The sequence below is a fragment of the Lontra canadensis genome, unplaced genomic scaffold, assembly GCF_010015895.1.
Source record: "Lontra canadensis isolate GAN:19392208 unplaced genomic scaffold, GSC_riverotter_1.0 scaffold348, whole genome shotgun sequence".
In the NCBI taxonomy this organism is placed as follows: domain Eukaryota; kingdom Metazoa; phylum Chordata; class Mammalia; order Carnivora; family Mustelidae; genus Lontra; species Lontra canadensis.
The window spans coordinates 1-134716 of NW_022631342.1; the positions used below are offsets into that span (position 1 = coordinate 1).

The window sequence follows — 134716 nt, forward strand, 5'->3', positions numbered from 1 at the left end:
CTCAGGCCGGCGTGAGCTCTGGGGCCTGCGAGCCCTTCCCCCCCCCCCAACCCCCCACCACTATCTTTTGGGCAGTTCTTACCTCGGCCCCAGATGGTATCTGCCCTCTGTCGGGGGTGGGGGCTGGGCCCTGTGTGGGTTTCTCTTCCGCACATGAGCTGGGACGGGGGACAGGCTCTTTCCAGATCCCCGTCCTGGACTGCCCGTTGTCCAGGGTGTGAGTTCGTGCAGCACAGGAGAGCGAGGCCCGTGCGTGTCAGTCCGGCTGGAGTATCGCAAAAGGGCTTCTGCATGCGCTGGGGTGCTCGCCTGGTGGCGTCGCTGAGTTGCTCCCCCGCTTGGGGCTCTCCTCTGTTGCTAAATGGCATTTCAGAATTCTGAGTGAAATCAGCCTGTTGTTCTCTGCTTTTTGTGTTAAGGACACCTGCCCTGACATCCAACTGTTCTCTTATCTGTTACTATTTTATCTTTTCTCTTTATCCGTAGTCCACCCAGAATGGTTTTCTGCCCGTGGTAGGATGTCAGGCCTGCCCCTCCGCATGCGGGTCTCTGGTGAACCTGTCACATGCTCCCCATGCTCTGCACCTCCTCAGCAGTTGGACGTTCTGTCCGTGTGGATTTGCGTTTAGATGCTGTCTTTTGTCCACTGGTTGTCCCTGGCGAATTCTCCATCTTCCCCACACCCCCTAGCTTTGTTGTGGTTTAATTGACAGAATTGTAAGCTGTTCGGAGGGAGCCTTGTGATTCTTCTGGACACCCTGTGAGAGGAGCGCTCCATCCCGGTGAACACACCTGTCCCTGCACAGGGTCCTCTGTGTGCGAGGCAGGGCATTTGAGTTCTGCTGTCCTAGCAACGGGAGGTTCTCGGCTCAGTCCCTGTGATTGATGCTCGGTCCTTGCCCTGATTCATCTTACTCATGTCCCAGCCTGTCCCTCCCGTCCCCATGGTCCCGCTCTCGTCCTGCCCCACTTCAGCTGTAGCTTTATGATAAGTGTTTGGGTCAGAACCATGTCTGTGTTCTTAGAGGTTCGGGACTTCTGCGGAGCGGTGGTGGGGATGGTCGCGGCAGGTGTGGCGGGTCTCGGGAGGGGTGGGGAGCCGCCGCCCAGGGCTGTCATTCCGTCGGCTCTCCTCCCCTGCCTGCGGCAGGGTTCTGGGACGGCTGCGTTACCATCAAGGCTCCAGTGAAATCGTCGGCTGACTTTTCTTTCTTCTCTTTCTGTCTTTCAAGTATTTGAATCATTTGTGGATTACGTGGCTGTGGAACAACTAGACGGTGACAATAAATACGACGCGGGGGAGCACGGCTTGCAGGTAACGTGGGAACCGTGGGCCGCCTTCCCCGTCACTGTGTTTTCGCGTCCTTTGCTTCAGTTGTGGATGAAACAGGCATTTGTACCTTTTCATCCACTGCTTGTGGTTAGAGCTCGGGTTAGAGCTTGGGGTTTTACTCCTTCGTGCAGACGCTGTATTCTGGGGCCTCCGATCGTGCTGCTGGTGGGGCTGAGCTGCGGGCGGGAGGCTGACATGTAGCTTCTGGGGTAGAGCCGTCCCCCAGCACCCGGGAGACCCCGTGCCGCCGTTGGGTGGCGTCTGTGACTCTGCTCCTCTCCTCACTGGTTTCCGCCGGGAGCTTTTCCTCCTCTCCTGGTTACAGCGGACGTTCTGACTCTCTTGCACGTCTGGTTCGTGGTGGTTCGCGCTTAGGCGTGTGTGTGTGTGTGGTGGAGTTCGTTTTCTCAGGGATCGGGACCTGGAGAACGAGGAGTGCATTTTCTTTGGCTTGTTCTGTGAATACGCTGTGTCCCTGCGTGGTTCCCACAAAGCCCCACAGGCGCTGTCAGCTGCTGGCGGAGCAGCGGACTTTGTGCACAAGGGACTGGTCCGTCCGTGCTCCGGTGGAGAGACGTGGACTGTGGCCTGTCCCGGCTGCCGTCCGGCGGTGTGAGCGGGTCAGCTGCGTCCTCACGGATGCAGCCGACGCGTGGGCTCAGCAGTTGGCGATTCCCCACACTGTCCCGTGTGTCCCGAGCTGGCCGACTTGGAACAGTGTCCCCGCTTTGCGGGGCGTCGCGGGTCAGCGTGCTGCGTTGTGTGCGGCTCAGAAAGTCACTTGGCAAACGCGTGGCCGAGATGTGTTCCGGATACACTTGAGCAGCTCGCGAGCGTTGTCCTGCCACACCGGGTAGTTTGGGGTCCGGGTAAGCGGTACCTGAGAATCCTGACCTTGGTGGACTGTGGCAGAGAAACGGTTCTTCTGTTGTTGTTCTCAGCTGCATGGAAACCATGCCGTGCCTTCGTGTGGCAGGTTCCTCGGGTTTTCGTTTTTCTTTGCAGAGGTACTTTGTCCTCTTGAGCAGCTTCAGGAGACCTCAGGGCGCCTTGCCTGTGGCTTGTCACAGGCCCAGCTCCGGCTGGACGTACCCGGGCCTGGAAGGAAGGTGTGACTGGGAAGCTGGGCTGGGATGAGAGCCCGGGGCTCTGGTAGTGGTAGGGTTGGGCAGAGGCTTATTCTCGTGAGGAAACGCGTGTCGGCTGAGGTGGGGCCCGCGGTGTGGGAGCTGTGGAGTCGGGCCCCCGAGGCCTTGTTGAGAAGCGGGCCGCGTTGCTGCTGTGAGGGTCTGTCTGCCGCTGAGTGAGGACCGTCTCCAGAAGTGGGTTGGACTGTAAGCGCCGAGCCTGTGCGCTGCGTCATGTGCTCGGAAGTGACCGTGCCCAGAGTCGAGGGGCAGGAAGCCGCTGACCAGCGTCGTCCGCCCGGGACCGTGAGCGGCCGCACCCGCTCCAGCCGGGGGTCCGTGAGCGCGCCTGCTCTCGCGTCGCCGCAGCCCCAGCTTCTGCTTTCCCAGCGCACGATTTTGTGTGTGTTCCTGCTTCCCGCGGGATTTAACGACCGTGTAACACGGCAGCTAGTGATGAAGCCCTAATTCGCTTAGCTGCTACCCCGTGTTGGGCGTCAGAATATAATCCGGAGTAAATCGCTCACACGCAAGCTACTTCAGCAAACCGGAGAGAGATGTAAGCGCAACAGTGGACTTTCGTTTCTGGTCGAAGCATCGTTGACGTGCAGCATCGGTTGCTCCGGGAGGGCCGCGCCGGGGTGCGGCGTTCACGTGCCCTGACCCTGGCGCGCCCGGGTCTGGGACCTGTGCTGTAACCAGAAGTTCGGATCTCTTGACCCCCCTCACCTCTAGTGGCCCTTCCCACTTCCTATCCCCTGTCCTCTGACAACCACCAGTTCTATGTTTGAGCTTGGTTCTTGTCTGTGTGTGTGTGTGTGTGTGTAAGATTTTATTTATCTGAGGGAGAGAGGGGTGTGGAGAACATGCGAGCTGGGGGAGAGGGAGAAAGTATCAAGCAGATTCCCAAGTGCGGAGCCCAACACGGGTGCTCGATCTCACGACCCTGGGATCATGACCCGAGTGAAACCAAGAGTCGACGCTTAACCAGCTGAGCCACCCACGATCCTGTTTCTTAAACGGCATTTTAAACACACCGTAGCTGGACACCTGAAGCCCTTCCTCTCCCACCGAATCTCGCTGACCGCTGTTGCTGTCCTTGCTTCAAGGACTAAGTAGGGCTGAACTAAACTTGCATTTCTTTTTCAATGTTCAGGAAGCAGAGAAAGGTGTGAAATTCCTAACTTTGCCACCAGTGTTACATCTACAGCTGATGAGATTTATGTATGACCCTCAGACGGACCAAAATATCAAGATCAATGATAGGTAATCTATAGTGGGGTGTGAAAGTTAAGATTGAGTCATCGCCTGACTTCGGGGGTCAGTCTCAGTGTTTTGTTTGGTCTTTCTATATTTTCAGTCCATCTCTGATGTATTTGGGTCTGTCTCCTGCCTCAGTGTCCCAAGAACAATGGTTTTAAAGGGAATATTTCCCTTAAGGGATTTCAGGGGCTGCTGCTCCCGTTACTCGCTCTTAGGGATCCCCAGCTCCCTCCGTACTGTGGCAGATGAGGTCCCTGAGGGAAGGGGACTTTCCTCTCCGCCTGTTCTGCATTCACCAGAACGTCACTTTTACCTCAGGAGTGGAATTTGATGTTGTATTCGTTTAAATAGGATTCTCCCAACATTTTGTAACTGCTCAGTTGGTATTCTAGAATGTGCTGGAATTTTCAGGAAGATGAAGTAGATGTATGTGTGTGCCTTATTGCAGGTGTTTTCCCCATTCTTACAATGCCAGTTAAAAAGAATGATAGTAAATACTTTATCTGGTTTACAATACAGAAGTTTTGTCCTGGTTCATTTGGGCACAGGGTAGAGGATGGTTAGTCACTCATCAAACTGGAGAGAGAACAGGCCCAGTCAGGTTACTTGCTACCAGCCTGCTCTTTGCTCTTTCATTTTTGCCCATCACTGTGGAGTCTCTAAGAAGCCGTCTCCACCAGACATCACAGACTGGCAGCCTGCAGACTACAGCCAGCCTGCTGGTGTATTTCTTTGGGCCCTCACCTTGTTTTTGTTTGTTTTTATTGGCATTTGTTGCCAGCATGAAAAAAAAATCATGAGATTTTGCATAAAAACCCAGATTTTTGGCGTCCTTTAGGAATTCTGAACATTTGGCAGAGCAGCCACGATTGGGTGGTACTGGGCTGGGGTGGCTGCCCCTTCAGGCTCCGTGTGCTCGATCTCCTCCGAGTCCTTGCCAACCCGCCTCTCAGGGCACTTCTCCTCATTAACTTTGACCATGTTGTTAAAATGTTTACGGACCCCAGTCATTTAAAGACCGGTCAAGTTCAGTATGTGAACTAGAAATCACGGGGCACAGGGGATCCTTTCTTCCATGTCTTACCTGTTCAGATCTGATGTCCCATGTTTCTCAGACTCAAGTATATGCTCTCTGGTCTACGAGCTGGGCAGTCAGAATTACTCGTTAGTAACATTGGAATTATCCGCATCCTAGAGAAGTCATGGTGTATGCTTATCGCAAGACTGGCTGTTGTGTAATATCTTCAATGTAAGATTCTGTCCGGTATCTCAGTGCGCTTAGAGGCATTTTCCTGCTGCCTGGCTTCAAGTTTGTTCTGACGTCTGAGTAATTAACGTGTTCTGATGAATGGGAGCTGCCTCAGAAGTAGTTCATGGGACCTCCCGGGTCCCAATGATGCTTCCCTTTCTAGATAAAGATTAGCCAGTAAATCAGACCGTCTAGCAATAAATTAAAGCCTAAAGGTAAACTATTTCACGTGTGAATGAAACCTGGATTTCTTTAAAAATGTTTTTTGATAGGTTTGAATTCCCAGAACAGTTACCACTCGATGAATTTTTGCAAAAAACAGATCCTAAGGACCCTGCAAATTATATCCTTCATGCAGTCCTGGTTCACAGTGGAGATAATCATGGTGGACATTATGTGGTTTATCTGAACCCCAAAGGGGACGGCAAAGTAAGTGCTGGGCAGGGGTGGAGTCGGATGTGATGGTGTGTAGGTCATTCACCCTGACCCTGAGCTGTGCCTCTGTCCATGCCTGTCGGGTGGCCTGGACAGCGAAGGAGTCCACTCTGGGCTCTGGGGTATCTGCGTGCCCTCGTGCATTAATCGCTGCTACTTCAGAGGTGAATAGAAAATCAGTGATTATACATGGCGTGCCTCTCATTATTAGTGTCGAGCTTGGCCCTTTATCCCTTCGTATGTCCAGTGAGGCATGTATTTGGCACTTAAGGATGCCAGCAGAGTCCTCCCCACGGCCCGGGCCTGGGCGGGGGCCCCTGTCGATTGCAATCCCTCTGGGTGCCTGGTGATCCCCACTTGGTGACGCACCGTCTTCCCCTGGTTTGCCTGGATCTGCTCTCGTAGTCTTCCCCAGGGGACCAGGGCGTCCTCGGGGTCTGTGTCCAGGACCCTAGGGCCAGTGAGGAACCGAGCAGAGGCCAAGCCCGCCTCGCTTGACCTGAGAGTTGGTGGAGGGACCCACACGGCACCAGACCACGGTGAGCCTTTCACTGTGAGATTTAGTAGTGTTGAAAGTGACTCGGTCCACAATGAGATGGGAAGATCAGTATAACGTACAACTCTGCTGACTTTTATTTAAGTCAGGCCCTCACTTGCTGAGATAATATGTCATGATAGGATCAAATGTCCCCTTTTAGTTTCATAACTGGACCATAAAATTCAGCTTTACTAGCAGAGGGAGGTGTGCCCTGTCTGATTATCTCAGATCTGTGAAGAGTTGTATGGTCGATTGATTCCCAGTTGAAGTGGGCTGTTGGCATGTAAGACAGAACAGCCAACAGATGCGCTTTCCCGGTCCCCCCGAGTGCGGGCCGGGGTCGGCCAGGGTGCCAGGCAGCTCGGTGGAGGCCCCCTGGTTTGGCACATCCTTGGGTGCCTTGTTTTAGGAAAACCCCGCCTCTTTGCCTGTGTGCTTTATCTCTGCATGTCTCCTTGCTCTCCCTGCCAGTGGTGCAAATTCGACGACGACGTGGTGTCCAGGTGTACGAAGGAGGAGGCCATCGAGCATAACTACGGGGGCCACGACGACGACCTGTCCGTGCGGCACTGCACCAACGCCTACATGCTGGTGTACATCAGGGAGTCCAAGCTCAGTGAGTAGCGCCCCTCGCTTGGCTCGGCGGGCCCGAGTCCCTGCTCCCGGGGTGCTGTCCTCCGCCGGGCTCGCGTGTCCTCCTGGCCAGCTGGGTGGGGCGTGTGGGTTTTCATGTGGATTCTCGGTCCCGAGGACTTGGATTTGAAGATGACTGTGTTGACGAGGACATGGCATTGGGGCCTTCTGAGGAGGTGAGCAACCGTACTTTGTCGTGCAGGTGAGGTTTTACAAGCGGTCACCGACCACGACATCCCTCAGCAGCTGGTAGAGCGACTCCAGGAGGAGAAAAGGATCGAGGCGCAGAAGCGGAAGGAGCGGCAGGAAGCCCACCTCTACATGCAAGTGCAGGTCGGCCCCCGGACTGGGCTGCGCACTGTCCGTGCTAGGGTGTCTTGTGTGGGGGCGGCGGGGGCAGGGTGTCGGGGGGAGGGCCCCCTGGGGGGGGGGCATGGGAGGGCCGGCCAACGGTGGGAGGTGGTGCTCCAGGCCACAGAGAAATGTAACCGGTGACAGGGAAGGAAGGAGACCTGGACAAGAGGGTGAACTTCGAGAAGGTTTGGGTTCACGGTTCAGTCGCTGCCCTCCGCAGGTTGGTTGCCTGGGAAGAGAAACGCGCTGAGCCTCCTGGCTGGGCCTGGGCAGTCAAAACCCGCAGTGCCAGGCATGGGCTTCCAGCTCGCCCCTCAGGGAGGGGGTGTGAGTGTGTGGGGGCACAGGTGTTCATACTTTCTGACTCAGCACCCCATTTCGTCCTTCGTCATCTTGATTCTTGTCTGCTTGGGTCTCCTGAAGAAGGGTGCTAGAAACCACAAGATTAGCTCATGTTACTATTGAAACTTTGCTTTGCTCGGGGTGGTCTCACGGTTGGAAATTCTGTTGCATGTTTTCTGTGTATTTTCAGATAGTTGCAGAGGACCAGTTTTGTGGCCACCAAGGAAATGATATGTACGATGAAGAAAAAGTGAAATACACTGTGTTCAAAGTATTGAAAAACTCCTCCCTGACTGAATTTGTCCAGAACCTTTCTCAGACCATGGTGAGTGCCGGCCATTCTGGGGGTGGTTGTTTTGACCTCCAGGTTCTGCCTCCTTTCCTTACTCCCTGGACCAGCAGGGACCAGGCATTCAAGCCCTGGCATACTGGGGACCCTGATGGGGACGGCGGGGTGGTGGGTGGTCTCTGTTGTCCACGTCAGCAGGGAGAGCTCTGTTGTTTTATTTCTTCTAATCCTGGAATCCTGGCGTGCATAAGGAATTAAAGTACGAGCCGATTTTGTTTTAATTAATTTAGCTTTAATTTTTTTCAGGGATTTCCACAAGATCAAATTCGATTATGGCCCATGCAGGCGAGGAGCAATGGAACCAAACGGCCCGCCATGTTGGATAACGAGGCAGACGGCAACAAGACGGTGAGGGCCATGTGCGGGAGGCGCCGGGTGCTGCCGTGACTTATCTGCCTCTGGCCCACTGACTCGTGGGTGGCCGTGGTCTTCACTCTCATTGGCCCCTGAAGTAGTCTAACACCAGCATCTCTTTTGGAAATAGATGATTGAACTGAGCGATAATGAAAATCCATGGACAATATTCCTGGAGACCGTTGATCCGGAGCTTGCTGCCAGCGGGGCCACGTTACCCAAGTTTGACAAAGATCGTAAGTGTCCCTGGAGCAGCAGCACTGGATCCCAGCGTCTAGACACACGTGGGGTTCGGTGTTCTTCTTTTGCCGTGGAGTCCAGTTCCAGATACGTCCCGGACCCCTTTCCGTGCTCAGGCTTCTTGGCGAAGCTGAGTGGGCCCGACTGGCTGCTGGTGGCAAGCAGCCTGTGGCCGTGCTGAGTCCTTGTGTCCTGTTGTGGCCTTGGCCCCGTGGTTTCCTGCGTGCCTCATGGGCTGCCGCAGAGCAGGGCTGCAGGCGCACCCTGCCGAGGGCTGGGTAGTCAGCCTTTCACACTCGTGGGCCATTGTGGCCTCTGCCCTCCGTCGGGGGCCGCAGAGAAGGCATTGGTGAACAGGTTGGCTGTCTTCTGGCACGGCTTTTTTTGACATAACACGTGGGTCAGAGCCTGCTGATGCTTGCTCTGAAACGGTCCCTTGTTCCTGCTGCAAGGACACACAATATCAGCGTTTTCTCATGGCAGCACTCAGCTAGCTGGTTAGTACCTGGCCTTGAAAATAAGATGCCTGATAAGGTTAAGGCCCTCAGTCCCATCCTCACTGCCTTGGATTAGTGTTTCCCGGGGGCCCGATGTGTGGAATGACACTGGACTCAAGGGTCATTCAGTCTTTGATGAACCTCGGCGGACACGATGGCTTTTGGGTGCCAAAGGCTGTCATTTTGGTCATCTCTTGTTCATGTTTTTGGAACATTGTCCCACGTGGTAAGATCCTAACAAAACCTGTTTATTAATCTCGTAGATGATGTCATGCTGTTTTTGAAAATGTATGACCCCAAAACACGGAGCTTGAACTACTGTGGGCACATCTACACACCAATATCCTGTAAAATACGTAAGTCCTCCTGCCCTCACCCTCGAGGTTGGTTTTGCTCAAGTCTTGGCTCATCACAGCTTTGGATTCTTGTTTTCCTCGAATGCAGGTGACTTGCTCCCGGTTATGTGTGACAGAGCGGGATTTATCCAAGATACTAGCCTTATCCTCTATGAGGTTTGGACGGCTTGTTGCTCCGTAAACACTGTATCGCTTGTGGTTTGGGGAGGGCTCTTCTCGTTTGTTCTGCTGCCCTGGCTTCATCGCTTTGTGAGGTCGGCAGCTAAGTTGGTGGGGCCGGCTGGTGTGGAGGTGAGGGTCACAGTTGTAGACGTCTAGATATTTTTTTTTCCTCACTCGGGCTCAGGGGCATTACGTCTCTGTGGATGGTAACGTTCCCGTTAGCATTTTCACTTACTAGAAATGTAGGGCAGAGAGAACGATACTCTCCGGGAGAGCACCTGCGGCGTCGGGCCGTGTGGAACACGGACAGATGCTCACCGGGAACCTTTCTTCTCTTTCACTGTAGGAAGTTAAACCGAATTTAACAGAGAGAATTCAGGACTACGACGTGTCTCTTGATAAAGCCCTTGATGAACTAATGGACGGTGACATTATAGTCTTCCAGAAGTAAGTACTTTTTGAAGGACTGAATCACTTTGTACTCATAGTTTTCCCATAAGCCCCAGAAGTAGGAAACAAAACTGTGTCAAGACCCTGAGTTAGTCAGATTCTGTTCGAAGTAGCTGAGAATGTGGATGGAAGTTGGCCCCTCTCTCGGTTTGGGGATCGTGGACAGCGAACCTTTTCCTCATAGAACGAACGGTTTCCTAAGAATCAGTGACGAGCACTGCAGCTCCGAGCGGGGCAGCAGCCCGGCCAGCAGCAGGGTGGTTTTCCTGCCCCTCAGCGCGAGCGTCCCCGGCACGCACCTGCATAGGGGACTCGTTGAAGTCCCTGTGCCTGTCACACCAGCAGGTCTGTGGTCTTAGATGCTTTGTCTGCAGGCGGCCTCGCCGGGGCTCCTGGAGAAGCCATCTGGCCGTGGCAGTGTTGAACACGGGTCACGGGGATCCCACGAGCACCGGGCTTGGCGGACGTAGGTTTGGAGGGCCAGGTAGTAAATATTTTAGGCTTCGCGACTACTGGGCCCTGCTGCCTTACCAGGAAAGTGGTTGCCTGCCAGCTCGGGGTCAGAGTAGCCTCTGCTGTGAGGCACGTCCTGCCGAGTCCCTCCCTGTGTATAAAACAGGAGGACACGGTTCTGTGTTCGTATCGAGATCAAGAGCAGCAGGTGCGTTTGCATGGGCACGTGGGAGGCTCAAAGCACACCCTCTAGTGTGGTGGCCGTCCCTTACTGTCCTGGCTGACAGAGCAGCTGGGACAGACTCCAGACTCCTAGCAGCCACAGGGTTAGTCAGAACTTCTGTCCATACCTGTCTGTGTCACTGTGGTTCGAGAGGTGGTGCCTTTTTATTTCTTTTTAAAAAACCATTGTGCCTGGCCTGGATTTTGATTCAGTCTGCATTCTGTTCCTTTCTTCCCCCAGGGATGATCCTGAAAATGATAACAGTGAACTACCCACTGCAAAAGAATATTTCCGAGACCTCTACCACCGTGTCGATGTCATTTTCTGTGATAAAACAATCCCTAATGATCCTGGATTCGTGGTTACATTATCAAACCGAATGAATTATTTTCAGGTATTTGATAAAGGCTCTTTCCCCTTCAGATTCCACATCAGACCGAGTCCTTTTTAAAAAGGGAGGGTTGCTGAGGGAGCCGACGGGCTCGGTTCCGGAGGAAGGGCGACGGCCCCGGGGTCTGAGTGGCTCTGGACGGGATTGGTGCTAGCGCTGACCCTCGACTCCCATCCCATCCACCCCGGCATGATACGGTTTCGGAGATGGCAGTTTCTAGAACAGCTTTGTCTCTGTTCCAGCTTGCCATCGGCAAGTAAACCTGTAGACCTCACCATTAGACGTGAGAGACCGTTGGGGCGCCCGGGTGGCTCAGTCGGTTTGGTGTCTGTTTCTTGATCTCAGCTCAGGCCTTAATCTCAGGCATGTGGTTTCGGGCTAAAGGGATTTTTTTTTCCTTTAAAAAATACTTTTTTCATAGCTAATTTCACCGATGGGCTGCTGGGGATACACCAGGGAGTGGTTTATTCTCAGCAGGTGGTGGATTTTTAGGCCATGAAAATTCAGGCTGTTTATATCACAATTTTTTATTAAGAACATTCGGTAAATAGTTAATGGTAAAGCTTATAAGCAAATTTTAGTTCACTCCCCAACACGAGCCTTCTTCTCTGACTTTGGGTACCTTCCTTCCTCCCAGGTTGCAAAGACAGTGGCCCAGAGGCTCAACACGGACCCCATGTTGCTCCAGTTTTTCAAGTCTCAAGGGTAAGGCGGGCCCCATCACCTCATATCAGGGTCTGTACTGCCTGCTCTCCAGAGTTGATCCGGACATTGTGGAACCAATCCCATGAGTGGGGGGCCGCGGCACCTGACATGCCCCTACTTAGTTTCCGATAGAGAGTGGTCACCTCACACATCCTGACTGCACTGCTTCCTGACGTCCGAGGAACGGGCGGCCTCACCCAGAGCCTGACTGACTTTTTAGATACATGACCCCCCGCGTCTCCTGCGCATCCAGCCAGGTCCTCCCCAGCCAGGCTCGCGCACACTGTGTCCCCATTGCCGAGAGCGCAGGTGGGGCCCCTGGGGGCCCAGGGGCTCTGGAAACAGGAGTGTGGTGGGAAGCCTTGTGCCAGGCCCACATTTTGGCTCTGGGCGTAAGGGCAGTGGTTTGTTTTATGCTCACGGATATTTTAGGTAAACAAACAAGTCATTTGTTTTTATGCTTTTTTCTTGTGCAGTTATAGGGACGGCCCGGGTAACCCTCTTAGACATAATTATGAAGGGACTTTAAGAGATCTCCTACAGTTCTTCAAGCCTAGACAACCTAAGAAGCTTTACTATCAGCAGGTATGAGTCCGAATTCACATAACCGTGGGTCGTCAGGACAAGGCTTGGGTTTTGTGGAGACGGATCTAACAGTCTCTCTTTTCTCAACAGCTTAAGATGAAAATCACAGACTTTGAAAACAGACGAAGTTTTAAGTGTATTTGGTTAAACAGCCAGTTTAGGGAAGAGGTATGTGCTTTTTAATGATATGAATTTTTATTTATTTTTATTTTCATTGGTGTGTGTTTAATGTTTGTCTATCTAGCCCTTGAAAACTAAAACAACGAAAGAAGGGTATTAGTGGCCCTCTGTCCCCCTCCTGCCACCACCACTGCTTTTCGAACTGTTTCTTCCTCTGCCCAGCCCCCTGGGCAACAGCAGGGGGCCTGAGAGCCGGGGCGGCGGGGGGGTGCGGGTGGAGGATGTGGACACCCGCTGTTAACTGAGAGCGCGCCGTACCCCCATGAGTTGGTGGCTCTAGGAGGTCCGTCCCTGCTTGGACCCAAGCGTTTCACCTTTGTAGCTGGGCCAGTTTTGAATGGCAGTGCACGCCATGAGCCATAAACATGCTCATCTGGGTGGATCCGTAGGCTGACATCCTCCAGTCCAACTCCGGTCGTTGTCAAGGCTTACACTCTCTCCCGGTGTCACTTTGCTCAGAGCGCAGACTAGGAGGTGGCCTTCTGTGTGGGGGTTTGCTGAGAAGCTGTCCTGTGAATGGCAACCTTTTGGCATCAAAGCGGCATTTCTTAAACTCCCCTGGGGTGGGGCCGGGGGTCAGAGTGTGCGTATCGGGGCGTTCAGGGTGGGGGTGTCCTGATTGGGGGGGGCTTGGGACAACTGAACATCTCGTGCAGTGTTTTCCCCTCTTCCAGCAGCGTGGGTGTGTGTGAGCAGAGACCCCCTTATGTTTCCTTTCCTCTTGCCCTTTGCTAGGAAATAACACTCTATCCCGATAAGCACGGGTGCGTCCGGGACCTGCTGGAAGAATGTAAAAAGGCTGTTGAGCTCGGGGAGAAGGCGTCAGGGAAACTTAGGCAAGTATTTCCTGAAGTCGGAGGCGTCCCGGGGGAGGTGCTGGCCCCGGACCCCGCGGCCGTATTACTGGACCCGCACACAGGGGCTGACCGGCGCTCGGCCTGGCTTCTGTGACAGTGTATAAATACGTCATAGTCGAGCGATATTTCCTTCCTTCCTTCCCTGTCTCCTGATCGTTACTAAGACGTAGTAAAGATGAGATTCGGGTAGAAAAGTCAACGCCTGGGGTGTTGGGGTGGCCCAGTCAGTAAAGCGTCTGCCTTCAGCTCGGGTCCTGGGAGCGAGCCCCGTGTCGGGCGTCCTGCTCCTCCCTCTCCCTCTGCCTGCCACCTTGCCTTCTTGTGCTTTCTATCTCTCTGTCAGATAAATAAATAAAATCTTTAAAAAAAAAAAAAAAAAGTCAACACAGTGGAGAGAGGATTGAAGTGCGTATCAGCCGAAACTGGGCAGAGCTGCTCTCGGTTGCGTTTGAGAAAACCAAGCGCTTCTGACCCGTGAACCTGATTCTCCGCCTGGAGACAGAAGCCCGGACTCGGCGGGCAGCGTGCGTGTCAGAGTCGGGCCCGCTCGCCCTGGTGCCCTGCCGTGTGTTCCCAGGACAAAACAGGCCTTGGGGCTGTTGGGTTCCCGGAACGTTTGCTCCGTGATATTCATAAAAGAATGAGATCTTTATTCTCTAATGAGTGCAGGAGCAAAATACCACAAGTCCTGCCCGATGGGAACCATCGTGGGCACAGGGCACACAGCTCCTGGACGCTCGGTTTCCGCTCCATCCCTCCACCCGCATGGGGCCGCGTTGCCTCGACGCGGGGGCCGCCGACCGGGGTTGTCCGCGGTTGTGCGTGTGCTCCCCGATGATGCCCACTTTGCACCTTTCAGCTCTCTGAAGAGGAAGAAAATACGCAGCTGTCGATAGCTACTTGATAAAGAATTTCTTCTTAGGAAGCTACTCATCCGTCTCTCCCCCACACAAATTGATGTAGTTCACTCCCCCCTGTTCTGTGCAGGCTGCTGGAGATTGTAAGCTACAAGATTATCGGGGTGCACCAGGAAGACGAGCTGTTAGAATGCTTATCCCCAGCGACGAGTAGAACGTTTCGAATCGAGGTAACCGGCCCTCCCTGTGGGCGCCCTGGCCAGAGCGATGGCCACCCGCCCCCCTCCGACGGCACGGACTTGCGGGCGCGGCCCCGGGGCCATGCGTGGTACCAGTAGAGGCCGTTCCTTGCAGCTGCTTTGCTCTTACACATTTTGAGAAGTTACTGTTTCATTGTGACAGAATTTACATAATGTAGAATTCTCCTCTCTAAGCGCTTCAGGCGTGTGCAGCTGAGCGGCCCTCCCCGCCATATGTGTCCGCGCACGTCGGTCCCCTTCCCAGCAGCTCCCCGCCTGCTCTCCCCTGCCCCAGGCACCATGTCTTTGACTGCCAGCGGTCCCTATATATGTAGGGTCGTAGACGGCTTGTGCTCGGGAGTGAATTCTGAATACGGGCCACAGGCACATCTGGCCAGAAGCTGGGGCTCCATGTTGACGGAGGAGTGGCTGGGATTTCCAGTGACGTCATTCGGTCTCCCCAAACTCCGTTTCTTTAAGAAAATGCAGATGCCGGGTGTCTGGGTGGCTCAGTGGGTTAAAGCCTCTGCCTTCGGCTCAGGTCATGATCTCAGGGTCCTGGGATTGAGCCCCGGATTGGGCTCTCTGCTCGGCAGGGAGCCTGCTTCCCCCTCTACCGCCTCTGGCTGCCTCCCTGCCTACTTGTGATCTCTCTCTGTCAAATACATAAAATCTTAAAAAAAAAAAACAAAAACGCAGATGCCTTCTACCTCCGAGGTCTCATCCTAACAAGACCCGGATGTGGTGTTGGGACAAGATAAGCCTCAGCTGCGTTGTCGGAGCAGCGAGTCAGAAGCGAACGCGGCCTTGGTGTGCATGGACCGTGTCGCTCAGCTGCGTGTCTCCTCTGGGTCTGCAGGAAATCCCTCTGGACCAGGTGGACATAGACACGGAGAACGAGATGCTGGTCACTGTGGCGCACTTCCACAAGGAGGTGTTTGGGACGTTTGGCGTTCCGTTTCTGCTGAGGATACACCAGGTGAGGGCCGGGCTGCGAGGTCGAGGACCCACCGCCCCCGGTGCTGGGGGCTTCGCGCTGCCGAGCTGGGGCCCCTGCCCGCTGGGTGGATGCGGAGCTCCGCCGGCGTCCACGCGGGCCGCACGCAGGTGAGTGTGCGCACACGTGTCCTTCACCGTCCGCAGGGCGAGCACTTCAGAGAAGTCATGAAGCGGATTCAGAGTCTGCTGGACATCCAGGAAAAGGAGTTCGAGAAGGTGCGCGCCTTGGGCACTTGGGAGGGGTGTACGGGCCGCGCCCCGAAATCTCGGCTCAGGAAGCAGCTGAGACTTGGGCCAGAGGGGAGCGTTTGCTTGCGCCTGGAGTTCACGGAGGAGGGCCCTTCTGTCTTTCAGTTTAAATTTGCCATTGTGATGATGGGCCGACACCAGTACATCAACGAGGATGAGTATGAAGTGAACTTGAAAGACTTTGAGCCCCAGCCTGGTAAGCGCCCTTCCACGGGCCGAGCAGCGGGCGGCCCACCCCGGGTCCCGGTGGCGTCTGTGCATGTGAAGCAGGGAGGAGCGGCGCGTGGCCACGGTCACGTCGGTGGCTCACTGGCAGGGCGCACCGGGAAGCCACTGGCGCGGTCTGTGAGGGTGGGTGGGGCTTGGCTCGGAGCCCCAGCTTCCCCGGGAGCCGCCCCGAGGGCCGCTGGCCCTGCCGCTCCTGGGCTTGCTGTCCGTCCGGTCTCAGCCGTGTCTCTCTCTCCACCAGGTAACATGTCTCACCCTCGGCCTTGGCTAGGGCTCGACCACTTCAACAAAGCCCCAAAGAGGAGTCGCTACACTTACCTGGAAAAGGCCATTAAAATCCATAACTGACTTCCTTACCCAGTGTGTGCAAGGCGAGGGGCCGTGCGTGGGTGTGTGCCCCTTTTTAACAGCCTAGAACTTTGGTCCACGTGCACTCTGTCCGAAGTCTTCAGCAAGAGGGTTTGCTGCTGATGTTAATTTTATTTTGTTGAGGCTGTTCAGTTTGGCTTCTCTGTATCTATTGACTGCCCTTTTTGAGCAAAATGAAGGTGTTTTTATAAAGCTTGGATGCCAATGAGAGTTATTTTACGGTAACCACAGTGCAAGGCGACCGCCAGCATAATGGGGGTGGGGGAAGGGGCGAGGGCCGCGAGGCTCTGGCGAGAGGCCTCTGGTGTGTTCCCAGCGGGCGGAGGTCGCCCGGCTGCCTTCCTGGGGTCGCGGTCTCCGGCCCTGCCGCTGGGCTCGCGTGGAGGCTCGTCTGCCGTATTTCCCTCCGTTCTACTTGCCATGACCTTCTGTGCATCTGTAAAGGCAAAACAGAGAAACTCACAACCTAATAAATAGTGCTCTTTCCTTCACTGCGTGTACTGTCCCCCTTCCTCGGTCCTCCTCCCGCTGCCTGGGTCTCAGTAAACGTGTCTCAGCCGCCAGCCACCACCATTCCGCAGCCGCGCACGCTGTGGAGGCGCCGGATACGGATGCGGGCCTGGCGGGCGGTCCTGGGTCTTTCTGTTCACTTGGAAACACCGGGCAGATCTAGGTGTGCTCTGCTGCCCCTCGGCAGGCCTAGCGAGCTCACCGTCCCTGCAAGCAGTGAAGCGGGTGTCAGTAGAAGTTCTCGAAGCGGAGCAGACAGCATGAGACAAGGAGGGCCTTTTAGCAAAGAGGGCATGCTCACTAGTGGTCAGTAAGCTGTCGACTTTGTAAAAAAGTTAAAAAAAAAGAGAGAAATGAAATTGTATATTTAATGAATGAACATGTACAATTCGCCACTGGGAGGAGGTGACTTTGTTGGGTGCATTTAAGTGACTTTCACTGATGTTGATACTCATTGTGTGTAGTTTTATTTCAGTCCCAGGCTTGTTTCCTTTTATTTTGGAGCTAATGCCGGCTGCGTGTCTAGTTTTGAGTGCAGTAAAATAGAATCAGCAGATCACACTTATTTTTCATCCTTTTCCAGGATTTTTGTTTGTTTCTGTAGCAGCAATGTACACCAACTCTTCCTGTATATTGCCTTTTTGCTGGAAAATGTTGTATGTTGAATAAAATTTTCTATAAAACCTACAATCCGCTGAGTGGCGTGGAGGTTGAGGGAGGTCTCTGTTCCCCCTGCTGGTCGTGTTGCTCACGGATGGTCCTGGCTTCCTGGGGGTTTTGGATTTTGCCTTCCATTTAAGGCGAAAATGGACCGTTGAAGCTCAAGTAAGAGGAGGTTTTCCGGGAGGAACCCGGGCACACAGGAGGCGGCTGGAAATATTACTGGAACGGTGGGAAGTGATGTCCAGACCCGTCCGCGCAGGTTCCTGGGCTCTGCGCTGGTCTCGGATTCAAAATGACTTTTTGTTTCCAGGTTTCCTCGGCCTCATGTGTGCCTTCGCTCCCCAGGAGCTGTCTCCGGAGGCGCGTGGGTGGCACGTTGCAGGGGCGTCCTGTGCGTGCCCCGAGCCCTCCTGCCGTAGGAGGAGGTGTGGCCAGGCCAGCAAGGCCTTTGTGTATGACTTTGGGCATCATTATGTGGTCGATCCTCTGTTTTCGCTTTGGCCGTGGCTCGGTTCTGGTCGGGGAGCTGGCGAGTGTTGTCCCCAAAGCTGTTGAGTGACTGTTCTTACGAAGGGTTGGCCGTGTGGACGTGTTCTGCGTTTGCTTGTCCGTTCCCTCCCAGCTGGGGGCTTGAGTGTCCGAGTTGATAAAATGTTCTTTGGGGCACGGGGTGGAACTGCCTTTAGCTCATTCTAAACCCCGAGGACGTTCCCGTCTGTTGACGGCCATCTGACTCCCCAGACAGATGCGTCCCTTGGGAACGTGATGGCACGTGAGTGTGACCTGCACGTGGGCGCTGTGGGCAGAGAGAAGTGGCCTCGCTTTACCAGTGAGGAGAGGTCAGTCTTGCCTTTGTCTTCCCTCAGGGTTCCCTGCAGGGAGGAAGCACCGTCCCACGGGGGCTGCAGGGGCGTCTTTGGACCGCGTTGCTGGCTCGGAGCGCCAAGGCCGCAGTCTCAGGGACCCCCGCTTCCAGTGGGGTGGGGGCGGGTGTAGCCGCAGTGGTGGCCGGCGGGGTCTGCGTGCGGACCGATGGCAGGTGCGGCTCTGGTGCTGAATCGGGCCGCAGGGTGAGGCACCCCGACCGTGTTCTGTGTTGGACACCGGACAGCGGACTGTCAGGACCGTGTCTCCCCAGGCGGGCCTCGGCCAAGGCTTTCCTGCCGCGTGTCCCTGTTGGCTTTGAGGCGCGGCAGAGATGCGTGCGTGGTGTTGGGGACGGACACCCGTGCGGGGCAGACGCTGGCGCTGGGGGCCCGAGTTTGGGAGCGGCCACCCCGTCCTATGAAGCCCGGGTTCCAGCAGAACTTGATAAAACTGGGCGAGGGTGCTCAGAGCCCCCCGACCCCACCGTGGAGGGGCCGGGAGCCGGGGCGGTGTTTGGTGGCTAGAACGGTCGGTCGGTGGTTGGCCTGTGTGGGAGCGGCTGTCCAAGATCGCCCTTGACGCCAGGCCTTGCCCCTGACGGACACCACGGACGGCTGTGTCTGACGTCGTGTGAGAGCCTTGTGCCCCCGCGGAGTCCAGGCAGGGGGCCGCAGTCTCTCCCTGCATCTGGCTGTGTCTGCGTGGCCCGGGGCCCCAGCCGCAGCCAGTGTGCCTGCCGAGCCCCGGACGTGCCGCCCGAGGGGCTGAAGGTGGGTTTTTAATTTAACTTAAATTGCTGCAAGTCGTTAATGAGCTCCACTGTGTTAGAAAAGCCGTTCACTTTTTTTTTCTTTAAGATTTTATTTATTTGACAGAGCACAAGCGGGGGAGCAGAAGGAGAAGCAGGGATCCCCAATGGGCTCCATCCCAGGAGCCTGGGATCATAACCTGAGCCGAAAGCAGATGCTTAACTGAGCCACCCAGGCGCCCCTGGAAAAGGCTGTTCTAACCCAATTTTCCCTATGTTACGGGTTGTTCCAGCAGTTAGTTCACTTGGAGCCTCTACTTAAAACCTAAAACAGGGGCGCCTGGGTGGCTCAGTGGGTTAAAGCCTCTGCCTTCAGCTCAGGTCATGATCCCAGTGTCCTGAGATCAGGCCCCGCATTGGGCTCCCTGCTCAGTGGGGAGCCTGCTTCCTCCTCTCTCTGCCTGCCTCTCTGCCTACTTGTGATCTCTGTCTGTCAAATAAATAAAACCTTAAAAACAAAAACAAAAACAAAAAAAAAACCAGAACCTAAGAACTAGTAGGTTTGCCTGACCTTTTCATGAGCGCAGAGCCTTCTGGGGCTCTCATCGGATGGGAGCAGAGTTAAGACGGCGCCTCCCGAGCTCCTTTGCCTTGCCAGCGGGGGACGGGAGCCTGTGCGGACTTGCTTTCCCACCTTTCCCTTTGCGGCCCTTGGCGGAAGGCTTTGAAGCCAGGCCCACAGGGGGTTCTCAGAGGGGTCAGAGCAGAACTGTAGGGCGGGTCCCTGCCGGTCTGCCCACCGATGGAGGGAGCCAGGAGTGGGCATGCGTGTTCATACCACCATCTGCCCGGAGCTGGTAAGGCTCGAGGGTGTGATGAAATGGGGCGCCTGGGTGGCTCAGTCGGTGCAGCTTCTTATGCCTTTGGTTCAGGTCATGATCGCAGGGTCCTGGGATCGAGTCCCGGGTTGGGCTCCCTGCTCAGCAGCGTCTGCTTCTCCCTCTGCCTCCTGCTCCCCGTGCTTGTGCGATCGCTCGCGCGTTCTCTCTCATAAATCAGTCTCTGAGGAAAGTGTGCTACGATGCTGGGAGGGAAAGTACACTTGGAGCCCCCATGGCACTTAACCTGTCCCTTCCTCACCGGTGAAGAGCCCCTTCAGGCTCCTTTTCGCAAAGTCAGCCTCGCAGTGGGCGGGCGGCAAAGATGGGTGCCGGGCTGTGTGTCGCTGCTGCCCGGGGTGCTTGCTTTCAACCCCGGCCTGGGCCCTCAGCCCCTCACCTCTGCCCACGGAGCCGGCTCGGCCTGAGTGCCCACAGCTACCTGCGGTGGCCCAGCTTCCGCGAGCGCTCCTGGAAGCGGGGGGGCCCCCATCCTGACGGAGGCTCGCTAGCTCCTTAGCCTGCCTGTCCCCGGCCAGCACACACCCTCCAGCCTGCCCCTGCCATATGGGGGTGGGGCCCTGTCCCATCTCTGGGTGTTGGCCACACTCGGGGGAGAGAGTGCCCAAGAGAACGGTCAGCTGTCCTTGCAGCAGTCATCACTGTGAAGCAGGCCATGCTGCCTCCATGCAGCCCAGTGACCAGGTTGTGCTGCCTGGCCGGGCGCTCGGCCTGCCAAGTGCAGGGCTGACCACCTCAGCCGCCCGCTTCCCGGGTGCTCCCAGCCGGCCGTCTGGAGCGGAAGGAGCAGGGCCGTTCCCATTTAGCAGTGAGGAGGGCTTGCAGGATCCCAAGGCCGGGTGGGTCTCTCAGCCCCGGGCCCTTGTGGCCACACTGCCCCGGTGGCCCTCAGGGAAAGTTGCGCCCTGGGTGGAGGTCGCAATCCCCCCAGCTCGATCCTGTAGGGCGATTTCGGGACAGGACCACTGAGGGCCCTTGGGGTGGGATCGCTCGTCAAGGCGGTGCGCAGGCCCTGGGATCATGGGACAGTAGGGAGTGCTGGGGCTGAGTCCCACAGCAGTTTTGCCGCACTGCGGCGGGGGCGGGGGGGGGGGGGGGGGTCTGTGCAGCTGGACCTACGCTGGGATTTAAAAGAAGTCAACGTCTGGATTTTCTTTGCGAATCTCCTGATTTTTAAGTCTATGAATGACATTTTCTTACACTGCGTAGTCGAGTCAGAAAGGCCCAGGGAACAATTGATGGGCTCACAGCTGGGTGCCGGCCAGAGCTGCGCGGGACCTCAGGGGCCCACGCCTCGGAAGAAGGGTTCGCTGACGGCTGAGCCAGGCCAGTGATGGAGGACCCCGAACCCCAGCGCCTGAGGCATCGTGAGCGGCGCCGCACGCACGGTGAACCTGTCCTAGGATGGATCACTCCCGGCTGTAGACCCACCTGGGAGTCCCAGTCCAAGCCAGCAAGCGGCTCATTGAGCCCGGGACCCGAACACCGCCCTCGGGGTGAGGTCTGCAGGTGCATCCGGCCTTGGCCGCGATCGCAGAGCCGAGCACGGCCTCTGACTCCCCACAGGGCCCCGGCATCTCCACACAGGTGTGGAGCTCCTGCAGACCCCAGGCAGGCCCAGTCCGGTGAAGACGGCTCCTGCGTGCTGCTGGCTGCTGCTCACCGTCCTTGCGTCCCGCCGTCCCCTTCAGATGCGGAGCCCAGGTGGGTGGTCCCCGTGTTGTTTTCCTGGATTCTCCCGGTGCCCCCACCCTGTCCTGATGAGAGACGGGTCCCTAGGTACTGTGTGCCCAATGTGTCACATGCTCTAGGGCTCTGCAGCTCCCGGTTACTGGAGTGGAGGCCCCCCTGCCTGGGTCTCCGCAGCTAAAGGCTGGGGGAGGGAGCATCACAGCAAATAGCTTTTTTGTTTTTGTTTTTTTAAATTTAACTCCTACTAAGAGGGACACTCAGTTCATTTTCCCTCCTGCCCTCTAATTCACTCACTTCCCTCCCCCTTCTATAGGAAATCTATTTTCCTTGAAAAGGTGGGTGAGTAACATCTTATTTTGCAAACTAAAATTCCCTCGAGGGGGCGCCTGGCTGGCTCAGGCCGAGGAGCGGGCTCTCGGCCTTGTGAGCTCGAGCTCCACATCAGCTATAGAGATCAACTAAACTAAAATCATGAAAAGCAAAAGCCCTCCCTTTGTCGTGCCCCTCTAGGCTCTCCCCAGCCCCCCCCCAGCCCCTGCAGCCCCCGTGTCACCAGAGGGAATCCCGCACCTGTCCTAAGCATACACACACACCCCCACCCCCAGCTGGAGGTGCAGAGACGTTCTCAGAGATGCCGAAGCTTGACCTGACGGGAAGGGGCTGGGAAAGGAGTCACGTGCACGGCAGTTTCTAAGGGGTCAGATCGGTACTGGGGAGCCTGGGGGGGGGTGACCTCACTCCCCGTGGCTACCTGAGCACCAGCTGAGCTCTCTGTGCGAGCCCCCCCGGGGCAGGACGGACCCCAGCAGCACACACACACGAAGGGCACGCAGTGGACGTTTATTTTGTGCGTGTTCACAGGCGATGGTAGCGGAAGAGCTCCTGTCGGCACACGGGACACGTGTGCTTCACGTCCATCAAGCTGTCCACGCAGAAGGGGAGGAAGCAGCAGCCCAGGAAGCACCTGCGACAGCAGCGGGGGTAGGCATGGGTCCCCCTCAGGGAGGGCGCAGCCCTGCGGTTCTCCCCAGGGGTCCCCGCTGGCCTTGCTCCTGCCCCGTCACCCCCAGGGTTGCTGGGGACCCTGCCCGTCCATGCCCCGTGGCTGCCCCCCAAACCCTACACGCCCGATGCCCTGCGGAGGAGAGGGGGGAGCACTCACCCAAAGATGAAGAGGCCGGTACACAGCATCCAGGTGAGGACCCCTGGGACCGGGGTGGTCACTGTGATGATGTAGTTCCCGCAGTACTGACATATGGACCGTATGGGAGTGGCAGTCCCCATCCTAGGCAAGCTGGTGAACACTGCTGGGTGGGGGGGGGAGGGCAGCTCAGACCCTGGCTACCGCCTCACCCTCTCTAGTGTCCACTGCTGGCCGGGCCCTCCTGCGGGTTTTCCGTGCTCCCCTGAGCGCCCAAGGCCCCCTGTATGGGCTCTGGCTTTGTCTCACAGCCCCATGTCCCACCACCCACTGGCACCAGCCTTTGGGACCCAGGGGCCTGCCTCCATCGGGGCACCCAGGGAATCTGGGAGCATTTCTGGCTTAAATCCAGCCCCTACAAGTCAGCAAACCCCCCCCAGACAGCACGCTGCACTGTCCCCTTTCCAGGGTGTCCGTGACAGCTAGAGTGGCTCTGGACTCCCTGTCCTAGGTAGAAAGCTCCCAACCCCTTGGTGAAGTGCGGCGGGAAGACAAAACCAAGAACCTGTTGGCATTCTCGTGTCCTCTTGCATTTGCACAGTGGGGCAAAAAAATGTGTCTGGCTATTTAAACACCACGACCATTTCTACAACCTTGGGTGTGTGGAGAAAGGGCTCTGGTGGTGGCTGAGTTTGTTAAGGGAATAGTCCCAGTGAGCTTTAGTGTTCTGGCCGTGGACTCAGGGTCTGGGCTGGACAGCCGTCTGCAGCTTGTGGCCTCTGGGGCCGGAGGGGAGGGGGAGCGGGGCCTTGGAGCTCCAGAATCTCGGCAGACGGGGCTGCAGCCTCCCTGGCGGGGCAGGGAGCTACGAGAACCGTGTGGCTGGTACGCGCGTCCCTAGTGGTCTCTGGCTCTGAGGGGGTCTTCTCCATCCTGTCCATGGGGAACGCACAGCCCAGCCCCGCAGCGCTCTACCCTTGGAGACCTCTGAAGTTCACACTCGTGAACATGGGGGGGGGTGGGGGCTGCCTGCTCCGGTTGGTGGGGGGCTCTCACCAAGATTTCACTCCGAGCCCTTCCTGAGTGCCCACCGTGGACCAGCCCCCGCCACCCCGCCGATTTCCCATCGGAGAGGAGGTGCTGGTGGGGCAGAGTCTCGGCACGTGGTCAGGGTGGTCTGAGTCTGAGCCCAGGAACGTGAGGGGGGACGGGGTAAAGGCACTCACCTGGCTGGATCCCCTGGGCGCCCTGCACGTACATTGGGGGAAGAACGTGAGTTCCTGGAGGCGGAGGTGGAGGCGGAGGAGGGGGCGGCCGTGGCGGCGGCGGCGGCAGCGGCTCTTTGGGAGAGAGGAAGGAAACCCACCCTCAGATCCCAGGGCTTGCTGCATGCCAGGCGCCAAGCGGACAATGTGGCCGACCCGAGGACGCCACCCACTTTACAGGAGGGCAAGCTGAGGCCTGGAGGAATGAACACCCGTGGCCGTATGGCACAGATGGAGCAGCCGCGGTTTGAACCCAGACGTTCCTGGCTCCACGCGTGTCCTCAGGTCCTAGGATGTAAGAGCTTCCTGGAGGCACGGCCAAGAAGCCGAGGATACGGGGAGCACCGGGCCCATAATCTCTTAAAAAAAAAAAAAAGGCTCAGTTGGTTGGTCAGGTCATGATCCCAGGGTCCATCGAACCCCAAGTCGGGCTCCCTGCTGCTCTGTCAAATAAATAAAATAGAATCTTTTAAAAAAAAAATCTTGAGCATTTGTTCTGTGCCCAACTCCGCTGACCCTCTCACGTACCTCACTCCATTGACTTGCCGTGTGGTATCACTGCAGTTTTGCAGGTGGGGAGACCAGGCTCAGAGAGGTTAAGTAACTTGCCTGAGGTCCCCCCGCGGGTGCGAAAGTTGAGCACGCCCATCTCCAGAGCACATGCCTCTGGACGGGACAGCTCCAAGGAGGGCAGTGTTTCACCTCCTGCATCTAGGACCCTACACCTGCCCACACTGCTCCCAGCCTCGTTCCCTCCTGCCCCACAAGGGGCCTTGCATCTCATGTGGCTGCCAACCTGGTCCCCAGCTCCCAGCCTGTGGCCGGTCCCTGAGGCAGGGGCAAGGCTGTCTGGACACGGAATTCTGAGATCCCGAAACCCAGAGTGTGGTCGGGGAGGGGGAAGACGGGAACCCCATCATCATGACCGTGTGGTCGACGGGTGGGGGGGGGGTCCACGTGTGTCTATGGGGAAGCACACGGAGACCTGCCTCTCCCAGGTGAGGAGCCTCGCAGCTTGAAGGGGGCAGCCGGGATCCCCCCACAGTGGCCACAGCTGGAGCACAGGAAGTCCCTCCTCACTTCCGCCACACAGACTAGACTCCCGGGGACAGGTACCCCCAGCAGCCCCACCTGCTGGGTTTTGTACCCATTTTATAGATGAGGAAAGCAAAGGCCAGGGAGGAAGTAACCAAGTACCTGGCCTCACAGGGAGTGAGCAGCTGCCAGCCCTGCACCAACTAATCCTGTCTCCCATTTTCCAGATAGAAAATGGATCCAAAGAGATTGAGCAACTTGGCCAAGATCTCATCAGCAGGGCCAGGACCCCTGAACCAGCCACCCCTGCCAATCTGGGCTGTCTGGCAAAGGGGGTGGGCGGGGGACAGCAGGGGCAGGTTGTACCTGATATGTGGGAACTATTTTTCTTCTTCCTTGACTTTTTAACACTTTTAAGAGAGGACATGGGATGATGGAGACCCCACTTTGTCCCACGTTGGGTCACACGGTCCCCAGGTTGCTGAGGGACAGCAGGAGGCCAGGATTTAGCCCCCAGCTGAGCGAGAGGACCCAGAGCTTCCTCTCCTGCTTCCTGTGGGCCCCAAAGCCAGCCCGTCACCCGGAGCCGGGGTGGGGGGGGGACTCTCACCTTGGGGAGCGTTCCATCTTGGTGCTCCAGGCGCCCTGTGTTCTAGCAAAGGTATCCGGGCAGCATCGGGTTCCGGGTTCTGAGCGGCCGAGCGCTTGTCTCGAGTCCCCATGATGCCTGGTTGTCCTCGGACCAAGAGTGTGGGCCCCCCTGGCACCCCCTGCCAGGCCTGGCTTGGGCGGAACAGCCATTGTGATGTGCGCCCTCACAGTGGCCGAGGGCTGGGCTCTGGCTCCTCTCTGCGGGAGGGCAGGGCGGCTCCCAGGGCAGGGGTGAGCGGCCTTCCGAGGCGGCTCTTCTCCCCTGGCCCACGGCCCTTCCTGGAGGCCCAGCGAGTCCAGCCCCGAGTTCCCAGAGTGCAGGGGGCAGGGTCAGGGGCCACCAATCCAGAGACTTAAACATAGGAATCCAACAAGCGCTAGTGATTCTGCTTTGAGGAGGTCATCCCACTGGGTGCCAACAGCCAGCAGTGTGGACGTTTGCGTCCTGTTACCGAGAAACATAGGGAGGCCTACGGACACAACTACGTGCACACGTGCGCACACACAGATGTGGTGTCTCCACGCAAGCCCCACCACCTCCCTCGCCTGTGGAGCTGTGTGAGTTTGGGCCAGATGCTAACTCTTCCCCAACCCCCCATCCCCTGGCTTCCTCAGCTGTAAAAGGGGGTGCTAGATGCCGCCGTACAGGACGGTGAGGAGATCAGATGAAACACGCCGGGCACTGAGAATGAAGCCAGGCTGGTGTTATTACTGCAAAATGATCATTGGCCGGAAGAGCCCAGAAGACACACTCCCAAATGCAGGAGGCAGCCTGTGTGTCCAGAGCTGGTTCGGAGCTTTAACTAGGGGGTCACGGCCAGTGAGAACAAGACCAGGATTTGTGCCAACAAAGGCACGAAGGGAGGGCTGTGTGCTCGGGCACTAAACTCTGTCACAAAATGACGGGGACCAAATGTTATGGTGCTTTCCGGGGGAGATGGGTCTTCCCATAGGACCCAGTAACACTCTTCCTAGAAGTCCATCCCAAAGACCAGCAAAAGTATCAAGTGACATTGGCACAGGGCTAGTGGGGACAGCAGAAAAGACTCAAAATAACCCAAATGTCCATGCACAGCTACTCTGAAACTACCCAAAATAAAGGAAGGAGGGGAGGAAGGGAGGGAAGGAGGGAAGGAAAGAGGAGAGAAGGAGAGAGAAAAGAGAATACATTTCATAAATGACTATGGGGTAGTCTCTCCAGGACACATTGCTAAAAAACCAAGACGTTATATATCACTCTAACTACATAAGAATAATTACATATATACTGTGCGTGTGCACGTAAAGAAATGGGGAGGGATATACATATTTCCAGGATGATCCTCACCGCCTGTTACACAGGAACTCAATATCTACTGATTAAGTAAATACAAACAAACAAAATGCCCAAGACAAAACAAAAGAATGAGTTCTAAAAACTAAAGGCTGATGCTGAGGGAGCCGGGGGGTTGGGGAAGCAGGTTCTCTCCACGCCTTGCTTTGCAGGTTTGACTTTGGAACCCCATCATTCCTTTTACTAATTTACAAGGAAGCACGGACAAAAGAAAAAAGCAACAACGAACAACGGACGGCAACGGAAAACAAACAAACGCGGCTGTATATCAAGATTTTTTCCACGGGACACAAAGCACAAGCCATAAAAAGAAAAAAGAAAAACTTGAAAGACAACTTCATCAAAGCACCTGCTCTTCAAAAGACCCCGTGGGGGAAGGAAAAAAGCGTAGCCGCAGGCAGGAAGTAGCAGCAGGACAGGTATCCAGTATATAAAAGAACTCCAACTGAGCAATTTTAAAAATTCAATGTAAAAGTGGATAGAAGACCCAAACGGGCACCCAGGTGGCTCAGTCAACTGGTTAAGCGTCTGCCTTCAGCTCAGGTTGTGATCCCAGAGTCCTGGGATCAAGCCCAGCCTCGGGCTCCCTGGTTGGCGGGGAATCTGCTTTTCCCCCTGACCCTCTTCCTGCTCCTGCTCTCTGACTCTCTAATAAAGAAAATGTAAAAAAAAAAAGAAAATTTTAAAAAGACTGAAGCAGACACTTCACAAAAGAGCATACAGGCGTGGCATAGTAGACACGAGGAGGCATCTGGTATCACTAGCCACCCGGGAAATGTGAAAACTGTAGGGACCCCCGGTAAAATTTTAAAAAACGGACAATCCTAATTGTCGACAATGGGTAACCTCATATGCTGCTGGCGCGAGTGTGAAATGACGCGTCACTTTGGAAGGCTGCAGTTTCTTACAAAGGTAAACACAGCCCGCCTGTGACCAGCAATTCCGCTCCCAAGATTTCTGCCCAGGAGAGAAAAAGACACATGTCCAGAGAAAGACGCACACAAGAAGATTCACAGTAACTGTCTGTCTTCCTCATCGCCAGAATTCAGAAGCCCAGATATGTGGGAGCAGATGAGTGGATACGATACCAGGGAATGCTGCTCAACAGAAGAAGGAATTACAGGGGTGCCTGGGTGGCTCAGTGGGTTAAGCCTCTGCCTTCGGCTTGGATCATGATCCCGGGGTCCTGGGATCAAGTCCCGCATCGGCCTCTCTGCTCGGCGAGGAGCCTGCCTCCCCCACTCTCTCTGCCTGCCTCTCTGCCTACTTGTGATCTCTGTCTGTCAAATATATAAATAAAATCTTTAAAAGAAAAAAAAAAGAAAGGAATTACAATCTACTTGGCAAGATGCGTATGCATCAAAAATGACTCTGAGGGGCGCCTGGGTGGCTCAGTGGGTTAAGCCGCTGCCTTCGGCTCAGGTCATGATCTCAGGGTCCTGGGATCGAGCCCCGCATCGGGCTCTCTGCTCAGCGGGGAGCCTGCTTCCTCCTCTCTGCCTGCCTCTCTGCCTGCTTGTGATCTCTCTCTGTCAAATAAATAAATAAAATCTTTAAAAAAAAAAAAAAAAAAAAATGACTCTGAGCGGGAGCCTGGATGGCTCAGTGGGTTAGGCCACTGCTTTCAGCTCAGCTCGCGATCCCAAGTCGTAGGATTGAGTCCCGGGATAGAGTCCCGCATGAGGATCCCAGCTCTGTGGGGAGTCTGCTTCTCCTTCTGACCTTCTCCCCTCTCATGTTCTCTCTCTCTTTCTCAAATGAGTAAATAAAATCTTTAAAAAAAAAAAAAGATTTTTAGCAAAACAAAACAAAGAAACCAAAACAAAAATAAAACCTGACCTCACATAGTACATTAGCTGGTGATTCTATTTGTTTGGGGTTCTAACGCAGACCAAGCTAAGCTCCAGGGAGGGAACTCAAAACAGAGGTTGCTTCTGGGCTGGTGAGTGGAAGGTTGACTGCAAAGGGCACAAGAGAACTTGATAAAATGATGCAAAGATGACTGTCGTGACTATATAACTGTACTCATTTATCCAAACTGCTGGAGCTTGCACCCCTGGATTATTAAAAAGGTAAAAAGGCACCCCAAATTCTCATCATTTGCCACCAGTGGGAGCACACACAGTCTGGAAGTCTCTTGCAAACCTAACCCTAAACCTATCCTATGACCCGGATATATCATGCCTAGGCATTTCCTCAGGAGAAGGGAGACATGTCCCTAAGAAGAGAGTCCTAGCAGTTTTATTTAAGATAACCTCAACCCAGGCGCCGGGGTGGCTCGGTCAGTACTGTGTCCAACTCAGCTCAAGTCATGATCCCACGGTTATGAGATCAAGCCCCGTGTCGGGCCTTAAGATTCTCTCTCTCCTTCTCCGTTTGCCTCTTCCACCTCCCCACCTCTAAAAAAAAAACTGGAAACCACTCTGGTGCTCATAAACGAGAGAACGGATAAACTGTGCGATACTCACAGGCTGGACGACTACTCACCAAGGAGAAGGCATCCTTCACGGAACCATCCTTCACGGAACCACATGAACGAACGCACGCAAACGCGTCGTGTGAAAGCAGCCTTCCGCAGGCGTGCGTACTGTATGGTCCCATTTCGATGGACGTCCTGGTAGACACGCGTCACAGAAGCAATCAGAACAGTGCCTGCCAACAAGGGTGTGGACTCAGAAAGGGCTTGTGGGAACTCTGGGCTGGTAGAGACATCCCACGTCTTGGCAGGGGTTGGCACCACACAGGTGCACGCACTCGTCAAAGCTCATGGAGTGGTACGCTGAGATCTGTATCCTTCCTGACAAACGTTTTCAAAAGCTGCAGACGGACACTGAATTCTAGTTAATGACCTGTGGGAGCTGACGTGTTGAGGAGCAAAGTGTACGGCCATCTGCAGCTCACTTTTAAAGTCATGGGAAGGTAAGAGGGGTTGATGGATTCTTGGATACCTCCATGAAAACACGAACCCTGCAAAACGGTGACAGCTGCAGAATGGAGGTGGTGGGTCCAGAGGTGTTCACCATCATTTCCACTTTTCTGCATACTTGCACTTTTTTTTTAACAGTAAAATTGGGAGAGGGCAAAAAGTAAAGGGGAAAAACTCTCTAAAAGAGGAAAACAAAAACAAATACAACTTGTATGTCAATTTGATGGCAAAACTACAGAGCAGACGGACTTAAACGAGGCAGCACAGCGCTGTAGAATTTATGGGCAAAATTACACTTGATCCACAGGATCACTCTCCGAGATCTCTGCCCACCCCACAAAGGGGCAGTAGTGATCTGCTCCTCTACGGCCAAGGCTGACGGAATCTGGTGGAAGCTTGACCCAGGTTAGGTCAACCCAATCTCCCTGTGCAGGACTCTTGAACTGGGGCGAAAGTAGACCACTGGGTTTCTGCTGTTCGCATGAACTATGGGCATTCAAACCTAGTGGCTGTGGGGAGCTTTCATTCCTAGAAAGAACGGTGCACGTCTCCCTTTTGTGACGGGAATGCAGCTACACGACAACTGGCATTGGGAGGGAGAATGAGGACCGTCGCTACAATCTACCATATGGAGAAATAAAGTAGTAAGTGCTCAGTGAGCATCTGCTTTGCATGTGTATCACACGTGCAGGCAGCAATGCAAGTGTTCCCGGGAGGCCACAGCGCCACCTGCTGGCCACAGTTATTCCAGAGGCTGGGTCCTACAGCGCCACCCGCTGGCCACGGCTATTTCCGCGGCTAGGTCCCACAGCGCCACCTGCTGGCCACGGTTATTCTAGAGGTTGGCTCCCACAGCGCCATCTGCTGGCCATGGTTATTTCAGAGGTTGGGTTGCTCCAGCAGAGAACCGGGAGGGAGACTGGGTGCTGTGCTCTCTGCTGCACATCTTCCCCTTCAACAAGATCAGCTTCTTCCGAAGTATCAGCTGCTCGCAGGGTGCCAGCTGTGACGAGTGGTAAGCGCAAAGGTGCCATCTTCAAAGGGGCTGGGGGAGTCCGGGTACACAGGCGGGGGTGCATGGACTAAAGGTGCCCCACACACCATGAGCACAAGAGATCTGTGTGCTACTACAGCCCTTTCTCAGCTGATGGGCAAAAAGCATCTTGAGGAAGCACTTCCGTAACTCTCACAAAGATGTCATCACGAGCATCACCTCTCTGGTGGGGACCTGACTCCTGCCCACGTCCTCAGCTGTCCCTCTGATCGCTCTCTCTTGCTCTCTTACCAGTAACTGTGACGCCCACATCCCCGAGTCTTGCAACCTCTGGTCCGGCATTTCTGCCCACGGGCCCAGTCCCCTTCGCTCCCATGATGACAGCTCATCGTCGTCTCTTCTGATCTGTGGCAGGGTCGGGGGCATGTCCTCTGGAGCCTGTGCACACCCCTGTACGTACTGGTGTGTTGCTGCATCCCCCAGCACCAGCATGCAGAAGGTGCTCGATTAATGTAGTTTGACTGTACGAATGACCGAATGAAGGAAGCAACAAACGAGCTGTTGCCGCTCTCATCCAGCCCACCTTATTTGGCTTAAAATCCGTTGGATATCCTACCCCAGGAAACAGGGTCTTTGTATAGGGTTGAGGCCATGCAAGATGGGGGACAGGGCTGGGGACAGTCTCCTTCCTGAGGGATTTTGGGGACGGCGGAACCCCTCACACAGGGCTGAGATCCAGGCTGTGCCTCTGCACTGGGACCCTCTGAGAGTGAGTGAATGAGGGAGCTGATGGGCTGGGCTCTCAGCATCCTCCCCGTGACGACTGCCACCAGGGGGCAGCATCAGGCTGCACAAGTCAGCCTGGCCTCCTCCCTCTGGGCTCTGTGGGGACGGTTGTCCCCATCCTGTCCCTTCCCCCTGTTCCCGTCACCCTCCCTTCAGGGCTTGTCCAGTGCCGTCCAAGGCTGCCCTGGGGCTGAGGACTCCTGTCTTATCCTGAATCCCTCAGGCCAGGTTTGGAAGGAGAGAGGGCGTGAGGCCAGCTGAAGGCCACAGCCAGGCTGCGGTAGAGCTGGTTTAGACCCCAGTCCCTGGCACCCAGACACAGTGCCTCGTCACAAGGGAGCCAGGATGCCTGGCTGGGCTCCCTGGGGCCTCTCTGTAGGCATCAACTCTCTATCAGACTCAGGGCTCCTGGAGGACTGGTTTTTGCTGGTTCATTTTCTACCTCGGCACCCCCAAAATAAGGCCTAGCACAGAGGAAGCATGTAAAATGTGGGCTCTGTCACTCGCGGTTGTGTGTGGCTCCGGGGACGGCATCATCACCTCTCCGCACAATGGGTCTGATAATAATCCTCGCTGCCAACAGTGTTAGGAAGATTTCACGAGACAGTTTTACCTTGTTGTCTGATCCCTTCTGCATGCTTCTGTCCTGTCCTATTCCATCCTGCCCCTGGGCATTTGCACTTGCTGTTCCTGCTCCAAACGCTCTTCCGGTGAGCTCTGTAGGCAACAGGTTCATGGATTTGGTTACTTGATCGGTACCTGCTGCTCCCACAACGTCAGCTCTGTGAGAGCAGGGACCTCCTTGATTTTGTTCACATCTGTCTCTTCAGTACCTATCACAGTGCCCTGGACACAGCAGATGCTGTCAAGCTTTGCTGCATGGATAATGGATGAAAGATATCTACGTGAAGAATCTAGCTCTGTGCCTGGCATGTAGAAAGCTTGCAACGCGTTAGCAGTTAGTAACATTAATAAGCAAGACGATAACAAGCAGAGTCACGGAAGCCAGGGCAGGAGGCAGGCCATCCCAGGAATGGCAATGAGCCTAGAGTGCTGGCAGCTGAGGGTCCTGGGAAGCCCCGTGGTCCTCTCCTGCTGTGTGACCCTGGGCACCTCACTCACCCTCTCTGGGCTGTGCTACCTTCTTGAGCAATAAGGCTCTGCAGCTGGGGGCCTGCTTAAAAAAAAAAAAAGGCAGTGCAACTCCCCCGCCCTGCTTCCTGCCCTTCCTCTGCTCCCAGAAGGGCCCAGCATGGGCGAGGAAGTGATGGGAGGAGAAAGGAATCCAGAGGAATGAGCTGTAACTATCATTCTTGGGCAGGTGTGGGGTGGGGCTTTCCCCGGAGCCCTCCCTTCCGTCTGCTCTGTCTGCGGGGGTGCCGGGAGCCCTGGGCGGGAACTTGCTGGCTCAAACTAGGGCATCCCCTAACCTCTCAGAGCTGAATTTCCAGCTCTGCCAACCACCCAGTCGGCTTTCTCTTCCACCCAGCTTGGGGCGCGCTGGGGGCTGGAGGAACGTGAGGTGGCGTGCGCTGCTGCAGTCATCTTGCACCAAGCCCGCTGCCTACGGGGCCCAGGGAAGGAAAGCAGGGTTTCTCCTGCCCTGGGTGCCCGTGGGGGCCCTCTCATTGAACAACAGGCACCTTGATGTGAGGGTGACGGGCTTATTGCTTTCCTGGGTGGCTGTCGTCCATCCCCTGCCCTAAGAACTCTGGGACAGAGCTCCCAGGCCTGCCTGGAGGACGAGAGGGGGATCTTCTAGACAGAGAAGGCTCTTGGGGTCTGGGGAATGGCCCCAGGAGCTGTAGGGTGGGGGTGTGTGGTTACGCGTGTTTCCATCTGCGTGTGAGTGTGGGGAGATGCTGGTATTGCTTGAGACACGGGTCTGGTGGGGGGCAGGGCTCATCTGCATGGTGTTTGTGTGCAGAGGTTTGCACGTGGAGGTATATGTGTGTGTGTGTGTGTGTGTGTGTGTATGTTCCTGCATCTGGGGTGGGCTGTGTTAACGTAGGTGGGCTCCTGTTTTTCCTCCTTCAGCCAGCAGGCACGGTCAGCTGACTTGGACCTCGTCCTGAGCAGTTTCCAGCCTCGAGGGCTGCCTGGAGGGGGTCAGCCCAGGTGCAGTAGGGCTGAGGCAGGACCCCTCCACTGGCCCCCCCCCATGCAACTCTTTCTCAACTGTACACTCTCCTGCTGCCATTTTATGGAAAGGAAAATCGAGTCATCTGTCAGGCCCCTCATCCTGACAGACTTCACTGCATCCAGTGACCCTGGTGTGGACCCTATTTCTTCAGTGGGTACTTACTGGGTACCTACTATGTGTCAGGCAAACAAAACTAGGGGAGGCAGATAAGGCACCTGCCCTGGGGAGCTCACACTTTAGGGGGTACATTTGGTTCCAGGTGGGGCAGAGAGTCCCCTCTTTTGAGGTGTAATGCCCAGAAAGAGGCAGCCTTGGAAGATATTGGGGAAGAGTTTCCAACTGAGGGAAGAGTGCGTGCAAAGGCCCTGAGGTCCCGGTGGGGTTGCAGTGCTGTGAGCAGAGAGACGTGAGGTTGGGCAGGGAATGCTGAGACCTGATAAGATGGCTTGGGGCTGCTGCACAGAGGGGCAGGGGCTGGAGGCAGACCAGGAACAGGGAAGTAGTGGCCCAAAAGAGACAAGGAGCACTAGGCAGGGAGAAGCAAGTGTTCCCAGAGCCCAAGCTCCCATCCCTGCTCCAGCCCAGGGAGACCCCTCTCTTGAGACATCGGGTGGGGTGACATATCCTGGGTAGGGGGAGGGAATTTCATCTTAAATAGCCTGCGGAATGAGAACCTTGGGGTGTCACATGGTGACATTCAGATCTCAGCCTGTCCCAGTTAGTGCTGTTTGGCCTTGGGTAAGCTGCACTGCTGATCTGAGCCTCAGTTCCCCATTCGTAGAATGGGATGACAATTCTTCTGGGTTGCAATAAGGCTTTAAGAAGTTCAAGTGACACACATTACAGCGTGCAGTGTGGCTGACACATTGTAGGGAGCAGAACCGGGCGGCTACTGTCATTACTAGGGCGACACTTAGATTCAAGCAAGAAGTGTTTAAAAAAGCAAATAAAAAACAAATAATGCTTACAGTGTATCCAGCTGTGTCCTAAGCATCCATGGGTGCTCTCCCTTCTGCAACAGGACTTTCATCGAGAGGTGCAGTTGTCCCCATTTTACAGATGAGAAATGGAGGTGCCGAGAGAGGGGACCTGCTGAAAAGACACCCAGTCCTTGAGGACAACAGACCTGCAGTATCAACCCTAGGCACGGCGCCCCCCGCCCCCCCCCATCTTCTTCCACCTCACCGATCTACCCCTCCAGCTTGCTCGGGCTCCTTACTGTAATTTTCTTATGTCAAGTCCATCTAAAATGCTGCAGCAGACGAGTCTGGCTTTCATTTAAAGAGAAATAGGGAGTCATGGAAGGGTTTTGAGAAGGGGAGGGACATGGTGACAAAAATTCTCTCCCTGGCCAGACCTTACTTCGGTCCCCCTGAGCCCTCAGCTCTACTAGGCCTGAACTTGAGCTTCTGACCCTGTCCTTGTAGAGTCCAGTTTTGGCAAGAATCCTGTCAAGCTGGTTTAGCCAGAATTCCCTACCCTCAGGATCTACCCAAATTCCTCATCCCCTGCCACCTCCCAGGGGATGCCTGATTGCCCTGGCCTGTCTTCTGCGAGAATCCTGCTAGGTCAGCTCAGCCAGAATCCCCCCTTCCCTCCCATACTTCCTTCTAGCAATTTCCCGCTCACTGACCGTGCTCTTTGGCCCGTAAATCTCCACTCTTCCTTGCCATATTTGGAGCTGAGCTCCCTCTCCCTCCCACAGAGCAAAGCCCCATAGCAGTGGTCCCTGCACCTTCAAGACAGTCCTGAATAAAGTCTCACTGTCTTAACTAGTGTCATAAGAATTTTTTCTTTAGCAATGGTTGGATTTATGCTTTTGAAAGCTCACTCTGGCTGCTACACAGAAAACAAGGATGGACACTGATACTGGTAGGGGAGGGCACAAGTCATGGGAAGAGGCTGTTCTTCCTGGTGAGATGGAAGAGCCCCAGTCATGGCGGAAAGGGACCAGGGGTGGGGGGGTAAGGGGCAGGTAGGTAGGGGACTCTCCACTTCATCCCTGCTCTTAGACCTTCCCTTCCCTGGCTGTCAGCACCTTTAAGGCCCACTCTGGCTCTGGCCACTGTACCTCAGTACCTCACACTCCCTCTCCTCCAGTCCTAGCCCCACCACTCTCCTGCCTCAGGACCTTTGCATTTCCACTAACCTCTCTCAGGAGTGCCCTTTCCTTATCTACTTAATTACTGATCTTCCAGAAGATCTCAGGTCAACTAGCACTTTCCAGAGAAGCCTTTCCTGGCTTTCCCATCCTGGGTAACTCTCCCTGCTGTGGGCACAGCAGGATCTTATACCACTGTGATTACTGATTTAAGATCTGCCTCCCCTCTATAACGTCTGGGGCGGGGACAGAACCCACATGAGTTTTGTTTAGTCCCAGGCTTGGAATAGAGTCCAGGTGCAGTAAATATTTCTCAAGTGGCTGAAGAGATCATTGGTCCTTATTGGGCAGAAAAGTTAGGCCAGTATTCATCTGTGGCTGGCTCAAGTCGGGCCATTAGGCTAGTGCCATGGGATGGAGCCACAATGGTGGGCTGATGTCTCAGGTCGCGGGAGGCTCAAGCCATGACAATTGGGAGAGAGAACTCTTCCTGGGACCTGTCTTGTCTGACAGTGCCTAGGGCAGGGCCCTCACTGAACCACGGAGGCTTATCCAGGGCACCACCTGGCACCCCCCTTATCCACCGGCCTGCTGTCTCAACAGGAGGTGACTCCTCCTGGGCGGGTACTGGGTGGGCACTTTTTAAACTCCTGGACACTCAGCACCCCACAGAGCCTGGCATGGGGCGGCACACCCCGTGAATGACCGCAGCCCAGAAATGGACCAAACTTGGGTGTGAAATGGTCAGCGACTGTGGTTAGTTGAGCAGGAACAGGAAGGCTGTTCCTGCTGCTGTAACAAAACACCGCAGACCGGGTGGCCCAAGCAACAAACATGGACATCTCACAGGTCTGGAGCCTGGGAAGTCCGAGATCAGGGTGCCAGCAATTTGCCTGCCAGTGGAAGACCGTCCTCCTGGCTTGTGGACAGCTGTCTTCTTGCTGTGTCCTCAGTGGTCTCTTTGTAGGCAATCAGAGGAGGAAAGGACCGCACGACAGGGAGAGACTGAGAGGCAGGCAGAGTCGGGGGCTCCGGCAGGGCCCAGAGTCCCAGGATAGCTCCGGGATTCCTCCCCCCCTTCCACCAACCTGAGCCTCGGTCCAGCACTGGGCTTACTTTTAGGGGCTCCTCTAGCTGCGACTTGCTGTGACCAGGTGGGGGCAGGGAGGTATCGCTTCTCTGCGCCTCAGTGTCCTCTCCTGTAACACGAGAGTCTTGTCATTCACCTGCACAGACGCGGGACTCAAGTACTCTACAAGAGGGTGCAAATTAAGAAAAAAAAAAAAAGAGAGAGAGAACAAACCAACAACTTTCCCTCTTTTCGTTTTCTTTCTTTGCTTTTTTTTTTTTTTTTTTTTTTGGCTTTCTTTTCCTCCCCCTCTTTAATTCCCTTCAGTTCTCGGCTTGTCTCCCTTCTACCTCTCTTTTCGTTCCTTCTCGCCGTTCCCGGAGCTCTTTCTCTCCGTCAAGATGGAGGCGCCCGGGGCCTTCCGGATTCGGGAGCGAAGGTCCGCTTCGGGCCGGACCCGCAGCGGGTGGTTAAGGGCGGGACCCGCACAGGCCCTCCACTCTTCAGGGGACTTCTCCGACCTGCGGTGCTGCGCGGGCGGGCATCCCCACGGCTGCCCGGCGAGGCGAGGGGGCCGCGCACCCCAGCCCGCCCCGCGTCCCGCGCCCTCCCCCGTCCCGCGCTCAGACCCAAAACTCCCGCCGGCGTAGCCGCGTGCGCGCGCTTCCAGGCCGTCGGGCGGTCCGGCCCGCCGCCCCATTGGCTGGGGGCTCGTGGGGGCGGGGCCTCCTGCAGCCACGCCCCGCGGACCACGCCCCCTCCCGGCCCCTCAGCTCTCGCAGTCAGAGCCGAGCTGCTGGCGAAGCGGAGCGGGTCGCAGGTAGGGCGGCTTCTCCGGGTCCCCCAGAGGGGTGTGGCGGGGTGTCCTCTCCGGGGCGGCGGGAGCGCGGGCCGGACCTCGGCCACCTTGTGGCCTTGTGGCCGCCGCCCGCATCCAGCCCCCTCTTGAATGGGGCTCCGCCGGCGTGGGGGTCCGGGCTGGGTCTCTAGGCCCGGAGGAGATGCCCGGGCCGCCGCGGCCTGTCTGGGGAGAGCAGGTTACTCATCCCCGGGAAGGGGGCGGGTGTGGCCGCAGCTGGAGGGCTTTGGGGCGGACGTCCGGCAGCGCTTGCGGCGTGCAGGGACAGCCTCCCCTCGGTTTGCCCGTGGGCTGGACCGCGAGTGGGGGCCTCGCGGGGCGGAGCGGGGAGGTGCGCGGACCCCAGCCGGGGCGGCGGGCGCGGGCGGTGGGACCCGGGTTGCGGGGGATGTTGGGGCGGAGGGAGTCGTCCTGGCGCCGCAAGATTGGCCGCATCTGGGGGAGGAGGAGCCGCGGGGCGCTGTCCGAGTGTTTGCGCCCGGATGGGGGGCCTCAGGGCGGAGCAGAAAAACTTCACCCGCGCCCACAGGCTCCCTCCCCGCGCGCCCCGCCGGCGGCCCGTTTGCAGGCCTGAAATGCAGCGTTGTTTTTTGATTTTTTTTAAAAGAAAGTCCCCGGCCCCCGCATCTTCTCTGGGGTTGGAGTGGATGTGTGTATGGGGTGGGGTGGGTGGGTGGGGGACGGGGAAATCAGCGGGTTCCAGGCAGGGCCTGCGTTCCCCTTGGCGGAGGTGTCTCACGGCAAAAGAGGAGGCCTCCCGCCTCAGTTTCTCCATTTGTACATGAGTGGTATAACTTCTTTGATAACGGGGTGTGAGAGAATAAAAGGAGGAGGCTAACCCAGTCCCGGGAGAAGCATTAGCTACTGTCGTATATTTTCTTGCTTTTTTTATATTTGTCTGTCTCCGCCTCCAGTCTGGCCCCGCCAATCCTCTCGTCTCTCTGAAACCAGAGGGAACTTGTAAAAACAATCGGTTCAAATCAACCCCCTGCCTTAAAATCGTCCGCTGATGTCCCTGTTGTCTAAGTCCCAAACTTGTCCACAGGGCTTTCTGTTACCTTCCATGGCGGCCCTCTCCAGCATCCACCACCCCCTTCCTTCCCCTGGGCCTTTACTCCTGCAGGTCCCTCTGCCAGGAGTGACCCCCTCCCCACCCCCCAGAAGTGATCCCTGTAAGACTCAAGGCAGCCTCCCCTCTTCCGCCAGGCCCTCTCCACCTACTTCTGCGCTCCGGCTGGGGGCGGGGGGGGGGGAGCTTGGTGGCCGCGGGTTCTCAGTGCTTGGCTGCCCATCCTCCCGCCCCCACATCCCCAAGTGGCGCCGGAGCCCCTCCAGCGCAAGAACAGGGTCCTGTAGCGTCGCGGAGCTGAGCCAGACCCAGCGGGGCCCTGGGGCGCTTGGTCGCCATTAAGGGTGGGTTCCCCTGGGAGGGGAACGTCTGTCTTTGTCCCGCGGAGTGGCTGAGCAGGGCTTTGGTTTCTGTCTCATCAGCAGCGACAGAAGTGGGAGGGATTATTCTAGATGGCCCCATGCCTGACAGTTCCCCCGTTAGCGGCTCAGGTATTGTTGGCTGAGGCCATTGCAGCGGGCACCGTCTGCACCGCGTCCGGGGGCCTGGGATGCTGCATCAGTGTCCCGTTTGACAAATGAGGAAACGGGCGTCGAGTGGGGAGGTCACTTGCCAGGGGTCACAGGGGCAGCGGAGAGCACAGTCGGGCCTGAAACTACGGTCAACACCCCCACCCCGCGAAGTCCGGGGGTGCGGGGAGCGCTGGAGGCAAGGATGCAATACGGGAATGCGTGACCCGGGGGTGACGGGGTGCAGAGTCGGCTTCTGGTTACGAGCTGAGGGGGGCGCAGGGCCCTTGGAAGTGGGAGGCGCGGCGCTGGGGGACCTTCTCCGCCGGGCGGGGCTGGTCTCCGCGACGCCGTCGGGGTACTCCGGGGCGGGGGTCAGGCGGCCACGCTGGAGGGGCCGCGTCGGGTTCCCCAGCCGCGGGTCCAAGGGTTTCCGGCCTCTTCTCAGCACTCTGGGGCCCCAGGGAGGTGGGGGGAGGGCGGCAGGGCACTTTCCCGCCAGGGGTCTGTCCGCGTCTGTCCGCGGGCGGCACCCCCCCCGCCTTGTTTGTGTTTCTGCGGCGGGCCCTGCTGGCTCCGGGCGGCGGCTGGCCGGCGGTAGCCCGCCGCCCCCCGCTCCCCTCGGCGCTCCTCCCCTGGCCTCCTCCGCCCCTCCCCTGCCTCCCCCGCCCCTCCCCTGCCTCCCCTCCATCCACTCCCTCCCAGCCCGCCGCAGCTCTCTCCCGAACAATAGAGTGGGAGGTGGCAGAGGTCCGTCTCGGGCCCCCTCCCGGGGCCTCTCGCTTCCTGGGACTCCTCTGTCCCGCCTCCGCGTAGCGGACCTGCCCCTCCACAGTCAGCCCTCCGTTCTGCCAGGTGGGGGCCCAGCTGGCCTGGAGGTGGGGAGGGAGTCACCGAGTCTCAGCCTCAGTTTACAAAGGAGGAACCTGGGGTGCCCTAGAGTAACTTTGTGAGTCATCCAGAACCTCACCCCTGGCCACCCCCCCCGTTTCCCTGCCACCCTCTCACTGGGAGTTGACACCTGCCAACCCACCGGCTGTGAAGGGCAGGTCGTGAAGCCCACGCTGATGCTGCTCTGTTCCCTGCACCAGCAGCACCTGCCGCACTGGGAGCGCCTTAGGACCACCCCATTCCTGCCCTTCAGAATCAGAGTCTGCATTTTACCACACTCGTGGGGACCCTAAAGTGTGAGAAGCTCTCTGTGCCTTAGTTTCCCTACCTGTAAAATGGGGATTAAGGCATCTCCCCAGCTGTGCTGCCGTGGGCATGAATCTAGTTCAATTACATGAGCGCCCAGCCGTGAGCCCAACAGCGAAGTCGGTGGGTCGTGGGCAGTGGCCATCAGATGAATCAAAGCACAGCCTCACTCTTGTCCCCTTTCCTCAGCCATGGCTGGTTCTCCAGTGCCCTGCCCCCGTCCTCTGTGTGGGTTGGTTCAGAGCCACCCTCATGTGCCAGCAGCGGCCTGGCCCTGCAGCTGGGAAGCGTCCACACATGATGCCAGCCCTGGCTTCCCCCAGCCAGAAACCCATGTGAGGCTCAAGACACTCCCAGTTTTCAGTCTACGCTTGGAGTGGCCTGGCTTTGCCAAGAACCACACGGAGACAGAAGCACCCAATGTGATTAAACCCAGTTCTTGCTCCCCTAGACTCCCCCCAGTCCCCCGTCTTCCTGCCGTCTGGGAGAGGTGTGAAAGCTACCAAGAATGGAGTCTTGGGAAGTAAACTGCAAACTCCTTTCACTAAAGTGTAAACGACTGAGAAACACTGTCCATGCTCCCCTCCCTGGAGAAAGCACCTGGCTCTTGGGCTTCAGAGGGATTCATCCTTGCTATGGTTGCTGGGTTCTCAGGGTGGGGAGGCGGGAGGTGGGGGCTCATAGGGGTCTGCAGGGTTGTCTGGAGTCCCCAGATAGGTGGGTGGGCTGAGGGGAGGTGTTGGGAAGGCCAGAGCCGGGTGCCTGGGTGGACTCTCAGGACCTAATATGAGGACACGCAGGGCCTGTGGAAAATTCCCAGGCTATTTTGGGTTGAGGCCCCCTTCTCCACCCTTTCCGGGGAGAAAGGCCCTGCTGACATACCCCTCCCCGAGGGCAGCCAGAGTGGGAGTGACTTCCTGGCTCCCTCACTTCTAGGACCTTGGGTCCCCCTCCCCTGGCTCTGGGCACTGTTTAGAACCTGGGGTGGGGGCTGACTGAGGGAAGGGGAGCGTGCCCCCTCCCCCCTTCACCCCCTCAGACCACCCATGCTCCCCTCCCCCACTTGCTTTTTCTCCAGAACATTTCCCCAGTTTAGTTCTTAGCTGGGGGGCCCAAGGCAAGCTACTTGACACTTTGTGCCTCAGTTTTCCCATCAGCAAAGTGGGGATGAACGAGTAGAGCTGGGCGAGGTGCCTAACTCCAGGACACTGCTCTTGTCCCTATGGTTGTGGGTCTTCAGTCCCCGAGCGTAAGCTCCTGAGAGCAGGAATTTGCTGCCCTGGTGTCCAATTTTCCTGCGCATAGTGAGTGGTCTGGCAACTGCTGGAAGGGATATAGCCTTCGTCAGGGTCCTCAGGGGCCCGTGCAAGCCCCCAGTGTGCTTGGGGGACAGACACAGCCCCACCTGGTCCCCTGATGTGCACACACAGGCAGTGACAAGCCCGTGCATGTGAGGACACACATATACGTGTGCACAGACACGTACATAAGCACAGGAGCTGTGACGCGCCCTGGCCAGGGGCATTTAGGCCACTGTGCTGCCCGTCAGAGGCCCCTCCCATGTCTGGGCTTCAGGCATCTTCTTGCAAACTGCTCCCGGCTGGCCATGGGGAGCTGTGGGGAGTTAAGGGGTGCTGGGCTGGTGGTGGAAGGGGCTGGTCCTGGAGGGTGGGCCCCGCCTCCGCGGGAGCCCTGGACCCTGGTGGGAGGTGTGTCTGGCCCTCTGTACACCCTCTCCCCATCTGTGTGTGGAATGGGGTGGGGGGTGGGCAACAGCTGCAGGGTTGGCTCCTGGGTCACTGGCTACCCCCTCCCCCAGCTGTTTTCCTGACAGCTGGACTCTGACCCCAGCCTTCCCCAGACAGCGGCCATTCACTCCTCTTTCTCTCTGCCAGCCCTGGGGGTGGGCTGGCCTCTCGCCAGGCCTGCCCCAGCTGCCCCAGCTGCTCTCCAGCACAGATGGCAGTGGTGAAGGACCCGGGGTCTCCCTGCACCCCCCGCCCCAGCCAGTGGTGCCCTCCGGCCCCGGTTTCTAACACTGCTGGGTGTGAGCATGGCTGTCACCACCCCTTGCTGGACTGTGCTAACGAGAGAGCATATCAAGTTCACGGTGGGCGCCAGGCCAATGCTCCTGGTTCTTATGCTGGTTAGGAAGGGAACGCTGCTCTCCACCAGCCCCCGTGCTGGGCCCTAGAGAGGTGGAGGGACCCTGTGCTGCCCTCAGGTTGCTCACCCCCACAGCCACGGGCTCCCATTGGCATCTCTGAGGTGTATTTGGGGAATCAGGGATGTTCCAGTGGAGAGAAAGGGAGCCCCTAATTTGGGCTTGTTTCATTAATTCAGGGGGAGGTGGGCATGGTAAGGTGATGCCCTCTAATTTGTAAGCTGGCCCTCGTCTCCTGGCTCTCATCTCCCCATCCCTGGTGCCTACCACACTGCCTCCTTGCTGGCCTTCAGCCACACCTGGGCCCTTGCCAACCTCAGGGCCTTTGCATAGGCTGTTTCCCCTACCTGGAAGAGCCTCCCGGTTTTTCAGATGGTTGACTCTTATTGTTAGGGCCCTGCATATACCCTCATTAGAAAAGCGTCTCCACCCACTTACTTTTTCTGTGTATTTCTTAGCAGCCCTTTGGGAATCTGTGATGATCTTATTTATATTCTTAGCTACCTGTTTATTCTCTGCCTGCACATTCAGGCCCTGTGTCTCTAGTGCCATGACCAGAGGGCCTGACACCAGTCACCTGTGTGTGGAATCACCTTATGATGACAGTTACAGCAGTGATTGCTGGCAGTTACTGCTCACTGGTGCTGGGTCGATGCTGAGTGCTTAGCGTGTAGTCTGTGATTTCACCTTCATGGCAAAATGAGGGCAGATGTGCCTGACTGCAGAGGAAGGCAAGGAGACTGTAGATGGTGGGGGTGGGGGGTCCCCTGCTTCCCGCTGCTGTCCCCCCTGCTGTCCCGGGAAGCCTGGGCAGGACGCTCCTTTCTCTGGGCCAGCCCCTTTCCCAGAACCCCAAGCACTGGAACATTCCGGGACTCTATGACCTGTGCTGCTGGGTCACGCTGGAGCCCTGCCCCAGCCCAGCAGCCGGGACCTTTATGAGGTGGGGGCTCCCCGGTCCTCCCTGGCCACGGCTGCAGCTGAGAGAAGGGTCAGGAGGTACTATGTCACTTCCTCCAGAAGGCCAGCCAGCCCTCTCTCTTCCTAGCAAGACAGAACTAAGGCCAGACAGGGGAGTGTGGGGGGCTGTGGGTAGAATGTGGGGGAAGGGGACAGGGGAGAGGTTTGGCCCTTTTCGGGGAGGAATCAGGCCTGGGTCTCGGGTGGCTTGGGATGCGGGCAGAGGGTACACTCTTGGGTGATGTAGGCCGAAAGCCCAGGGCCCGGGGCCACAGAGTCACCATCAGTGAGGGAAGCAGGGTGGCAGTTGGGGGTTCAGGGTGATCAGATCTTCGAGTTTTTCCCAGAGTGGTTGGAAGCCCCCGTTTGCGAGAGCTGTGTTTAGGGCAGCCCCTGTTTTCAGTGTGAAAACCCTGCGTGAGCCCACAAACCCTCGGGACTGCTACCGCCCCAGCTCGCCCTGCGCGCCTGGGCCCGGTGTGAGTTCAGCGCTCCGCCGCTGCTGCCCTGGCTGTGGGGCCTGGCTCCCTTCACCTTCCCTGCCGTCACCAGCCCCAAACAGGTGCCCAGGGATGCCCACTCAGCTGCCCCGTGTTACAGATGGGGAGATTGGTCCCAGAGAGCGGGAAGGGATTGCTCAAAGCCCGCCGGCTCCTGAGCTTTGCTCTTTCCTATTGGGCTTAATCCAAGGCCAAGTCAGAGCAGGTACCTTAGTGGTCACGTGTTCAGGGCAGTGGCCACGTCTTGCTCTTGGCACAAGTGCCAGAGCCGGGCAGCAGCTAGGGAGTCCGCCGCCCCCAGAGCCCGCAGCCGGGTCTGAGCCCGCCTCTGATGCATGCTGAGGGTGACCATTGGTGTTCCTCGTGGCCAGTGGCCCAGGCAGGGCGCCTGCTCAGCGCTTGGACACGTAAGGGCCTCTGCAGTGGCCTGCCACGTTGGGTCCCTCGGGCTCGCTGTCCCGGATGCAGGCTAGTGACAGCCCCCGGGGGATCCAAAGCTGGGGTCTGTGCCTCTCCGGTTTGTGTCCAGAGTTTCTTGGAGGGGCACTGTGTGCTGTTCTCTCCCTTGCCTCTCCGCCTTCCCCAGGGTGCCTGGCACTTAGTGGGTCAAGTCTGCTGGGGAGCTGGAGTGTGATCTAGGTAGCTGGCATTAAAGCCCGCCTGCCCTCCCTCCTGCTCCTTCCCTCCCTCCTTCCCTTTCATGAGTATTGACTCAGTGCCCCGAGTGTGCCAAGATCTGTGCTGCGTGGAGGGGACTTAGAGGGGACTGATGGCATCCCTGTCATGGGGCAAGCGGGCATTTCCTGGCAGAACGATGCCAGAGGGAGGCCTATGACTGCAGCAGGAGCTGAGGCACCTGACCCAGCTGGGGCAACCCGGGCATGTTTCCAGAGAAGGTGACCTCTATGCTGAGTGAGCCTTGTACCCCAGCCAAGAGCAATGGGTCTCGACTGGCAGATTGTCAGACACAGGGCTGGGGGTGCATCTGGAGGGCCCCTCCTTGCAAGGCATTAGCCCCTGAGAACCCTCTGTCTCTCCTTAGGTTAGCCATGTCATCTGAGCCTCCGCCACCACCACAGCCCCCAACCCACCAGACTTCGGTGGGGCTGCTGGACACCCAGCGGGCCCGTGATCGGTCACCGTCCCCTCTTCGGGGCAACGTGGTCCCCAGCCCACTGCCCACCCGCCGGACAAGGACCTTCTCAGCGTGAGTCTTGGGCTAGTCTGGTGAAGCCTCCTAAGATAGGTCTCCTGCCCAGAGCCAGAATCATTGTGTCTGGTCATCTCTGCCTCATTGTCCTTGCCTGTCAAATGGGGAGATAAATGGGTTAGGGTAAGGACTGATGGTGCAAGACTAGGAAGGTACCCTGTAAACTCTGGGGGGCACGCCCCAGGCCCCTTGAGCCTGCCCCAAGCTGGGGGTCGTAACAAATGGGAAATCAATGGGGTCTTAAATGATTGGGTGTTAACCGCAAACAAGCCTCTTCCTTTGTGAGACCTCGACTTCCTCAGCTGCAAAATGGGGACAGTAGCAGGTTGGCTACAGAGCTGCAAAGGACCTGCACGGTGCCTGGTAGATCCAGATCTCAGGCTCAAGGAGTAGAGGCTGCTGTGATTAATAATTAGTGCTCGGAGGGATGCTCAGGGAGCTTTTAGTCTAACCCCCTTTCCAGATGGAGAAACTGAGGCCCGAGAAAATTTGCCAGGGTCATCAGAGAGCGTCTCTTACTGGAGTCTGTGTGAATGGCTCCCACAGTTGTGCAGTGCACACTGCACAGCTGGACATTATGCCCCTGGCTACTGCCTGGGGCATAGCTTTTGAGGGGGAGGTTCTGGGATGAGCTGGGTGTGTCCTGGGAGAGTGGGATGCTGTTTTGGGGGGCTGGTGGGGGCCTCCTCACACTTTCCTCATCTCTGTCAGGACGGTGCGGGCTTCTCAAGGTCCTGTATACAAAGGAGTCTGCAAATGTTTCTGTCGATCCAAGGGCCACGGCTTCATCACCCCGGCCGATGGCGGCCCCGACATCTTCTTGCACATTTCTGAGTGAGTCAGGGCTGGTTTGTGTGGTTTGGGGCTGGGGCAGGGGCTGCCTAGGCCCCAAGGAGGCAGGGGGAGGGTGTGACTTTGGTGGGCGCTGTGTGTGAGGGTGTGAGACTCTGCCTGTGACCTGTGTGTGACTGTGCCTGGGGGTGGGGTGGTGAGACTGTACTTGGCAGTGGTGTGTGTGGGCGGCTGCAGGCGACAGTCTGTGTGTGTGTGTGTGTGTGCGCGCACAAGAGATAGCGCATGTGTACACACGTAAGTATGTTGAGAACCCCTGGGAGGTTGTGTATCTGGTGGATGGGGACGGGGGCATCCCTGGGAGCTGCAGGAGTTGCACTGGACCTAGGGCCTGGCTTCCTGCTTACCTCGGGGAAACCACTTGGTGAGGCTAGGAGCTGGACCCTCTCCCTGCCACTTGCTCACTGACGTCCTTCCTTCCTGTGTGGAAACCCTCGGGAGGCCCAGGGCGCGGCCCACACATTCGAGATCTCAGTGCTGGAAGGCAGCCAGCAGCCTGCGCTTTTCTCCCGCCTTCAGATATGGGGGCCCTCCTCACGCACGCCTTACCCCTGCCCCATTCTTTGGCCTCCGCCTCCCCCATCTTTCAGTTCAGGCTGTGGCGGGCTGCGTCCCATCCCACACGGCAGACCAGGCCATAGAGGAAAACCCCATTGCTGCAGGCAGGCAGGGCACTGTCCCAAGCGTCTGTTGGCACGGGCGAGTGATCCCTTCTGGATGCTTCTCCCCGACGTTCTTGCACGCGGGGCCTTCACTGCCCCTCTACCGTGCACACGCGAGAAAGCTGCAGAGTCCGTGCGTCTGACGTGTGTCTGCACACGTAGACTGGCGTGGACGTGTATTTTCATCTCGCCCCCGGCCAGAAGGGATCGGTAAGGGTTTACAAGGATAGTCGCAGGGCACCATGAAAAATAAGTTAGTAAGGAGCAAACAAGTTATTAAAGAGATTTGCTGGGGAGCAAATCAGAGAGGTGGAGACACGGGATGTCTGCTTCCACGGCCGGAAGCGGGCTGCAGATGTGTAGTCCTGGGCTTCCGGGTGGCCGGATCCGAGGGAGGCACCATTTGCTGGGGGGGGCTTCTTCCATCAAGACGAACCAGTTCCAAGAGCCGAGGGGGCTGTTCCTCTTGGAGGGGTCCTCCAGGGGGCATCAAGATGGGCACCTCACTGGGACGGGCGAGATGGTGGCTTGTGCCCCCCTCAAACTTGAGAGACTCTTTCTGGGGTGGTCACAGGGAGAGGACGCTTTCTGGAACTAGCTTTAAGCACAGAAGGGACTTTCCCGAAGCTTGCTGAGCGCTTGGGGAGTTGGAGGGCACAGGTGCGCGCAGCTGGGTTTGGGGGCTCCTAGGACCGTGCTGGGTGTGCTGCAGCAGCTCAGGAGTCGTCGCACCGGCGCGCGACGGTGACTTGTCTTCCTCTCTTCGGCTCGGACCAGCTTTCCCTGCCCTTCTGTCCCCAGGCCCATGGTGCCTCCATTTAACTGAGAGTGTGGGGCCCTGGACGGGCTGAGCCTGGTCTCGGCCTCTGCGTCAGGGGAGACGACGGGGGCCACTGAGATGGGCTGGCCCTCTGAGCAGCGGGGGCTGCGGTCCTTTCTGAGGGCAGGGCACTGAGTGCTGTCTCCTCACCCCTGCAGTGTGGAAGGGGAGTACGTCCCTGTGGAAGGCGACGAGGTCACCTATAAGATGTGCTCCATTCCCCCCAAGAACGAGAAGCTGCAGGCCGTGGAGGTGGTCATCACCCATCTGGCTCCAGGCACCAAGCACGAGACCTGGTCCGGCCACGTCGTCAGCTCCTAGGAGAGGCCGGAAGCACCTCTTTCTCCTGGGCTTGCGGGAGACTCTGGGGGGAGGAGGAGGCAGGACCAAACTGGAGATGCTGGTCTGCTGCTTAAGGTGGGGCTTCAAAGGGAGGAGCCCGTCGGTCCCTTTCAAGTATCTCCTGGAGGAGGGGGCGTGGGGGGCAGGCATGGGGGTGCTCTCGGCCACCAGCACAGCCTCTGACCATTGCAACCGTCTCTCACCATCTGAAAAGCATTAAAAGCATGGAAAAAGGGGTGCGTGCTGGTGGCTGAGTGGAGGGTCCAACCCCAGCCCGCGGGTGGGTCAGGCTTCCCCAGCCCACAGAGTCCTTTGTGCCCCTGGACTGGGGACTCAGTTCCCGGGTCCAGTCCGCACCAGGGCTGACCGGGGCCCTGCATGTTTCCTCGGATGCGCTCTTACCCATGTCGCCACCTTCCTCATGTCCATGGCCCCAGGCCCAGGCCCTTCTCTTGCTCCTTGTGGTTGGTTCTGGGCGGGGGAGAATCTGGCTCAACGGTGTGAGCAGGGGAGGGCTCTGGTGCCTTGCAAGTGGGAAGTGTCACTACTGGGCATCTGGGGAAAAGTGTTTCTCTGGGAGCCCTGAGCCTTCCCCCCCTTGGCTCTGCCGAGCTCCACTGCATCCTCTCCGAGGAGCCTGGTCTCCTTCCGCCCTCAAGGTGAATGATCATCATTTCGAAGGCATTTCACATCCCTGGTCCTTTAGCTGGTGGGTGGGCATGGGAGCAGGGAGGGTCTTTGTCTAAAATCAGACCTTTGTCCAGATCCATCCAGAAGAGAGTCAGTAGCTTGCTTCTGGGCTGGCCTGGTCAAGTCCAAAGTTAGAGGAGAAATGCACCTTTGGTGTGGGGTTTTCTTGCAAACTGGTGTTAAGACATGCTTGGGATTTTCTTCTTTCCTTTTTTAATACCGAAGGCTCTCAGTCAGAGCCAGCCCTGTGCGCACTCTGCTGCCGACATTTCGAACCTTTGTAGATATTTGCCGTCAACATATCCTTGGGAGTTTCTTTGCGGTGGTTTGGTTTGGCTTGGCTCTCGTGATTTAAAAATAGAAATAGCTGGGTAATAATGTTTTGAAATATGGGGCTTATGTGTAGTCAGGAAACCATGTGTCAGTGCAGGGAAGTGAACCCTTGAAAGCCCAGGGGGCAGACGGGGAGTGTGCACACAAGGGAGGCTGGCCGGGGGTGCGGACCCAGGGGCATGCCGGGAGCAAGCCGGGAGCAGGAAGGCCCTTGTTGGGTGTCTGTCTGTGGTCCTGTTTGTCTTTCCGTCTGGGAAGCGCTTCCTTTGAAAGGGGTTGGAAGGTAGAAATATTTTGCTGACGACTGGTGAGTTTTTAAAATACACAGATGAGTGTGTTGACTGTGTGCGTGTGTGTGTGCGCGCGTGTGTGCTGGCAGACAGTGCAGTGAAACAGCACAGTGAAGGGAGCAGTTGGTCTGCTTTTTCCTGGCCCGTGGGGCCCCCCCCACCGAAGGGCCCCTGCGCCCCCTGCCTCCTGCTGGGTCCGCGGAGGCCTTTGCTGGCTGCGGGCCGTGCTTCCGGAGCTTGGGAGGACGTCTGATGCTGGTGACAGAGCTGGGAACAGCATCCGGGATTCCATCCACATCTTTCCTCCCACCAGCCGCTTCTCTCTCAATAAAGTGTGTTTTGTGCAAGGCTCTGCGTTGTTTGTGGAGGTGGAGGCCGGCTGCCTCTCCTGTGAGCCGGCAGGTAAGGGGCCTGTCCCCGGAGTGGGGCGGACACAGTCATGCTGTTTCATTCATTGTGCTTCACAGGCTGGTTTTTGGGGGTGGTAAGAGAATGGGACCGTCCCTTTCCCCTTAATCATCCTTCTCCAGTGTCGGGCAGGTTAGCAGTGGAATCCGGCTTCGTGACAACAAAATGCCACTTGGCTCCGCGGAAGCACTTGAACTTTTACTGTGTTGAGTCTGCGTGTTGAGAGCAGGGGCAGGCTGGCCCGAGGGGAGGTTGGTGGTGGGAGGTGTGAAGGCCAAGGGCCTGGGTGTCCAGGCGCACGGTGGGGAGGTGCAGGGTGTAGGGGGACGGGGCTGCAGGCGGGGCTGCTCTGGGTGGGACTTACGTGTCAGCCTGGGAAGGCCTTGCCCAGCCAGTGTCTCCTGAGGGAGGGGAGGTTGTTTTTGACAGTGCAGCGTATTTTTACTGCCGTACTGGTTTTCAGACGGGATCGGGTGCGTTCAGAGCAGTACTGGTTTTCAAAGTGTGTTTGAACAGTTACAACCAGGCCAAGGGACCTGTTGAGGGAGAAGCCAAAGCAGGCGTTTATTGCAAACAAGGAGCTCTGTCGGAGGGCCACACGGGGCCAGTGTCATCTGAGGGAAAACCTGCAGGCGGAGCAGGAATCCAGCTCTGAGAGAAGGGTGGGTGGCCGTGGGACGGATCCCAAGTGGCCTGATGAGGCCAAGGTCAAGGAGCGGTGGGGGAAGAGGAAACAGCCCTTGGAGAGGAAGTGATTCAAGGCTACCTCCACCCTGACAAATCTGCCAAGTCTTCCTGATGGGGCGCTCCCCACCCACTGGCTGGAGACCTTGCCAAGTGTCCCGCAGATCCTGAGCTACCCCCCCCCCCCACCGCCTCCCTGCCAGGATGGAGTGCAGGCACCTCGGTGAACTACAGGAGGGCCTTCCTGGGGGTTTCTCCCTCAGGAGTGCCCAGCTGTGCCCTCCCTGGGGCCGCTCACTCCAGGGCCAACCTCGGCTGCCCTCCTGCTCAGCATTTAGCTACTGTGTTGAAGATTCTTGTGCTAAGCTGCCAGCTCTGGAAAGCTGAGGCGGTGACTTACCCACACCTGCACAGCAGGGCTGGTAGTACCTGCCTTACAGGCTTCCCGGGGGTTCGTGGAGGTAGTAACAGCCTGGCTGGAGGTAGCTGGTGTGTGCTATAGGGGCCATACCCCGCCCGACAGAGGAGCAGACAGGCCGAGATGAAGCCGTCCTGAGTCATGCCGCCGGTCAGCAGCAGAGCCAGCGCATGGGAGGCAGGCAGAGGAGATGGCTGGTGGCACAGAGGCAGGCCCCAGGGACGGGGAAAGGGGCCCAGGGGTCTGCCCCAGAGTGTCCGCAGGCAGCCACAGTGGGACCCTCTGGAGGGGTGGGCCCAGCCTGACACCTTGGGGCACCTGCTCAGGGCAGCCCAGGCAGGGGTGTCTCCATTTATAAAGGTTAGGGTGAGTTTCAGTAAGACTCCGTTGTCTTGCGCTGCTGTTAAAAACGTAAGGAAGCTTGCAGATCCTTACCCCGTGGGCAGGAAGGCGAGCCCAGAAGCACCAAACTCTGGCGTTGCGGAAACCCCGGAAACACCAGTGTCAGAAGCAGTGGCCTTCAGATCTGCAAGGGCTGGGTTTTCCTTCCAGAATCTGAGACGACAGCACAGCTGATCGTCCACTTTACCGTTCATGTAACCATCAAAGAAGGAAAAAGCCCTCCGAATGAGAAACAGGAAACAAATCAACTTTAATTTGCCGCTTTGCATTGTCAAAGGTCGTTACAGTATCGTTTACAAAATCCAGCAAGGAAAGGTACGCCTGCGTGTCTGAGTCCTGGGAACCACTGAGCAAGGTCGGCCCTGCGCGTGGGCATGCAGACGGCTCCCAACTGGACCCCCAGCCAGGATAAGCCTGGTGGGGCCTGGGAGGCTTGTGGAGATGAAAGCACCTGGTGGGGTGGGGGTGGGGCAGCGGGGGTGCAGACCCCTGTTCAGATCGGCCAGGCCTGAGCAGAGGCCGTGCTGTGGATTGGAGCGGACTGTGGGTCTGCGGGTCCTGACAAGTCCAGATTCTGAAAAGTGACCTGTGAACCGTTTGCTTGGAAAGCGCTCTTCATGGGCTGCCTTCCAGCAGCATGAGGACCTCGCTGAACTCAAAGCACGGAGTGAGGGTCACAGGCCCAACCGTCGGACGGCTCCCACCCCTTAGGTCCAGGTCTGGGTGAGGCCGGGACAGGCAGGCTGGTCCACATGAAGATCTGCGTGCAGCCGTGCAGCTCCTCTTCTGTTAACGATCCAGCCTCTCATGTGATCCCTGAGAAAGCAGAGGGGAGGGAGGCTCTAGCATCTGGGGGCAGGGCTGCTGCGGCCCACTTGCTCCCATCCCGAGGGGCGGAGCCCCAGCAGTCTGTCCTAGGTGTAGTGAATTCAGAGCTCGCCCCCAGAACTGCAGGCCAGCTGAGAGGCAACCTTGTTGGGGTCAGTGGTCACGTGGTGGCCACCTGTCTGTGGGCCATGCTACGGTTTGCATCCCATGTGCTGCTGAACTCAGTCCTGCCTGATGGCCACAGGGCCTTTGCTTTCAGAGTCCTCCCCGGCTGACAGCGGGCAAGAGCTTCCCCTCAGGAGGTGTTACCAGACTTCTGTTTGGGGAGGGATGGCTGTAAACATCTTGTCCTTTCTCATCACCAGATGCCCCCGTGCGTACTGACACAGGGGGTCCAAACATTGCCAGTTACATTGTTCACAAGACCCATGAGGAGGGAGGATCTGGATACATTCATTCTGTATCATTCTAGAATGATGGGGAAGATTCCCCCAAAACCGTGTGTACCGTGATTGCACATGTGGAGGGTCTGAGACTCGGGGGTGGGGAATAAAATTGGGTTGGAGGCATTCCTTCCGGCCATTCTTGACAAGTCTGGCTGCTCCTGGTACTGGGGGTGGAGGCCACGTCGTCAAGGCCCCAGGACGTGTGGGGAACCTGGCACCGGCTGGGGTTCGCGGGCATGTGAGGGAGGGAGGGATCCCGAGTGTGGCCACGGTGACCCTTCCAGCCTGTCAGCGGGATGCCCTGCCCTCCCTCAGGGAAGGGGCTGTTAGGGGAACAGCTCTTCACAGATCCTGCGGGTGTCCTCGGGGGTCGTCACCGTGTGGCCCACGGTCCTCGGGTCGGTGAAGATCTCGTGGTCATTCCCGCCCTGTGAAGACACGGGGGAGATGTGGGCGCCTCGCTTCTCCTGGGCGCGGGAGGCATGAAACTGAGGAACTCGCCCTTTTACCAGCAGGCAGGCCGGGTTGGTTACCTGGGCCTCCGGGAGAAGAGCAACCCGAGCCCAGGCATTACCGAGAAGGGCTTTCTCACTTTCCCTTGAACTGCAGTTTAGCTGGGAACGTGTAATTATGCCTCTGAAAGCAATCACGATGCTCTTGTGAAGATCTGAGGCTCCTTTTTCTATAAAGCAAGCGCGGCAGGTGACAGCAGTCCCTGCCACTGTGTTTGAACCGTGCCCCAGGCTGTTGTCACAGGCAGCGCAGCAGGGCTGACAGCCCACCGTGGCGTCTGGCTGGGACACGGACACGCGGGCCTCCGAGCCAACAGCAGCCACTGGTGACTACCAAGTACTTGGTGGCACGTGGCCAGGGCAACAGAGGAACGGAGTTTATTTGATTCTAATTTGTTTACATTTAAATAGTTCCTGTGTTTGGCTTGCGAGTGACCCAGGCGGCCCGGGTGTAGACCCTGCCTGGACCGTGGCCGACGGGTGAGCCAGCTGCTGGAAGGGGGGTAACGCCGCCCCCTGGCCGCGGGTCGGCCCCTGCCCCTCAGCTCGTGCGGCTCCAGGCGTATGCACACATCCCTTCCCCTGGGCCACTTCCAAGAGTGGAGCGCAAGACCGCTTCTGCCAGACCTTGTATCCGGGGGGGCCCTGGCCCGCCACGGGGGCCCCGTGGGGGTGGGTCCTCCAGGGTGTACGGCAGCCCCATCCCGCGCCCGGTCTGGGGTGAATAGAGCAGGCTTGCCGCCGTTCCCACACCCCGAGCTCCAGGAAAGCCCCTGCTTTGCTTCTCATGCAATTTCCGAGATTCTCCTCCTAAGCCTGGACGGTCTAACTCAAAACATCAATTAGTTTATAATGCGATGAAAATAACTGCAGAGTAAAAATGGATTTTTCTCCTAAAGATTCTATAAGAAACATCTGACATGGCTTTAAAGGACTCACGGACACGGTAATTCCTACCGCTCTCACTTTTGTGAGAGTTACCTCGCCCCAAAGTTTAGGAGGGGCTGCTGCTGGGGCCCAAAATGCACCAGGGGGAGGAGTCAGGTTGGGGGCCACGAACTTGGAGCCAAGTCCGGGAAAGTCCCTTCCCAGCGCTGACTGGGGGAGCTGCTGGGGTCCTGCCCTTGCCTCACAGATTTCTGTGCCGTCAAGTGGCTCTGGGTCAGCTCTAGGCGTCACGCCCACCAGGGGCCACCTAAGCAAGTAAATGTGAAACCAGTTCATGTAATGCTTAGAATTAAAGTCGGATTCCTCCTACGAATAGCACGGGAGGGAAAAAACCGCCACAGAGAACTTAACGTCGTAGAAACAGATTTGTGAACTATCCAGAAAAACCAACCATCTCTCGGGGACACATTCAGTCCCTGTCACTCCTTCACTCGGGAGGGAGGAATCTGGATTGACACATGAGCCCAACCAGCCCAGGGAGCACCTACTACCCGCCAGGCAAAGCGAACCTTCAGAGCGGAGGCAGGGAGAGGACAGGAGACGGAGGGGAGAAACTCCATAGGGCAGAGAACGGAGGGGAAGAGAACCTAGAGTGACAAGGGAGGCACCAGTGAGCAGAGGAAGGGAGGGGACAAGCCACATCCCGAAGTCAGCTCAGCGGCCCACCGGGCCAGGTAGGTAAGGACTTGGGATTTTATGTCAAGCCACCCGCAAAGCTGCAACCAGGGGACACGATCAGCTTCACCTTCTGCAGGACGGACAGGTGGGGGATGAGGACAAGGAGCAGAAGCACAGCAACAAGGAGGCTGCGCAGCCAGCCAGGGTTGGGGGCGGGTTGCAGACGCCCGGCCCCAGGGAACGACTCCAAAGCAGCTGCCCCGCCTGTCCCTCCTCGGAGACCTGGTCCACACGGGGCGGCTCTCCGGGCTCGGTCTCGGCACCACCAGCACCACGCACCGCAGACTTTAACCTCCCCTCCTGCCAGGGCACCTGGGCTCTTCTGGAGCTCCCTGGGGCTCCCAGAGCCGGCACACTGGAGTCAGAGGGAGGTCGGGAGAAGCAGAAGCACAAGGCGAGCTACTGTGAGCGCCCTCCTCTAGAATCAGGCTTCAGAGAACTGCAAATTCCAAACACCAGATTTGCACAGGTCACTAGGGTCCGGGTGGGGAAGACGCTTTTCTGAGAGATGACAAAGGGAACCAAGCGGGAAGACCGCATCGGGGGCCGGGGACGGATGCCAGATGGAGGAGAGGCCTCCAGCTCAGTGCAAACGGCCCATTAATATTTAAATATTTGAGGTGAAGGGCTGAGGGTGCCACAGAAAAGCAGACGGCAGGGCTGAGTGGGGTCCGGTCTCCCCGCTACCCGGCTGTGTTTCTGCACACGCTGTTGCTGAGCCGATGGGGGGGGGTGTCCGGCGAACCCCAAGGATCCTGACGGAGAGCTGAGGAAGGGAACACAAATCACGTGTCCCTGGCCTGTGGGCCCTGCTGGGCAGCAAGCAGGGCCGGGCCGCTGGACTCCGAGGGGGTCTCTGCTAGGAACACCCATCTGGGGCTCAGGTCCAGTCCGGCAAGTCCACTTCCGCCGCATGTGGCTGTTCATCGCCGGGCAGTGTAACAGGACCGAACAAATTTCTAGGTATCGGGGTACAAAGGCCAAAGGGACACGGGCTCTGTTTCAAAGCCCCCCGGGGGGGTGGTGCTCCCTGGGCTATGGTGACAGTCACCACGGGAGCTGTACCAACACTTCTAGGGCCAGTACCCCTGGCCTGCAGGCCGCCGCGTGAAAAGCCAAACGGACCTGAGTACGTGCTGTGCGGTTGGCATGCGGCTGCTTTCTGCTTTCTCAACGTGATCGTTAGCTGGTGAGGAAAATATTTGATAAAAATGTATGCCCTTAGATAACTATACTGATTTTTCCTAGAAAGAAGTCAACTGTTACACTTAAAAAACCAAACAAACAAAAAAACCCAGTCTGGCCCCAGGGTCGTGATGTTTTGAAAACAATCAGGTGACCCCGAGTACTTCCAGGACAGGACCCAGTGGCTTACAGTCTGGGGACTAACCGTGCGGTGGAAAGCAAGCCGGCTTGCTGTCCTGCTGACGCTCCCGGGGTGACCCTCCGGGTCTGCTCATGAGTCTGGCGTACCCCCTCGTCCCCCAAACGGGGCTGAGCACCGGGTGATGGGACCGGGCATGGACGTGCCTCCAGGAGACGCTGATGCGTAGCCATCAGTGACTGTACCAAGGGACTCCCTGCGGGCTGGCCACACTCTAGGGGTCTGGAGTCAGTGTCCCCGTGAAGAGAAGAGCTACAGCAATGGCTGCTGCTTCTTCAGGGTTTACCCAGCCAGTCCCCTTCCCCCCACCCTGATCGCAGGAGTGACACGACCACAGATTCTGGTGTCCAGAAGGAAGGCGGGTCAGCAGGGACCCCAACAAACACCCGCACTCACGGTGTCCCCGCCGGTCCAGTGTCCCGCTTCCCGTCCTCCCACAGCGGAACTGGCAGCAGCCCCTCAGCGGGGTGGGGAACCGCTAACCCAGTCCAACTTCCTCAGTCAGATCTCAGGGAGCAGCAATTTTCCTGAGGCCCCTCTGGGAGCAAGGAACACCCCGCTCTCCATGCTAACCTAAACCTGCCACTAGCCCCCAAGACTTGGGTCTCAGATTTCACACTGACACGCACGAATAGTAGGACAGGTCGGCACAGAGGACACATTCGGTGCTCTCATCAGCCCTCAGGCATCCTGAGAGTGAGCGCAGGAGATGCCAGGCATGGCCAGGCCGCCCAGGGCAGGGCCAATGGCCAACTCCGTCCACAGCCTGCGCAGGAACTCAAAGTTCGCCGGTTACCATGCACCGCCCACCCTACAGGCCCCAGTCTCTCAGAGGAATCTCATACTGGATGAGCTTTTCTTAACTTCACTAAAAGCTGCAGACTTCATAGCCGGCTGGTTCCCTACTGGGAGAAGCAAGTCCTGCTGCCTTTCCTGAGCCGGCCCTGGGCTAGCCACCCTCCCTCTAGGACCTCCCTTTCCTCCCACCGCTTCAGAAGAACTGCATCCCCATGGGGCTGACGGGTACCACGGCTCACGACACAGAGATGTGTGTGGTCACCCCGCGGGCAGCGGCGGCCAGACTGTAGGTCTTCTGGGTTTCAAAGCTGCCTCTTCCCACCAGGCCGATAGGGACTTCCTTGAAGCTTATTTTAAAGACAGATTTTCCTTTTTAACGTTTGTGGAAAACCAACTGCATGATTTGATAGCATTTTGGAGGCGATGTGGGGGAGTGACGAGAGGCTTCCGGATGCCGCCCGGTCACGGACCTGCACCACAGCCGGCCCTGCGTGGAGCCCGTTGCCGCCCATCCCGCACGTCCCGCCAGGCTGCCCAAGGACCTGAGGACACAATGTCCAAGGGTCCAGCTCAGGGTTGGACACTGAAGTGCTTTAGAAACCAAACATTTGTTTTCTTCCTTTTCTCAGTTTGATACTTTAAAGCTTTATTTTTCAACAGAGAGTACATTTGTGGAGTTCAAAATTTAAAGAAAGGACGGAGTGCCAAGTGTCTCTCCCATCCTTGTCCCTAGCTCTCAGGAGGTCTGTCATCTGCCTTCTTGGGTGTCCCTTCACATTCCCTTTATGCACTTATGAGCACGTGAAGAGAGATTACGCCCCCCTTTAGACAAAAGTGGCGCGTGTTACTTGTATTGCTCTGCACCTTACGTGGCTCGCCTGATAGAACAGCCCAGAGATCGGTCTGCATCAGCGGTTTGTACAGCCACGGAGCATTCTGCCGTGGGCACAAACTGCCTTGTGCGTGGTCAGTCACCTCCTGCAACGGTGCCCCCCCAGTCCTGCCACTCCGCGTGTGCCCGTCCCGAGCACAGAAGCGGCCAGAGAGCTCAATCACCCAAAAGCATCTGCTGAGTCAAAGTCAATCAGCTGTCGATGTTCATGACTGTTAGAATGTTTTCATGTTCCAACGGCCTGAAAGCCAGGAAGCGTTAAGCCGGCAGGAGCTGTCTAGCCTGGGAAGATGGAAAGGCTGGGGGTGGGGCGGAGTCGGGTGCGGCAGTCTCCCCGCCACCTCCCTCCCTGCCCAGAAGCCATGCAAAGCAGTGTGGGGTGCCTCTCTGTGCCCTGGCCATCCCTTTCCCTGCACCAAGCCAAGGCACTCCAGGTTGGGCCTGGAGCCTTGAGGCTATACTCAGAGCTGGGTTTTAACAGACCCTGGTTGTTGTGGCTGATGGGCAGGATGGGGAGGCGGGTAGGGACTGACAGTCAGTCCAGGACTGCCAAGCGTTTAGAAAAGCAACGGCCAATGTCTAGTTTCTTCACTCTGCTCTCTGAGGGTGTTCCAAGCAGGGAATGGGGGAGGGGCTCCATGTAACATCAGATCCCGCCAGACGGAGGCGGCTGCTAGGGCTAGAGAGGCTGCCAGGCAGGCCTCTAAGCCTGTGGCGCTTGGCAGGGAAATAGCTTTTTTTTTTTTTAATTAAGTGGGCTCCACGTCCACTATGCAGCCCAACATGGGGCTCGAACTCATGACCCTGAGATCAAGACCCAAGCTGATATCAAGAGTCAGATACTTAACCGAATAAGCCACCCAGGCGCCCCTGGGAAATGGCTTTTTACTGGCAGTTCTCAGCCCAAGTGCTGTTTCCCTGGAAACCAGCGAAAACATCCGCCTTGACGCGAAGGAAGAAAACAGCTTTCAGAGTCTATCGCAGAATATGACAAGTTTAAAGCTAGTGTCTGGATGGCTCTATGCCTGCTCAAGGTTTAGATGGTTGGACCGTTACTTCCCATTTCCAGGAAACCACCGACCGACAGCAGCGTCAGAGAGGGCAGAGATCGGCCACCACGGTGTCAAAAACCACAGTCCCAGGGCCTCTGCTGGGAAAACGGGTCATCCAGCCCCTGAAAACCTCGTTTTCAAAGAGATTCACTAACATGGGTAAATAAAATGGATACGAGAACAAAGCAGAAAATCCAATAGTGAACACGCAGGGTCCACTTTGGGGGTCACGGACGCCCACAGAGAAAAGACTGGGAGGCGCATCAGCTGTGACCACATGTGACTTACACTTTCTCCCTTGAACTTTCTCCCATGCTCTACAGTGAATGTTAATTATGAATCAGAAAAAAAACCTTCCATAAGAAGTACCTGCCTTTAAAAAGTAGGTGAAACCAAAAACCAAACAAACAGAATCGATGTGCTCGAGTTTCCAGATGGAGAATTCCCAAAAGCAGGCATTCTCTGCTAATCTCAAGAACCACATTCCATTCTGCAAAGTCCCCAGTGAGGCTTCTGGGGGCTCTTTGCACACAGCTAGAGTGTCATCACAGAGAAAAACCTGGCTTCGCCTGTCTCAGCAGCTCTCTTCCGGGCCTGGCGGAGCGGGCAGGGGGCCGGAAGGGCTGCGGAGGCGCCCGGCCATCCCGAAGATCCCGCGTGTGACTGCGTGAGCTCGCTTTCTCCAAAGACATCAAAGTCCGACGCAAAAGCATTTCTGCAGCCAAAGAATTTCACCAAATGGACGCGGTTGCAAACCACTTCTCTCTGTGGCTAAAGGATAAGCCTCCAGAAAAGCAGCACCATGCGGTCCGGGAACTAGAAGAGAATGTTCCCCACGGCGACGGAGGGATGGCCTGCTGGACCGGAAAGCCTGCGCGCTTAGAGACAAGGTAGTTTGTTCTGGAGCCACCAGTTCTGTCACGGGCTGTGACCCTGGGCAAGTCACTTACCCTTTCCGTTTTTTTTTTTTTTTTTTTTTTTAAGATTTATTAATTTGAGAGAGAGAAAGAGAGAGAGAAAGAATGCCAACATGGGGGAGTACAGAGGGAGGGAGACAAGTAGACTGCCTACTAAATGGGGAGTCCGCCTCAAGGCTGGATCCCAGGACCCCGAGATCACACCCTGAGCTGAAATCGAGTCGGATATTTAACGACTGAGCCACCCAGGCGCCCCGAGTCCTGGTTTTATCCTTTAGAAGGATGGACACGAGCCTATATTGATCAGAAGTCTCTTTAATGCTAGAAGACCTTATGTGGGGACCTTGCCGAAAGGCTGGTAGGTCCACCCCAGAAAAACCTTAGCAGAATGGCAAGTACTCTGCAGTGGATCACAGACCAGACAGCAAGCAAACTCTGAATGTCCTGAGCATACCTGCTGGGTGCCGGATGGCCACGAAGCCCGAACCAGGACCTCTGATGCCAAGATAATTCCCACCACCGGGCGGCATGTGAAGGGAAGTGGGCGGAGGGGCCCAGAGGGCGATAGGAATTTAAAGGAAGGGGCCTGGGCAGTGAGTGGCTGGTGCCAAGCCTCCCCTCAGGGCCCCACCTGTCCCAAGAAGAGCCCCGTCCTGCTGCCACAGTGGCTCTGGGGAAATCCCACCTCCGCAGTCGTCCTCCTGGTGCTGGCCTTTGACACGGCTCTGCTCTCAGCCCCGATTTAGACTCTGTCCAGCACCTGTCCATCAGGGACAGCTCCTCAACCCCGATGCGCACCGCTAACACAGCCCCCGATGCGGTCTCTTGAGTTTGAGACTCGATTCCCCGTCTTCCTACCATTTAGGATGCCTTGTGCCCAACTCATAATGAATGTCCCTGGGGGAAAACCACAGTGGAAAAATGACCTAAAAATGGCCAAGGGCCTGGAAGTGGACAAAGGACCGGACAGTGGCACTGGGGCAGATGTTCTGGAAGGCCGCAAAGTGAGCCTCGAAAGGGCTCCGTGACCGACCCCACTGAGGTGTCTGAGCGCAAAGGGACGGGGGCTGACTCGCCCCTCTCAGGGGAAAGCAGCCCCTGCTCCGTGTGAGCTGGACCAGTGCGTACTGCATGGCGGAGCAGAAAAGGCCCACGTGTCCACGTCCCCTTTTCCAGCCCGAACCAAACAGTCCAATTCCAAAATACGCTCCCGTACTTACGGGCATGGTTTTGTCCCCGAAGAAATAGATGGTCTTATAGCCGTCATTTTCCACATGTCTCAGGCAGTACCGCTTGTCCCAGCCATCAGGAAAGACGTCGATGCTGATCTGGCCTCCTGCCAAGAGGGGGGAAGACACAGAAGCTAAAGGCGGGAAAGAGGTGAAGGGCATGTGGCTGAACCCAAAGCGTGGTCTACTCATCAGCAACTGGAGGGCTGAGGTCGGTTTTAATACCCTGATTTGCTATTTACGCTATTTTAGGGACCGGTTCTAGAAATTAATGGGACGTTGCTTTTTTCCAACATTATTTCACCCAAAATTGAAAAGCAAAGATCGCCAGCTCAGAACGAGGAATGCGTTTGTTTTCAAGTGCCACGCCAAAGGCACGGGTCTAAAGGAAGCAGGCTGGTGGGAAATCCGGTAACAGCTTCAACCAGCTGGGCCGCCCCGAGCTTTAATACGCTCTGGCTCTTGGGCGTGAGGCCCAGAGCGGGCTGCGTGCGGTATATCTCGCAGGAGAAAGGAAAAGCAGGTGCAAAGTGATTTGCGGGAAGCTTTCAGGCGCAATAAGCCCTTGGAAAGCTTTGTCGGGGAGACATTCACATCGCGGTTCAAGAACACTTGAACATCTACCTGCTCTAGCAGACGTAATCTCTTTGCAATTCGAGTTTTCCTACAACTGTACGCTCAGGGGAGGTGGTAAAACAAGAAGCTCCATGTAATGACCCATCAGCGCTGACGGAAGTGCGTTTGCTTCAAGCATCTCACAAGTGTATTCTACGGAAAACCAAGGCCGGCCAACACACCAGTGCTGCGGGAAGAACTCTGTTGGACACAGAAACGCTCACATGCTGGTCTGCCACCGCAGACACAACCTCTGCGGGCTCAGACAAGACCCCTTTTCCTCCAGGGCCTCAGTTTCTTGATTTGTAACACCAACCCAACTGGCTGCTACAGATCCCTGCTGCTCATGCATGATGAGATTTCAAATCTGTTCGGCTGAGCGCTACTCTGGGCCAGGAAGAGAGGTGCCGGGGCAGGGCGGTGGTGGTGGGGGGGGGGTGCGGAACCCACCCGGCGGCCAGGGAGAGTCTCCATGAGGGCTGACCACACAGGAGTGCTCGCCCCTGCTCCCCTCTTGCCCACCTTCACACCAGGCACAGCCCCATTCCAAGAGCTCACTGGACCCCACAACCCCCCCCTTAGCAGGTGGTTACCGAAGCCGGAAGCCGGCCCGAGTGCACCGTACCTATGGAGAACGTGACGCCTTTGCCTGCAAACTCTTTCTGCAGGTCTGATACGAACTTCTGTCTGATGTTTTCTTTCTGAGAAAAACAAGGAGATACCGATTGTCTAGTGCATGTCAGTCCAGAAGGCACCCTTCAGCCGGCCACCAGGCTGCACATCTTATCTCCACTCCAGAGACCCAGGCTGTGTCGGAGGGACTCACTTTATCAAGTTCGTGAAACTCAATGCGTTCTTCTTGACTGCAGCTTCTCCCAATTGGGGACACGTTCAACATCCCGTTTCGGAACTCAATGAAAGTACCCCTGGAGAGGAAAGGGGACGAGCCCCGGAGAGATGTTATTTGTGTGGACGACTTTACAGATGGGTAAGCAGGCTCAAATTTCCAGAAGGCAGGGGCTGGTATGATCAACACTTCACCGGGCTGGGCTCAGACACGGGGTAGCCTCGGGCCACAGGCGGCTAATCTGAACTGAGATTAGATTTCAAAGATAGAGCATGAAAAAGGAATGTCACCCTCATTTGAAATGCTCTATGTTGACTATGTGTTAAAATGACTATATTTTGGCTACACTGAATTAAATAAAATATGATTAAAATTAATTTTGGGTTTTTTTTTTTTTAAATGCAGCTACAGAAAACTTAAAATTGCCCATGTGGCCCACATTATTTCTGTTGGACAGTGAATTTTATCGTCAATAAAGAGCTATGAGGGGGGCCTGGGTGGCTCAGTTGGTTGGGCATCTGCCTTTGGCTTAAGTCATGATCCCAGGGTCCTGGGATGGAGCTCTACGTTGGGTTCCCTGTTCACTGGGGAGTCTGCTTCTCCTCCCTTTGCCTGCCTGCCTACTTACGCTCTCTGTCAAATTAAAATAATAATAATAATAAAAAAAAAGAGCTATGAAAATGATTACCATCTCTCAAGTTCCCTGAGGAATCTGAAAATTCATGCACCTGACATTTTTGCTAGTGACCTCTTGAACCCACCGGTCTGACCACAAAAAGCTATGGGAAAAGGCTCTGAGGGCTGCTTGGTGAGCCTCCGTCATTCCGACGAAACACAGCTGCTGTGGCTAGCTGCTACTAAATGGTTGCTCTGATCACAGAACGTGAGAACAGCTTAACACTTTTTTTAGTTACTCTGAATAAAGATTAAAAAAAAAAAACCTAAAAAACCATTTTCCCCCACTGTGTTTCCAGTTTGAATCTCAAAACTGTTTCTTAAAAGCTCAAATAACTGTGAACTATACTTCCTTACAATGCAATTTAAGGGTTCTGTGACTATGTGCTCAGAAGTATCTTCTAGTACTAAATGCTGATGCCTGTGAGGTTCTAGAACCTCTTCCCTGGGTCCTTTCTGTCTTCCGCACACAGCCCTGATCTTGAGCCATCAGCCACCTGTAAATACCAGGGACATAGGCCCAGTGTTGAGCTGAGGGCCTGCTTCAAGGCCAACGCAGCCTCCTGCTGCCTGAATTCACGGTGGGGATCTCATGCTAACTTGAAATTACAGATCTTCAGAGAACACCAAAGCCAGAGGTGATGGTATTTTACTACATGAAGTCAAACTTCCAAATGACAGCAATTAATGCAAATATTATGATATACCGTGGGCTGAGCGAGCAGGGCTGTGTGTGGGCTCTGGCCTGGGTTTCCGGGGTGGCTCCCAGGTGGCTCCCGGATCGGGGGCTGATGCTGCTTTTCACACTGCTCTTACAGGCCTCCCCGTGGACCCACAGTCTTGGCAAGCATCTTAGTTTCTGCTTCCTATCATGTGGAAATGCTGTCGTTTATGGATTCACTCTTCCACTAGAAGGTTTCCAATAATGTCTTAACTAACTAAGCACAGGGCCTGGGACTAAAGTCAGCACCAACCCAGTCAGTGCAACTCCTCCCCATGCCAGCACAGCCTCTGCTGAAAGCAAATCCACGTTTTCTTTCTTTTTTTTTTTTTTTTTAATATTTATTTGTTTATTTATTTCACAGAGATCACAAGTAGGCAGAGAGGCAGGCAGGGGGCAGGGGCGGGGAGCAGGCTCTCCGCTGAGCAGAGAGTCCGATGTGGGGCTGGATCCCAGGACCCTGAGATCACGACCTGAGCCGAAGGCAGAGGCTTAACCCACTGAGCCACCCAGGTGCCCCCCCCCAAACCCACCTTTTCTTCGGGAGTTTAATTCTTGCGATGTAGCTCAGACAGTAGTTGATTAGATCTTGGATTAGGGCCTCGCCCAGGTGACCTTGAATACTCTAGATAAAGAAAACACTGGGGTTACTTGAATCGGGGGAGGTATTTTTGAAATAACTTTATAGCAAACCCGGGGCTTTAGCCACTACTGGCGAGGGTGACTAAGCTGACGTGGCCAGTGTGACACGCCCCGCTACATTTTTCCTTCTCTCCCTGCGTGAAAACATAAGGCAAACCACGAAGGGCATTAGTTAAAGCATTTCCTGCTTCATGACTCAAGATTTTTGTACAAATTATCTTTCGAATGCTTCAGGGAAGGCCCAAAGAGTTAGTTTATCACTGCTGCTTTTATTCAGTTAAAATATCTACAGACACTGACAAAGTATCTTTGTTCCACTCAGGCTTTCTCATATGTCTGAGTGGAATGATCTTGTTACTAGCAACAGCTACACAGTACCTCTTAAAAATGCTTGTAGCGAGGCAGCCTGCCCTCGTTTCTGCTAGCATGACAGAAATATCAGATTAAGTATCCTTAAAAAAACAATGCTGAAATTTAGTTAACCATTTGGAATATGTGATAGTCACAGGGCTCGACACTCAAGACTAGAAAAGAATACAGGGTAGAGGTTCACTCCTTCCCCGGCTCCTCAACTCCCAGACACACCTCCCCAGAAGCATCCAGTGTCAAACAGCTTTTTGGAAAGCATTTTAATAATAGTATATAGTCGTCTGGATACTCTAGAACCTACCTGTTTACACAAGAGTTTCCCATCTTTGTATGCAACCAGGCCGTTTTCGGGAAACACATAATCGTATTTTTCAACCACTGGAACCAAAACAAGAGAAAAGTCAGCGTGAAAGGAACTGAAGCTGGTTTCTCTTTCCTGATTAACATGTCTCACCGATAAAACAGGGAAACTCCAGTAAGGACCGTAAAAGGGTATCTCGCCTTAACACGTTCCGAAGGTGGGGAAAAAACGCCTTAAAAAAAAAAAGACTCTAATTACAAATGTACAAGATGGTGGCCAGGCTGGTGTTCGGAGACCTGGTGGCGGGTCCTCTCAGATCTCTGCCTTCAGCCCCCTCTACCTGGAGAGGAAGATGTGAGCCAAGGACGGCCCCCAAGCCTCCCTGTGGACCCGCATCACCAGGGCAGTGATGAAAATGTGCAGATTCCCAGGCTCTGCTCTCAGGCCTTCTGAATCAGAACATGCAGGACCAGGCTAAAGATCAGAATTTGAAAAAAAAAAAAATTTTTTTTTTTTAAAAGGTCTTTAGGTGATTCTTATATTACAGCAGCCAGATTTGGAGACCACTCATATAATTCTAAATGGGTCCCCAAACTTTAGTTGCTTGTTAAAATGCAGACTCCCAGGTGCCCTGTGTTGGGTGGAGCCCTCACATGTGTATTTTCACAGGTTTCCCAGGTGATTCTGATACAGCTAGGTCTTCAACTTTCTTCTAGCTTGTGAAGGTTCCGAGGTTGTTGTCTGGACTCACACTCTTTGAAATCTACAGACAGTGCCCTACCCTGACATAAAGCCTCTCTGAGCCTGTGGTTAAAAATATGGCCAGAGGCACAGAGGGCCATCAGGGCCGGGTAACAGGATTTCCGGGGCTTAATGTGCCCCATTATGTTGTTTCAGTGTCTCTAAGTAGAGCATCTACGAGAAAAATGGAAGAGTAAGCAGAACAGGGAGCTTTAGAGAGAACGCAGAGATTATGCTTGGCCAATACGCTAATCCAATAAAGACAGCCTACACCGATTAGGACTGTAGGATACTACAGTCCCAAACACTGGTTCTCCACTGGGGGTGACGTAGCCCCCCACAGGGTATCTGGCAATGTCGGGAGACATTTTTGGCTGCCCCACTGGGCACGGAGGTGCTCCTGGCATCCCGTGGGTGGAGGCCACAGGGGTGCTGCTCAACATCCTACAGTGTGCACAGGACAGCCCCCCCACAATGGAGGATGATCGGGCCCAAAATGTCAACAGTGTCCCAAAGAACGATCATCTCCACCATCTCTCCACCACCTAGTTCTTAGAGGTCAGGCGCCCTAGAGGCCCTGGGGCTCCAAGATGAGTAATGCAGAGTCAGAGTCTTCCAGAAAAAACAGACGGACAACTAGATAGTTTGCAACGTGCAGAGAGTGTCCTGCTGGCAAGGCTGTGCATCACAATCTCCTGGGGCGGGGGTTGGGGGAGAAGCTGCTAAAATATGATTCCCAGGCCCCAGAGACCTCAGGATCTCCAGTGAAGGGGCCAACAAGAACCCTGGCTTCCTGGGGCCTGCGTTGGAAGTTCTGGTTCACCAGGTAGGGTTAAGAGCCTGGGTGTCCCGTGATTAGGGAACTCTGGGAAACACTGTGTTAGAGCAACGGAGAGGAGGCCCCCAGACCTGGAAGGCATCTGAACACCTGGGTGAGAAGGACAGTCAGGAGATGGGGACTGAACTGAGCTCAGAGAGTGGACGGGGACAAGGCAAAGCATTCCAGGCAGTGACACACACACTCAAACTTCTGGGTGACCCCACCCATGTATCTGGGAACCGAGTGGTCCACCACCAATTCCAGAAATTTACTTATAACATTAAGAACAGAGGAAAGAGAAAGCAGAGAGAATGTTTGTCCAAACAAGGTAGCAGGAAGCCTGCCACACGGGGGGGAGGGCTCGAGGCTGCCTAAAACACTTCAAGGCCACAGGTCCCAATGTCCTCATAGGAAGCTGCCATTAACCAAACGGAACTTACCATCCTTTCCCAGCTGCTCCTGCACTTTCTCAAAGTCTGACCCGCCTACCACACCAATTTTGATCTTCTGCCTCAAGTTTTGTAGAAAGCCATCCATTTCTTTGGTAATTTTCTACATTTCAAAAAGGAAAATAAAAAGTCGTGAGCTGTAGGGTAACCAGGAGACTGAAACTCAAAGAGTGATACAACCCTGACTTCCATATATGCCAGTTCAGGCTCTAGGTCTGTAGTGAGTCCAAATGTTTTAGTTGTGATTTGGGGAAATCAACTTTTTACCAGAAAAAAATGTGTTAAATTTCACTTATTCTTACCTAGCTTAAAACACACAAGCGATATATTAACAGCTGCTGTGTGCTGTTGTAGCTCTTCTGCTCTGCATTTACATACTTGCCTACATGTGCACAAATAGAGAGGTCTTATTTTCTGACACACAAGTAGACTCATTCTAGGTCTTGTGCAGTGACTTGTGTTTTTAGCAGTGAGTTGGGATGACTGTTCCATGCCGATACACAAAGATCTAGAACATTCCTTTTGAATGCTACACTGTACTCCACTTACGGGTTTAAGTTGCTATTTTAGAACAAAACATGATAAGATTACAGAGGACATTCAGAATTGATTTGTTATAATAATACAAAACCAAAAATAATAAGTACAACAGCAAGAGCACACGATTTTTTTAGTCTCTCCTAAAAGAAAAGCTCTTATGTATCAACAGTGGTCTCAATGGTGTAACTTTTTGCTAATTGAAGTCCGAATTGCAGACTAATTAAATAGAAGTTATGAACATGAAAAAAAATTCCTGCATTAAGACAAATCACAATTCATTTTTTAAAAGTTATTTTGTTACTTTTAGTAATCTGAATTGTATATTCACATGGGGTATCTATTTTTTTATTTTTTATTTTTATTTTTATTTTTTTAATTTTTATTTTTTTTTTTTAAGATTTTATTTATTTATCTGACAGAGAGAGATCACAAGCAGGCAGAGAGGCAGACAGAGAGAGAGGAGGAAGCAGGCTCCCTGCTGAGCAGAGAGCCCGATGTGGGGCTCGATCCCAGGATCCTGAGATCATGACCCGAGCCGAAGGCAGCGGCTTAACCCACTGAGCCACCCAGGAGCCCCTATTTTTATTTTTGAGAGAGAGAATCTTAAGCAGGTTCCATGCCCAGTGTGGAGTCTGATGCGGGACTTGATCTCAAAACCCTGAGATCATGGCCTGACTGAAATCAAGAGTAGGACACTTAACCAACTAAGCGGCCCAGGGACCCCTAACTTATTATTATTTTTTAAGTAAACTCTACTCCCAATGTGGGATTTGAACTCATGACCCCGGGATCAAGAGTGGCATGTTCCACTGACTGAGCCAGCCTGGAGGCCCTCACACTGGGTATCTTTAGAAATGAAGTTAGCAGAAATTAAAAACAAAAACAAAAAACCAACTTCAATACATAAACATCTAGAGTTCAATTTTCTCCTTTTCTTTTCTTTCTTTTTAAAAAATATTTTATTTATTTGACAGAAAGAGTGATCACAAGCAGGCAGAGAGAGGGGGGAAGCAGGCTCCCTGCTGAGCAGAGAGCCCGATGCGGGGCTCGATCCCAGGACCCTGAGATCATGACCTGAGCTGAAGGCAGAGGGTTTAACCCACTGAGACACCCAGGCACCCAAATCTTCTCTTTCGTCTTAAAAAAATAAAACAACAACAACATTTTAGAGAAATATACACACAGGATTAATAAAATTGTACAGAAGGGCTTTTAACAGAACACACACTTTTTTACACCTTCCGTGGAATCTTGACTTAGCAGACAAAATTTAGAAGTGCCATGGCAGCCTCTACGAATCAATGACTGTGAAAATGGGTCCTGCAGCCCTCCAAGTGGCTGGCTTCCACGTGATGTCAGCATGGCAGGAAGTGGGGAAGACTCCTGATGTCAGCATGGCAGGAAGTGGGGAAGATTCCCTGGATTACAAAATATTAAAAATGCAATACTTCTGTCTTCAAGCAGAACCCAAAGCTGCAATTTCTTTTCTCTTAACCCCAGTGCACACTGATGAGCTCCATGGTACTGTGGCCATCAGGCTTGTCTGCAGTGTGTGTGTGTATGTGTGTGTGTGTGTATGTTAGAAGGCCCCTTCTCACTTCTGAGGGGCAGCAAATATTTTTTTGACAGGAAGTAAGATCCAGCTCCTTGTGAGCATAACAGAGCATCTAAACTACCCACGGTAGGAGAGGTTGCTGGAGCAAAATAATCACAGACCAAAGTTGTTGTGATGTTCCCAAATAACTCTGTGTTGCTAATCACAAGGAATTCTTTATAAGTCATTCTGGGTAAAAATAAAACAGAGAAAGATCCAAAAGCTTGAAATTGAGATCAAAGCAGGATAAAAATTCACCTTCTGAAAAAACCAACTACAAAAGACTTCTTTTGGGACAATAGAGGAAAACTGATGGGGCAAATAAGAGTCAGCAGAATAGGGTGCATGGGCCAGCATTAACTCACGTCGGGTTCCGCGAGGTAGGACTGCAACGCAGCCACATCCATTCACTTGCGTACTGTCTGTGGCCGCAATCACACAGCCGAGTAGTTGTGACAGACACCACATGGCTGGTGGTGTCTCAACTCTTTACCATCTGTCCTTTTACAGAAAAATGTCTGCTGACTGCTGAGCTGGGGCATTAAATAACAGGAGGGAACTGGTGACATGTTTCGTTGGTGATGATGATGATGGCACTATGGTCACCACAGATGTCTTCAAGAGATCCAGGCACAAATATTTAGGGGTGAATTACCATGATGACTGTGGCTTTGGAAGTGGCACATCAAAGAATAAAAGTGTAGAGAAGTTAATGTCAGTCATGGCTGATTTTAAGTGGCCGGGATACAGCTATTCTGTATACTAGTTTCGCAGTAATTCTGTACGTTTTAATTTCTTTTGAATTTCGATTTTATTTTTTTAAGGTTTGAAAGTAACGTGTACCTAACGTGCAGCTAGAATTTATAGCTCTGAGATCTCGAGTCATATGCTCTAGCGACAGAGCCAGCCAGGTGCCCCTATATGTTTGAATTTTTTATGACATAGAGCCGGAAAACAATTTAGTCAGGTTTAGGACCGCCTTCTTTTGCTCTAAGTCTCAACTGTTTTTAGATGGAATAACCTTTCTTAGGAAAGTTACTCAGCACAAGAAAATTCTACTAAAATAGTGATATGTGCAGAGCTCTGGACTCTGTTCTAATTAGATTTTATCTGCTTATATCATATCGTGTGTCAGCAGCTGCAAGATAACCCATTTTTCTGCTTCTGGACTATAATATGCTTATCACTGTTTGGGAATGCATGCTTTGAGGGAGGGAAGGTATTATATTATTCTATAATGAATAGATCTCTTGCTAAAATATTTTTATTTTTTACCTGGAACACCTGGCACCCAGAAACAATTTTCTTTTGTTAGACTATTTTTTTTTCAGTGTTAAAATTATCAGTTTGCTGCAAAGAATATCGTGTTTCAAATGTGTGAGTTTCTTTGCTATTTCATACTTCATGGTCATCTATCCAGATTCCTTCTGGAAGGCAGAAGTACCTTCCGGAATGGCACAACCAGCAGCCAGAACAGCTTCCATCTTGGAGCGGTGGCAGAAAATGGCAAACTTAGCAAATGACAATGCCCTGCAGCCCAGACACTTGTACCAGATTTGCTGTGAGAAACAGAGGTCACGGTTTCACTGAGTCTCGGTTTCCTTATGTTTAAAAGGGCAAAAGAGAGGCCCTTGGGTGGCTCAGTGGGTTAAGCCTCTGCCTTCAGCTCAGGTCATGATCTCAGCGTCCTGGGATCGAGCCCTGCATCGGGCTCTCTGCTCAGCGGGGAGCCTGCTTCTCTCTCTCTGCCTGCTTGTGATCTCTGTCTGTCAAATAAATAAATACAACCTTTAAAAAAAAAAAAAGGGTAAATGAAATTATCCTACATGGTAGGCAAGAGGGGAAAAGGTTGAGAAGGTCCAGTGATATCATGCAAAAAGGTATGGGATGTGAACCCTAGACCATCACAGCCCATGGGCCAAACTGAGCAGCTGGTTGTTTTTGTAACAAATAAATAAAATAAGGCTTTATTAGAACACAGCCATGCTGTGTCTACATAAGGTCTATGGCGGCTTTTGCATTACAGCTGAGTAGTTACTACAGACCATGTGGTTGGCAGAGACAAAAATTTTTGCTATCTGGGCCTTTACAAACAATGAGTTGCTGACTTTGGCTCCAGACAGCCAGGAGCTTCTCTAACAGTCCGGAAGTGTGTTTTGGTCACCGAATCTGGGTCACAAAGGGCCTCTGAAGAACTCGCCATTGAGTTTCATCACTAGATGCACCGAATCTGTGGCTCAGAAAGGCAAAATGATGTCATGTCACACGCACGTACTGTGGCCGTCTGGAGCACACCACTGCCACCCTCCGGCCAAAATTAAGAAGGCAGGGATAGAAAGTGAAGTTAGGAAGGTTAGTTGGGTCCCGGCTCAAGTTTGAATGGCTGTGGTTCAAGGACCAGTCCCTGCAAGGGGGAGGTCAGCGTCAGCTTTATCACAAATCCTGATCTTAACCGAAACCTACAATCAAGCCTGCAGCAGCAACATCTATAAGTGGGAAGCAAGCTTCCAAGAGTTCAAGGGGGGGCTGGCAGCAGGCAGTCTGAAAAAATCTAGGTCTCCTTGCTCACTCCCGCTGGAGAAGGGGGTGGAGAAAAGGGGGTGGTTGGCAGTGGCTAATATGTACTGACTACCGGGGAACACGGCCCACCGTACCCAAAAGATTTTTACGAATTTATTCGATTTCATTCGACCTTCACAAACACCATATGGTACTGGGAAGGTCCCCACTGAAAGCCGTCCGTGGAGGCTGAGACTGGGGTTAAGTGACTTGCTCAAGGTCAGACAGCTGTCAAGAGAGTACAGCGGAGACTCTATTAGGTCTGTTTGACCTGGACACCTATGTTTTTCCTATTAGGGCACAAGATACAGTTCGCAGGTGACAGGACTGAGGCGCGCTCACAGCTGGCAAGAGGGCTGAGCTGGGCTTCAAATCCAGCGCAGGCGGTGAAAATCCCGAACTGCGTTTTCCAATAAGTTTTTCGCTTTTCGGTCCCGTCCCATCTCTCCGAGCACCCTGAGAGTCTGCGCCCGCCGCTGCCACCCCGCCGGACGCCGCCTACCTGTCGCGGGGCCGTCAGTGTCCCGTCCACGTCGAAGAGGCACAGCGCTGGGCCGGACGCCGCCATGTCGCCGGTTTCCATCCACTCGGGATGGGACTCGTTGGCAACCAGGAACTCGGCCCAGAACTTCCGGGTTCGCCCCCCCGCTCCCACCAGCCCCCGTACCGCAGGGCACGCTGGGGGAGGAGCATTCCCTCCCACGGTACCTGGGATTTGCGTCGGATATTCTTTCGGAACCACAAATCCCAGGATGCAATGCGCCTGGACGGCGTCCTATGACGGTCGAGCGCGCGCCGTCAGAGGTTCCGGGGGCAGAGGGGATTCACTTCCGGTGGCAGGAAGCGAAGCCATGGTAAGAGGGTGGTTGGCGGGAACCGCGGGAGGTGGTTCGCTTTCGGGGCGGTGGTGAGGCTTGGGCAGGCAGGCAGATTCCTGGGGTTCTGATTCGGAGAATCCGCGGTGGCGGTGGGGGGGCGGTGAACCTCCGGCGTAGGTTAAGGCTTGCTGTGCCGCACTTTGCTGCGCTCGGATCCTGTGGGCGACAGGAGCGCTCTCTGAAATTCACTGAGCTCTGTCCCCGTGCGTCAGATCCTCGGGTGCTCCAAGTGCGTTCGAGGTCTTTGAAGCCATTGTCTCATTTGGCTTGTCGTGAATCCCGTTTATGAAAGGCAAAGAAACCGAGGCCCAGAGAAGTGGAGGAACTTGCCCGAGGGGCCACAGCTAGTGTGTGTTGGAGCCGGGGTCGGAGCCCAGATCAGGCCCCCAAGCCAGGAGCATCTTTCACTGCTCTCCTCGAGGTGTACAGCGGCGCACCTGGTAAAACCCTTGGGCTGCGGGTTGGCGCCTCCCTCCCCGCCCAAACTGGGCTCAGAAAACAGCGCTTCCCCTTCAGGACCGAAGATGATGCTTTAACCTGACAGAGAATCGGGAGGTTATTAGAAGTATGGCAGGGATTTGTTACCCTTTAGGACATTGGTTCCTGCTGGGGAAAGTGTTCCCACGGCCTTATGCGTTCGGCGCCCAGCCCAGAGTTGGCCGTCCCTGGGTATTTGTTGAGTGAATGAAGGCTCTGCCACCTTTCTTGTACCTCTTTGGACTGTCTGAAGGAAAGAGGACCAGTTTGAGAGTCAGACTGTGCCCCACTCACTGGCTGTGTGTCTTTGGGCAAATTTCTGACCTTCTCTGTGTTTAGTTTCCTCAGTGGTAAAGTACAGGGGACCCTTGAACAATTAGGGTTTGAACTGTGTCCGTCCACTTTTGTGTTGACTGTTGAAAATAAATACAATGGAAAAATTTTCGGAGGTTTGCCGTAATTCAAAAAACCTGGCAAATGAACCGCGTAGCCTGGAAAGACGGAAAAAATAAAAACGGTATGTCACGAATGCCTAAAATACAGGTAGATACTAGTTTATTTTATTTACTACCGTAATATACGCAAGTTTGTTTTAGAAAGTTTATCAGAATGCGTACAGAGCCTTGGAGAACTGTACAATGGCCTCATTCATAGTTGAGAGAACCAGAAACATGAAGATGCAGTGTTAACTCCCAACTGCGTAAAATTAACCGCAGTACACGCTGTACTACTGTAATCATTCCGTGGCCACCCCCTGCTGCTGTTTCGGTGGGCTCAGGTTTAGTATGTGCTTCGCGTGGCGTGTGCTGCCCATCATCTCCGTGTTAGCACGTCGTCGCTAGTAAATTGCGAATGGCAGTAAAAAGTGATCCCCTGGTTCTCACGTATTTTTCATCGTGTTTGGTGCCCTATCGTAAACCTTGAATAACACCAGGGGACCCACACGAAATGCCGCTAGTGGTTCTGGAAGTGCTCCCAAGAAGCAGAGGAAAGTCATGACGTTACAAGAAAAAGTTGAATTGCTCGATACGTACTGTAGATTAAAGTCGGCAGCTGCGGCTGCCCTCCATTTCAAGATGAAGGAGTCCAGCGTGAGGACCATTGTAAAAAAAGAAAAGGAAATCCGCGAAGCCGTTGCAGCAGCTGCGCCAGCAGGGGTGAAGACCTTGCACTTTTTGCGAGATACTTTTTTATCTCGTATTGAAAACATAGCCTTTATGCGGGTGCAGGATTGCTGTGAGAAAGGCATCCCTATGGATTCTAAAAGACCCAAGAAAAAGCAAAGTTGTTATATGACAACCTGAAGCAAAAGGAAGATGAAGGAACTAAAGCTGGAGAATTTAATGCCAGCAAAGGATGGTTTGATAATTTTAGAAAGAGGTTTGGCTTAAAAAATGTCAAGATGGCAGGAGAAGGAGCTTCTGCCGACCATCGATAAGTTCGCATGTCAAGAGCTCCTAGACTGCGCGCCAGAGGAGTTAGCCGAAGGCGCCTCCGTGGGGATGAGAGCTTCTGGACCAGTGCCACGTGAGGAAGATGTAGAAGAAGCAGGGCCAGAAAACAAGTTGACGTTAGACAACCTGGCAGAAGGTTTTCGATTATTCAAGACGGCCTTTGACTTCTTTTACAACATGGACCCTTCGTGATTCGGGCACTGAGACTCAAGCAGGTGATGGAAGAGGGCTTGGTGCCATACAGAAATATCTTTAGAGAAATGAAAGAGCAAAAAAGTCAGACAGAAATTATGATGTGTTTCCCTAAAGTTAGGCCGAGTGTGCCTGCCTCGCCCGCCTGCCCTTCCGCCACCTCCACCTGTCCCACCCCTGGCACCCCGGAGACCGCAAGACCAGCCCCTGGGCCGCCTCGTCCTCAGCCTACTCAGCAGGAAGGTGACCAGGATGAAGGCCTTCCCGCTGACCCGCTTCCGTGTAATAAATAGTGAAGAGTCATTGTGGTGTACGGTTAAACTTCCCTGTTGTGTGTGTGTGAGCGAGTGTCTTCACGTGGAATCAGTAACTGTGCCAAGAACTGTAGGGGACGCTTTGTGCCATCATCCTCTGGCGGGGCATTGACCCTGTCAAACATGTGCAAGAGGCCTCTGGAAGTGGGTAGCCTGTCCTTAGAGGCTGTCAGGTGAGTACTATGTAATATCAAAGTAACTGTGTGTTCTTACTGTTTGCTAACGCTGCTTTATGCCATCAGAGATTTAATTGCCTTGCAGTATGCCCCTTACCTCCCTCTCCGCCGCACCCCCCGCCCCGTAATTGGAGAAAATGCATATCAGTCTATCATCAGTCCTAAGTGGTTTTCTTAAAAAAGGAACAGTGTTTCCCATACTGTATTCTGAACCTGACAGTAATACTGTGTGCCATAAGAATTTCATAAGGGTTCATTCATTAGCGTACAGAGCAGGCTCCTGGGAAACAGTAGTATGGATTACTCCAGGCTGCCACTTTGTTTCCAGTCCATGAATTGTTGTTCTTATAAATAAATAGGGATCTCCCTTTTAGCCTTCCTTTTTTGTGTTTGGTGTCAGTAACATAGAAACTATCTACCGTGTTTTGTGTCCACTAAGACGTGACAGCGTTGATGTGGCTACTGACAGTTCATCTTGGAAACAAGGTAAACTTAATGGTACCGATAATACAATACTTTAAATGTGTTTTCTCTTGTGGTTTTCTCCCCCCCCGCCCCCACCGTGGTTTTCTTATTCACATTCTTTTCTCTAGCTGGCTTTATTCTAAAAACGCAGTATGTAATACGTGTAACAACAAACATGGGTTAATCGACTTATCAGTAAGGCTCCTGGTCAACACTAGGCTATCAGTCGTTGAGTTTTTGGGGAGTCAGAAGTTACAGGTGGATTTTTGACTGCATGGGGGGTTGGTGTCCTGAACCCTTGCAGTGTTCAGGGTCAGGGTCACGGCATGGTCTTACACCACCTGTGTGAAGCTCACGTGAACTTAAGGCATCCTTCCCTGTGTCTCTGCAGTAATCACAACCTCACAGGACTGGCGGGAGCCTCTGGGTAAGGGGCTCTGCGCATGTTTGTTTTTTTAAAGATTTTATTTATTTATTTGGCAGAGAGAGATCACAAGTAGGCAGAGAGGCAGGCAGAGAGAGGGGGAGGAAGCAGGCTTACCGCTGAGCAGAGAGCCTAATGTGGGGCTCGATCCCAGGACCCTGAGATCATGACCTGAGCCGAAGGCAGAGGCTTAACCCACTGAGCCACCCAGGCGCCCCTCTGCGCTTGTTTATTTTGTGATCAGCGTGGTTGAGTTCTCGAGAGCAACGCTGTCCTGTCTCCCTTCCAGGCCGCCATCCTCCGAGCCGTGCCACGGTTGGCAGGCCCAGCTGCCTGGAGAAGGCCTGTGTGCGGGCTGTGGTGCCGCACCGGGCAGGATCCTGGGAGGTGGATGGGGAGCAGGACCCCCACCCCGAAGGAGAAGCCTGCAGGCACGGACGCGGAGCAGTTCCGGATGGTCTACCGGTTCGATGCTATCCGAGTCTTCAAGTACCTGTCCCGGCTGAAGGTGACGCAGACGGCGCTGACGCTGCTGGCCCTGCCGCCTGGCTTCTACGGGTATTCGCACGGCCTCGTGACTCTCAACAACTTGTGCCTGGCGGGTGGGGTAGCCGGCTTCGCCCTGGCCATGCTTTTCTGGATGAGCCACTTCTTCCGGAGGCTGGTGGGCATCCTGTATGTGAACGAGGCGGGCACTGTGCTGCGCGTAGCCCACCTGACCTTCTGGGGCCGGCGGCAGGACACGGACTGGCCCGTGGCCGATGTGATCCCCCTGACAGAGAGCGAGGACCGGCCCCAGGAGCTGTTCATGCGCATCCAGCAGTACGGCGGGAAGCAGACCTTCTACCTCAGCCTGCGCTACGGACGCGTCCTGGACAGAGAGCGTTTCACACAGGTGTTTGGGATGCTGGACACCCTCAAGTGAGCTGGGAGCTGGGCCTCCGGGTGGCCCTGGGCCGCCCGGATCTCCAGCAGGAAGGCCGAGGGTGTGGGTGAGGCCGCAGAGCGGGATCAGGCCGCTGGAGACCTTGCCAGGGCCTCCCAGCTCTTGTCTTTTGGGATGAGGAAATTACGAGGCAGGAGCTAGTGACTGGGTTTAGGAGAGAGGTCCTTAGTACAAATTCTTACTGTATTTGCGTGCGACATTCAGCCAGATGATGGCCAGAAGTTTCTGTTAACCGCCAGTTCTTGGATGAAGCTATGTCGGGTTCACTCAAGCGGTGCCGTGCTGAGAAATCGGAAGGCGGGGAGGTGCGCGGGGGGGAGCCCAGGATTTGGAGTGAGAACGCTCGGGCGCTGTCCCTTCTCAACTCCCGGTCCTGCAGCAGGTTATCGAGTCTTGCTGAACCTTGGTTGTCGCATCCGTGGAAGGGAAAATCCTGCTTGTCACATGGGATGGGTGTGAGAATAAACAGTAAATGTCAAGGTCAGTGCAGAGGTCAGGGTGTGCTGCAAGGCTTCAGGGCAGTTGGGAGGGAGGTCCCAAGCCCTGTGTCTGGCCCCCTCAGGGGCTTACCCCGAGAAAGGACTGGGAAGAAGCCTAGATAGAGGAGGGTCATTTGACCCCGCCGGGATGGTGACCGCACAGTGACCGGGACAGGTGTCGGCCCAGTGAGCACAGCACTTCTGCCAAGATTGTGTTCGCCACCCAGACGCCTGAGGGCCCTCCCGTGGGAATGCTCTGCGATGTGATAAAGTGAGATGAACTGTATTCTGGTACCTTATTTTATAAACCAAAGCTGACTATATGCACTGCCTTTCCCTGCAGTCAGTGCTGCATGTCTGTTACACAGTCGGTAACAGTACAGAGGAGGGAAGGTGTGATCTCTCTTATTCTGCCTCTCAGAAGTCAGTAAATTACATGTTTCGTTGTGTGGACTTCTAGCCGTTTTTATTGTAAAATGTACAGAATGTAAATTTATCCTTTTACCAATTTCTAGTGAACAGTTTAGCGATACTAAGCGCGTCTACAGCGTTGTGCAACCACCGCCTCTGTCCATTTCCAGAACTTATTTTGTCATCCCAGGGAGAAACTCCATTCCCATTAAACATGACTCCCCATTCCCCCTCTCCCTGGCCCTTGTAACCACTCGTCTGCTTTCTGTCTGTGTGGATCGGCTTATCCTGGACTTTTGGTGTAGACGGAATCAGACGCCCCGTGGTATGTGATGTCTGGCTTCTTTCGCTCGCCATCCTGTTTCCGAGGCACATCCGGACTATAACACGTATGAGCTTCATTCCTTTTTGTGGCTGAGTAACGTGTGTGTAGACCATATTTCGTTTCTCCATCCGTTGACGGACATTTGCATTGTTTCCAGCGCTTGGCTCTTGTGACTAATGCTGCTGTCGTCATGGGTGGACAGAAGTCTGAGGCCATGCTTCCGGGCCTTTCGGGTGTGTGCTGAGAACTGGGATTACTGGATTGGTGGTAACTCGTGTTTACCCTTGTGAGGAACCACCAGGCTTTCCCACAGTTACTGTGTGGTCTTATATCCCCCCGCACTGCGTGAGGGTTCCAGTTTCTCCGTGTCCTTCTTTTGGATAATCGGCGTCCTAGCAGGTGTGAAGTGGTGTCTTCCTGTGCTTTCGGGCTTTTCTAAAAAAACACGGGTGTTATCTTGTACCTGGAATTGTTTGGGTTTTTTGCTTCCCAAAAAACATGACTATCTTAGTGGTAAACCATTGGAAATATTCTGTCACAAGAAAATAAAAGCCTTGTAACATGTGAGATGTCTGATGTTAACTAACCATATTGTAGTAGTCGTTTTGCAGTGTATACATATGTAAATCATTATGTTGTACCCTAAGTTGATACAGTGTTACATGTCAGTTATAGCTCAGTAAAATTGGGGAAAACAATAGGTAGCTCACCTTGCCTAAAACACAAGGTGCAGATAATTTGATTTTTTCATTTAAATACTCTGTGTGAAAACAAATTCAGAAATTGCAAAACACCTCACTGAGTGCTTGTAGCTGGTCCTTTAGCCTTTAGTACTTAAGTCATTTCCGTTTTTACAAAAGAATGTGGCGTATGAGGGGCGCCTGGGTGGCTCAGGCTGTTAAGCACCTGACTTGATTTCGGCTCAGGTCATAATCTCAGGGTCATGAGATCGGGCCCCATGTCCCTCTCTTTCTCCCATCACCACCCCCCTGCTCTCCCTCCCTCCCTAAGAAATTATGTGGCATATCAAATGCATGGAGAGTGAGCCTTCTCTGTAGACTGAAGGTGGCGTTTTGAGAAAAGTCACTAACACGAAAGAAGTTTGGTTTTCTTAGTTAATTTATTCCATTTCACAGACGCAGGTAAAGCCTGTACCCAAGACTGTTCCTTTAAGCTTCCGGATCAGCCCTTCATTCTGTCCAGATCTCTTGTGCCAGGCTCTGCTCAGCACTGACCACAAAGCGGGGGATTGGGGTCCATCTCGGGGGGAGTCTGGGAGAGGAAGGACAGCCGGTAAACCAGTGCACATATGCACTTGGGTGACTGGGAGCAGTTGGGGGAGCGGGTCGCCATGAAGAGGAGGCAGGGCCCAGAGCAAGAGCGGCGTGCACGTGCTGGGGCCGTCCCTGATTTGATCCTAAGCACTAGGGAAAGCCTGGAGCATCAGAGTGAGAATGGTGGAAGGAAGTGTGGGAGCTTTTACATTTATATATTTTTAAAGACTTTATTTATGTGATAGAAGGCACAAGCCTGGGAGGGAGAGAAGCAGGCTCCCCACTGAGCAAGGAACCTGTTGGGGGCTCTATCACAGGACCCGGGGATCATGATCTGAGCTGAAGTCAGACACTTGACCCACTGAGCCACCCAGGCACCCCAAAGTGTGGGATCTTTTAGAAACAAAAAGAAACCGCACTTTGTAATTTGTGTTTAGTTGTAGTTAAAGATGCAAACATAATGGTTGTAGGCTTGTGGATTTGATTCCTGAGGTTGAAGACCCTGGTCTGGGGAGTGTGGTTATGTCCTTCAGGTGTTTGGGGACACTGGGCACCCACCGTGTGGGCAAAGCTGTGGTCTTCCCAGACATAAGGGCTCTGCATGCAGGAGCCCGAGCCCTGACCCAGAGCCTGGGTATGCATCTGGGTGTCCCGGGGGCCACCACCCAGTTCACGAGCACTGGCTCTTTCTTCAGGGGAAAGGCCATGTTGTTCCACTGACTTCTTGTTTTAGGCAGACTCAAAAATCTGACCAGAAGTGGACCACTTCTCCCCCTGTCCACCCCTGCCATTCTGATCCACACCATCCTCACGTCTCCTCGGGGCTGTTGCAACCTGCTGCTGCCATGATCCTTCCCCTGCTAGAGTCCATTCTCACAGCAGCCAAAGCGATCCTCGGTTTTTGTTTTAGTTTTTAATGTTTATTTACTTAGAGATAGACCATGGGTGGGAGGAGGGGCAGGGGGAGAGGGAGAGCGACTCCTCAAGCAGACTCCCCACCGAGCATGGTACCCGATGTAGGCTCCATCCCAGGACCCTGAGATCACCAAAGTAATCCTTTATTTTATCTTTATTTTTGAAGATTTTTTTCTCTATTCATTGAGAGCCAGGGGAGCGGGAGAGGGAGAAGCAGACCCCCCACTGGGCAGGGAGCCACTTAACCGACTGAGCCACTCAGGCACCCCTATGAAATGTCTTAAGAGGTATTAATGATTTGACTTTGATCTCATTAAAGACAAGAATTAACTCAACCGCTGATGTTGGTCTAGTTGTAAGCTATTACCTGAGTGAACCTCACCCCTGGACATTCTGGTTGTGTTCGGGATGGGTCCCCAGAATCTTTTTGACAAGCTTGACGCTGATTCTGAAATGCAGCCAGGCTGGGAATTTCAGGAATAGACTATCAAAACAGAAAACGCTAGAGTAACTCATCCCTTCGGACTTCGTGTTCCTGGGGTTCTCAGCTCCGGCTCCATGTGCAGAATCACCTGGAGAGCTTTGCAAAAATGTGGTTGCCCAGGGGCACCTGGGCAGCTCAGTGAAGAGTCTGCCTTTGGCTCAGGTCATGATCCCAAGGGTCCTAGATGGATCCCTGCATCGCGCTCCTTGCTCAGCTGGGAGCCTGCTTCTCCCCCTGCTTGCACTTGCTCTCTGTCAGATAAATGAAATCTTAAAAAAATATACCATTGCCCACACCTGTGACCAGGCATTGCTGTTCAGGGTTTCTCAGGTGATTCTCACGTGTAGCCTCGGTTGACAGTCACTGCCCTGAAGCATCGCACACTGGAGGAGAGAGCCCCGTCCTCAGCAGCTGTGGCAGGAAAGAGCCTCCATTTCCGTGGGTTGTCGGCTCACAGAGCACCAGCAGAGGGCACACAGCACATGCGTTGTTCCATCCTCTTCTTGCCGAGCCAGAACCACAGATCTGCACTTGACCACCCAAGGGCCCCTGCGGCACACACCAGGAGGCCAGTACCTGGGAGATGTCCAAACTCACCTGTGCGCAACCCCTGCGGATTCTGGTAGATGCTGGTATTTGAGAGAGAGAGAGAGAGCACTGAGAGAGGCAGAGGGAGAAGCAGACTCTCCGCTGAGCAGAGGGTCTGACATGGGGCTCGATCCCAGGACCCTGAGATCATGACCGGAGCTGATGACAGAGGCTAAACCCACCGAACCACCCAGGCGCCTTCGGGGTATCTGTATTTTTATGCTTCCTAGGTAATTCCAAGGCACCCCAACTTTTGAGACTCACTGGGATTTACCCTTCCTGAAGGCCATGCAGATAATAAAGCATCTGCTCTCAGGAGATACAAGTGGTCCTTAGATACATGGGCGATTTCCCCCACTTTGGCGACAGTGCCCACGTGATCATCTGATAGAAATACCCAAGCAGACTTAGGAGGCTGTTCCTCGAATGTTCCTAATAGTAAAACGCATGAACAGCGGTGACAAAACTGGAAGTAAACTGAGTGTTTGTTAGTAGGTAACGTGGTGAATAAATGTTGGTAGAACCATACTGTGGACCATTATATGGCCCTTCGAAGGAATGATGTTGGGGGGCGCCTGCGTGGCTCAGTCCACCGAGCCACCCAACTCCTGGTTTCATCCCAGGTCACGATCTCCCGGTCGTTGGACTGAGCCCTGAGTCGGGCTCTATGCTCCGCAGGAGTCTGTTTGAGTTACTCTCTCCCTCTGCCCCTCCCCACCATGCTCTCCCTTTAAATTAAATAAATACATCTTTAAAAAAAGAATGAGGTTGAACTATGTCTGCTGATGTGGAAAGGTAACCATAGGATAATGGTAAGTGGAAAAAGCAAGCCACAGAACAGTATAGTTTCGTGTGGTCTTGTTTTTGCGTTTGTATAAACTGTGTAGGTTCTAATTTGTTCACAGTGGTTACGGTCGGGGGTGGGGCGTGTGGACAGGACGGAGGGCAGACGTCCATGTTCAACTTTATAACCTTCTAATACCGTTTTTTAAGTTTTTATGACAGAGCATGTTGTCTGGCTTCACAGATGAAGAAAAATGCTGTAAAAAACTCTCAGGGGCACCTGGGTGGCTCAGTGGGTTGAGCCTCTGCCTTCGACTCAGGTCATGATCTCAGGGTCCTGGGATCCAGCCCCGCATCAGGCTCTCTGCTCAGCAGGGAAGCCTGCTTCCTCCTCTCTCTCTGCCTGCCTCTCTGCCTACTTGTGATTTCTGTCTGTCAAATAAATAAATAAAATATTTTAAAAAATTTAAAAAAAAAACAACCAAACCAAAAAAACCCCCAAAACTCTCTTTCAAGCCAACTCTGTAGGTGAAGGGAAGTTTCTCCACTTTGAATTCCATTCTGGACTCAGAAGCTAAGCTGATGTCAGGAAGTCGTGGAGATCGTTGGTGACATGGTCACATTTGTCCCTTTTAGAGTGGTTTTCCTGCCTGTCTGCTGAGACCCATCTGAACTCTGGGCGCCTCTGTGCCCTGGGCTGGGTATAATTTAGCTGCAGGGGATGGGGTGGTCTGTACCACACCCATTTCCATACATTACTTGCTAGGGACTGAAGGTGTATCCCCCCGCCCCTGCCGTGAAATTCACCCGTGTAGTGGTGTTTGGAGGTGTGGGGCTTTGGGAGATGATTAGGATCCCCATGATGGGATTAGGACCCTTACAAATAAAGAGTCTTCATATGTGTGTGTATGCCCCCCAGGAAGGCCATGTGAGGACACTGGGGGAAGAGGTCCTGACTAAGAACCTGACCATGGACTTCCAGCCTCCAGAACTGTGAGAAATACATGTCTGCCATTTAAGCCTTCTGGTCTATGATTACTGGGGAGGTCCTCAAGGGGGTCTGTCTGCCAGTTGACCCTCGAACCGGCCCCAGGCAGTCGAAGGTTCTTCAGCCCCTCCCCTGTCCTTGGAATGTAGATTCCACCTGACTTCTCTGTTTCCAGAAGTTGCCCAAGGACACAGCCTTAACACAGGGATGTGGTGTTGAGCCCATCTGCGCGGTGGACGCCAGTGAAGGCCTCCATATAAACTCTTAAGTTTCTGGCAGGTGGGTTTGGAGAGCCCCTCATCTTGCAGCTGCCCGGGACAAGGCTTGTAAGTTAAGTTCCCTTATTACCCCTGCCACCTGCCCATCACGGGTGGCTTGCCTCTTTCTCGGGTCTCGCCCTGTCCCCCACCCCGCCATGTATGGGGGCCAGTTCCAGGATGCACCTGGGGAGCTCACAGGGGGTTGTAAGCCAGCAGGGGTATTCCTTCGTAGCCACCTGCGCACACAGACGTGGTCCCCTAGAGCACAGTGAGGTCAGAGCTAGTCAGGGACATTCACGGTGCGTGCAGCTGGGAGCGAGTGTCCCACCTGCGCTGCTTACCAAAGATAAGACTTCTACCATTCAAAGACCACGTTTAGTGCCCTCCCCAGCACCGATGTGGTGGGCTCTGCTGCTCGCAGGGGTGGGGGGCAGTCTGGGGTAGACTGCCCAGATGGCCAGGGGTGGGAGCTTTCCTTCCACTGCTGCTTTGTGACTTCAGCCCTTGTGAGTCCCCACATGGAAAGCAATAAGGTCCCTTTGAACCCCAGGCAGAGTCCAGCTTTTATGGCCTTGTTTTGATCCTGTGGCATTCAACTATGAAATCCTGCCCAATTAATCAGGCAGGGCCCATACCATCTGGCCGTGTTTGTACCAGCTCTGGTGACAAAACATCCATTTCACTGATGAACAGTTGAGATATATTCCAGGACTCGGCTCGGCTTGTATCCGCTCCAGGAAGGAGACTTAATATCTACGGGTGGGAACTTAACATGGACAGAAACAGACCGTTCAGAAATAGAACCCTAAGTGAGACGCTGTATGTCCTGCCACGTTGTAGCTGTGACCGGTTAGAGAAGTTCTCTCTGTGCCTTGGGTTCTTCCTGTGGGAAGCAGCGGTGACCATTGCACCCACCTGGGCTGGCGGGTGGGGGACTGACTGGCTACCCGGAACACACTTAAACTGTGCTTGGTCCAGGGCAGCATTTGATAGATGTTAGCGAGCTTTACTGTTAGCGCCCTCCTTCTGCCCAGGAGGTTCAGAGAGGTGAAGGGACTTGCTCAAGGTCACCCAGCTAGAAAGCAGCAGAGTTAGGTCCTTCCCCTGCAGCGTTCTGCCTCCCCAGCAGCAAAGGAGAACAGAAAGTAGAAAGCAGTGTCTGTTTCTAACAAAGAGTGTTTGACCGTGAGGTTTCGGGATCTTGCACCACCCACTTTAGAAGTTACGTCAAGAGCACATGTGAATGCCGACCAGCTCAGGTTGACTTTACAAGGCAGATGGGCAGGCTGGCAGCTAGGCTGGCCATGGGAAAGGTCCTGGAATGGAAGACAGTCCCTGCCCGCCCCCGATCCTAACCCGACTGCATGTGTGTAGACACACGTCTGTTTATACACTAAGAGACCATCTTTCATACACCTGTGTGTTTCAAATCCTGGCTTCCAAGCAGTTCCCCCAACCTCTTTGAGATCGTTTCCTCACCTTAAAAATAGGCATACGAATACATAGCTCATAGGTTTGTCGGGAAAATGCACATAGTAGATGCTCAACAAATGATTAACTGTCATGACTAGATGTGATTATTTTAAAAACACATTGAATGGTAAATCTTGCCGTCCAAGAAAATTCTTTTATAGACATGTTGGGTATCCAAGGTAGAGGAAACCTGGAAAACCACAGATCCACACCTTGGTTTTACAGGTGAGAAAAGTCAGAGCCACACAGGGTAACTGACACAGCTGAGAGAATTAGTGGGGGGGGGGGCCATGATCCCCGTTCCAGGTCAGGCCGCCAAGTCATCTTGACTGTCCTAGATTCCTGACTGGTCTCTCGGCCTCCCCGTCCTTCACAGGAACGCTCAGCATGGTGGGTGACCTCCCCACCCCGCACCACAGCGTGGAAATGCAGTGCCTCTGAGCAGGGCGGGGAAGGTCCTCTATAGCTGAGCCCGCCTATTTCTTTGGTCCAGTCTCTGGCTCCTGTGGTCTCTCTGTGACCACATCACAGGACACCTGTCCTTACCCTGTCTTTGTGCTTCTGGTTAGCTTTGCTCTCGGTCTAGACTGCCTTCCGTCCCTTCTCAGAGTCACTGGAGCAGTCCTGCTCTACCTTGAAGATGGAACTCAGGGACCTAACTTCCAGCCCAATGTGGGGCCTGCACTTCCTACCTCTACAGCATCTGGGGTCTGCCCGTATTCTGGTCCCTACGCTGGCTTGCTGTGACCTCTACCCCACCAGGAGATGAGCTGAGTGTGAGGATGATGCCCTGTCCACCCCTCTGCCCCCACCACATGCTAAGCCCTCGAGCTCTGGTGACGTTAGTGGCCTCACGGTGCTTCCTGAGCCCAAGGCAGACTTACGCAGGCAGAGTAATCCCCCAAGACCTCCCTCAGTGGTATATAATAGGTGTTTAATAGGTACTTATCAGATGATGACTTAACTAAACCATTCCCAACCCCAAAAAGGCCACGTTCGTGCTCATGTTTCCATTATAAATTTTTTAATTAAGAATACTGATTAACGCAGGAAACAGATTTAATTCACGGAATTGTGTATATGGTCATCAGTTACATTGTGACATGTTGATTTCTTTATCATTGATTGGCACTGTCAACAGAATACTGTAAACAAGATCACTTCGAATGTTTAAGTCGGTGGTGCTCCCACCTGGGGTTCTCTACCATGAGCTGATCTATGTATGTGTATATATATACGTATATGTAGAGAGATAGGTATAGATACACAGGTATATTAATGTGCACAACTTTGCATGGTTACTGAGTGTCAGTAAAAATTATAAAAAAACACCCATTTATTATAATAAAAGTGAGGATGTGCTAAGACTTGCTATTACAGGACCTTGTTTTCTGTAAAAGTAACAAGACTTGCTAGAGATAGTTAACTAAGGTCTATGGCACTGATGGGAGATGGATTCATTCCCAGACCGTTGGCGACAGAAGCACTCTGCGGGCCCCGCCCTAGCCAGCCACCTGTTGGCTGGGCTCCCCGTTTTTACCCACCTCAGCCCTTACAATCTCGAGCCCTGCCGAGAGTCTTTTCCTTGAACTTCCTCCAGCTGTACACCCACCCCCAAAAGAGGACGCCTCAGGAACTCGTGTGATGCCCTGAGCCAACAAGATCGTGTTGAAAAATGGCTTAAAACGTTTCACGCGAGGGAACTTCCCTTGGTAAGGAGTGAATAAGTCTGGAGGTGCCTTTCCAGGTAGAACGATTTCATTTCTCCATGATTGCCCCGTGAGAGAGAACAAAATGCCTATAGCCACTCTCTCTACCGAAAGAGTCGAGTTTCTGGTTGCGCCTTGGCTTGAAAACCTTTTGGACTCCGGGGACCTTACTGCCATTGGCACCCAATGCTGAGGTTCTCCAGAGAAAGCCTACTTATGCCAATAAATGAATTAGGGTTTGGTTTGCATCTGGCTTGTGAAATAAGGCCTTAACTCTTGGGATATTGCCTGTGGAATCTGGGAAGGTATGAGACCATGAACTGGTGTGTCTTTGAACGTGCTGTCCCCTTTTCTGCAACACTCCTCCTTGCCTTGTCTGCTTGGAGAACTCTGGCTCATTCTACCAACCCGTGCTCCATGTTACTTTCTCCCCGAAACCTCCTGAGCCTGCCTGCCACTCCCTCTGACTTCCTGACGTTCCCATACATCTGTCACAGCACTTGCCACTCGGCTTGGATTTCCGGTTGAAGAATTTTGTCCCCAGTGAGATGGGAGTCCCTTGACAGCAGGGACCATGTTGTATTCCTAGTGCTTAGCACTGGGCCTGGGACAGGGGAGGGACTTGGCGAGAGTTCCATGAAGGAATGACAGAATAAACAGATGGACATACGAACGAGTGGTACCCTGCACAGAGACGGGCAGACACCTCCGTTCAACCGGCATAGCCAACAGCGCTACACCAACACAAGTCCTCCTGGAAAGCCATGGTTAGCACAGACCCCAAGATGAGGCGTGCGCCAGAAGCCACGGATCTGACCGCGTCTGTTTAATACGCACTGCGTTTTATTCTCGACAAACACAGGTGGAGGACCACTGGGAAGAGTGGAAGCAGAAAAGAAAAAGAAACCACCACCACCCGTTTGAGGTCTTGGATGATTAGTTATTAGAAGATCAAAGAGGGACGCCTGGGTGGCTCAGTGGGTTAAGCCGCTGCCTTCGGCTCAGGTCATGATCTCAGGGTCCTGGGATCGAGCCCCGCATCGGGCTCTCTGCTCAGTGGGGAGCCTGCTTCCTCCTCTCTCTCTCTCTCTCTCTCCCTGCCTGCCTCTGTCTACGGTGATCTCTCTCTGTCAAATAAATAAAATAAAATCTTTAAAAAAAAAAAAAAAAGAAGATCAAAGAGCCGAACTGAAAATCTTGCTGTGTCCAGTTCCCAAGACAGCCGAGCAGGCAGCGGGAGGCGGAGCGCTTCCCTCGCGGCCTCTGAGTCCGCTCACTGAACACCAGTCTGCTGCTGCGGGACAACCAGAGGCTCTTTGTAGGAGCATCGGAAGTCTGATCGGTTCCAAGACTGTCTTGCCTCCAGAAGAGGCCCCTTGGCCTCCGCTAACGTCCAACTCAGCATTTAACTCTCATCTGCCTGGTAAGCTACGTCCTCCTCTCTGTCGGGAAAGCCTAACCTGGAGTGGCCAGTACAAGGAAACCACCTGGAACCCACAGGCTATCTTCTCTGCATGGTGCTCTGCATGGAGTTTCACGGTGCTACCCTCAGGAAGAAATCTAGCTTAGCAACCAGTTCTCCGTGCTGGAGGGCTTCGCACAGCTCTGCCGTCTAGAGAAAGAGCCCCTGGGGCAAGGGGTCCATGGGTCAGACCCCAGATGCCCAGAGAGACGGGGAGGTGGCTCTGCTGCCCAAAGCCCTGGGCTTCCGCTCCCGGGCCACTGGCTTGTGCTTCTGACCTTTTGGCTCCTGTGTGTCCCCGTGGATGCTCAGGAGACACACTGGGATCCCAGGACTGGGATCACGTTTAACAGAGGGGACAGAGTCGGGGGAATGGAAGGTGGTGAGTAAGAAGTGCCGGTGATGCCACCCAGAGAGTCTCCAAGGCCAAGCCCCGTCAAGGACGGAATTCACAGTTTAGAGGATGCCCAGATACACTGAGTGGAGCGACCCCTTCCTGTACTGCAAGCTCCAGCCTAATGTTCCTACTGTCCTGCCTTTGTGTCATCTGTCCTGTCCTTTGCTGAACTGTGCATGGGACCTGCTCAGAGCCCCAGGCTGGGCGGGAGGGGGAGAGCATGCCTGTCTGCATCAGGCGAAGGGGGCCTGCATCCTTGATCACGCAATATGGCACTCGAGAGGGACCGGAACCCAGAAGTCCCCGCCACCAGTCCCGGGAGCAGCTGTCATTCCTTTGCCTGGCTTCCAGAGAAACTGTTGGGGTCAAGGTGGGCACATATATGGCCAGGACCCTCATGGCCCTGCCGAAGACGATGTCCAGGGCTCACGCAGACTTTCTGGGCTCAGACCCACGTGTGTCATTGGCTCTGCAGGGAGGAAAATCAAAACCAGCCCCCCCCGCCCGCCCCCTCCCCCCGAAGCCACCACAAACATCCCCTCCCCACAAAGAACCCTTCCGTTTACGCATTCGCCTCTGATACTTTAAGTGAAAACATGAATTAGGCAAACTAATCAATTTGACAACAGTTGAGATCGGGGCTTTCTCAGAGCGTAGTGGAAATGGCTTCTTTACTTGAAGTCTGCTAAGATGTCGCTGAAAATATTGAGGAACAGGTGCGCGTGGTGATCCCTGAAGACCAGAGTGGGGCGGAATCGGATGGATTTGTCCCCGCAGCCTCCCAACACCACGCCTGAAAGCAGAGGCAGGAGGGGAGTCAGCGGCCTGGGTACAGAGCCGCGCCGTGGCCGCTGGGAGGGGGCTGAGTGAACCTTCCTTCCGTCCAGCTTCCGTCTGTCCTTCCTCCTAGCCTGCCGGCAGTTCTCTCTCTCCCTCCCACCTTCCCTTCTACCTCGAATGCCTGCTCTGCTGCCCCCGAACCAGGCCAGCTGAGGCCTGCCTTCCAGAAACTCGTGGTAGGGTCAGGAAGGAAAGAAGCAAACAGGGAAATGACGGAGTGCAGGGAGGCCGGCAGCGGGTGCGAGGGGCAGAGCTGTCACCACGGAGGGCTGGACCTGCTGATTTTAAAGGGCGTCTTCAGCACTGACTAGCTGGGTGTCCTGGTCAAGGTCTCGTCGTGCCCCCGAAACTCAGCTTTCTCTTCTTAAAGAGGAGGCGAGTTACCCCTGCCCCTCAGGAATTCTGGGAGGGAGCAGTGAAGGGGCCGTGTCTACGCTTGACCCATCTTAGGGCCTCCGATCGCACACTCTGACCCCACTGCGCCTCAGCCATGGCTTCCCATAGCTCAGGAAGAAGCTGAGACTCTACAACGGGCTCTGCAGGCCCACGTGACGTGTGCCCCGTGGCCCCTCCTCACACCCGTTCCAGGGGCTTCTCTGTCTCTGTGGGCTCCATCCTGCACACGTCCCTCCCTGTGCCTAAATGCCCTTCCCCACCTTCCCCTGGCCAGCCCTGGCTCCCTGGCTAGACTTGAGGTAAAATGCCTCTTCCTCGAGGAAGCCTCCCCTGATTTCCTGGTCTGACACTCCCCCCCACCACTCTTCCATCCTTAGCCCCTTTTCCTCCTTCCTAGGATGCAGAACTGCAACCGATGGTTTACGAAAAGCCGTCTCACGTGTTCCCTGCATGCTAGACCGTGAGCTCCTTGGAGGAAGGGCCCCGATGGTCTAGCTCCTTCATCATCTCAGTTGTCTCCTTTGTTGTGTAACTCACCTTCTCAGTGAATGTCTATCGAGTGAATAAATAAGGAAATCCCACTGGCCACTGGCCCTTCTTTTCAGAAAGAGCACTCAGACTGTTTTCAGCCCCTTGAGCCCTCTGCCACCTTGTGCCCCACGGTGCACCGTCCCCAGGTGACCCGGATCCCTGATGTAGTCCAGCTTCCAGTCCTGCTCACTTACCTTTGTTTCTGGCCATTAAAATGAGTTTATTCCGTATGGTTTCATCGGGAGTGTCAAAGGAGCAAAAGGTGCCTCGTCCTCTCACTCTGCTGATGAACTGGGGGTACCGGGCCTGCAATGGGTAGGGGGGAGGCCACGTCAAAGCCCATCACCCAGGCAGCAGCCGGGCCGTCACTGCGGCGTCCCACGTGCCCCCCAGGTCTGGCCTTCCGGCCTCTGCAGCTCCAGCAGGACGGCTGCGGTGTTATGGGCTCTGGCTCTGTACACATCCAGTCCCGAGTCCAAAACCCGATCTGCCTCTCTCTCCTGAAGCACCCTGTAAGTGGCCCATGCCTCCGTTTCCTCTTCTATAAACAAGGATGTAAATGCTCTCGTCCCCCACAGGCCGTGGTGGGAATTTAGTGACCCAAGATGGGCACTCAGCAGGTGCTCAGAGGACGTCAGCCGTCCTTATCAGAACTTCCAGAAAAGCTGTGATTCTGGTAGGAGAGGAAGCTCATCTCATTCCAGGCTCTGAGACTGGGTGCTGGGTCGAACGGTGCTCCCCTCCCCAAAGTCACGTCCACCTGGAACCTGTGAACGGGACCTCACTTTGAAGTAGAGTCTTTGCTGATGCAGTTAAGAGGAGATCACGCTGGATTAGGGGGGCCCTAACTCCAGGAATCGGCCTTGTTACAGGAGGGAGATCCGGACAGAGACGTGGGCAACAACAGAGGCGGGAAGAACAGAGGCAGAGGCCGGAGTGTGCACCCACCAGCCAGAGGACGCCCAGGATCGCCGGGCGCCACCAGAAGCCGGGAGAGGTGTGGGGTGGATGCCCCCTCTGCGCCTTCGTAAAGAATCACTACATGTGCTGCTGTCTTACAGGTTTCAGACTTCTGGTCTCCAGAACAGTAAGAGAACCAGTTCTTGTTTTAAACCACCCAGCTTGTGGCCATTTGTTCCAGCAGCCCGAGGAAGCTCCGGAGTCACTGGGCACGGAAGACCTCGGTTCTTCCCCACTGCATCATGCGGAAGGACAATCAACAGGGCGTGCGACCGCAAATCACCTCAGGGCGGGGGCGCCTGGTGGCTCTGTCAGTTAAGCATCCGACTCTTGGTTTGAGCTCGGGTCATGATCCCAGGGTCGTGGGATCGATTCTCCCTAACCCTCTGCCCCACCACCCCACATGTGTGCGTTCGTGCTCTCTTTCTCCCTGTCGAACAAATAAGTAAATCAATAAATGTTAAAAAAACATAATCGCAGGGCAGCGGGGCAGAGCCGAGGGGCGAGTGTCACCTCATTGGTGCAAAGAGGAGATAAAGCCACATTCTGGTGTTAATAAGGGCCCACATGGGCGCCAGGCACTTACATGCATGGTCCACCAGCAGAGGAGGACCCAGTGGGTCTCCACAGGTGGGGAAACTGAGGCTCGGAAGTCCCTGCAGCACTTCCTCTGCTTGTTCAGGCACCTGCTGCCTGGCTGGAGGGTCTCAGCTGCTCTGACAGCCACACTTTACCTCTTGAGCGTCTGGGCCTCCTGGGCGCCCCTAGAACATGGACTTTGAAGTCCTCCAGCATCAGGTTCCAGCCCCACGGGTGTCATATGGAAGCTGTCTCACTTTGGACAAGCCAACAGCCCCTCCATGCCTCAGTTCCCTCACCTGTAAAACTCGGGTAGTAATGGTGGCTACACTCACCGCTGCTGGACTTCACCCCGCGGGTGTCTAAGAGCCCCTGTTCCAGGCCGGGCACGCAGCAGGCGCTCAATAATGCAGGCTGTTACCACAACTGACCGACCCCCACTCTCCACCCTCCTTACCATCTCCCCTTGGTGGTTCTGCTCATGTCACAGGCAACTGGACCCTCCAGCTCCCAGCGGAAGGGCTCTTTGTGACCGTCAACCAGGGAGGGTCAGCTGACCTCCAGCTCCTGAGCGGGCTGTGCTCCCACCGGCCCTGCCCCATCTGGGAGAGTCCCGTGCACGTGCGTGTGTGCGCGCGTGCTAAGTGGGGGGAGGGTGTCGGGCAGGGAGCATGACAGAAAAAGGCAAGCAATGATAACCAAGAGCTGTGTCGTCCCACGCGGCAGCCACGTGTGGCCTGAGATGTGGCAAGTGCAAGTGGAGACACGCTGTCCGTGGAAGGTCTGGGCCGGGTTTCCAAGTCTTAGAGAATACAACATCCCACAGTGACTGTTTTCTGTACTGACGGCAGGCTGAAATCATCGTGCGGACGTGATGGGTTAAGTAAGACACATTATTGCTAACTTTGCCTCCTTCCTTTTTACTGTCCGTCTGTTTACTAGAACGTTTAAAATCACTTCTGTGGCTTGTCCCGTTAGTGCTACTGTGGAGTGGTACGTGTGAGAGGACAGTAGCAACAAGGGACGAGGTGACGTGTCCGGGGGAGTGTGAGTGGGGTGTGTTTGCGAGGCTTCCCAGAGGACGGATGCCTGAACCTAAGAGAGCCAGGGACGGGGAGTGGGGGAGGGACGGACCCTACAGAAACAGAGAGCTCGGATGGTGCCCTGGAGGGCGGGGAGCCATGGACGGGGGAGCGCGAGGGGTACCTGGAGGTCCAGCAGCCCCGTGAGCAGGGCCTTCCCAGCATGTGCTGCGTTGTTCAGCAGGTCCTCCCGCTTGATGATGTTGATGACCTCGGCCAGCAGCAGGTTCTTGGACGGGTCCCCCAGCCAGGTGTTGAAGATCCGGTATGGCTGGAATGAGGCCCAGGGTGTTGGAAGGGTTCATACACAAGCACACCCTGGAGGGGCCCCACTTCCTTCAGACACGTGTCCATCTTGGGAGGAGAGAAACTAGACCAAACTCCCAACCTAGCCCCTGCCTCCAATGCCCCTACCTGCGAGGCTATCAGGCAGCCTCAGACCAGCTGGACATGCTCGAGGCCTCCAGAGCTAACCCTTTGCTCTGGAAAACCAGCTGGAGAGGGCCCATGGCCCCGACCAGCCCCCACCCCACGCACTGACCAACGAGCATCTACCAAGGCTTGATAGGGTAACGCACATCATCTCACTGAAACAGCTGCTACTGTTAGGGAGACCAAGTCGGTCCATGCCCTAGACAATCCCTCAGTCCTGGGGCAACCATGACAGTTGGCCCTTAACCACTATAATCCTCATTTTCCAGAAGAGGAGTCAAGGTTCTGAAAGGTTAAGTGATTTATCCTGGAAAATACAGGTGGGGAGTCAGGAGTGGATTGGTGGCAGTCTGACTTACAATGATCACCGATTTACTCCTCCATGAATTATTCAGGTGTTAGTGCAGCTAACTAAAACACACTTCCTAGCCTCCCTTGGAGACAGGAGCGGACATGTCACCAGATCTTAGTCAAAGTGTTAGAAACAGAAATGTTGTGGGATTTCTGGGAAGGCTGCTTTATTAAGACAAGAAGGGGGCCACTTTGTCCTTTCCTCCTTTTTCCTTCCTACTGCCTAGAACTGATACGTGATGGCTGGAGCTCCAGCAGTGATTTTGGATCATAAGGCAATCTTGAGAGTGGAAAGCACATGCAGGAATAGTGGAAGAAAAGATCCCGGGCCCCTGATGACTATGTGTGTGTATGTGTGTATGTATGAGGACCCCTATGTATATCTGGCAGTACAATGTACTGGTTTAGAGCATGGGCTCCTCATTTGAATCCTGGCTTTGTCACTTAACAGGCTGTGTGACCTTGGACAGTTTAATTAACCTCTCCATGCTTGATTTTTCGTTGGCAAAATAGGAGAGAAAAATAACACCTACTTGGTTAGATTGTTTTAAGGATTAAAAGGACATGAGAAGTACTTAGAATGGGGCCAGGCACAGAGCACATGCTCAGTTCAAAGCAGCAGCTATTAACAATATTATCATACGGGCACACGGAGATCAGGAGACTGACAGTGGGCTGTGAGGAAGTTGCCCCGCACAGAGCTGAGTGATCATAACCACTGGTTAATTACACTAGTAAGAAGTGGGTGTCAGGGGCCCTATGTGACCTGGTAGGTGTCCACTCAGCTCCTGGTTTGGAGAAAGGAGTGATGGGGAGCCAGGGTTGGTGGCTACTCACAGCATTGGGCCTGAACTCCTCCTTGTGGAAGAAGCCCCCAGTCATCATCTTCTTGCTGAAGGTCATCACGTCTGCAGGGTCGGCCAAGCCCCAGTGCTCGTGGGCCCAGAACTTGCCTGTGCAGCCCCCTCCCGTCTGGACCTCGTCCACCAAGAATGCACAGCCGTGCTGGCGGAGATGGGAGAGAAGGAGCAAATCAACACCCACCACCTCGACCAGCATCCATCCAGCCAGAGACGCACCGCTTTCTGGTTTGTGAACCAGGCCCCTGCTCCTGGGCCAAGCAGGTGCATCGGAGCTGGACCTGAACCTGTCCTCAGTTACTGCTGAGCTAGAACAGGACCGTAACATCGAGTACGCCCTGAACCCACTCCCAGTGACACTGGATTCAGCTTCAGGCCCCAAGTGAGTCAGCGGACTTCCTCCGCGGGCTGGCAGTCCCAGCAGAGAGGCCCAGTCATGCCTCCCAGGCTCTAGCTGTCCTGTTTGCCGGTTCCACTCGCCAGCCCGACCGCCAGTTACTGCGTATGTGTTTAGAGCAGCTCCTGTCTTACTGGCTGGATATGCCAGCTGCACGTGCACGCGGTATTAAAGTAAACACAGGATATTAGTCTCGAGTCTGCTCGCTTTGCGTCTGTGGAGTGTGGATCACACTGGGCTGAGAGATGAGGTGGGGTCTGTAGAGAGAACAGGAAGCTGAGGCCTTCCCAGGCATCCCTGGATTGGGCAAGTCCCTGACTAACGTGGCACGGTGGAGGCTGGTTCTGCAGTGAGATTTTAGGGACAAACTCCCAACCTAGCCCCTGCCTCCAATGCCCCTACCTGCGAGGCTATCAGGCAGCCTCAGACCATCTAGACATGCTCGAGGCCTCCAGAGCTAACCCTTTGCTCTGGAAAACCAGCTGGAGAGGGCCCATGGCCCCGACCAGCCCCCACCCCATGCACTGACCTTCCTGGAGATGTCTCTCAGCTTCCGGAAGAAGTCGTCAGACGCGTGGTTGTCTCCGCCCTCTGACTGGATGGGCTCCACGATGATCCCGGCCACCGTCTTCTTCTTTTTCCGGTATTTCACAATCAGATCCTCTACCTGCATTCCCAACAATGGGTGCCTAGTAGGGCAACCTCCTAGGATGGGCAGGTGGTCTCCCCTTCCCCCGGAAGTGATGCCCGACACGTGTTCACGTGTACTTCCGGCGAAGATGGCGGCAGCCATTCAGAGCCGCTCATGTGGGCGGGGATGCGCCCTACTTGGGCCTGGTGCTAGCACCTGCGGGGGAGAAACTGAGGACTCGGGCCACAGAGGGACTGAATGAGACCACCCAGCACAGGCCCGGCGAATGGGAAGGAGTTGCTGCCCCCGCCGCAAGTACGATGCTACGGCCACTGTATCGTTAGCATGATACTGGTAGGAGAGTCCTTTCTGTGAAGAATCTCAGATACGAATTTGTTTAAAAAATGGTGATTTCTAGAAAAACTCCCATTACATATGTAGCTAAATATTTCTGGTGCATGGGGCTGTACTAGACTCCATTCCCATCTCTCTTCTTTACCACAAAGTACCTAGCACCTAGCACCTTGCTTTGCACGCAGTCCATGTTAATTATTAACTGATCGAAAAGGATGACAGTCTAAGGGGCACAGCTGCCTCAAACCAGCCTCATTTGAGCTCAGATTCCAAGCAGGAAGACTTTCCAGTGTCTTTTCCCCAGCAAAGACTCCTTCCATAGCCTAACACGGCACGTAAGATGCAGAACAGATGGAAGGAGGGCTGCTGGTGACGGCAGAGGCGCGGCATCAGGGCTGTCCCTCCCCTACCCCTCACTGCAACCCCAGAGCAGCCCTAGGACTTGGAGCGGGCGGAAAAGTGGTAGACAACAGGGTCCTAGGCGTCCACTTTTTCCGTGGGCTGCCCTGTATCCTCATGAAGCCTCTCTTGTTCCCGAGTCAGCGAAGCTTACCCCCAAAGAAACTTAAATGGTACCAGAAATCAGTACCGGAAACAGGGTGATGGATGCCAGGAGGCAAAATCAAGGTGTCCCGTTCCTTTTCCCGGTGCGGAACATGTGGGTCACAAGGCCTCTCTGTCCCCACACCCCTCCCAGGGACCGCCACGCAGGTCCCAGACAAACTCTGAGTGCCCCTCCCCGAGGGGAAGGAGACGGGGCGGTGTTACCTCTTCGAGACAGCGGGCTTCTTCCTGCTGGTTCTCTTTCACAAAATCTTCCAAAGGGTATTTCAGCCGTGGGAACGGTGCAATGGGCCAGTCGAAGGAAGGGATGTCGATCTTGTGAATAGCTTTGGAGTGCGTGGTCGCTAAGCATCCTAGGCCAGCAAAACACAAGGCGGTTGGGCTTGGGGAAGGAGGAGGAACAGTCTTCGAAAAAGCAGATCACGGGCAATTCAGGCCATGTCTTCCAACCCCCAGGGAGGCCTGCTGCCTGGAGTTCCTGTGGTACCCTGATGCTGAAGCAGAACCTGTGTGTGTGTGTGTGTGTGTGCGCGCGCGCGCGCGCGCGCGTGTGGGCGTGTACGCATGCACGCTTTCTTTCCTGATTCACAGCAGATTCAGCACAGGCTTTGAAGGCACAGAATCAGGGTTTGAATCCCAGCTGTGCCACTGTCGGACCCTGGCATGTTCCTTCCTTGCTGGGCCCTGATCTCCACATCGGCAAAGTGGGACTAACAGCCCCTGCTCTGCAGAGAACAGCGTGGAGTTGGTGAGATGCTACGTGAAAACGGCCAAGGTGGGATCTAAGGCGACTGTCACTGTGGCTGCTGCTGTTAATCGTAGTCTAACTGCCACCAGGGGCTCACACAGGCCCTCCTTACCCATGGTCCTCCCGTGGAACGCGCCCATGAACGAGAGGATGCTGTACTCGGGGCAGCCGGGGGCCTAGGACCAGAAAACAGTGGTGGTCAGTCACAGTCTTAGGGCGGGGGATCGTACTGTTGGCCCCGCGAGCCCAGAAGAACACACATGTCTATCAGAAGAACCCGAGTCCGCTCTCAGGACCAAGTGAAGACTGAGTCCCAAGGTCTACACCTGGCCCACAGACATTCAAGTGAAAATGTTTTCAATCAAGAGATTTCGCGTAACTATCTAAACTTCTGGCTTCTTACAAGTTCTGCATCATCTGCGCCCATTTTCCTCCCGTGGCCACAGCAGGTGGCTAAGGCCTAAAGGCTGGGCGGACACGTTGCCCCAGGGCCCACCACCTGCTTTAGGCTGCTGGGGCTTATGAGTTTTGAGCTCATACTGTGACCAGACTGCTCTGGCTTCCACTGCTCTGGTGGGCCAGACATCTCCCAGGATACAAGGCTGGGCAGGGCATCTCACTGCAAGTCTCTGGGCCTTTGGAAGGGGTCTGCAGACTGGGGCCAGAGTGGCAGCCTCTTCCTATGAGGAGGCTGCCCCGTGTTCAGGAGGGACGCAGGAACTCCCATGCAGATGGCACAGTGGCCTCATTTCCAACCAGGCCAGATGCATTTCCAGCTGCTTTAGGCAGACTACTGGAAACCCAGAGTTGCTGAGAGGCTCATATCACATTTTCTCGGGCTGGCTGATCTTCTCGGGGTCCCTGACAGCCCCGGGGAAGAGCACTAACCCTCCTTCCCTGTCCCCCAAACTCTGGAATACCCTTCCTGTCACTCTCCTTAATTGTCCCCTGATGCCGCCACGAAACATCAGCAATAGGACCTACAACTGTGACGGAACAGGATGTCCATGGGGGTCAGGTGAGAAGGGGGGGAGGCATGACCCACTGTTTATTATAAAGACGGCCAGAAGGAAAAAGGAAGTGCTTAAGTTTATGGAGGTTTGTGTGAACACAGAGAAAGAGGTGGATTAGGGGAGGAAAATTTAAGGAAGCATGAAAAGAAATTAAAAACAATCTTACCACCCAGAGGCAACCCACTGTAAACATATTAGCGGGATTTCTTCCAGTAATCTCCTGTGTATTTACTTACATGGTTGACAGCACAGGGTCTGTGCAATTTACCTTCCACTGTTCTCACTAAATTACAGCATGTGTGTCTCCAGGCCGAGAGAAACCCTTCGTGACTGTTTCTGCAGAATCTTGTGGACGTATGCAGGGGATCATTGAATTCAGCGGCTCCTGTTTTTTTGTTTTTTGTTTTTTGTAAGAGCAGCAGACACTTCTGTCTAAGTCACTGAATGGGGGAGGACAGGCCTGCTCTGGTTGAAGCTGGCTGGGAGCTTGCGATCTACCCCCCTGGTTTTCCCTGTGCCCCTATGCTCACCCCTCACCTCTGACATTGGCCTCCTTGGCACCTCTGTGGACCACTAGGGTTCCATTCCCCCTTCCCCATCTATATAGCTGGTTCTCAATCTCTCCTGGTTATCAAGACTACAACCTCCAATGGGGTGAACTCCCTTGTATGTGCATCTGTGCTGACATTTTGGATGATTCTGGTGAATATATTAAAGGCTCCTCAGACAGTCGAATTCTGTCCTGGGAAACTGATGTGTGCCGGTCAGGAAGGGCGCCATTCAGTCTTGACACCAGAGGAATGGACCAGGGAGTGGGAATGCTTGGGAACCCCTCGGTAGGGATGTGATGTCTGTGTCCCTCCCAGATATCCATGTGGAAACCCTTACCCCCCCTCCCCGAAATGTGATGGTGTTTGGAGGAAGGACCTCTGGGAGGTGATCAGGGTCGGATGAGATCATAGGGTTGGGCCCTGGTGATGGGGTCGGTGCCCTTAGAGGAAGAGATCCCAGAGTGCCTGCTCTCTCCTGGACATGTGAGGACATGGTGAGAAGGCACCGTCCACAGGCCATGCAGAGGGCCTAGCCCAGGGAATGGAACTGACCTTGACCTTGGACTCCAGCCTCCTGAACTGGGGGCACATACTCTGTTGTGTAAGCTACCTAGTCTGCGTGTGGGACTCTGTTACAGGCGCCGAGCTGCGTGGGATGCCTCCTCCCCGAGAGGGCCAGGGTGTGTGAGCCGCAGGAGCCGGAGGGCGGGGCAGGAGGGCGCGCTGTGCTCACCTGGTTAATCATGCACGTCTCCAGCTCCTCTTTGGAGAAACCCGTCTGACCCCTCTCCTTGTTCTGACAACACACAACAGACAAATCTCAGATACTCTCCGGGGAAGGAGGGCCTTCCCCGTTGTAGCAGACCCACGTTCGGTCGGGTCCCTAGCAAGGGCTTTCTCCCGGCTGATCACATAGGCTGACTGGCCCCTCTGCACTAGCGCGGAGACTGCATTGAGCTTGCAGCAGCACGAGGGCGGAGCACACAGGAGCGTCACTGTGCTGCCAGCAACGCCGGAGAGCTGCTGAGATCGGGTATGGGATGCGAAGGAAAACCGGCGTGGTGACATGGGGTAAGTTGGTCTCCCCACCCCCCACCCCCCCGTGGGATGCTTGGGAAGCCCTGTCCAGGCAGTGGCCCTCTCCTGATTTTAACCGTGGGCATTGGCGGTCAGTACTCCGGCCAGGTGGGAGGCACAGATGGACAAGGGGTGAGTGTGTGGCTGGAGACTGGGGAGCCTGTGTGTGCACGCGTGGGTGTGCATGCACACGCGTGCAAATGCTCATGCCCCAAACCTCACCCGGTACCACATGAAGATTGTCTTAAAGGCATTTTCGTTGGAGCAGGAGCCGCAGGACATGGTGATAAGCTGGGACATCCCTTTGGGAGCCACCTGCAGGGAGAGAAACAGTTGTGGCCTTGGCTCCATAGATTCCCACTGGCCCTAGCTGGTGCTGAGCCTCCGCAGGGGCCCACGCTGGGCACTGGGGGCCGTGGGGTGCTGGGAGGGATCCAGGAACGTCCCAAGCTTAGCAGGACTGGGAGAAAGGGAACAGGAAAGCTTGGAAGCTGGAGGGCAGGGAGGAAAAAGCCACAAAGAAAAGCCCAGATCAGCCTACCCAGTGCACCCGCCATCCCCTTAGATGCCCACATTTTATAAGTGGGAAGCTGAGCTTCAGAATGACTTTAATTGGGGCGCCTGGGTAGCTCAGTAGGTTAAGCCTCTGCCTTCGGCTCAGGTCATGATCTCAGGGTCCTGGGATCGAGCCCTGCATCAGGCTCTCTGCTCAGTGGGGAGCCTCTCTCTCCCTGCTTGTGGTCTCTCTCTCTCTGTGTCAAATAAATAAATAAAATCTTTAGAAAAAAAAGAATGTCTTTAATTGTTGTAACTATTAAAACTGAAATGTCAGGGAGAGGTGAACAACAGGCAAAACTCTGAACAAATATTAATTTCCCCTGCTTCCTTTTTCAGGCACACAAGGGATCCCTTCTTTTCTTTAAAAGGAAAATTGAAAATGCTCCTCATGAGAAAAACCAGCATAAGAGCAAGACTGAAGTAGACACACCCCATCCTCAAAGGGGGTGGCTCTCGATCCTTTCCTCCCGCTGCTGGTACCCCCTGAAAGAGATGGAACCGCCCCCCAGCGGGGCTGGAAGCCAGAGGCAGGTCCCAGCAGGGGTGGGCAGTTCCCGAGAACTCACCGAGAGCAAGGACTCCCGCAGCTTCTCCACGAAGTTCTCCGGAGGAAGGATTCCAAGGGCAGGTCTGTTAATGAATGTGGTCTGCAAAAAGGCAGGAGACAGCCAGTGACTTCTCAGCCCTGACCCTGCTCTCTACCGACCAGAGACCAACTGAGAGCTTCTCACAGAGGGTGTGTTTGGATCGGTGTTCGCTAGGTGCTGGGAACGGCCCACTTCGGGAGAAATCCACTAGGATCACTCTAGGTGTAAAAAGATACCGTCATATTTCCTGGTTGTAATACTGCACTGTAGTTCTAGAAGATGCTACCATTGGGGGAAGCCGGGAGGAGGTACACTGCATACTATTTTTTGCTAACTTCCTGTGAATTATAATTAAATCATAATTTTATAATTAACCATCATTATGATTTTTAAAACCCACCCATCATCATGGCTAAAAAACAGAGCGGACACTAGCGAGTGCTGGGCAAGGGCGCAGAGCCACTAGGACCCTCGTTCACAGCTGGTGGGAACGTACCCGGGTGCAGCGTGGCCCTTTCCTACAATGCTGAAAACACACGCGCGCCGTCAACCGGCAGCCCCTCCTAGGTATTTACCTAAGTGAAACGGAAGTGCACGTCCACACGAAGACGTGAGCGTACGTGCATGTGTTCGGTGGCTTTTATGTTTATTTGCCAAAACCTGGAAAGGACCAACACGTCCCTCGGCTGTGGTAGGGAAAGTCGAGTGATACCTGCACGCCATGGGAATCCGCTCAGCCCTAGAAGGAACCATCTACCGACACGCGCCCTAACATGGAGGGACACGGAAGAGTCTCAAAGTGACCGTGCTGAGCGAGGGACCCCAGAATCAGGGAGGTACGCACCACATGGTCCCCTCCATAGGACATTCTGGAAAAGGCAAAACCAGGGGGATACACGGCAGCACACGGTTACCAGGGGCTGGGGCGGGACGGACTGCACATGGGCTGGGGAAGTATCTGGGCGCCAAAGTGTCCTGTGTCTGGACTTTTAAATTCTCTTAAAACAGCCTCTGGTCTAAGGGACAGCCGCACACTCAGGGGGCTGCCTTCTTGAAGAGAACCAGCCCCTCTCTGCCTGATGGCTTCGAAACACAGGTGTGCCCACTAGCTGCCATGCAACGGGGTTGGAGACACATGCCAGGGCAAGGGTCCCAAATCTCCCCACAAGCTGGTCTGCAGAGACTTGCTTTAAAGTGAGGATAAAGGAGAGCATTTCATTCTGGAAAGACGCCGACCATGGGAGAAGTTTCGATCACGCGGGATGAGGCTGTGTGCTCGGATGGAGGAAGCCTAGAGCCCGCTCCCCCTGGAAGTCCAGAGTGCCCTGGGCAGGGGTGGGGAAGGGTCCAGGGAGGGCCTGCACAATGGGGAAACAGCAAGGTTGCCTGGAGGTGGATTTGGGTTTTGAAAAGGGATTGGGGTGCAATGTGGCGTCCTAGATGGGATCCTGGGAGCAAAATAGGGACATTATTGGGGAAAGCAGGGGACTCTGAACGAGGTCCGCACTACGTAACGTGCCCATGTTAACTTCTGCGTTTGATGTGGCGCTACAGGGAGGGAGGGAGGTGTTGGCACTGGGAGAACGCGGTGAAAGGCAGGGGAGCGCTGTCTCCACCTCTTCTGTACATCTGAAGCTAGTGTGCGGTCGCATCGCCTAGTTAAAAGCGGGGGGAATGACGGGGCTTGGGGACTCTCAGGTTCCTCTCTCAGACATCATCAGTGCCATAATCTCAGTGCGAATCCACATGGCACCATCGCTGGAGAGGGAGGCCTCCTGGTGGCCTCGGGATTCAGCCTGGACTGCCAGAAATAGGGACAGATTCCGTTATTATTTTTTTTTCCTGTTATTTTTCCTGCTTTGTGAGAATGTGGGTGAGTCTAGGGCAAGTAGCGGGGGATGTTAACCCTCCTCACTGTAGGGTTGGGAAAACTGAGGACCAGAGGGGTCAAGCAACCTGCTGCAAATCACACAGACAGGAAGGGGCAGAAGCACAACTCAGATCAGGCTTCCATCCTTTGCCAGAAACTGCAGGCAGACTCCACCCCAAAATGTTAATACAGGATACAAGTTTGCATGGCGCAACCCAGAGACCTGGGCTGGCCTGTAATGCTCTTTGAGGGGCATTTTCTTTTAGCTCTGAGCTGTTCATGGGGCTCCTAAGAAATCAAGCACATGGTGAGATCAGGGTTGAGGCGAGCTGCCATAGCTGGTAGTGGGGGGGAGCGGCTCACGGAGGGGACAGCCGCTTGACTGCCTATCTGGGACCAGGGAGGATGTGGGGGTGGTGTTCTTGTTCCACAAAGCGTGACATTAAGAACAGAAGATTATCTGGGACACCGGGTAGCAGAATCAAATGAAGATAGGTTTCTAGAACCTTGCTGTCAGACTCAGCGGTCGTAAGTGCGGTGTGAACAGAATGGGCTTTGGTTTAAGCGGCTGTGCAACCTGAGGCACAAGCTAAACCTCTCTGGTCTTCAGAGTCCTTATCCACCTTGGTGCCTGCAAGGGGCCAGTGAGACTGCTGAGCGTGCAATGCGGCAGCAGCTCAGTCGAGAAGATCCGTCAGGCAGACAGGCCCGGGGGTCACGGCGGAGGGATGTGTCTGCGCTCAGCAGCTCAGCACTCCCAGGTGTCGCTCCCATTACTCAGTGCAATGACTGTGCACTGACCATGGCCATGGTGACGTAGAAGTTGGAACTGGAACCCAGAAAGTGGATCCAGGGGCCATGGCTTTGTTTTCTGCTGCCACATGAAGTAATGCTATTGGAATTTGAGAGTGATGTGGTTAGGGTACAAAGGGGTGGATTGGCCCCTTCGTAGGACTTCAACGACATGGTAGGAACCTGCCCTTGATGGGCAAAGGAGCATAGTCACCAGCTGAGTGCATTTGCAGCCAAGAACTTGAAGACCCAGCATGTCAGCCAGTGGCCCCCCACCCTGGTGCCCCAGGTGTCCTCCCTGCTTCCCCACCCAGGCTGAGCCAATGGCAGTTGCCACTTCTCTAAGACTGTGCCGGGGGCTCCTTTCACTTGGCCGAACCCAGACTTCTGCAGGGCAATGTCAGCACAGACTGAGGTCCAGACGGACGCAGACCAGGACCTCACCAGCACCCAGAACAGCGCCCAGCATGCAGGAGGGATTCAATCAGTAACTGATGATTGAACAAAAGTCAAGAAATAAGGCTAAAGAAGCAGGAGTCAGACCACCAAGGGCTTGCATCTGAAGTAAGGGAACTGGGGTGCAGCCCAGAGGCAGGGGGTGTGGGAAAGAGTTCAGTGCAGGGCACAGCTTGGAGGAGGTGAGCGTGGGCCTGCTGGGGTGGGGGGCTGGTGGAGAGGGGCTGCTGGGGACATGCAAGGCCGGGGTTGGTCCTGACAGGGTGAGGGGTGAGACGCAAAAAGTGGGTGGAAAGAAGGGAGGATGAAGCCAAGTCTCCTGGGTTCCCGGCAGAGATAGGTGGGGGCAGGGCATCCCCTGAAATCACGTGTTTTCAGGGATGATTCTGCCTCCGGAGGCAGCTGACACCGCAAATGTGTGTGACATGTTTGTTGACACATTTTTTTCAGCACCAACTGCCGAGGCATCTGGGATCCGCACAACGTTTCGAAACAAAGCCAGGCTCTGACTGTAAACATCCGCGTGGAGCCTCCCAAATGGGCTTGCCAGGCACCTTCAGGGGCCGCCCATTTCTGCTCCAGGGGCCCTGGAGTTTGGCGACAAGCAGGGGTGGACGGGTCCCGGAGCCCCTGCCCGTGGGGCAGAGCCTCTCTAAGGGGGGGGGACATGCACTTCCTTCCTGTTACCTTCAACTCTGGGTTAAAAGAGACAAGACCTCAAGCCCCGGGAGTCGGTTCCCAACGCGCCTGCCCGCCCCTCCTCCTTGGCCTGGCTTAGATCTCTCTTTGGAAGTCACACTCCCGGTGTCACTGAGCAGGGACACTGGGTGTGGGTGAGGACGTGGAGCAACCGGAACTCACACGCCGCTGTTGGGAGGGACGGGCCGGCAGCAGGGCCACGCCCGCGGTGGCCGGCCGCGAGGCAAACGTGCTCCAATGTTCCTGGCTTCTTCAGGGGGATCGATCCGACGGCCGAGCCGCCGCAGGACGGCCTGTTCATTGCAGCGCACGCACACGGGGGACGGCGATAAAACCCTGGACACGGCCGACCTGTGGCTACACACAAGGACGAACCCGCAGCCGGACTTGGAGGGAAACAAGTCAGGCACGATGAAGACACACACTGCAAGACCCCACGTACGTCCGTACAGAGTGGGAAAGCACACCTGTGCCGTTAGGCGGGAGGGGAGTTAGCGCCGGGCCGGGGGGATGCTGCGGGGGCAGGCGCAAGTCACGCGTTCTCAGCGGCGCGTGGGAAGCCTCCTCCCCCGGGCACGAGGAAAGCACAGACGTCTGCACGGTACAGGGAAGCCTACGGCAGGGGTATCGTAGGTGCTACCTTGGCCTCCAAGACGATGCCACACCCTCCTCCCATCCCGCAGCGGGAAGGCATCATGAGGCAAAAGGGACGAGATTAAGGTTCTGGATCTGCTTAGATAGGGAGATCATTCTGGATTTTCCAGGCGGGCTAAATGCAACCACATGAGCCCTTTGTTAAGAGCAGAAACAGAAGGCAAGCAGAGAGAGAACTGGCCCGGCCATGGCTGGGTTGAGGACAGAAGGACTGCACGAAAGCCCCAAGAATGAGGTACCAACAACCCGAAGGAGCAAAAGCAGATCCTGCCCCCCAGGCCGAAGCTAAGAGCTGATGTCTGCTTTGTGAGACCCTAGCTGAGCCCGCCAGATTCCAGGCCACAAAATCTGTGCCACGATACACAGGTGTTGTTGTCAGCCTTGAAGCTGGTGGTAACTGGCCACAGCAGCAATAGGCAACGTGGCGGCATTCTCATTGGACCACGGCGGGAACAATTAAGGAGATAATCTGGGGCGCCTCTACCCGCCGGGGCCCACGTGGCAGTGTCTGTGGGCACGTTTGGGTCTCACAACTGAAGACCGGGACGCTCCTGGCATGGAGCGGGGAGGCCGGCAGTGTCTCTGAACGTCCTACGGTGCCCAGGCCAGCCTCCCGGCAGAGAAGTGCCTCTCCAGCCAGCACCGGTGCTGAGACTGACATCCGGCCTGCGCAGTCCCCAAGTCTGCATGCTGTCAGGTCCCTGCGGCTGGGCTCTGGCCACCTGTCCTCTTTCACTCCTCGTCCTCATAGCTGCTCTCCCTCCCACCCCCTTCTCCCTGCGGGGGCCCTGGTGGCACCTGCTTCTCCTTCAGTCACTGCCCTGGAAGGCTTCCCTGACCCTCGGCCCCCTCAGTCCCCGAAAAGCCCAGGCCCTGTGCATTTTTTCCCCAGCATCTCCTCCAGCTGTGCAACCTTGGACAAATACTTAACCTCTCTGTGCCTCAGTGTCCTCATCCGTAGGATGGGGATGACAGCGGGCCCGGCCTCATAGACTTGCCAACACTGCAGCTGTGAAGTGCTGAACGCAGTGTTTGGCACACATTTCACACTCGAGAAATGTCGACCACTATTGCCAGCATCATTGTTTCGTGCCGACAGTACTGCTTGCCTCATTCTGTGGCACTTAATATGGATGCAATCCAACGCTTATGTGGGAGCGGGGCTCTGTGGTTTCGCTCACCAAGGCATTTCAGGTGCCTAGCGTACAGTATATACTCAATAAATATTTGTGGAATGAATGAATGAATGAAGGATGAATGAATGAATGGGCTGTTTCCAAAGGAAGGCTGCCCAGTGACACTCAGGATCACCACGAACACTGCGTCACCGGGGACTCACCGCGTTTTCAGGTTGTTGGATCAGCTTCAGGAGAGCAGGGTGGCTGTAGCCTGGGGAGAGAGGGCACAGTTGGAGGCCTGCACGGTGCCCAGGGTCCCCCCCCCCACAGCCACCCCCACTTCCTTTCCAACCTGCCACTCCCTTCACAAAGGGCTTTGTTGTCCCTGGCAGACAAGATCCATTCCTGGGGCCCTCCCAGATCTCTGGGCTCAGGATCACTTGGGTTGCTGCCAGAGATCTTTCCAAATTCCCTAGCTGATCCTGAGGCTCGGGTCTGAGCCCTACTGGGCTAGTCACACAGATGGGACAATGAATGCAAGGTGAAGGCCCAATTCAGCACCAGGGCTGGGAGTGGTCCCCCAGGCCAGTGTGACAAACTGCAGATGCAGTGCTCACCTCCCTCCCCGGGGCCACTGGGGTCCAGTCATAACACACGTTTGCTCAGGGACTGAGCAAGCGAATGGTGTGGCCTGCACCTCGTGACCCACGCCCCCCACTCCTTCATGCGGGCCGCGCCCCAGAGTTTCACTGCATCGACTGTCCAAGCTGAGCCTGAGGTTGCAGGATAGGGCCTAGGATACCCTTGGACTCAGCAACTGGTCTTCTATGAATTCACCCTACACACGCGTACAATGAGCAATGCACGGACATTTAACTGTGTCTCCCGGCTTGAAAGCAAACCGACACCCATCAGGGGCCATAACGAACAGAAAGCCCCCCCGTGCACAGCAGATGCTCAGGCAGGGGGGTCTTTTATCACAGAGGAGGGAGGACGCCACACAGAACCCGGAGCCAGAGTGTCCCGGGTTCGAGGCCTGTACTTCTGATTTCTGTTCATCGTCCCCGATCCTGGCAATGACTCCCCGGGGAAGGCCAAGTCTGTGGGGACCACAGAGGTCAGAAGCCCAGATAGGAAGCCCCTCCGCGGCAGTGGCCAAGTACTGCCCTCAGTAGAGAGTAGCTGAACGAATGAATGACGTGGAGATCCAGCGACATAGGCGGGAGCCCAGCACTGCTACAGGAGAGAGAGACCAGCCGGTGGATCTTGGCGCAGGAAACAGACCTGGAAGGAAATTCCTGGTCTCCGACTATCGGAATTTTTACCACGCATAACTTGTCTATTTTTGTTAAGACAATTCATTTTCAGTTTAAATGCACTTTTTTTTTTTTTTTAGATTTTATTTTTTTAAAGTAATCTCTACACCCAACGTGGGGCTTGAACCTACAACCCTGAGATCGAGGGTCCCATGCTCCACAGGCTGAGCCAGCCAGGAGCCCTTAAATGCACTCACTTGGAAGGGAGACTTGTACCACTGTGGTGAGAGGTCCACCTAAGGCTCAGGGCCTGGGGCCCGCTTGGCTCTGCGGGAGGCTAGCAAGTTCAGAGGGCTGGTGAGACCCTGGTGCCACCCTGGGGAGACGTCCTCCTCTGCAGCATCGAAGAGTGAACGGACTAGAAGAACCTTGTGGTTTCACCGCCTGCTTGGAGGAGGGTGGGCTGGTGTGTGTGTGTTGGGGGTGGTTATCTGGGGGTCCAAGGGGACAGAGCTGTGAGTAGCCTCCCCGCCCTCTCACCCTACTCGCAGGCATGTTGGGCCCAAGGCTGCAGGGTGCTCGTTACTCAAGGAAGGAGCACTCTGTGGGTTTTTTCCAACTGCATTTTAGCCAGAGGTCTTTCGGCTCAGGTTCTTTATCATGCTGCCTGGGTGTTTATTACTTTGCTGCCTCAGTAGATAAGCCAGTTCAGGAAAATCTTATTAAACCACAGATGTGGCTTGTCTCATCGACTTCAGAGGGAGAGACGAGAGCAAAGCTGGTCCCTCTGATCAGAGAAATCCACGCCCGGGCTTTTAACGCTGTGGGACTCTGCCCTGCAGGCCAGGGCAGGACCGGGCAGCCGTCTGTGAGGCTGCCGTCACACCAGTAAGCTTAGGAGGCAGAGGGCCTTTGCTTCAAATCCTTGGACTCCCTGGACATGCGGGACAAACTCTGTGACGTCTTGAAACCCGGCCCCCATGGGTAAGCTGGAGGTGACATTGTAAGACCAGCAGTTACAGGACTGTGGTGGAGGTCTAATGGGATAGTGAATAAGGTGTGTAATATGCCAGGCCTGTGGCAAATTCTCAGCAGTTACCAGTTAGAAAAAGTCATCTCAAAGACTACAGATAAGGGAGAAAAGGCGCCCAGAGAAGAACTGTCCGAACTCCCTGTGCTTTCTCAACTTCTGCTGGCCTGATCCCCCACACCCCCACATATTTGTTAGCTGGCAGGGGATGAGAACTGAGGGGCCTGGGGGCGGGAGGACAGGGAGTTAGCTGGGAAGAGAAGGGCCTGTGGCCTCTGGCGGTTACATGGTAGAGGTAGAATTTGACCCTAAGAACTCCAGACCTGGCCCTTTCACTCCCACCCGGAATGTGGATGGCGTTGTGTAAATCAAAGAATCCAAAATGTCTTCAGAAGCCAGTGTGTCTGAATGATGGGCTTCCCAAAAGGAATGAGTCACCTTACTGTCTAATTGCATCTTAATGGGAAATAAATAGGGACTGGCATCGTGCACAAAGGGACGGGCTTCACTAGACGAGATGCTCAGCCCACAGGCCACTGAGTGCAGCAGTGACCTGCATGTCTGAGTCAGCCCTATCCATCCCACTGTCCTCAGTGACCTCCTCCAGCAGTGAGCCACACTCTGTATGTCCCAGAGGTAAGCGTGGTGAGGCACACACTACTGGTGACCCCACTGCTCACCTTGACTGGGCAGGCCACCCCTCTCCCAGCTGCCTGGGGGGGGGGGGCGGTAACAGCTCCAGTCATCTCTTTCTCTAGAAAACTGCCCTGGTCCTTTGCCCAACAGGTGAGCCATGTCCTTCCTGATGGCAACTGAGAGGCAATGACTGACTGGCACTGGTGTCCAAAAAGGCCAGCCTCTTTGATGCTGTCTGAGACCAACTCTGGGGTGCAAGCCATACCTCAGAGCCCCCTGTGGGATCAGGCTATGGCTAGTCTCTGGCTAAGACCTCATCCTTCTTAGCCTTTCCCTGTCTCCTCTGTCTCCCGAGAGTGTGTCCGTGAAAAGCAACTTGCACAGAACCCCTGCCTCAGGCTCTTCTACGAGACCGAACCTAAGGCAGCTGACATTAAAGGCTAGGGTCCCACAGACCTGAGCCCACGTTCTGGCCATGCTTCCTCTGCAAGCCACGTCACCTCTCTGAGTTTTGCTTATCTATCTACAAAATGGGGGTGTTCATACCTACTCACTCTGTGGGGTTTCAAGTAAGAGTCAATGAGAGAAGAAAAGATACGTAAAGTTCCTATAACAGAACCCCTACTAATTACTTGCTGCTTTTCTCTGCCCTTAAGGGAAGTGTCTGGCAGTACACAGGGATGTGGGTACTGGAAGGAGCATTAAAGTCTGGATCACCATGACTAACGAGAGAGAAGGTCCCACATATGAGGGCAGATTTCCCAGCTCTTACCTATGGGGACAGAGGAAATCTGGGAGTACAGGTCCAGCATCCGGTTGCCATCCACATCGACCAGGTAATTGCCTCGGCTCTCCTCATAATTGCAGAAAAAGTGCACAGCCTCTGCATTCTTGGGGAAAGCAGAGACTGATTCAGGGTCACTACAATCTCCTAGATTCTCCATCTTTCGGGGAAAGAAGGAGAAGTAAACCATGTCCTGCCCATTCTATGGTCACACAGAGGGTATCTGTGGGTGCTTACATGTATGGCTTGCTCTATAGCAGTTTCCTAAGCTGAAATTTGTATTTTATGAATTTTTATGTATGTATTTTATATATCACAACAACAAAAGGTTCAGAAATAAATCTGAAGAAGATTCTGATGTTAAGACGACGGTAAGCCTTAGAGCAACCATGAGGAAAACTAAAAAATGTGTAGTAATTATGAAAGAAATGAAAGTGGCCCACTAAAAGATACCCACTTAAAGCAAAAAAAAAAAAAAAATATATATATATATATGTGTGTGTGTGTGTGTGTGTATAGGAGACATATAGAGAACAAGGAGTAAAATGGAAGATATAAGAATATCAATAATAAGATTAACTGTGCATTAAACAACCCAAACAAAAAATTAGAAACTATCAGACTGGATAAAAAGATGCTGTCTCCATGAGACATACTTTCAGTTCAAGAATACAAATAGGTTGTAGGAAAAACGATGGAAAAAATACATGATTCTTAACAGCAATCCTAAGAACACTGAAATGCTTTATATTAATTGGGCAAAGTCAACTGTAAAACAAACAAAAATGTTTCTAGAGGTGAAGTCCACTAAAAAGATACAATTATAAACATGTAAGCACCTGATATAAGAGCCCCAAAGTACATAAAGCAAAAATGGGCATAACTGAAGAAAAATATAAGAGAAGAGCTGCAGCTCTAATAGTGGCTTTCAATAGTGGATAGAACCACCGGGTAGAAGATTAACAAGGAAGTAAGACTTGAACAATGCTCCAAAGCAACAGATCCCACAAACACTTACAAAACGCTCCACCCCACAGTGGTAGAGCACAAATTCTCCTTAAGTGCATGCGGAACGTTTCCCAGGATAGACCATACAAAAGCCTCAGTAAAATTTAAAAGGACTGAAATCACGCAAAGTATGTTTCCCATCCCCAAAAGAATGAAACTGGAAATCAGTAACAGAAAGAAATTTAGGGAGTTCCCCAAAATGTGGAAACTAAATAACACATAAATAACAAATAAGTCAAAAAAAGAAATCATAAGGGAAATTTGGGGAGGGGGGAAGGTTTAGAACTAAGACATTTGCTTTTTTTTTTTTTTTTTTTTTTAAAAAGCTGGCCCCCCCTAATGTTTGCGTCCCTCAGTGAAGTCGTAACGGAGGAGGAGTGGAGGGAATGTTAGCTCATGCTCACTTACCTGAATTATATTCAGCTGTTTCATTAACTCCTGCAGGCAAGAAGAGCAAAAGCGTTACGGCAAGGACACACTCTTGCCGAACGAAGAAGCTTCAAGTCTTTCATGTCTTCCCAAGTCCTGGGGCTTCCCCCCACCCTTATGCCAATAACTTCATAGTTAATTAGTTAGCAATATTATAATTATTTAAAAATTGCTTCATACCAATGGTTGGCAGAAACTATTCCTGCCAGTTATATTACCAGTGCAACAGAGATTTAGAAACTTAGAAGGATAACAATAAAGTCAAATAAAATATTCAACAAAAATGTTTAAGCTAAAGGTGTTTATGTAATAGTGCTCGTAAAAGCATAGGTTCCTTTTATTTTAAAGTAGGGTCCACAGCCAGTGACCTTGAGATCAAGTCCTGAGCTGAGCTCAAGAGTCGAACGCTTAAGGGACTGAGCCACACAGGCACCCTGGTTCCCTTTCCACTAGGGAAAAAGAGGCTTTAACACCCTGTTCGAAAAAATAAAATCAACTGAAAACATAAACTTGCACATCAAAGAACCATGTGTCATTATAATGTGAGCACTCCAAAAACCACCTGTCCAAGTCTATATAGAAACTGGGAATTATAAATTGTGAATTGGGAACTAGTTGGTTTACTACTACACAGATTAAATCTCTAAAAATAATCCAACGTAGAATCAACTTCAGCAACTAGTGTCATGAAATTATATATTTCCACATAACAATAGAAACTAATATTAATTACAAGGATATAAAAAAATCATCCCAGGTACTTTGCCACTGTGAAATGAAAATCCACCCCTCCCCCCTGAAATGTGTAATATGCAGGTTTGTGTGGCATCTTTGAGGAGAGGCGTGACCCTCCCTCATCAGACTCATCTTGTGCCTCTTCCGTCTCACACAGTAACATCCAGCCCAGGGATTCGGGGCCACCCAGAGTGTCTCGTATGCCATGTTCAGTCACCCTACATGCCTCTCCACATTCCATTCTCCTTGTCTACAACAGAATAACACACTCCTTTGGTGAACTCTTCCTTTTTATCCTTCAAGGTCAAGATCAAGGGCCTTTGCTGTCCCTGCTCTGTGCCATCTAGCATTGCCATGTTCTTTCACCTTGGCTGGGTGTTCTGCCCCAGACCTTCACTCTGGACTCAGAGCAAGCCATCTGACTTCCTCTGGCCAAGAGAATGAGGTAGGAGTGATGGTAGACCAACGTGGGGCCTAGATCTTAAAGAGACCCATTATGTGCTCTCCTCTGCCATTGCCATGAGGACAAGCCCAGCCCAGCTTGCCGGAGGATGAGAGAGACACATGGAGCAGAGCCAAGTCACTGCAGTGACTAAGACAAGCTCAGCCTAGATCAGCCAGTGGCCAGTCATCCCCCAGGCATGTAGATGGGCTCAACAGAGCTGCCTAGCTAACTCCCAGTTAACCCCTGATGCATAAGCCATCTGTATGCTACTGGGACCCTGTGATCGTTACACAGCATTACTGTGACAACAGACAACGGATACCTCTCCTCTGAGAAGGCCTCTTTCACTTGTTATGGCAGGATGGGCTAGTTTAATGACCCGGATCTCTAGCGGTAAACTCTCTGAAAGCAGCTAAGGACGCCGGTCTCCAAGCGTCACTGTGTTCTTGCCTCATGGACGCCTTTCATTCCGTTCTTAAGAACACCACTCAAGTGTGCTCAGCTCACCCGAGAGCGAGGCCCAGGGACTTCAGTCTTCATCAGGGGCCCATCATAATCAAATTCGACGTCAACTTTGGCCGCGGCCTGACTGATGTGTCTGGAGCCTGCGGTAAACAAAGATGATGAGAATCCCTGGTAACAAGAGGTATAATGAGAATTCTGCCCTAACAGGTGCCCAATGTCCCCAACAGACATAGGGCCAGGACCTCCACCCCATCCTAGCCAGGCCACCCCTGAATATGGAGTCTGGCCAGACCTGGGCGCCACAAAAACACTGCAGATTCCAACAGGTGGGAAAGCCCAGTGCTAGTGAGGTTGTAGGCAAACAGGCGTGCTCCTGTTCTGCTGGTGTGAGTATCAGCTAATGATGCCTTCCTATTCCTTTCTACTAAGCAATCTCATTTCAGGATTCATCCTAAGAAAATAATGGGACAATAGACAAAAATGCAGGTTACAAATATTTGTAATAATACTATCTTTCTACAAGAAAGCAACCTAACTTTCCAACAACGGAGAGCAGCTAAACACAGTATGACACAGTCCACCGTTTCATGGAAATTTTTATTTTTTGTTTTTTGTTTTTTGAGAGAGAGGGCACAAGTGGGGAGGGGCAGAGAGAGAGGGAGAGAATCTTACACAGGCTCCACGCCCAGCACGGAGCCGGATATGGGGCTCAATCTTATGACCCTGAGATTATGACCTGAGTTGAAATCAAGAGTTGGGCACTTAACCAACTGAGCCACCCAGGCACCCCTGAAAATTTTGAATTTTTATGGACATGGAAAAATGGGCATGGTATTACTATGTGAAAGGTCAGATTATAAAAATTATCCAAATTTTGCCAAAATTTAATTTATAGCCAAACTTATATCCAAATGTCTATATAGACCAGAGTTGCTCAGCCCTCAGCACTATTTGGGCCAGATAATTCTGTTGTGGGGCCGTCCAGAGCACTGGAGGGTGGTTAGCGGAGTCCCTGGTCCCACCTACCAGATGCCAGGAGCACCACCCCTGGAGTTGTGGCCCTGCTCGAGACACTCAGAAATCAGAGGAGGGAACAATCAAACGCCTAAATTCAGGTGGTCCCCAGGGCGCCTGGGTGGCTCAGTTGGTTAAGCATCTGCCTTCAGCTCAAGTCATGATCCTGGGGTCCTGGGATCAAATCCTATGTCAGGCTCCCTGCTCAGCGGGGAGTCTGCTTCTCCCCCTGCCCCTTCTTCCCATTCTCTCTCTCTCTCAAATAAATACAATCTTAAAAAAAAAAACAAAACAACAACTGTTTTAATTTTCAGGTGGTCCCCACTTAACACATGTTTTTTGCTTAAAAATCAAATAAACAAACTTTGGAGCGCAAGTCATTTGATTGAGATCCATTTCACATTTTTGCATAATAATCAATGTATAGAGGGGAGTTCCCAGGCTAGACCCACAAGGCTCAGCATGTGGCTGAGATAAAGGCAGCCTCAACCCCAGATCTTGGTCCCTGACTGAAAGAAAGTTGTGGTGAACGCAAGGTAAGTGTGGCCCAGAAATCCCTTTAATGTCCCTGCTCATCTTTGATCTTCCTGGCACAAACGTGGTGTCTGGGAAATGATAGTTCCTTTTACTTGAGTTGTATCAGACTAGGGAATTACTGGGCACTTTGTGTAAATCATATACATGATTTCACTTCTCCTTGTGCAAGCTTGAGGGGTACGGTATTGTTTTTATTTTATAGGAGAGAAAACCAAAACTCAGAGAAGCAAAGAACGTGCTAGGCTCTGTCCTTCCCTCCCTCTCTCTGTCTCACACACATGCACCTGCACACACACACACACACACAGCCATACTAGAAAACACTTAAATTCATTCTTAATTTTCCATAATTGCTCTGGATATCAAAGAGGTTTTTGAATTAATTATGTAACAAAATGTAACCCTTTGAACACGAAGTCCAGTTAAAATTCATGGTTATTCTTATTTCAAGGCATGAACCAGCCGGCTTTTATTGTCTTCTGTTTGATCTGAAAATGAAAAGGGAATTCCCTACAGAGTTTGTTCCATTAGCTTGAGTTAAAGGTCATGGAACATATTGATGACTTCTTTTTTACATTAAACTGTTTATTTCCTCCTTGGCCGAACAGGGTTACTGGTCCAGACCGATGCCAGCTAGACCTGCATAAAACAAGGACACATGTTTGGATAAAAAAAAAAAACAAAAAAAACCAAAAACAATTATTAACCGCTGAGGATCCTGCTCTGTTTCCAGTAAAGAGGGGAAGTGAAAAATTCAAAATTGCAAGCTGTCCTCCAATGAGGACACACAGGCCCGCTCTTCCTTTTTCCAGAAAGTGTCTTGACACTGTACCACAGAAGCCAGATCCCCTGGGATCTGGAAAGTGGAAATGTTGGCACTGGAAGCAGCCCCAGTGGGAGTGCAGCTTAAAGGGTCTCGAGGGGAATGACAGGAGTGAGTGCGGACGTGTGGAGCTATGCGTATGAGGATGCCAAGGGCTGTGAGCCGACCCGCAGAGGGGAGTGGAGAGAGGGCGAGAACCCATCCCTCAGGGATCAGGGGCACGAGACGGGGAGGCTGAGGCCCAGGTGGCGGGCAGACAAGTCTGTATCAAGATCTGCATCTGTTCCTACCATGTGCCAAGTCTTTGTGGGTATGGACAGAAGAGGGCCAGGGCCTCTGGGCTACCACAGCCTGGTAAGTTTGCTGGCAACAGCTATCGAACACAGGAAGATGGGGCAGCTAGCACGATTCAGCCCCCACCATGTGCTAAGCAGGCCCGAGGTCCTACCCACGGGAACTCCCATCTACGGTTTTGATTTATCCACAACCCTCGAGAGATGGTTCTCAGGTTGCAGAGGAGGAGCAGAGAGGTTAAGCAACTTTCCCAAGGCCACACAGCTAGTCCGTTGCAGAGTCAGGATTTGAAGCCAGGTCTAATACTCTTGCTTTTCCTACTAGATCTCATTTTTGACTTTTTGTAGAGGAAAATAACCAAATACCAATATAACAAATATTCTCTTACGTACTTCTTTTTAAAGTAGGCTCCACGCCTAACATGGGGCTTGAACTCATGACCCTGAGATGAAGAGTCACACACTCTACAGACTGAGCCAGCCAGGCACCCCAAATATTCTCTTAATGATGATATATAATGGTGATATATAGACCACAGGAGAAAACAATCAGATTTCCTTCCCTGGGATCTCTTACAAGTCACACGAGCAGAGATGTCCCTTCATTGGGAATTTATGGGGACCATACCCAGCAGCACCCTGAGTATTTTCCATGGATTGTTTCACTTAAGCCTCACAACCCCCTGGGAAGTAGATGTTATGACTATTCCCGTGTTACAGAAGAAGACACAGAAGCTCAGAAAGGTCAACTCGGTTGCCCAAGGTCACACAGCTGGTAAGCGGCTAAGCTGAAAATTTGTCCCACAGACCTCTCCTTTCCCAGACACTATCTTTCATCTCATCTAGTGCCGGGCCCTGAAATGAAACATTTGCAGCAAAACAACTCACTTCTTTCAAAGACAAATTCCTAGAGGCACAAAGAAGCACACAACGTTTGAATTAACATCGACCCATCCAGCATTTTCATTCATTAATGAAGCATCAAAGCTAGGAGGCAGGCATGTGCCCCAAGATCTGAGACCCTGCATGGTAGCGGGGAGGGGTCCAGCCCAGCCCTCTAGGTCTGGGGACGATGCCTGCTACCCTCGGGGCCTTGCCAATCCAGAGTCAATGTTTAACTCCAAACTATAAAAACAGCCATCAAATGTTTTTACTGTTCTCTTGATCTTTATAGTGAGAGTAATAAACGAATGCCAGTTTCCTAAACAGCAAGGGCTCTGGATGTGAGCCTGGCCAAGGTCAAGGTCAAGTTCAGTTGGAGTTGTTTGCTCTGCCTTACTTTTAAAAAATCTTATCTTCCCTCTCCCCAACTGTCCACCCTACTTATTATTATTTTTAACCAATTAAGATCTATATCCTTAACAAATATCAGGAGAATACTCGTAGTATAAATTACTATATGCTATCCCAGAGAAGTATCATTCCCTAAAATCTGTTTAAATCTGACCAACCTCCAGTAAGAACTTCAAGTGTAACCTACATCCCATAGAGGCCCCCAGATTTGCACTTGGGGTGCACCTGGCTGGACACCACTTCCTCACTGGCTCTCTGGGGAAGGGAAGACTGTGGCCTCTGTGTGGGGCTGATGTGAAATTAGTTCAACTAGTGACCTTCCAAGACGGGAGGCAAAAATCTTTAGGAATCAGTTTTGCTGTTATCCTTAGCCCGTCGTCCTGTGTGTCCTGTTCGAATCCTTTCTGAGCCATGAAAAGAGCATCACACTTCTTCCAGTGAGACCTCGGGGTTTGAAAGTTTGGGTCTGTGTGGTCAGAGAGCATCATTGTTTTGAATGATCTACAAATGCCACATACCAGGAAGCGAGTGTGCCACCGACAAGGGTAATCTGTGTCAGATTTAGCCTCGTGGCCTGAATGTTGGCATCGCATCGTCCGGTATAAACCACATTTTACGGGTGCTCATACACATAATCATGTCTTTGTGTCCTCCATAAACTTGCGATCAGTTGTGGGACTGTAACCCACAAACACAGACCAATTTCTCCAGGCCCGCGGCCACCATCATTTTCCCCTAGATATTCCCAGTCACTGTGTGATTGTGACTCGCACAGATCCACACGCGGTCACCAATATGAATGCTGTGGGTATGGGCTGAGTTGGGCAGGAACCACTGCACACAAGGTCTCACGCACCACCTTCGCGCAGAGAACGGTTTGCTGGGACCCTCCAGAGGCCTCCGAGCCGGAGCTGATTCTGTGCATCTCATGGTCCAGGCACAAGACCCAACAAGGAGCTGGTCTGGGGACATCTTCCTCAGCTGTGGCAAGACAGCTGCCAGCCCAAGGGCCACGGCATTCAAAGACCTCGAGTTGTTCATTGTTCTTGATGGCGAAGGTGACCACAGTGCCATTTGCTGGCCCTGAGTCAAAGACACGCCATCTGCTATGGCTCTTCTAGCTATGGCTGCTCCCCAAGCCCTCACGTCTTAATGCCATTGGTGTAGCCGCCAATGGTGTGGCCACTGGAACCAGTGTAAAGGGCAACATTCTTCCCAGAGGTTTCAGTATCGGGGGGGCAGGAGGGACGGCCCTCACAGACCCCCCGCACCTCCGTCTCACACAGTGTTCTCTGCTGCACAGTTAAGTTCCCGAGTGTCTGAACGGCATTCTTCACGGCGGCCAGGGGACCCTCAGAGGACCTTCTGTGACTCATGCTCATCTCCGGGCCCTGAGGAAATCTGTAAGGAGTTCTTTGATCCCTTCCCCGAAGAGCTCACGGTTGGAGCGTGCCACAATCACAGGGACACCGTCCTGACAACCAGTGCCAATCGCATTTGCAGAGCTGACTTCATCACAACCACAACGACGCGTCTCTCGGGAGCTTGCTCCACGGAGCCTCAAGTACCCTTTCCAGAACGACCGTCTGGTTTCTCTTGCCCAGAGTCAGAAGTCGGTGGCCACCGAGGACCTAGGACTTCTCATCTCCGACACTCTTGCTCTGGGCCAGTTCTGCTGCCGTCCCACCTGGAGGCTGAAACTCTCCCCCACTCTGGCTGACTTTCCTGTTTTTACTTCCCTTGCAGGGTGAGCAGAAAATACATCCTGTCCAGCATCCCTATTCTCAGGAACATGGGCGGCCCACAGAGCCTTCTTCCTCCTTTCTTTCCACTGGCTCCAGCTGATGTGGGAGTGGACTCTGCCCATGTGCTCCGCCTCCAACGGGGGTTTCTGATGCAAGCGACAATCTTGGAAAACCTGCCATTGCCTGGTGGTTCTTGACTTTTTTCATCCATGCTTAGGGGCGGGGGGCAGTGGATTGTGAAGAGGGGGGCATCTCTCCTCTGTTCCTGGTGTTGTTTTCTTGCTCTGTGGAAAACCTCGGTTCCCGGCCAGGCTCCCGGGAAGCTTCTGTCAGCCCTGAGGAGGAGGATGTGGGGTGATGGCCGGCTAAGCCGGACCACTGGCGCTATTCTCTGTCAGCCCACGGTCATTCCTCGGACGCACTGCAGGCCGCAGCCTCATGACACAGGACTCACATTCTCGAATTCTTGTCTTGTTCAGGGGACCTGGGCTCTTCTTTAACCTGAGCAGGGCGTCAGGAGCAGGAACACTGCTGCGGACTCGGAGACCAGGGGATGTGGCCGCTCAAATGGGGACTCCTGTGGATGAGGGGGACCCAGGGGCCGATCCATCCCCAGGGTCTCTCTGTGTCTAACGCCCTGGCCGTCATTTGGCTCCGCGCCAGAGGCACAGCTGCCGTCTGTGTTTGCATCTGCCGAACTGGACACTGCAGGGGCTGACGATGAACTTTCTCCGTCACTGTCCTGGGCGTTCTGGTTCTCTAAGGGGACAGGGGACTCTCCAGGCTGTTCAGGTCTTTTGCCAAATGCATCACAGGCATGGTACGGGCAGAGGGTTGTTGTGCACTATGTTGCCTCTGAGTAGCAAAGTTCTAGCCCTTTGTCATGTTCTCAGGAAGGCAGCATGCCCTTTATTTATTTGCTTATTTTTTTTTTTGATAGCACACTCCTGGAGGAAAATATCAACAACTTCACCACCCAGAGGTAACGGCTTTGCTGTCTAGTCTCCCAGTCTCTGCACACCATTTGCCAGGATAAGATTATCAATGATGTGGGGGGAGGGGCATGAAGCAATGACATTGGGAGCACTGTCACAGCCATGAGCCACCGTGTCAAGTGGCTTCACAGTGATCCGATGGGTGGAGACACCACACTGACACCTCAGCACAGCAGGCGTGGTGACGGACTGAAGCACCCTCCCTCAGTCCGGGGAAGCAGGTGCCGGTTGTGAGCTGCTCTGTGGAGATGTCCGTGTGGCCCCAAATCCAGCCGGAACCATGGGACTGAGCATGGAAGCGGATTCCCCCCACCCCAGCTCCCACAGTGAGCCTTTCCAAGAGACTGCAGCCCTGGCTCACTGCTCAGCTATACCCTCTTATAAGACGTCAAGCCGGAGCATCCAGCAAGGCTGCCTGCCTCCCCTACAGATTCCTAATCCATACAAACCGTGAGATACTAAATGTACGTTACTTGAACCTGCTAAGTTTGGGGCTATTTGTCACAGGGCAATAACTAATAGAGTGGTTAAGATTGCAAGTTTGGGGGCCAGCCCGGCTCGCAGCTCAAAGCCTGGTTCAGCCACTTGCTCATGCTGAGACTCTGGGAAAGTGAACAATTTCTCTGAGTCCCTCTTTCCTCTCGCAGGGGACTAAATGGATTAAAGGTTAGCTACCATTTTACAATGATTTCCTTATTGCTACTTGCCCATCAGCGGTGTAGGAGTACGCATATTCCTGTATTTTTGCCAACACCGTGGTTAAGTATTTAAAAACTCCTGTCTATCTATCTACCCATCTATCAATCATTTATCCCTCTTCTGTCGTACAAGATATGTCAAAGCGATACGCCAAAAGAAAAGAAAAAAAAATCTTACGGTGTGGTTCTCTCCATCGCACGCAAGTGTGCCAAAAAAATATTCAGCTCTGGCCAAGAACATGCAGAGCTGGTCACCCCGATTGAGTCATATCCGTTCCTGGTTTTTCATCACGTCTCCATATCCGTGCTTATAAAATGGGAGTTAGGTCACTCCCCACCCAGTGGAAGCGTAGAAGCGCTTTCACATGCACCATTCCTTCTGAGCAAGAAACAGGCAAAGCGGGAGGACACCAGTACCCCCACCCTTTCCCCACGCGAGATGGAGCCTCACAGTCCTGCCCACTGGAAATGGGGCCCAGTTGTAGGAGTCCTGACCCACTGCTCCTTCCTGGTCGTGAACTTGGGAAGGCTCTGCTGTCCTTGAAAACGACCTGCGAAAGCAGAGCCACGTGTGCCACCAGGCTGGGGCCCCATGGGGCCACGCTCTCTTGCCCCCAGCGCCGGGCACCACGCTCAGCACCCAGCAGGTGCTCCACAGTACTAGCTAGGGAGGACTCCCCTCCTGCTTGGAGCACGCCATACCTGCACCATCAGTCAGGTGTTGGTTCATTTTTAATATAATAATGGGTCAGCATTAATATGCTTCTCTTATAATTGCCTAAAACAAAACCAAACCTCAAAACCTAACTCCTCGAGGTTGTGGAGGTCAAGAACAAGGGGAGGCAGAAACTGTCACAGACCAGAGGAAAGTGCATGACGTCTAAGTGGGCTAGGGGAAGTCAGGCTGGGTCCTGGATCCAGAAAGAGGTGTCAGGGGAAAAGCTGGTAAAATCCGAAGAGAAGTCTGGAGTTTGGGTAATAGTAATGTACAAGGTCAGCCTCTTAGTTTTTGACAAGAGCATCCTGGCGATGCAAGATTTTAGCCGTGGGGGACACTGGGCACAGGGGACCTCTTTGGACGATCTTACTAATTTCTCGGTACTTGTAAAATCAGCCCAAATTAAATGGTTGGTTCGTTTTTTGTTTGTTTGTTTGTTTTGTTTTGTTTTGTTTTAAACAAAACCTGCTAATACTCTTGCGGGAGAGAGAACACGCCTGCTCTTTACCCCACCCAGGGTATAAACACCAGCATTCAACATGCTAACCGAGACCACGGCCAGCACTTTGTCTTCAGAAGGCAGATGAGACCAACAAGAAAGAGATACCACGATGACAACTATGGGGCTCCAAGAGAACTGGGATAGGCTGGGGGTGAGAGTGTAAGGTTTCCCTAAGGGGGTTACCGCTAGCCCCTCCCTTCCCCAGAGGCCTAGGGAGGCACATGGGGGAGGGATGATAACCCAGTGTTTGCAGCTAGACTGACTCTGCTTCTCTGAGGCTCGGCTCTTTCACCTGTAAAACGGCATTCATGCGTGCCTTCCTGGTGGGGCTACTGGGAGGGAGGTCTCACGGGATCCTGGTGAGGCTGGCCTAGCTGAGCTGCTTGCACTCAGTGAGGCGGAGAGAAACAGAAGCCCTATAGAGACATGGCCGCAGGGCGGGCGGTGCTGTGGGCCAGCTGGGTGCGCGTGGGTGCAGGTGAGGGAGAGCCCAGTGGGGGCAGCTGCCTCCTATCCAGCGCCCTTGAAGCCCACTTGGCCTTTAGGTCAATCACGAGGATGTTTGTAGCCCTCCTGTTCCTTGGTAGCAAGCTCAGCTACGTGTTTTCCCCAACAGCCCCTGTGAGGACAGGCTGGACCCTTCAGGCTGCTGGGGATGTCCCTCCAGGCAAGCAACGTGGCTCCAAGCCGGATCAGCTTCCTGCCCACCATACAGCTGTTCACGCAGGGACAGGAGCGCGTGGCAGATATAGGAAACCTGGCAGGGGCAGTGATGGGGACAGTTTTCACGTGTGTGAGGGGAAGACAGCCCCAGAAGCACTGGCTGGCCAGCCCCAAGAATCCCCAGTCATCAGGACCAGTTCTTGCCAAGACCCCCCATGGCTTACTGGGTGGGAGCAGGTGGTAGTTGTGCTGGAAGGTGCAGGCCAGCCGCCGGCTAAGCAACATGAAGGCCATGATCCTATCCTCCAGGAACAGAGGCCCCTTCACACGCTTCCACCCTGCAAGAAACCAGAAACGCACAATCAGGCCAGCCATTTCCCACGTTGTGGAGAAGGTTCTTCTGGCATCACATCCTTTGCTTTCATACGGAATGTACACTTTTAAAGACAAGGGCGCTGGGGTGCCTGGCTGGCTCAGTCAAGGAGCATGTGACCCTTGCTCTCTGGGTTGTGGGCTCGAGACCCATGTTAGTTGTGGAGAGTTCTTCAATAAGTGTTTTTTTTCCTTTCTTTTTAAAAAAAATTATTTATTTTTTATTTTTAATTTATTTGACAGAGATCACAAGCAGGCAGAGAGGCAGGCAGAGAGAGGCTTTCTCTGAGCAGGCTCCCTACTGAGCAGAGAGCCCGATGCGGGGCTCGATCCCAGGACCCTGAGATCATGACCTGAGCCAAAGGCAGAGGCTTTAACCCACTGAGCCACCCAGGCGCCCCAATAAAAGTGTTTTCATTTGACCTGGACCACACGCCAGGCAGGATCACTGTGCACATTTTCTAGATGAAAAATCAGAGCAAAGGGACAGAGCTGGCTTGAGATCCCTCTGTAGGTGAGCTGACAAGCTCAGTGTGTCACACACCTGGGACAAGCCAGCCCGATTAGGGAGACGGGAGGGCTCAGATGGAGGAGGGTTCAGAGCAGATGCAGTGGCTGCACAACACAGGAGGCTGGGACACCCCTGCCTGTCCCCGCCCAGGACACTGGTCCCCAGCACTGTCTGGGAATCCCAGGACCCCGTGCAGTTTCTGGCGCCCTGTTTTGGGAAGTGCATGCTTCCAGGGATGTGACCAACCTTCTTGAGTTTGCTGGAGATGGAGGGGGTTCCCTGGATGTGGAACTTTGCTCTGAAACCCAGGAGTGAGGGTTCTCAGCTCCTGAGCCACCTGTATGCGGATTCCCTCTGACCCCTCCCAAGTCCTGCCCCCCCTGGCTAGATCTGCCGGCTGCCCGTTGCTTTGTGGGCCTGGAGCAACACCCCCACCCTGTCTGTTTTCTTCTGTCACCTCCCCTCAGTCCCTCCCCAGGCCACCACTGAAGTGTGTTCCCACTGCATCTTTTGGTTTGTGGGTCTTCTTGCTAAATCCCCGCTTTGTTATCTGGAGTGTGTATTTTCCATTGTATTGTGTTGTAACTCAGAACAATGATGGAGCCATTCACGTCTCACAACTTGTGGACCCTGTTTCCCGCGTCCTTTCTGCAACGCTGCACGCTGTGCTAAGCTCTTTGCATAGGGCACTATTAATACTCATTATTGCTATAAATGCCCACAACAATGCTTTGTGCTCCCCTCTTTACAGGTGAAAACACAGAGGCACAGAGAGGTTAATGGTGGATCTGAAAACAGATCTGTCTGACCCCAGAGTCGCTGAGTCCTAACACTTCATAGATGTCCCTCTCTTCACTCTGCAACAAAGCATGCGTGGAGGAAGAACCAGCTAGAGGTGGTGGGTGGGCTTAGCAGCCTGGGTGAGGACACCGGCGGGTGTCTGGTGCCAAGCTCAGGACGATGAGTTGGCAGTGCTCCCACCCCAGTGCACCCAGAGCTAATGGGACGTGGGGCCGTATTATTATAAGCAGAGACTGAGCAAAGGAGGGTGATGCTGGCACTGCTTTAAGGACTCACTCATTCCATGAATTCTCATGGTGCACCTACTATGCGCCCCTCCCTCCCCCATGAGCACTGGACGCAGGGCACTGGGACCATCAGGTGCAGTGTTTGCCCTCCAGACATGACCATGACCTGAGCACCTAGAGGTGCTGCAGACACCTGCCTGTTTCACCCCAAAACCCCAGGAGATGAATGGCTACATCACTGTCCACTGTTCAGAGATGAGGCCACTGAGGTGCACCCTGGGAAGCGGTTGCAGGAGGGAGCTTTGGGGTGTCCATTCAGCACACCATGCCTTCCCGCTCTCAGAAACTCCCCTCTCTGTCTACAGGGGTGCAGACCCGGCAGCCCTGTCCATGCTGTGTCACCCCCCGACCACAGCTGACTGGATGGGGATAGGCCAGAGTCCCGGGAGCTGTGGGGTCCACCACCTGCTACCCTGGGAGAGGAGCCGGCATGCAGACAGGGTGTTTCAGGGCAAACAGTGTGTAACAGAGAAGTGGCTGCAAGAGAGGATGGAGGTCCCGGACATGGATGCTTCCTGGCCCCAGCCTGCAGCCCAGCTTGGCCATGAGCGCCCCCCTCCCTGCTGATGCTGTTGGGGCCAAGAGTCCCCGAGTCCCCGTATCCCTGGGGGTGAGCCGGTGCCATGGGGGAGGGCCAGGAGTGTCAGGTTCCGGAGTCCGGCTGATAGCACGGTTAGAGACTCAGACTGAGCTCCTCATCTTGGGAGTGTGCACTGGGAGTGCCTGCCTAGGGCTCTCCTCCTCAGCACTGCAGGTGCCACATGGTTAAGGACACAGTGTCTCCGGGTGGGTGCTCTGGGAGGCAGTGACTGCAGGGTGAGGGAGTGGGGTACGGGTTCAGAAAGGCGCTTTATCCCCCTCAGTGGGCCCAGCCATCCAGCTGGGAAGGTGTCTCCTGTGTTGGAGGTGAGGACACGGAGTTTCGGGTGGGTGATTTATCCGACCTTGGTTATAGGAACGCCTGGGACTGTTCTTGCTTTTCCTTAGGACAATATCGATTAACTCAGCGAATGACAAAACACCTACCCATCATCTTATTAGATGCCGGGGCTTGATGGATACAAATGATCCAGTTCAGAGAGGAAACTTTGTTGCTTTTTACCAGAGGAAATGTTATTGAGGAGAGCGTGGGTCTGGAACGTGTGACCATAAATTAACTGAGAAACCGTACTCCTTCCTCGATAACTCAGTGGGTTTTTTTTTTTTTTTTTTTTTTAAATCTATTCCAGCAGCATATCCAACGCAAAGCAAGCCTGTTCATTTAGCAGCACAGTGACTATATGCAGAACCAGCGGCTGCCGTCTCTCATTTAAAACCATTTGTGTCAAACCGGAGCACTTAAGACTCCACACAATTTAATTTCCATTAAGCACGTGTTTGAAAATGCGAGAGAATCTCTGAGAATGTGCACATTAACATTTGAATGCTCCGTGAAAGTGAGAGTCACACCTGCACGCTTTCAATTACAAAATGTCACAATGGGAAATATATGGCGGTGACATTTCGGTGGCCTGCAGTTGAAATTGACCTTATAACAAAACCCGATCTCTATCAGACGTGAATTCTTAGCACAATATGTCTCCAACAATCAGAAGAGTTGATGTCATGTGCTCACTTTATCTAGCCCACTTATTCAATCAACAAAAATTAATTAGGTGCCTGTTACAGGCAAGGCACTGCTTTTTGTGGGTATGGAGATGGGTAAAATGCTCCTCTCCTTCTGAAGCTCATAATTTAGTGGCAGACGAACGAGGGGAGAGAATGGGAGAGTTTAATGCACTAGGGCTGCTTTCCTCTTCATGTCAATAAATCCTCAAAATAACCTGGCAAGATATGTATATAAAAATTTTCCATTTCACTGTCAACAAGTAATTCTGCGTAAGATGGTATGAAATCTTGACTTTTGCTGGTACAAATACATAAGGTGCTGTGGGAAGGCAGAGAGAGGTTCATTCTGGTGGGGCTTACGATGTCAGTGACGTGTCACCTGAGCTGCACCTTCAAAGCGGAGCAGCTTTTCAGAAGCCACAGGAAAGGGGAGGTGCGGGCTTCAGCAGATGCTCAGGGGGGATGAGTTACAGAATGGGCAAGAGTCAGGTGCATAGCGAGGGTCACCAGGACATGAAATCACAGAGGGAAGGGAAGATGGGGCACAGGGTTGGCTGTGTGGGGGGAGGGAGCCCAGCTCTTCCGTCTGATTCCAAAGGGTCCTGCTCAGCCAGGTCCAGGGGCGGGGTGCACGGAACAAGCCGCACGTCGTGAGATGCTGGGGTCACTGTGAGCTGAGGAGGGGGGCTCCTGAGGCAAGTCAGAGGGCACCTACTAAGGTGAGGGTTGAAAGGGAGGAAGGAGCCAGGGACCAGCTTCTAAATCCCTAGCCTTTAAGACTTACGGGTTCTTTGAAAAGTTAAACACAGGATACCACAATGCCCAGCAATTCCACTCCTTTTCTTGTTGTTGTTGAAGAAGGCACCATGCCCAGTGCAGAGCGCAATGCGGGGCTTGAACTCACAACTGTGAGATCAAGACCTGAGCTGAGACCAAGAGTCAGATGCTCAACCGATTGAGCCCCCCCAGGTGCCCCGGCAATTCCACTCCTAAGTGTACACCTCAGAGAATGCAAAATAGGAACTTTTCAGAGAGATAAATGTACACACACATTCATACCAGCACCATTCACAATACCAAGGATGGGAGCCACCCAAGTGCATGTCAATGGCCAAACAGGTAAACCACACAGGGTCTGTCCACACCACGGAGTCCTTCTCCAGAACAATAAGGAATGACGTGCTGACAGATGCTACAAAGTGGAGGAAGCACAAAAACATGACGCTCGGGGCAAGAATCCAGACACGGGCGGCCACGCCTGGCTTCCATTTGTACGGCACGTCTAGAACAGGTACAACCAAAGAATAGAAAGTAGGTGAGCGGTTGCCAGAACTGGGGAGAGGGGCCAGCTGGGGGGACTTTCTAGTGGGTACGGGGTTTCTGTTGGGGATGATAAGAAAGTTCTGGAGCTGGTGGCGACGTCTGCCTCTTTGTGAATGTGCCAAAGGCACCGAGTTGATCACTTACAGTGGTTAATGGGTAATCTTGTTTTATGAGAATTTGACCGCAATAAAAACATGAAAGTAAACAAGAGAATTACGGAGCCAGCCCTCCCCTTTTACAGAGAGGGGACAAGACAAGGGTGTGAGGTCACGCAGGCCTGCGTCTGAGTGCCTGCTTGCTACAGCCTGTCATGTACCCTGCTTGCTTCGGGCATCCCCTTAGCAGATACCGCTGTGACCTGCCGTATGCCAGGCACTGTGTGTAGGTGCTGGTGATGAACCCGTGACCAAGATCGAGATTAAACAGCGCTGTGATAGATTAGTGACGTCTGTCATGAGTGCTGTAACAGACACTACAGCTATGTGTGCTGAGCCTGGGCTTTAGCGCTAAAGCTCACGGTCTTACGTCACTGTGTGAAAGAGCGAAACTTACCAAAACGCTCTGAGCCTCAGTGTCCTTATTTACGGGGTGGGGAGAGTGAGGTCTCTCCCATTGGTCATGCTGGAAATTAGGCACAACTGATGTGAACAGCCTGGCAGATCACAGGCTCTTCAGACATTTGAGTTTCCTCTATCTCTGACTTGTCCCTCCCTTTTGTGTTCTCCGCAGATGATGCGGCGCTTGGTTCTAGAGCTCTGTGTTTGAGGTCCATGGAGGTGTCTGGGGTCACGGAGGAAAGGGGCCCAACAGAAGGCAGTCTCTCCCTGTGGACACGCTCTGGAGCCTCTCAGATGCAAGGCAGTCACACAGGAAGGCTCCCTTTCTCCCCTGATAGTGACAGCAGGGAGATGGGTGCCCAGGGGTCCTGCCTGTGGGCAAGTCCCTAAACCGTGCTGGCACGAGCTGCATCATCTCGCCGGGACCGGGGCACCGATACCCTCGGTGTGCTCTTGGCTTCCTCTCTTACTTTCCTTTCATCATTTTCTACTGCGTCCCCAACCTTTTTAAGGAAAATTCATCTCACATCACTTTTCCCGTCTGAGCCACTCCAATCACGCTTAGAAAAACGCAAAACCCGGGAGAGAGGGGATCAGGCTTTTCTTGTTCTCCGTGGTACCCAGAGCTCAGCACAGTTCCCGGGTCAGTGTTTGCAGGGAGGGAACTGAACACATCTGAGCTGTGAAACGGGGACAGCAACACCGGCCTTTGGAAAGGTCTACTGGAGGACGCCCGTGAAAATTAGTGCACGGGTCTGAAATTTGTGCTAAAACAACAATTTAACAATCATACTCTCCTCTGCCCAAGTCTGGAATCATTGTGTACACGACTGTCCACCACAGCCCTTGCTTGGCTTAGGAACCGAACACATCTGCCTCTCCTGGCCTCAGCTTCCCCACGTGTTGGATCACATAGTTTCCATGACCCCTTCCGACCCCAAGAACCAACTGGCCAGTATGCGGGAAACCCCACTGCATTGCTCCTGATCCCCTTCTCCCGCCCTACAGGCAGTGTGAACATCGGTGTCTCCGCTCGGTCCCCCACGCCTTGTGTATTCTGCGCATCAAGAGGCTTATCAGTCCGGGGTCAAAGGTAGCTTAGCATCACACAGGGATATCCTTCCTTGATGTGACCAGAACAGAAAGGGAAATTTAAATCAACCCGTAAAGAAAACAGAACAGGAAGTATCCAAGCACATGGCGGGGAAGGGTAATTTTTGTCTGAGGCATGCAGGGTACTTGCCAGGAACGCGGCTCCTTACTGTGCGTCTCAGTCAAAACAAGTCGCAAACCCTGGTCCAACCCGACCCTGAGCCCTCCAGGCCCACCCGCTGCTCCCCTGCCCCCACTCCTTTAATTAAAATGCTAATTACTTCTCTTTGCTCCCTCTAATCTTCCTGGTGCATTCCTAGGGCGGGATGGGATGGGGAGAGGCCAGTGCAGTGTTTAAATCAATGGGGGAAATGGCAAAACAAAACAAAACAAAAAAACCAGAAAACAAAAAAACAAAAAAACTGTTGGAAGAAGAAAAGTCATCAAAGTATTGGCTCCTGTTCGTTGCTCACTTACTACACGCCATGCACCTGCATATGTAATTGCAGCCATGTGCAGGATGGCAGCCTCCAAAGGTTGGGGGGCTGCTCCAGGGTCTCCCAGCTCAGAGTCAGCGGTTTTTAGCCTTGGCCACCTGTGACAATCTCCAGGAGCAGAAGACCTAGGAAGGGCTCCACCAGCACAACTAAACCAGTCTCAGGGGTGTGACATGAAGCCCCCAAGGGGAGGCTGGGAACTACTGTCTTCAGAGGTGAATGCTGGACCCTGCACTTGACCCAGGTCTGAAGGATTCCCGTCCCTCTGGAAATGGAGGGTTTCTGACTTTGAGAGTTAAACATCCCAAAAATACAGGAAGAAAGAAACCCGTGGGGCCATTTGGAAAAGTAATGTGTGGGGTGCTGAACGTGACACCAGACTCCTCTACTTGCTGTGTGACCTTGGGCATGCTAAGCCACCTCTCTGTGCCCCATTTTCCTCATCTGAGAAATAGGGATAATACCTTCTGAACCTAATTCATGGGCTAGAGAGTGTGAACTGAGACGTGAGACTTGGGTCCCTACTGTGTCCCCAGCCCCAGAGCAGTCCCTGACGGCAAACAATTATGGAATAAATCAGATGCACTCCACAAATGTCCTGAAGATGTGTCTGGCTCACCTTTCCACTATGCGGCCTCATAGGCCCCGTGAACACAAAATGTTCACAGAGTCACTGGCTAGAAATGGACCCCCAGGCCTCTCTGGGGCCCCCAAAGATGCTCTGTCTCTCATTCTCCTATCTGCTCCCAGGGCAGAGACAAAAGTACTGGCAGAGGTGCAGGACATTCCTTTCCCGGGCCGCAGCCCAGGCTGTCTGTTGGCTTTTCTGCAGACTGGATGGGACACAATGACACACACAGCCAAGTGCGCCTCTGTTGTCAGGGCCAAGGGTCGTCATGGCAACCAACAAAGCCGGAGCCCGGGGCCTGTGCAGATGGCTAACAGGGCCCCATTCACCGGGCTGTGATGGATGGCTTAGGGACAGAACGCTTTATCTCGGACCTGGCTTCCCTCCTCCAGTGCCAGCTCCTGCAGCTTCCCCTGTCTCCGCAGCACAGGCCCCAGCTCTCCCTCCCTGCATGCCTGACGTCCTATGCCCTGTCTCTTGCGGCATCATGAAATCATCGGTGACTTGTACAAGGGGAGGGCGATACTGTTTTGGAAACAGGCAACTGTGGACTCCTACAAAAGGCAGACATGCAGCTAAGAAAGTCACGTGAGTCAGAAATGGGGTCCAGAGGAGCCATATACCAGTTTGATGACTCTGGACCCGTAGCGCAACTCACCGGGGCCACACATTCCCCATCTGTGAAATGGGAAGAACGAAAGCGACCCATGAGGCATGAGCACTTTGGTGCTAGGAGGTAGGTGGCCCCCAGCCTGTGAACAGGGTAAAGGGGAGAGAGAACAGACAAGGGAAAGACAGCCTTTGTTCTGCGGGTAGCACGTATGTGGAAAGACGCGTCTGCGATGGTTGAGTTAGTTTTGTATTTCTGATCCTGCAAGGGGGAAGGATTAAAGGAATAGAATCTGGTTGGGAAGGATGCTTGTGCCAATAGAGAAGACGCTACCCTGGGTTAAAGCTGCAGAAGGAAAGGTCTGGCCTTTAAAATCTGCTTGGTTCCACAGGTGCGTAGGGAGCACCAGGGCTAAGCCCCCAAGATGCCATGTCGAATGAGGACATATCCCACCTTGTTCTCAGGGAACTTACGTTCCGGTGGGAGGGCCAACAGCAAATAGGTGATTGGAGGAGATACATTTCCCTTTCAGAGAAAACAAATCATTTTAAGGACTACAAATACCACAGCAGATAACAAAGGACCCAATTTCTTCCCTTCAGGCTCTGCAGGGCGGGTGACTTGGAAACACTGCTGCTCATTAGAATTACCAGATGTCCCTGATCGTGTTCCTATCGACCGTGAGCGATATCCTCACTTTTCAGTATTTCAAAGGATTGTTCATTTCTATGTGCGTGAAGGGATCTGCTACAACTCAATAAACCAGTCCCTACCATGTCAACCCTCAACACACGGTGTTGCCTGTTCCTGGAAGGCAAATGGTACTCTGCCCATTTTTCGGGAGGAGGAGAGGCCCAGAGAGGTTTTGTCACTTGTGCAAGGTCATGCAGCTGAAGACACTGGAGCTGGGTAAGAACCAGGGCCGTGTCAGCTTGAAGCCTGAGACCTGGCCCCATTACCAGGATGATGGCTTCAGTCCTTACCCAGAAATCTCATCAGACAACTCAGGCCAATATAGACAATTTTTATAGGAACAAAGAACTTCAAACCAAGAGTTGTCACTGTCTGCAGCCTTCCCAAAGACGCTCATCTTTTGGCCATAGTTTCAATGGAAGGGGCCTACAACGGCCCTAACTAACAATTCCAACCTCAGGCCACACCTGGACTTTCCCCTGGCCCCAACACTTGTCCCTGCTGTCCCTTCCAGGGAGCAGAGGCCTCCATTCTACAAGGAGCCCCTTGGATTGGAAGGTCCTTTCAGAAAAAGAACTGGTGTCTTTAGAGCTCCTTAGTATCTAGGACAGCTCCAGGTAATGGATAAATCTTGCTGAGTACTTTAAACATTAATCTGTGAAAAAGAGTTTATCCACCGTTTCTTGATTCCACATTTTTCTGGCTAATTCTTTAAACATTTTGGTGCAGGTGAGCTTGTGGAGGGTGGGTCCAAGGTTGTAGTCATGAGAAAGCACCTCGATTCACCACCTTCGTAAAGACTATTCTAAACACACACAGGCAGCCTCAGCCCTTGCTCTGGATGCGACCACAGCGGCCGTCGGTCCCACGACCATGGCCAAACAGGCAGGCCTTCCAAATGGGAGACTTCAAAAGTCCTCATGCCCAGTCCTACCTCCCTGTCCGGTAGCTTGTTCTTCTAAAAAACAAAACAAAACACATAATCTGTTCCCTTAGGGAGTGCTAGGAGTCATCCTCTGGGACAACCAAGGGCAGATGGCAGGAGCCCTGAGCCGAGCAGCTGACAGTGCTTTGTTTAGCTTATTTTGCAAAAGGAGTGGGATCTCAGGAGGACAAAAATGTGGCACCAAAGAGAGAGCTCGGATTTGAGCCTGGGGGAAGAAGGCTTATCGGCTTTCAAGGCCAGAAATGTGTCACTTTTGTCCAAAAACAAGCAAACAAAAACAACCACTTTCTCTCTGTTTTGTCTGCACGGAGCCAAACATCCGGGGCGGATAAAATTGTGATGGGAACGTATCCTGGGCTGGCACCCTCCATCGCAGGGAAAGCAACCCAGGTGTCCCAGCATACCCCATTCTCTGACTTCCATCAGGAGGCCTCTCCACCTCCCATTCCTTTAAGAGAACTGCCTCTGTTTTATGACTTTATTTTATTTATTTGAGCGAGTGAGCGAGAGAGAGAGAGACAGACAGACAGAGCACGTGAGCTGGTGGAGGGACTGAAGGAGAGGGAGAATCCCAAGCAGACTCCCCACTGAGCATTAAGTCTGACAAGGGGCTTGACCCCATGACCTTGAGATCATGACCTGAGAGGAAATCAAGAGTCAGATGCTCAACTGACTGAGCCACCCAGGTGCCCATTTTATGACTTTCTGATACCTTTAGGGGAAAACAAACTTGCTAAGTAAAAAAGCGAATTCCTAAAATGATACTCCTTGAGATGTACAGGAACCCTGGTCATCCTCCAGGGAAAAGAGAAGGATTGGGGGATTGGGTTGAAGCAGTACAGCTACATAACGCAGCTACCCAGTCCGTCTCCTATTTGAATATTCCCTGGATCCCGGTGGCCCCAGAATTAAGCCTAGTTGCTTGGCCGGGTACACGGTTGCCCCTCCCTGCCCTGTTGACCGTGACTCCCTCACACTCTGCTCCTTCCTGTCGCCAGATCATCCATCACCCACATGCTAACGTCTGTTGCAATGTCTTTCCTGCCCCTGCCTCCTGTTTGTATCCCCTTCATTCCTAAGTGCTCTCTCATAGTGCCCCTCTGGTCACCTCTACCAGGAAGCCTTCCTGATTCACCATTTCAGGGTGAGATGCCATTCATCCATATTTCTCCAGCAACATAACTTCATTTAAAAAAAAAAAAGATCTTATTTATTTATTTGACAGAGATCACAAGTAGGCAGAGAGGCAGGCAGGGGGAGGGGGAAAGCAGGCTCCCTGCTGAGAAGAGAGCCTGATGTGAGGCTCGATCCCAGAACCCTAGGATCACGACCTGAGCCGAAGGCAGAGGCTTTAGCCCACTGAGCCACCCAGGCGCCCCTAACTTCATCTTTGAATGAAAATGTTCACATACTCAGGGTGAACTTGGCTGTACCCATTGTCTTGTTCTAACAACTGCTGGTGTCTACCATGTGTATGTTACGCACATTCTTTTCCAGTTCACCTATAATGTGATCATCTCCGTCTCTCCCTTTACTCGGGGAAATTCACTCATTCATTCACTCTTGGGTTCATTGTCAGGCATTTTCTGAGCGCCCACAGCCTGGAGACACAATACTAAACCCTAAGGACCGGCTTCGGGTGGGAACAAGAATCAGGCAGCAGTCTCTGCCTTCTGTTCCAGTGGAAGGAACAGACAATAAATATCTTCACACTGTGATGAGGACCAACAGTGCCACTTGATACCAGGGGAGTGATTCAGCTCAGCAGCCCCATGTCGCCCAGGACAGGATCCACAAATGCATGGCACTCCACAGAGCTCAGTGCTCCGACTGTGGGGTCCAAGGGAGACAGCCTGTGTTCTTGGTCACTATGGCAAAGGGGGCGAGGGGGGGGCAAGATGACTGGGGATCCATCCACCTGCTCAGGACTGAGACCCCCCCCTACACACACAGCTGGCTCTCAGGATAGCTTTTCAAGCGTG

General features: G+C 53.9%; 6 protein-coding genes and 1 long non-coding RNA gene across 13 annotated transcripts; 3 read left to right on the forward strand and 4 right to left on the reverse strand.

The window, feature by feature from the left end:
• The first annotated feature begins 1217 nt into the window (after positions 1–1217).
• Positions 1218–16508, forward strand: LOC116862826 (ubiquitin carboxyl-terminal hydrolase 7). Its single transcript, XM_032850253.1, has 21 exons — positions 1218–1315; positions 3617–3726; positions 5245–5401; positions 6417–6561; positions 6781–6911; positions 7465–7599; positions 7870–7971; positions 8108–8213; positions 8978–9070; positions 9159–9226; positions 9579–9679; positions 10599–10752; positions 11387–11454; positions 11931–12039; positions 12130–12207; positions 12955–13055; positions 14064–14163; positions 15032–15151; positions 15316–15387; positions 15526–15616; positions 15890–16508. The coding sequence occupies exons 2-21, from the start codon at positions 3674–3676 to the stop codon at positions 15994–15996; spliced, it is 2091 nt and encodes a 696-aa protein (XP_032706144.1). The 5' UTR covers positions 1218–1315; positions 3617–3673; the 3' UTR covers positions 15997–16508.
• A 5712-nt stretch (positions 16509–22220) lies between these two features.
• On the reverse strand, positions 22221–23797 carry LOC116862822 (LITAF domain-containing protein-like). The gene is made up of 3 exons (XM_032850246.1): positions 23764–23797; positions 22559–22703; positions 22221–22360 (listed from the first exon to the last, which is right to left on the reverse strand). Exons 1-3 carry the CDS (start codon positions 23795–23797, stop codon positions 22252–22254), a joined length of 288 nt encoding a protein of 95 aa, XP_032706137.1. The 3' UTR covers positions 22221–22251.
• Positions 23798–29365: 5568 nt separating this feature from the next.
• LOC116862828 lies at positions 29366–37376 on the reverse strand. Of its 2 annotated transcripts, none has more exons than XR_004381721.1 (5): positions 37191–37376; positions 36860–36970; positions 34639–34762; positions 32141–32244; positions 29366–29435 (listed from the first exon to the last, which is right to left on the reverse strand). It is a non-coding gene; the product is annotated as an uncharacterized LOC116862828 (long non-coding RNA). The 2 variants fall into 2 exon arrangements; XR_004381722.1 differs by having other exon boundaries at positions 36860–37023.
• Positions 37377–37606: 230 nt separating this feature from the next.
• LOC116862827 (calcium-regulated heat stable protein 1) lies at positions 37607–48222 on the forward strand. 4 transcript variants are annotated; one of them, XM_032850256.1, is made up of 4 exons: positions 37607–37660; positions 45141–45305; positions 46020–46142; positions 47801–48222. In XM_032850256.1, the coding sequence occupies exons 2-4, from the start codon at positions 45148–45150 to the stop codon at positions 47961–47963; spliced, it is 444 nt and encodes a 147-aa protein (XP_032706147.1). In that variant the 5' UTR covers positions 37607–37660; positions 45141–45147; the 3' UTR covers positions 47964–48222. The 4 variants fall into 4 exon arrangements, with proteins under 4 accessions (XP_032706147.1, XP_032706146.1, XP_032706149.1 ...); XM_032850255.1 differs by lacking the exon at positions 37607–37660 and adding an exon at positions 43511–43629; XM_032850258.1 differs by lacking the exon at positions 37607–37660 and adding an exon at positions 43562–43637.
• A 3364-nt stretch (positions 48223–51586) lies between these two features.
• On the reverse strand, positions 51587–72377 carry LOC116862825 (phosphomannomutase 2). 3 transcript variants are annotated; one of them, XM_032850250.1, is made up of 8 exons: positions 72269–72377; positions 67065–67176; positions 65064–65140; positions 64285–64376; positions 62335–62434; positions 62134–62209; positions 60885–61000; positions 51587–52911 (listed from the first exon to the last, which is right to left on the reverse strand). In XM_032850250.1, the coding sequence occupies exons 1-8, from the start codon at positions 72347–72349 to the stop codon at positions 52810–52812; spliced, it is 756 nt and encodes a 251-aa protein (XP_032706141.1). In that variant the 5' UTR covers positions 72350–72377; the 3' UTR covers positions 51587–52809. The 3 variants fall into 3 exon arrangements, with proteins under 3 accessions (XP_032706141.1, XP_032706142.1, XP_032706143.1); XM_032850251.1 differs by having other exon boundaries at positions 51589–52025; XM_032850252.1 differs by lacking the exon at positions 51587–52911 and adding an exon at positions 59839–59874.
• On the forward strand, positions 72320–78014 carry LOC116862824 (transmembrane protein 186-like). The gene is made up of 2 exons (XM_032850249.1): positions 72320–72620; positions 76436–78014. Exons 1-2 carry the CDS (start codon positions 72333–72335, stop codon positions 77069–77071), a joined length of 924 nt encoding a protein of 307 aa, XP_032706140.1. The 5' UTR covers positions 72320–72332; the 3' UTR covers positions 77072–78014.
• Positions 78015–89201: 11187 nt separating this feature from the next.
• On the reverse strand, positions 89202–123148 carry LOC116862823 (4-aminobutyrate aminotransferase, mitochondrial). The gene is made up of 15 exons (XM_032850247.1): positions 123034–123148; positions 113571–113668; positions 111863–111892; positions 110435–110552; positions 106962–107011; positions 101131–101211; positions 100229–100321; positions 99663–99725; positions 97478–97541; positions 96822–96970; positions 95598–95735; positions 94649–94816; positions 93153–93299; positions 90602–90713; positions 89202–89433 (listed from the first exon to the last, which is right to left on the reverse strand). The coding sequence occupies exons 1-15, from the start codon at positions 123101–123103 to the stop codon at positions 89312–89314; spliced, it is 1503 nt and encodes a 500-aa protein (XP_032706138.1). The 5' UTR covers positions 123104–123148; the 3' UTR covers positions 89202–89311.
• Positions 123149–134716: the final 11568 nt, after the last annotated feature.

What these genes read in the sequence shown, in the direction of transcription:
- LOC116862826 (XM_032850253.1), top strand. Translation starts at nt 3,674, where the DNA reads ATGAGATTTATGTATGACCCTCAGACGGACCAAAATATCAAGATCAAT. An exon ending in AATATCAAGATCAATGATAG is followed by an intron (nt 3,727 to 5,244) that starts GTAATCTATAGT and finishes GTTTTTTGATAG; the next exon opens with GTTTGAATTCCCAGAACAGT. An exon ending in GACATTATAGTCTTCCAGAA is followed by an intron (nt 9,680 to 10,598) that starts GTAAGTACTTTT and finishes TTCTTCCCCCAG; the next exon opens with GGATGATCCTGAAAATGATA.
- LOC116862822 (XM_032850246.1), bottom strand. Translation starts at nt 23,797, where the DNA reads ATGTACGTGCAGGGCGCCCAGGGGATCCAGCCAG. An exon ending in CGCCCAGGGGATCCAGCCAG is followed by an intron (nt 22,704 to 23,763) that starts GTGAGTGCCTTT and finishes CCCCCCACCCAG; the next exon opens with CAGTGTTCACCAGCTTGCCT. An exon ending in ACCGGCCTCTTCATCTTTGG is followed by an intron (nt 22,361 to 22,558) that starts GTGAGTGCTCCC and finishes CTGCTGTCGCAG; the next exon opens with GTGCTTCCTGGGCTGCTGCT.
- LOC116862827 (XM_032850254.1), top strand. Translation starts at nt 43,643, where the DNA reads ATGTCACTTCCTCCAGAAGGCCAGCCAGCCCTCTCTCTTCCTAGCAAG. An exon ending in ACAGAACTAAGGCCAGACAG is followed by an intron (nt 43,711 to 45,140) that starts GGGAGTGTGGGG and finishes GTCTCTCCTTAG; the next exon opens with GTTAGCCATGTCATCTGAGC. An exon ending in CGGACAAGGACCTTCTCAGC is followed by an intron (nt 45,306 to 46,019) that starts GTGAGTCTTGGG and finishes CATCTCTGTCAG; the next exon opens with GACGGTGCGGGCTTCTCAAG.
- LOC116862824 (XM_032850249.1), top strand. Translation starts at nt 72,333, where the DNA reads ATGTCGCCGGTTTCCATCCACTCGGGATGGGACTCGTTGGCAACCAGG. An exon ending in TGGCAGGAAGCGAAGCCATG is followed by an intron (nt 72,621 to 76,435) that starts GTAAGAGGGTGG and finishes TCTCCCTTCCAG; the next exon opens with GCCGCCATCCTCCGAGCCGT.
- LOC116862825 (XM_032850250.1), bottom strand. Translation starts at nt 72,349, where the DNA reads ATGGAAACCGGCGACATGGCGGCGTCCGGCCCAGCGCTGTGCCTCTTC. An exon ending in AGTTTCACGAACTTGATAAA is followed by an intron (nt 62,210 to 62,334) that starts GTGAGTCCCTCC and finishes TGTTTTTCTCAG; the next exon opens with AAAGAAAACATCAGACAGAA. An exon ending in AGGCGTCACGTTCTCCATAG is followed by an intron (nt 61,001 to 62,133) that starts GTACGGTGCACT and finishes CCCTCTTGGCAG; the next exon opens with GAGGCCAGATCAGCATCGAC.
- LOC116862823 (XM_032850247.1), bottom strand. Translation starts at nt 123,103, where the DNA reads ATGGCCTTCATGTTGCTTAGCCGGCGGCTGGCCTGCACCTTCCAGCAC. An exon ending in TCCCTGGGCCTCGCTCTCGG is followed by an intron (nt 111,893 to 113,570) that starts GTGAGCTGAGCA and finishes TCTTGCCTGCAG; the next exon opens with GAGTTAATGAAACAGCTGAA. An exon ending in AGGAGTTCAGGCCCAATGCT is followed by an intron (nt 93,300 to 94,648) that starts GTGAGTAGCCAC and finishes GCCTCATTCCAG; the next exon opens with CCATACCGGATCTTCAACAC.